The 124,134-nt window shown below is 42.7% G+C and overlaps 1 protein-coding gene and 1 non-coding gene across 3 annotated transcripts; both read left to right on the forward strand.

The window, feature by feature from the left end:
• Positions 1-3,247: 3,247 nt before the first annotated feature.
• LOC126457840 (tubulin alpha-1C chain) lies at positions 3,248-109,665 on the forward strand. 2 transcript variants are annotated; one of them, XM_050094474.1, is made up of 8 exons: positions 3,248-3,346; positions 14,515-14,662; positions 88,967-89,189; positions 89,309-89,610; positions 93,226-93,509; positions 105,620-105,766; positions 107,520-107,616; positions 108,704-109,664. In XM_050094474.1, the coding sequence occupies exons 2-8, from the start codon at positions 14,633-14,635 to the stop codon at positions 108,998-109,000; spliced, it is 1,380 nt and encodes a 459-aa protein (XP_049950431.1). In that variant the 5' UTR covers positions 3,248-3,346; positions 14,515-14,632; the 3' UTR covers positions 109,001-109,664. The 2 variants fall into 2 exon arrangements, with proteins under 2 accessions (XP_049950431.1, XP_049950433.1); XM_050094476.1 differs by lacking the exon at positions 14,515-14,662 and having other exon boundaries at positions 3,260-3,346; positions 108,704-109,665.
• Trnas-cga (transfer RNA serine (anticodon CGA)) lies at positions 22,692-22,766 on the forward strand. Its single transcript has one exon. It is a non-coding gene; the product is annotated as a tRNA-Ser (tRNA).
• Positions 109,666-124,134: the final 14,469 nt, after the last annotated feature.

A 124,134-nucleotide genomic window follows, 5' to 3' on the forward strand; every position in this document is an offset into this window, starting at 1 on the left:
AGGCTTAGTAAAAAATTCCTTGCTATCAGTTCATCTTGATCGCAGTGGAGTCAGTCTAGCAGATCTATCAGTGAATCATTGTAAATGCCTCACGAATCATATTGAACTTTGTTTGGTTTAATCATTCACGTAATGGAACTCTACATGGCACGTGCCTCTTGTGTTCTAGTTGTGTATTAGTACGTTTTATTTGCTTTTCTGAAGTCAGTTACATGAGTTTGCATTCAAATGTTATTGCTATTCAGTTTTCGTTCCACCCGTCTTTCTATTTGAAAGAATTAGGGTGACTTCCACTTCGTATGTGCTCGCACTATGTGAAACGAACCACGTGACTCTAGCGTTGGTATTAATTTCTCACTGAAATTCACATCAATGCTAACATCAGTCTCACTGAGGATTATACACCTCGTTCTTTGCTTGATTTTCAGCAGATAAGGTAAGATTTTGACTCTGATGCAGACCGCAGAGACTCTGTGCTTTGTTCTACAGAACGTGTGTAGATTCGAGACAGCATATTTGACTGTAGTCATAACAGCTTGGGGCTCACATCCAAATTGCGCTACAGCTGACTACAAACCTTGTTGTGTAAGCACTTTATGCTTGTTGAGATAGCTGATAGGACTGTTCATGTTCAATGAAGTTCAATTTCCTTCTGCCCAGTACAAACCACTGCACACCTAATGTAAGTATTCTCTGTTTGAATAAGTTTCTACAACTTCTTTTCAGTCATATTACGTTACTAAAATTTATTCATTGGCCAAAATACGTATTACACATGAAAGGGCATGATTTTCAAATCGAGGCATATTTGGATTTACTTTCACAGTGAATCCCACTTCTAAGTAATAAAAATAAAGGTTTAGTGCTTCGTGCGGAGTATTTTTCTGTACAGTTGTAAAAGTAGGACATTGAATAATAGAGGGACAAAACTGAGTCATTCGAGGTGTCGATCTGAAGGGCAGTGGAGAAAATAAAATGCGTGGGTAAAGTGAAAAACAGTGAAGTACTAAAAAGTGTAAAGGATCAAAGAACACTCCCTACCCCGGCTAAGAAAAGGAAAACAGGCTGGGTGGAACGTGCGGGATGATCAGAAGCAGTCCAAAGAACTTGTAAGGGTGTTGTAGGGTAAGCTGATCTGAGAAATAATTGTTAAGAAAAAAATTCGTCGTGTTGCTCCGTTTCCGATTCCATTAACACTGAAGTTAGCCAATCAGATCGCTGTACGCGCAAATTCAAGCAGCCTGCAGATACAATTAGTGTCCATGTTCTCATAGTGTAGTTAGTAGCACACGAGACTGCTCAGCCGTTATCTCGCGTTCGACCCTGACTACCGTCCCATATCCAATGTTTGTTAGGAAAGAAAACAGAGAACGTGATTAGCAACACCGTCTTTGAAAAGCCGATTAAATTGGCACGTGCAACTACCTGATTGGTTAATTTCAATGCTAATTAAACCGAGCGGAGTCTTCGCGAATTCGAGTCCAGATTATAAATCACTACGCCACATCGCCCGGTATTTTCGGGGGCAATCGAAACTGCTGCCAGGTAATGCGCTGTCACTTCCTTTAGTTCTGTGTAACCAGCTGTTCCTGGATGTTGCGGATGTTTAGCTTCTCTGACACACCTTAATATGTGTTTCATGATAGCTGTTCGTGCTGCACATTGTTAAAGGATTATAGAGCTGTTTTGGAAGATAAAGTAAAATTGTTGAAAATCAACTATGCTCACGATGTTATAGCACTCACAGTATTATAATGCAAAAAGGCGCAACAGACTAAATGAAAGCGGCACACAAAGTCTCCAGTTTTAAAAGAAAAGCTGGAATTCGGAAATAATTTTACGTGTCCAGTTATAAAGTACTTCCTGACCGCTGACATGCCTATTAAGTAAAATAGAACTTTTTTACGTTACATTAAACATTTAAAAAGTTTATTGCAACAACAATCTAACCATCCGGAAAGAGTTCTAAGTGTATGTGAAATTAATCAACGAAGTGCTCCTTTGTAGAAGTGTCAGTGGTAACGTAGCTGCACGCCAAGAGGTTGTTGGCGGATTTATTGACTTATTCCTAAGATCGATGGACGTATCAGTCGGCCGAGCGGTTCTAGGCGCTACAGTCTGGAACCGCGAGACTGCTACGGTCGCAGGTTCGAATCCTGCTTCGGGCATGGATGTGTGTGATGTCCTTAGGTTAGTTAGGTTTAAGTAGTTCTAAGTTCTAGGGGACTGATGACCTAAGCAGTTAAGTCCCACAGTGATCAGAGTCATTTGAACCATTTGACGTAGCAGTCGCAGAGTGGCTCGAAATTTGCACTCACCCTTCTTGACACAACGCATCGAGTTTGTTTCTTAACAACTGTTTCTCAGCATAACCTACGCTGCAATACCCTTACAAGCTCTTCAAGCTATTTCTGACCACCCTATATACTGCGTGGTAAAGGAATTCTGCCGGCCGGAGTGGCCGAGAAGTTCTAGGCGCTACAGTCTGGAACCGCACGACCGCTACGGTCGCAGGTTCGAATCCTGCCTCGGGCACAGATGTGTGTGATGTCCTGAGGTTAGTTAGGTTTAAGTAGGTCTAAGTTCTAGGGGACTGATGACCTCCGATGTTAAATCCCATAGTGCTCAGAGCCATTTGAACCAAAGGAATTCTAACAGCTATCGACGGTACAGTGGAAGGGCAGAAATAAGTAGGAAGAAGAAGAAAAAAAATATTGGATAATGTGGGAAAAGAAGGAAGTTTAGTTTAGCGGCTCGTCGACATCGAGGTCGTAAAAGGTGGAGCACAAGCTCGGTCTGCTCTAGGATTGGCCGTACCCTTTCAAAGGAACCATTCCGGAATTTTCCTGGAGCGAGTTAGCGATATCACGGAAAACCTAAAGCTGTATAGCCGAACCCGGATTTGAACCGTCGTTCTCCCGAATGCAAGTCCACTGCACTAGCCACTGCGCCACCTCGATAGGCGATAACGTGAAAAGAGGAAGATACCAAACTACTTAGCAGCTGACCTCGAACAGGCTCGTATAGAGACAGAAATAGTGTCAGGAACCTGCCAATAGGCAGCATACCTTATGATGGGGATTGAGGGTCTCTGTTGAAGCCGTACTTGGGTCATGACCTGTGAGCAAGTGAGGTGGGCGGTGCCAGGGACCTGGCAGACAGACAGTGCCGGCGCCTGGCGGGGGTGGCTGGTGGGGGCGGCGGGGCGCTTTATTATATAAGGCGGCCAGCGGCGCGCCGCCTCACTCTCCGGCAGACCTCTGGGGGCGTCGCATCGAGACACGCGCAGAGCACCGCCGCCGCCGCCGCCGCCGCCTCCTGCACCGCAGAACGACTCCGCGTCATGGTGAGTCGCGAAGCCACGCGCACCACCTCTCTGTGCCGCACCACTAGCGAGGATCACCGCAGCTTGTTTCTGCAGCATTTAGTGCACTAGCTTCCGTCATGTACTGTAGTGGAGCCGATTTCGCTTATTTCGAGAACTGGAACAGTGTCAGCGATGCATTATTTGTTTCGTCCCATTTCTCTCACACATTCTGTAACACTTCTCTCGTAATCTTGTCCCCTCCCACAGTCCACTCCAACACCATAAATTTTGTAATTTAACAAACTGCAGGGGAAGCACAGCGGCCTTCGTAATTAATGAATTGATAAACCACTATACGTCGGGCCTTATTAGATTTATTGACTAAGTCGATTCTTCAGTCGCGACGATCCTCGTTTAGTCATTGTGCTAGTGGCAACAAGTTAGACGTTTAAAACACCACACAGCACTATCGTCAACACAAAGTGACGATGGTGTCGCATTCTACTTTAGAAGTCTAACTTTTTGCCGCTAGGGTAATGAGTAACTGAGTATACTCGGGTCCGGTGAAGAAAACTAGCCAAATAAATCAAATAACACGCGACCTATAGCGGTTTATCTGTAACTTACATGTTATGATTTATGTTCCGGGCAGAAGCACATACACCTACAGACATCATATTCACGCTGATTTACGTAAACTTGGTATTTCAGGAGATGTTGAAAACATTGGTCCGAGGTTTGTGACGTGTCATTGATAGTAAAGCGATTAGTATTTTGGTGTATAGTGAAGTAGTAGCCCATTACTTTTTATTTACCGGTGTAGTGAAGTACTTATGTTCTTTTCCCGACAGTCGATACCGATTGAAAAGTAGTTTGCTAATGTCATGCTTCGCAGCATTACAGCGAAAATTTTCGGAAGGGAACGTGTGAAATACAAAAGCCAGGGCTGCTCGCCCAGTGCAGTTTCACCTTCGTGACCACGTAAACATTGAGTAAGGGGGAGGAGTTCAAGTCTTCTTCATATGTAGCACATCTTCCTCCCATTTTTGCGAAAAAATTCGCTGCAGGATAAAAGGGTCTCATGTCATTATACTTCCGTTCCCGATATCTCATTAACACGGTAACTCAAGTACATAGTTCTTTTTTAAAGTGCTTCATTTAATAGCAATGTAAATAGAAATTGATATATATATTGACCATATAGCAGATCACTTGTCAACAAATGTACCGTGAGTTGTGAAATACGTTGTTTCGTGTTCTTCAATAGTGTCGGGAATATTTTGGCTTGACGCTTCGGGTAACTCAATAAATATGTATAACAGCTCACATGCAAGCAGTTGTCGCCATTTCATGTTGACAGCACTGCCGCGAAGATTTAAACGGAAATTAATGTGCGCAAGCACGCGACACGCGTCTCAGAAGGTACGGTAAATATTTATAAAGTTAAAAGAGGAGACAGTTTAGGCGCTTCTGTTGAAGTACTAGAGGGTAAGACAACACGACGACCGACTTAAAAAGAAATATGTCAAGAAGGGTGAGTGCAAATTTCGAGCCAGTCTGCGACTGCTACGTCCATCGATCATAGGAATAAGTCATAAAATCCGCCAGTAGCCTCTTGGCGTGCAGCTACGTTACGACTGACATTTTGACAAACGGAGCACTTCGTTGATCAATTTCACATAGCTTTGAACTCTTTCCGGATGGTTATGTTGTTGTTGCAATAAACTTTTTAAATGCTTTGACGTTGTTGTGGTCTTCAGTCCAGTGACTGGTTTGATGCAGCTCTCCATGTGTAACGTAAAAAAAAGTTCCATTTTACTTAATACGGATCTCATCGGTCAGGAAGTACTTTTTAACTGGACACGCAAAATTATTTCCGAATTCTAGCTTTTATTTTAAAACTGGAGACTTTTTGTGCCGTTTGCATTTAGTTTGATGCGCCTTTTTGCGTTATAGTACTGTGGGCGCTATAACAACGTGAGCATAGTTGCTTTCCGGGGGCAATCGAAACTGCTGCCAGCAAATGCGCTGTCACTTCCTTTAGATCTATGCAACCAGCTGTTCCTGCATGTTGCGGAATGTTTAGCTTCTCTGACACACCTTAACATGTGTTTCGTGATAGCTGTTCGTGCTGCACATTGTTATTGGTTAACGGATTATAGAGCTGTTTTGTAAGATAAAGTAAACTGTTAACGGGCGATCAAGAAGTTGGAGCTCAGCTAGTGATGAAGAGAGTATGTGTACGTCCGAAGGTAACACAAAGAATAAGGTAATACCTTTTGTCACTGGACAACGTAATTACATAGGCAATTTCAAGGAGCAGCATAAACTGGAGCCCTATTATCTTCTAGGAAGTCATTCTTCTTGTCCAGATATTTATGTCTTCGTAACACCAATTCATAAATGCATGCATGCAAGAAATATGTGCCAGGCTCTCGAAGACAATTCCAGGGCGACCCGGACAACAGTGCAGTCGTTGCCGTAAGGCGGAAACGGTGCGCTTTATCTGACGTCCAAAGGGACATGATCATCGGCTTACAGGACAAGCAGGGTAGAACCATTTCCGAAGCGGCTGAGTTTGTAAACTGTTCGCGTGCCGCCGTGTTTAAAGTATACCGTGCATGGCAAAATGGCGCTATCCAAAACTGGTGTCGAGGCAAGTGAAATGCACCACTGGCCATACATGACAGAAGCGAACAACGGCTGCGGAGATATGTATGGCGAATAGACTTGCAAGTGTTGAGCAACTGATCACCGAGATGAACTAAGGGGCTACCAACAGCGTCTCCTCAGCGACCGTTCAACGAACGTTGCTGCGTATGGGCCTCTGCTGCTAACGCCTGGTTCATGCACTCATGCTGACTGCTGTGCATCGGCGACGAAAGCTGGAATTTTTACGCCAATACCGCAAATGGACGTCCAACGTCCACTGAGTGGCGACAGGAGGCGTTTTCAGATGAATCACGTTTTATGCTCCATCGGCCTGAAACGCCTGAAAGTAAAAACCCTGCAATAATTGTCGGAAGGGTGTAGGTCGGAGGAGGGAATGTTGTGATACAGGGAATGTTTTCGTGGCACATCTTGGGTGACCTGTCATTTAGGAAGGCACTCTGGATCGACACAAGTATGCATCTATCCTTGGGAACCATGTCCAACACTACATGCAGTTTGTTTCTCCTCGGCACGTGTCCACCTAAGAGCAAAAAAATGTTCAAATGTGTGTGAAATCTTATGGGACTTAACTGCTAAGGTCATCAGTCCCTAAGCTTACACACTACCTAACTTAAATTATCCTAAGGACAAACACACACTCACCCATGCCCGAGGGAGGACTCGAACCTCCTCCGGGACCAGCCGCACAGTCCATGACTGCAGCGCCTTAGACCGACCTACGAGCAGGACAATGCAACATGTCGCTCAGATCGCAATGTACATGGGTATATCGAAGAGCACCATTTTGAGTTTACCGTACTTCCCCGGCTACCAAACTGCCCGGATTTAAACCCAATCGAGAATCTGTGGGACCACCTCGATCGGGCTGTTGGTACCGTGGATCCTCAACCTTGAAACCTAGCGCAGACGACCGCGGCAATGGAGTCGGCTTGGCTCCACATCACTATCGGTACCTTCCAAAACCTCATCGACTCTCTTCGTGCTCGTCTCGCAGCGGCCTGCGCTGCAAACGGTGATTATTCAGGCTTCTGACAGGCGGTCGCATTAATGCTACTGGATAGAGTAATGTCACTCTTAAAAGATATCGGAAACCAAACTTTCGTCTCTTAGGGAAACGTTTCGATGCTACTGCAAGACCCTTACTGGGACCAGCCGTATACACTAACGGCCATTAAAATTGCTACACCAAGAAGAAATGCAGATGATCAACGGGTATTCATTGGACAAATATATTATACTAGAACTGACATGTAATTACATTTTCACGCAATTTAGGGGCATAGATCCTGAGAAATCATTACCCATAACAACCACCTCTGACCGTAATAACGGCCTTGATACCCCTGGGCATTGCGTCAAACAGAGCTTGGATGGCGTGTACAGGTACAGCTGCCCATGCAGCTTTAACGCGATACCACAATTCATCAAGAGTAGTGACTGGCGTATTGTGACGAGCCAGTTGCTCGGCTACCATTGATTGGCCACACGTCTTCAGTTGGTGAGAGATGTGGAGAATGAGCTGGTCAGGGCAGCAATCGAACATTTTCTGCATCCAGAAAGGCCAGTACAGGACCTGCAACATGCGGTCGTGCATTATCCTGCAGAAATGTAGGGTTTCGCAGGAATCGAATGGAGGGTAGAGCCACGGGTCGAAACACGTCTGAAATGTAACGTCCACTGTTCAAAGTGCCGTCAGTGCGAACAAGAGATGAACGAGACGTGTAACCAATGGCTCCCCATACCATCACGCCGGGTGATACGCCATTATGGCGATGACGAATACACGCTTCCAATGTGCGTTCACCGCGATGTCGCCAAACACGGATGCGACCATCCTGACGCTGTAAACAGAACCTTGATTCATCCGAAAAAATGACGTTTTGCCATTCGTGCACCCAGGTTCGTCGTTGAGTACACCATCGCAGGCGCTCCTGTCTGTGATGCAGCGTCAAGGGTAACCGCAGCCATGGTCTCCGAGCTGATAGTCCACGCTGCTGAAAACGTCGTCGAACTGTTCGTGCAGATTGTTGCTGTCTTGCGAACGCCTCCATCTGTTGATTCAGTGCCCGAGACGTGTCTGCACGATCCGTTACAGCCATGCGGATAAGATGCCTCTCATCTCGATTGCTAGTGATACGAGGCCGTTGGGATCCAGCACGGCGTTCCATATCACCCTCCTGAACCCACCGATTCCATATTCTGCTAACAGTCATTGGATCTCGACCAACACGAGTAGCAATGTCGCGATACGATAAACCGCAATCGCGATAGGCTACAATCCGACCTTTATCAAAGTCGGAAACGTGATGGTAGGCGTTTCTCCTCCTTACACGAGGCATCACAACAACGTTTCACCAGGCAACGCCGGTCGATTGCTGTTTGTGTATGAGAAATCGGTTCGAAACTTTCCTCGTGTCATCACGTTGTAGGTTTCGCCACCGGCGCCAATCTTGTGTGAATGCTCTGAGAAGCTAATCATTTGCTTCTACAGCATATTCTTCCTGTCGGTTAAATTTCGCGTCTGTAACACGTTATCTTCGTGGTGTAGCAATTTTAATGGCCAGTAGTATACTTTCAGAGTGTAAGAGATGAATGATAAGAGAAATGATCAGTATTCGGGAGTAGTTGGTTTCCAGCCTTACCCCGGCCACCCTAATTTAGGTGTCCCTAGTAACTGGAGGCAAATATGAAGAAAGTCTCTTTAAAACGACGGTGGCTCATTCCCTAACCGCGTTTGTGTTCCATAGACCTTGTCGTCTAAAGCAGATTAAACCCTACTCTCACCTCGTTCATTCGCAGTCATATATTGGCTTACGAAATTCTTGAATGAGTCGTACTATCATAACGAAAACGAAGTAAGACTTTTTTTTTTAAATAGAGAAGCTGAGTTTGACTTTTGTGTATCATACACGACGTGGACAACCATATACTTGCAGAACAACCCTTAATCTTTTTTTTTTTTTTTCCTTGCCTTGTGTGCACTCTCAATGAGGTTACCTTCACAACTGTAATATCTTGTGCAGGGGTTCGTAATAAACAGAGGTTTGTAGGTGTCTTCGTGGCAATAAGTCGCTTTTCCCGAGTTAGCAGTCCGACTTTTCCCTCGCGCTTCAAAACTGTCTCCAGAACTTGGGGGACTGCTACATTAAATACAACGCCCTACAAGCCTTTCTTAAAGTAAATGCGTTAAATAGTTCCTCGGCTGCGAGAGTGCCTTTCTGTGTGTTTATGCTGTTCATTACCGGCTCTATTGCCACTGCTTTAACGTCTCTTTTCAAGCAAGACCTAGGAGAACATAAAAGAAAGCGATTAATCAAAATTCATGGAAACCTTGCTGGAGCTTCGTTCTGTCAGATATAATGTGCTACTAGTTATGTTCAAAATAAATCCGATTTAAGATGTTCATTCACCTTGTTGACTATAACTAGGCGACTGGTAACTAGGCGACTGGTGAAGGAGACGACGCCAGTGGCATCCCATTACACAGTTGCACAACAGCAAAAAAGCTTTTGCGATAACATGATACGTCCGCGAGAAAAGCATTAACTTTCTGTTACACATAGATGATGGAGGTTTTTAAAAACGATTCGTGTTCTACAGCAATACTAATACAGCACTAAAATTATACGCATTTTTGATGCTACCCAGAACTGCGATAATCCTGAACCTCCAATCGACCATGAAAATGTTAGACACAGAGCACAAGCTTGGAATGGACAGTCATCCCGCGGCCTATTAGAAGGAACAATTCCAATGTTCTCTTCAAATGATTAACAGATGTAAAATCTAAATTAGGATGAGCGGTAAAGATTCTTAATCATTTCCAACTACGAGTCGAGTGTCTTAACAACTTGCAACGTAAATCTAAAGCAGTGTTTCATTATATAGCACTGGTCTGCAGGCATCCTATCAGAAGTGACAGATTAATCAACAACTGAATGACCCTGAATCACAGCACAGTTGGTACACGGCACTAAATATACGGGAATTTTGTTCAGGAAACAAATAACTTCGTGGGACCGATGGCTACACTCACTTGATCTTTCTGGCAATTTTGTATTCTGCACACAAAGATCAAACAATTTTAGGAAGAAAGTTATTTTGATGACAATGAAGATATAAGATACTAAAACAACGATAGTTCTGTAGGTGATAACAGGAGAAAAGGGTTTCAAATCATGAAGGTTGAAATAAGGACTGGTTTCTATTTAGACCTGCAGGTGTCAGTTGACGTCTTTTTGACGATGACCTCAGTGTTATTGGGTAGTGAGGTGTGCACCTCATACGTTGACAGTGAGTTTAAGAACTTGATTGTCGGGCCTCTACCTGCGTATTTGCAATATCCTGCGACTGAGAATCAAGTCTTAGGGACTCAAAGCGGCCCTGTCCCATGTGCTCACTCGTGTCTGGGTTTGTGGCCGAGGAGGCCGCTGTCAGCCGCCCGTCACGGCCAGAGGCCAGTAAGCTGGCTACTGACGACCGGCCCCTCTTCCCACCGGCCCTTTCCCGTGTCCGCTTTCCGGATGGCTGCTGTGCAGATCCGCGAAACGGTGGCGCCGGTTAAATAGAGCGTAGCTTTGCTGACGGACGTGCACTTAAGCAGCTAACGAGCGAAGCTAGAGCCAGTGACCGTGAAGTACAGAGCTGTGTGCCATACCTTTAGGATAACAATTAAACAAGCGTTTTTGTCTGGTTTGATGTGGGGCTACAACTATTACATCTCCTTTGTCAAACTCTTCATTTTAAAATAGCACCTACACTAAACGTTCTCATATATTTGATGTACATGCTTCCCTGTCTTCCCTCTGACATCTTTCTGTAACACCACATCACAAAAGCTTCGATTCTCTTCTCTCCGGTTTTTCCAAATCGATCATTCACTTCCGTACAATGCTGTGCACCAGACATATATTCTTAGAAATTCCTTTCTCACATTGCGACCAACGTTCGGTACTAGTAGACTTTTTCGGGAGAGAAATACTCGTTTCGCTTGCATCCTACGTTCTCCTTGTTCCTTCCAAGAAGTGTTATTTTGCTTGCAAGGTAGCAGAATTCCTTCACTGGGTCTGCTACATGATTCCCAACTTTGGTGCTAATTTGTTACTAACATCATTTCCGCTATTCTTATTACGTCCGTCTTTCTTTACATCGGTCTCAATCCATGTTCTGTGCTCACCTGCATTTCATTCCTCTTTAACAGGCCCTGTAATCCTTACTCAAGTTCACAGAAAAAAATGGTTTAAATGGCTCTGAGCACTATGGGACTTAACTTCTAAGGTCATCAGTCCCCTAGAACTTAGAACTAATTAAACCTAACTAACCTAAGGACATCACACACACCCATGCCCGAGGCAGGATTCAAACCTGCGACCGTAGCGGTCGCGCGGTTCCAGACTGTAGTGACTAGAACCGCTCGGCCACCCCGGCCGGCAAGTTCACAGAAAATAGCAGTGCCGTTGGTGAATATTATTATTGAGACAGATAGCACATGATTCTAAAGCGAGTACTATGAGATAAGAAAGTAATGGTCGAAAAGGAATAATTAGCTTTTATCGAAATAAACCACTAAAACCTTATGACAACAATTTACCCTCACAGTACCTGCCCAAGGCGGCACAAATGAGGTTACACTTGCAGAAACTCGACCCAAAACTCTACAGAGAGTCGTTGCTGGGGAGCGTGGCTTATGGACAAAAAAATGGTTCAAATGGCTCTGAGCACTATGGGACTTAACTTCTGAGGTCATCAGTCCCCTAGAACTTAGAACTACTTAAACCTAACTAACCTAAGGACATCACACACATCCATGCCCGAGGCAGGATTCGAACCTGCGACCGTAGGGGTCGCGCAGTTCCAGACTGTAGCGCCTAGAACCGCTCGGCCACATCGGCCGGCTCTTATGGACATTTTTCAGTCCTGATGTCGTTGTTGTAGTCATTGAAAATGTCATTACGGTTGAAACAAGCATCAGTCGCGAAAAATATTTATTTCGTGAAATTCGTCGTTTCATAATTACGCTATGTAATCTGTTACTGGAAATGAATCTTTGCTCCAAGACCAAATTGGCCCTATTGCTTGTAAACGTTTACCTGAGAAGAACAATAGAGTATAGAGATTATCTTTAAAAGATCAGCCAGAGAAATAGACTAAATATAAAGAGTGACAGTTTTACAAAGACAGAGAATAATCCCAGAATCAGTTCCCCTAAAATGGCAACAACAATGTGAGAGGGATTAAAACATAGAGTACATCGTCAAACAATAAGCTTATTTGTTGGTAAAAGAGGATACTTCGATAGGGTTGCCGAAAGAAAAACCACTCACAAACGAGAATATATAGAAAGAGATGGCTTCAGCTCGTTAAAAGCTACGTTAAAGAAGAGGAAACCATGGGGGACGATGCGGTTTCTTCTTCTTCTTCCTTTCGTTTTTGCCGTCTGACGACCAGGTTAATTCGCGCCAGCTTCGTTTCTTCTTGTCTTTCTCCTTGTCCAACACGCTTTCATTCCCATATTTTACAACCTCTTTCAGCCTTCTCTCCGTGATGATTTTGTTCTGCGTCTAGCTCTGCCCTCAAAACCCGTGGAAACCTGGGTTTTTTACTTTAAAGTCATCCTATTGCATATGTGTGAGTATTGTATTCCCATTTTTCCAGATCCCGCTGTATCTCTCGGATCCAGCGTGCTTTGGCTCTCTTGTTTCAAAGAAACCGTCACCATTATTTGCTATGTTAACGTCTGCTGGTCCATTCTTATGATGTGTCCGAAGAAAACGCTCTTTCTTTTCCTGATGATGTCCGAAGAGTCTCTCTGTCTTGGTATACAGTTCTTGGTTCGCTAGTCTTATAAACTGTCCGTCTCTGTTCTTAGAGGCCCTAAAAGCCTCCTGAGGATCTCTCGTTCCACCAGTTCTAGTCTCTTAAGTCTTCGGTTCTTACTGGGTTAAGAGTTTCAGCTGCGTATAAGATTTCAGCGCTGATCACTCTCTGTTAATGTCAGTTTTGCATTGATCGAAATATTCGTATTGTAAATGTCCATAGTCAGTTTGTATGCTGAATTTATTTTGTTTACTCGTGCTCCTATCGTTTGCCTTTCTGGCAAACCAGTTTCTTACCATCGTCCTAGGTATTTAAATCTTCTCACTTCAAGAATTTTCCCTTCTTTTACTGTCATCCATCTAGGAGCTGTATTGATGTTTGTCATATACTGTGTCTTTTCGATGGAGATCTGAGGTAGGACTGCTTTCGCCGCTTCTCCTTGTAACTGTATGGTCTACTTAACCACCTCTTCTAATGATTTCGATAATATCACAATATCGTCTGCGAATGTTCCTTTTCTCTTGCGCCCCAGTCGTATTCCACCCATTCCTTCCATTTCTCGTCGCCACTTCCTGATCATCTTAACAAATATACAGTTAAAGAGCAAAATGAGTCCATCTCCCTGTCTGACTCCAGTTTTAATCTTGAGGGCCTTTGAACACTTTGCTCTAACTGGATGTTGTGTTGCTTAAGGTCTGTTTAATCAGTTCACTGATTTTCTATCCAACCCCATCTCCTCTAAAATTTGGACCAGTGTTACTCTGTCTACTGAACCACAAGTTTTCGAGAAGTCTACGATTGAGAGTACGAAATTTTTACTCCTCTGTTTTTGATACGCTATTACCAGTTTCAGATTTAAAATTTATTCTACACATGATCTTCTCTTTTTGAAGCCTCCTTGGTACTTACTAGTTTATGGATTTAGTTCATTTTCCACTCTTTTTTTTCAATTAAATTCAACGACGGCAAGGTAAACTTGTGATCGCTGTTTCCCTCTGACGCTGCTCTTTCTTACACGATTTACGTACATAAGTTTCCGTAAAAATATCCACAGTCCTTTTAAATGTATCAGATGTGATACAAGCCTCTGAAACACGCTTCAGTTGAGAACACACCAGTAACTTGTGTTTTTAGTAAGTTCACAAGTCGCACGCTCTACTTACGACAGAATGCACGCGAGTTGGAAATGCACTATGTGTGACACTTGACAGTACAGTAGTACTAAAACGTCGCGCTGACAAACCAATGCTGCGGTCGTTTGTCGCTCAGCAGTACCTTTTTGCAAACAAGAACATAGCACAGAACTTTTAATGCTGTATCTGAGCTGCCACCTTATGTTACCCAATTGTGTTATAAAAACACACCAACAAACCTCAGTGTTACTTTATATGTTTCTTCAATATCATCAGAAATTGAATTAACTCTTAATTTCTGTGCTGTTTACTCCCAGGAGTATACTTCTTTCATTCCTGCAGACTTGCTAAAGTTTAATTTGTGTGATTTATAGTAGGTCTACAGTGCATTAACTAACCTTCCCTAATAAATGTTACTAACGTTGGCGCCTTTATACCCTTTGCTCAATATGCAAGGAGTCTTTGGGATCTGGGCTGCGGGTTGGTGCATCATGGCTCTCTTGCTGTTTAGATTAGGCCAGCTGGTGTTCCTGTTGCCTGTGTAGCGCACTGGCCTCTCCGACGCCCATTTTGTTTCTGTTGCAGTATGATAGCAACCTCAGCGAGTCGGTAGCGCGCTTTGGCAGACAGTAGTCGCGTTTTCTTCCGCCCCTATCGACGTTTCCAGTCGTGGTCCCCGCAGCGAGAAGTCCAGGCCGGTAGCATGTACCAGAATATGCTGGCTAAGGAAGGGGTAAGGCATCTCTCCTTATACTTGAGCGCTCGTCTCATTAATACGTCCATAATGTACGCTTCTCTTTGATCCCCTAACATTCCCGAATCTAACTGTCGTACTGAAATAACAACAGCAATTATTTACTTACCTGTAAGAAGATTGTCCTAAAATGTTTTGTTATGAAAACTTTCAATTTCTTAATGGAACATCTACACTGTTGGTCATTAAAATTGCAACACCAGGAAGGACAGCAATTAAGGAAATTTTACTTATTGTGTACTCGCAGTATAGCAGAAAGAATACAACATTACATTTGTAGATAGGGTGTACAGGCTGGGAAATTTAGTGCACAGAGCTTCCACCTCTCAAGGCAGTAACTGCTCTACCTCGGTTGGGCATCCAGTCGTATTTCAACTTTGATGGCAGGTGGGAGTACGTCATTCCATGCTCTTTCGACTCTATGCCAGAGTTCATCAATCATAATGGCGTAGTAGTAATCGTGGCATGCCTGTCTCGGTAATTCTTGAACACATATTTCCAACGGATGAGAGATCTGAAAACGCGCTGGCTAGGGCAGTAGTTGAACACCCTCGATACAGGAGTAGGCCTGCACTACGCGGGCAACGTGCGGACTTGCGTTATATTGCTGAAATATGACATCAGGAAGCCACAGAGTACAGAGCACAGTAATCGATTTTAACTCATTAGAAATATACCGCTGTTGGCAAAATTACTGACCATGTGAGCCAGAGATGACCGTCTGACGTACCCAGTTACACCACATGCCATCATGCCAGTTGTGCGGCCCGTATGATGGCGGCAAATGCAGTCTTGTAACGTAGTTTCCCTCAGAGTCGCCACACACGGAAACATCTATCTTGATGCTGTTCAGAGAGAACCGGGACTCGTCTGAAAAGACGATGTGGTGACACTCCTGGGCCCATTGTTGTCCTCCAGAGCAGCACAGTCTATGCGCCTCCTCTTGCTGTTGCGTCAAGGGGAACCCAACAATGATCGCCGTGTTGACAGTCCGCGGTGCTTCAGAGGTCACCGCACTGTGGATACGTGTCTAGGTGCAAGGAAGCTATCTCCTGTCTCAAGGTACAGGATGTGACTGTACGATCATTCACGTCCGTGCGAACAACATGTATGTCCTCTCAGGCGCTAGTCAAGTGAGCGCTTGAGATCCTGTATGTCGTTGAGCATGGCCATCTTGAACCCATCGATTCCACATTCGCATTACAGAAGTGGGATCCTGACCGACATGATATGCAGTAATGGTGGTGGTGGTTAGTGTTTAACGTCCCGTCGACAAGAGGTCATTAGAGACGGAACGCAAGCTCGGGTTAGGGAAGGATTGGGAAGGAAATCGGCCGTGCCCTTTCAAAGGAACCATCCCGGCATTTGCCTGAAACGATTTAGGGAAATCACGGAAAACCTAAATCAGGATGGCCGGAGACGGGATTGAACCGTCGTCCTTCCGAATGCGAGTCCAGTGTGCTAACCACTGCGCCACCTCGCTCGGTTATGCAGTAATGCTGAAAGATATACACAGTCTCGATAGGCCATTATCCGGCTGCCCTCGAATTCCGGCATGTGCTGGTAGACGTTTCTCGTTCTTACAGGAGGCATAACACGATCCTCTCACAAACAACCAACATTCAAATGCGATTCATGAACGAGAAAAAGCCGCTGCATACTCTTTCTTTAAGGTCTGAGTGGAGATGGCGTTGCTTCTACTACTTCGTTCGACAGCGCTGAAATACTAATGATTTGCATATCGAAGCATGTAGGATACTTCACGCCACTTTGAAGTTTGTTACTTGCCGCCCTCACGGTGTTGCAATTTTAACGGCCAACACTTAGTTACTCCGTTGCTTAAGAAGAATAAATACAAGACTAAGCTAGCTTTTTACTTTCTATACCAAGAAAAATTAGGAAATTCAGCATTTATGTTGCCCAGATCAGGATGAAAGTCCTTTGAAACCTTTTATTTTACATGGAGGTTTACATTCCGATTTAATGAGGAAAGCGGCAAAACAGTTTTCTTTCAACAAACGCGTGTATATCAATGAGCGTGGTGTCCGTGTGTACAATGGGGAAGGCGGAAGATCCATCTGAGTTTGACAGAGGGCAGAGTGTGACGGCCCGGAGGCTCGGCACGAGCATTTGAGAAACTGCACCACTTGTCGGGTGTTCGAGGAGTGCTGTGGTGAGTGTCTTCAACACGTGGCGGAACAAAGGTGAAACCATGTCTAAACGTCATGGGGTTGGGCAGCCACCCCTCATTACAGATGTCGGACGTCGTAAGTTGGGCAGGCAAGTAAAACAGGACAGTCAGCGGCGAACTGTGGAGGAACTAACATCAGACTTTAATGCTGGACAGAGTACAAGTGTGTGTGAACACACAATGCACCGAACACTCCTAACGATGGACCTCCGCAGCCGACGACCCATGCGTATGCCAATGTTCAAGTGGTTCAAATGGCTCTGAGCACTATGGGACTTAACATCTTAGGTCATCAGTCCCCTAGAACTTGGAACTGCTTAAATCTAACTAACCTAATGACATCACACACACCCATGCCCGAGGCAGGATTCGAACCTGCGACCGTAGCAGTCCCGCGGTTCCAGACTGCAGCGCCTAGAACCGCACGACCACTGCGGCCGACTATGCCAATGTTAACCCCACGACATCAGCAACTGCGACTGAAATAGGCACACAGCCATCGGGACTGGACGTTGACGCAGTGGCAGTGTTGCATGGTCTGATGAATCCTGATATCTTCTAAATCTTCTTCATCGTGCCGATGAGAGGGCGCAAATCCGTCGTCTTCCAAGGGAACATCTCCTTGAAACTTCTACTGCGGCACGGAGACAAGCTGCCCGCGGCTCCATTACGCTCTGGGGAATATTCACGTGGGCATCCATGGGTCCAGTGAAGCTCGTGCAAGGCACCAAGACGGCCAAAGAGTATCGTACACTCGTTGCCGACCACGTACACCTCTTCATGATGATTATGTGGCAGTTTTTAACAAGATAATGCGCCATGTCACAATGCCAAGAGTGTGATGGAGCGGTTCAAGGAACACAGTGGCGAGTTCCAATTGATGTGGCGCCCCCCCCCCCCCCCTTCCCAGTTCACCACATCTGAAACCGATCGAACACATGTGGGATGTGATTTGAACGTGGCGTCGGAGCTCATCGCCCCCTGCCCAGAATTTACGGGAGTTAGGTGACTTGTGTGTCTTCCTGTTGCGCCAACTCGCTCCAGCGACCTACCACTGCCTCATTGCTTCCACGCCACGACGCGTCTTCGCTGTTATCAGTGCCAACAGCGGACATACCGGCTATTAGTTAGGTGGTCATAATGTTCTGGCTGATTAGTGTAATTCACAGTTTAATAATTAAGAAGAGAATTTTTGGTGCGTTTGTCGCTTATCTGAAACTATTTCCATAACACGTATTTTCCACACTTGGACGGTAAATGTGGTACAACTGGACCTATTGATTTAGTGAACAACTAATTGCATTAGGCAATATTCCAAGGAAAAGCTACACTGCGATAAGTATAGATGTGAAAAAAAAAAATGTAAAGCTCAGCTGCTTTTTAGACTTTCGTCAACTTCTTAGACATGTTGACAGTGTAGTGAAAAATTGTTGCACAGATGTGTCGTTCCGCGAAACAACTTTTCACTGCATTTTCTTCGCCGTAAATGCACATGTATACCTTACCAAATAAAACATAGCAATATCATGTGTGGAAATGTTGGTAATTTCTAATAATCATGGCGAAAATAGAATGAATAATATGAAAATACGTGTAATGAGGCTATCAGTATAATGCGGACAGACATACAAAAACTAGTAGCACATATGATAACGACTCTGCTATGTTGGTACAAGCAAACAACAATATACAGGGTGGTCCATTGATAGTGACCGGGCCAAATATCTTACGAAATAAGCATCAAATAAAAAAACTACAAAGAACCAAACTCGTCTAGCTCGAAGGGGGAAATCAGATGGCGCTATGGTCGGCCCGCTAGATGGCGCTGTCATAAGTCAAACGGATATCAACTGCGTTTTTTTAAATACGAACGCCCATTTTTATTACATATTCGTGTAGTACGTAAAGAAATATGAATGTTTTAGTTGGACTACTTTTTTCGCTTTGTAATAGATGGCGCTTTAATAGTCACAAACGTATAAGTACGTGGTATCACGTAACATTACGCCAGTGCGGAAGGTACTTGCTTCGTGATACATTACCCGTGTTAAAATGGACCATTTACCAATTGCGGAAAAGGTCGATATCGTGTCGATGTATGGCTATTGTGATCAAAATGCCCAACGGGCATGTGCTATGTATGCTGCTCGGTATCCTGGACGACATCATCCAAGTGTCCGGACCGTTCGCCGGATAGTTACGTTATTTAAGGAAACAGGAAGCGTTCAGTCACATGTGAAACGTCAACCACGACCTACAACAAATGATGATGCCCAAGTAGGTGTTTTAGCTGCTGTCGCGGCTAATCCGCACATCAGTAGCAGATAAATTGCACGAGAATCGGGAATCTCAAAAACGTCGGTGTTGAGAAAGCCACATCAACACCGATTGCACTCGTACCATATTTCTGTGCACCAGTAAATGCATGGCGACGACTTTGAACGTAGTGTACAGTTCTGTCACTGGGCACAAGATAAATTACGGGACGATGACAGATTTTTTTGCACGCGTTCTATTTAGCGACGACGCGTCTTTCACAACAGCGGTAACGTAAACCGGCGTAATATGCACTATTGGGCAACGGAAAATCCACGATGGCTGCGACCTTGGCGGGTTAATGTATGGTGCGGCATCATGGGAGGAAGGATAATTGGTCCCCATTTTATCGATGGCAATTTAAATGGTGCTATGTATGCTGATTTCCGACGTAATGATCTACCGATGTTACTACAAGATGTTTCAATGCATGAGAGAATGGCGATGTACTTCCAACATGATGGATGTGTGGCACATAGGTCGCGTGCAGTTGAAGCGTCATTGAATAGCATATTTCGTGACAGGTGTATTGGTCGTCGAAGCACCATACCATGGTCCGCACGTTCACCGGATCTGACGTCCCCGGGTTTCTTTCTGTGGGGAAAGTTGAAGGATATTTGCTATCGTGATCCACCGACAACGCCTGACAACATGCGTCAGCGCATTGTCAATGCATGTGCGAACATTACGGAAGGCGAACTACTCGCTGTTGAGAGGAATGTCATTACACGTATTTCCAAATGCATTGAGGTTGACGGACATCATTTTGAGCATTTATTGCATCAATGTGATATTTACAGGTAATCACGCTGTAACAGCATGCGTTCTCAGAAATGATAACTTCACAAAGGTACATATATCACATTGGAACAACCGAAATAGAATGTTCAAACGTACCTACGTTCTGTATTTTAATTTAAAATACCTACCTGTTACCAACTGTGCTTCTAAAATTGTGAGCCATATGTTTGTGACTATTACAGCGTCATCTATCACAAAGTGAAAAAAGTAGTCCAACTAAAACATTGATATTTCTTTAGGTACTACACGAATATGTAATAAAAATGGGGGTTCCTATCTAAAAAAAAAAAATACCACACAGTTTATACCCGTTTGACCTATGGCAGCGCCATCTAGCGGGCCAACCACTGCGCCATCTGGTTTCCCCCTTGAAGCTAGACAAGTTTCGTACTTTGTAGTTTTTCCGTTTGACTCTTATTTCGTGAGATATTTGGCCCGGTCACGATCAATGGACCACCCTGTATATTGCACAACGAATAATCCCTCATATTATGCTGTGACATTTACATTTTGAAAGCGCTTAAGCCAACAATTTCTAGGATTGTTTGGCAACTATGTGCTCACATCCATGTCAGAGATCGTTAAACAGAGTTAATGTGATTCAAAGATGGTAGCAGAAGAAATCTGAATTAACCGGAACCCTAGTGGGCAGTTAACGAAACGATGATCCGTCAGCGTGTGCCAGCGCAGGATTTTATCATCGCCGCTCCTCTCGTTTCCATGACTATCGACAGCGATACAAATAAAACGCCTCACTGGACAAGCACTAATCACTCTCTTACGCGGTGAACCACCAGATCTCAGACGCCATCTATTTGTTGAAAGTACATAACAGGAAACCACTTCCACTTAGCTTACACAGTGGAAAAAGCAGCTTATGTTCCCTCCCTGCATGGGCGGACGCTAACGATGCACCCGGATCGTTGCCTGGAGGTATATGTTGGTAGACGTGCGTGAATAATACACGCGGGTGTAGATCCCTCTTGTCATAGGTTAATGTTCGAGTTAGTTGCGATAATATGAATGTTACTCGTCGTCAATGAAGCTTCAGTATTTCTGCTATCGTCCTTCGCAAACGAAAGATTCAAAGAAATGCTGGGTGATCGTGTGTAACTATTCGTCCGTCTTGAGCAGTTAATTGGAGACTGGTATCTGCACAACGTGTTTCACTTCAAGGTTCCTTAATTGTGTCAGCTTGGATCGCTGGAAAAACCAATGATATGGGAATAATGTTATGATACTAATAGACATTATTCCATTTACAAAATGGTTCAAATGGCTCTGAGCACTATGGGACTTAACATCTACGGTCGTCAGTCCCCTACAACTTAGAACTACTTAAACCTAACTAACCTAAGGACATCACACAACACCCAGTCATCACGAGGCAGAGAAAATCCCTGACCCCGCCGGGGATCCATTTACACTATTCACTACATTGATGATTAGCGGTGACAAGGTATTGGTTGACTGCGTAGTAATTTGTTCGATTCCTTGTAGTGAAATTATTTTCAATACTACAATTAGGTAAAATTACTACAATTAGGTAAAAGTGGAAAAATCGTAACGTGCAGGTTAAGACAAGTGGCTTCTGCTTTATTGTCTAAGGCTAATTCCCAAAATCTTTCGTAATTTCTCTGGAGTCATAGTATAAGACAGACACTGCTCGTGTGTCGTTGGCATCCGTAGCAGGACTCAGTTGCAATAATATTTTTCAGGTTATGAGGTTTGTCATGAATGACTGCTGCATTAAGGTTACTATTGCAAACTGCAATTCAGCAGTATAATTACGGATAATAATGACGTTGCGTATATTTTAATTCCATCCTAAAGGAGCGGGTCTTGAGAGTTTTTATCGTCGGCTTTTGTCGTGGTGTAGGGTCGTCCTGGAGCATCACAGATAAGTGATAATGGGAATCTAATTTTCCGAAATCGATCTGGAAATCAAGTTCAGAAGAAAAACAATGTACCTGTTTGACTGATGTTTTTCCCCTACAAAATAAAGAAAGATCAAGTTCTGAGTTGAGTGAACCAACTACATCGCGAAGTTTGGAGACACAGCGTTGATCCATTCTCGTGCTCATATCCTAGACTTTAACATTTATGGTCCTCTGAGTGACGCGCTGAGCTCTCAGAAAACCAAGATATGGGAATTACATAACGGCTTCTAAGCTGCAGAGTTGGATGGAGACAGTTCGGCTAAGCCTGGCGCTCTTCATAGGTACATCGTCCTCTGGGAGGGGGTGTCTGTTTGTCGGTGGCCCAGCCCTCGTACTCCTTGCCGCACTAAAGCCTTTTCTGGCCTTCACAAGTCGACTGTAAGGTTGGCAATATCAGTAATAACATATACGTTTTGTGAATAGTTCCTACATCACTGTCATCTGGGACATTGTGACATGTAGAGCCTTTTTAAACTCAGAAGCCACTTCCGGGGCATTGGTGTTCCTGAATGAGATTTTCACTCTGCAGCGGAGTGTGCACTGATATGAAACTTCCTGGCAGATTAAAACTGTGTGCCGGACCGAGACTCGAACTCATTCTGGAAACATCCCCCAGGCTGGGGCTAAGCCATGTCTCCGCAATATCCTTTCTTTCAGGAGTGCTAGTTCTGCAGGGTTCGCAGGAGAGCTTCTGTAAAGTTTGGAAGGTAGGGGCGAGGTACTGGCAGAAGTAAAGCTGTGATGACGAGGCGTTAGTCGTGCCTGGGTAGCTCAGTTGGTAGAGCACTTGCCCGCGAAAGGCAAAGGTCCCGAGTTCGAATCTCGGTCCGGCACAAGTTTTAATCTGCCAGAAAGTTTCATTGGTGTTCCTGTTAGATCTGAGGTTCTCTTGAATGACTTTGTCCCTCGCAGTAATTTTAGTTTTTTTTTCCTGCTATTGTGTTCAGCAGACGAAGTTTATCCATGAAATGTGCGTTGTCACGACACCAGACGTAATATCTGTAAAAACTTCTAGCATATTTGTATCTCAAAATGGTAACGTGTTACGACACTGGTTGTTGTTGGATGAAGTAATATTACCCTTTACTTTGTTTCCATTATTGTGCACCATCAACTTTAAAGCCATTTCCAAATGTATGAACAAGGAGAATCCGTCAAAACTGGCGTACTTGCTTCAAAGTCCAAGAACGCGCCAAAACGCAGTGTGATAATCGTGGAGGTCGTCTACATTGTCAGACTTCATAGATGAAGGAGTAACAAAAAGTATCTTGAACAGTAGTTATCCAGTGTACCACTTAGGAGTGTAAGGCCGTCCAGTTTTATTTCATTCGATGACAGCAAATGTAATAATATGTTCTCATTCAGAAAATCTGTGCTGTCTGTAGAGTAATGTAAGATCACTGAGTGTTGTCAGGGGGGGGACAACCGAGGGCTATACATATATTGATGATCTTCTGAATCCATACGCCATAAGAGGCATATGACGTTGTTATACTCTTCCACAATCAAGCGAATAAACCACCCGTGGCAATGCGCTGTTATCGTTGTAGGGTGTCGGCGCTTATCTCGCGCTAGCCCGGTGCCGGAGCAGCCGGCAGAGCTGGGGACCGGCAGGTGCTGCAGCTGCTGCATGCTGCGCCGTGAAGGGCGTCCCGGCTATCGCGTTACGCGTCCGCGGCAACTTGAGACCGCTTCCTCATGAACCCGCGCTACTCGTTTCTGTCATGAAGGACGAGCACACGGCGCGGAAGTTAGTTCTTGTTACCAAGTCCCAGCCCGAGCGCAAGCGGCGAGGTGAACCGGTTTGGATTATAAACCATAGGACCGACCATGTCTTGCATCGCAACCTTTCGGGCTAGAAACTTGTTGCAGAAACTATATTCGAAAGATTCTGGGCGCCACAACGTATACAAATGGGATAGATTAGCTGCCGAGTTACCAGGAGAAAGAGGCAGTGGACTTCCGATGAGACGTCATTTGACTCGTTGCTATTGCCCAAGGAGGTGGACGTCAGAGCATTATGCCCTGTGTAAAAAACAGCGTAAGCGTTTCAGACAGTGTAATACGATGACGCGGTAAGCTCCAGTGTTTCAGAGGACACCATTTATCACACTCTGTTCCTGTTACGTCTCGGCAGCTGACGACGCTTGCATTTGTCTTTGATGGCCCAAGATCAACCTCAGTTACAAATTAAATTGACTCGGAAAGACAGCTTTTAGCCCGTGGAACAGCGAAACAAAGTTATTTGGTCAAATAAATTGCTCTTTCTGTTATACGACTCCGATGATGTGTACGGTCGTCCTCGTCAATGTCTGTTCTATGCAGTGTATCCGAGAAGCCCCATACTCCTGTGTAAAAGCAGCATATTGTTCAGAGTGTCGATAATTAAAGCTCCAGTTTCAAAACGCTGCAGAAAGAGAACCACTGCTCAGAAACACGTCATAGTAGAACAGGATAGTATTGATGAAGGTGGAAAAGTCGTGGAACAAAAAGAAATGTAACAAACATTTGATCGATAAATGTCGCTGTAAGCGTCTTATCGTAAAAGGGGTCGGCTAAAAATGGCAGATGAATCGCAATAGACGGCTATGGTCTGACTTGCACATTACACCATCCGTACAATTCAATGTGCACGACTCCACTAGTTCGGCAGTCAACAGTGTGAGTGTCAGTAAGGGAAGCACGTAAGGTCGGATGGGAAAATCGGATTTTAACTATCCTGAGGCCAAAAACCGCCTAAAAATCAAAATGACAGTAGTTTTTAATTGTTGTGAGACTGGCTCAAGACATGTTCAATATGCTGCCCATCGTTTTCTACCATAAGCTGAAATAAAGACCGTCGGACAGACTCCCGTATGGACAACATAGTGACAAGCATCCCTGACGTAGAAAAACAACTGAAAGATTTGAAAGCAAATAAATCACCAGGTCCGGATGGAATTCCAATTCGGTTTTATCAAAGAGTACTGTAGGGCATTAGCTCTTTCCATACCTAGCCTGCATTTGTCGTGAGTCTCTCACCCAGAACAGACTCCCAAGCGACTGTACAAAAGAGCAGGTGACTCCAGTATATAAGAAGAGTAAAAGATGGAACCCACAAAATTGCAGACCAATATCCCTAACTTCGGTTTGCTGCAGAATTCTTGAACATATTCTCAGTTCGAATATAATAAACTTTATTGAGACAGAAAAGCTTATGTCCACGAATCAGCATGGTTTTAGAAAGCATCGCTCTTGCGAAACTCAGCTTGCCCTTTTCTCACATGATATACTGAGAACTATGGATGAAGGACAACAGACAAATTCTATATTTCTAGATTTTCGGAAGGCGTTTGATACCGTGCCCCATTGCAGGCTGTTAAGGAAGGCACGAGCATATGGAATAAGTTCACAGATATGTGAGTGTCTCGAAGACTTCTTAAGTTATAGAACCCAGTATGTTGTCCTCGACGACGAGTGTTCATCAGAGAGAAGGGAATCGTCAGAAGTGCCCCAGGGAAGTGTGATAGGACCGCTGTCGTTCCGTATATACATAAATGAATTCGCGGACAATGTGGGCAACAATCTGTTGTTGTCTGCTCATGATCCTTTAGTGTACGGTAAGGTGTCGAAGTTGAGGGACTGTAGGAAGATACAAGACGACTTAGACGAAGTTTCTGGTTGGTGTGATGAACTGCAGCTATCCCTAAACGTGGAAAAATGTAAGTTAATGCGGGTGAGTAGGAATAACAAACCTGTAATGTTCGGATATTACTGGTGCCCTGCTTGACACGGTCAAGCCGTTTAAATATCTGGGCGTAACGTTTCAAAGTGACATGAAATGAAACGAGCATGTGAGAACTGTGGTAAGGAAGGCGACTCGTCGGCTTCGATTTATTGGGAGAATTTTAGGAAAGAATGATTCACCTGTGAAGGAGACCGCATGCAGGACGCTATTGCGATCTATTCTTGAGTACTGATCCAGTGTTTGGGATCCGTAGCAGGTCGGATTGCAGGAAGATATGGAAACAAATTAGTGGTGGGCTGCAAGATTTGTTACCGGTAGGTTCCAACAACACGTTACGGAGATGCTTTGGGAACTCAAATAGGAATACCTGGAGGAAAGGCGACGTTCTTTTCGAGAAACACTATTGAGGAAATTTAGAGAAGCAGCATTTGAAGCTGACTCCCGAACGACTTTACTACCACTGACATACACTGCACGTAAGGATCACGAAGATAAGACCCAAGAAATTAGGGTTCATACGGAGGCATACAGACAGTCGTTTTTCCCTCGCTCTACTTGCAATTGTAACAGGAATGAAATGACTGGTAGTGGTACAGGGAACACTGCGCCATGCACCGTACGGTGGCTTATGGAGTATTTATGTAGATGTAGATGTAGAAGAAACAACATGTTCCACAATACATCGGAGTGTCTCAGAGGTCACGTGCCTTCAGTTCAACTACGTTCGTAATTGGTGCATTGAATGCATCATCTTTCAGTTAATTCCACAGCCAGATCTCACACGGATTGAGATCAGCTGATCTGGATGGCTAGGCTGTAGGGACATGACGGTTGATAATTCTAACATTTCCGGAATGCAGCAGCCACTTCATTGCCTGTGTAATGTGCGGAGGGGCGCCATATTGCATAAAAATGATCCTACCCATACATCGACGCTGTCGAAGCGTTAGAATGACATTGGTGCGCAAAAGACTCTCACAGCGTTTACCAGTGACAACAGAGATAATGAGAAGCGAAGGACACATCTCCTCGAATGCCGTCAACCCGCACCACACAGTCACCTTTTCAGAATGAAGTGGTTGATCGGTGTGCGTATTTTCCAGTGCTCATAGTCTGCAGTTCAGCATATTGACATGCCCTTCGAGATGGAAACGGGCTTCGTCTGTGCACAGAATGTTGCATGACCATTTCTTTCAACTTCCACGCGAGCAAGAAATTCCAGGCTAACGTTCGTCTTGTTAACACGTCACCAGGAAGAAACTCCTGAACAGGAATGATTTTGAATGGACTCCAATGAAGAATGTTTCTTAGGATTTTATGCGTCGTCCTCGCAGGTCTGTCTAACGTTCAGGCAATTCCCCGTGCACTACATGTTTGTACATCACCTCTTGACCCCTGCTGCAATGCTGTGGCCACATCTTCGACAGACGTCGGATCAACTGCATTCCTCCATCTGCCACATTGCACTTCAAAAAAACCTGTTTTTTTTTAGAATTTTGTATTCTTTTCTCCAGACCCTTACCAGACATTGTACTAATGCCTTTTCTCATATCCTTGAGTGTCCGGAACGTCTGCAGGGCTATTTGCACAGTGACCGTTCTTGTATAACAGCTTTACCAGTAGCGCGCTATCGTTTATGGAGACAGTCATATTGGGCATTTCGGACGCAAACTGAGGAATTTCCGTGTGCCGCGTGGCTGTTGGTAAGCATATTGTGACGCTTACAGCGTCATCTATTGGTCAAATTTTCTTTAATTTTTTTTTCTTTTTTTCCCCCTTGAATTTTCCCCCTGCGTAAATAATACGCTGTTCAAGAACTTTAATGGTGGACACTTTGTACATTGGATTACTCATATATAAAATGCTCTCGTCGAGCGCGTTTGTGAATTCTCCGTCGTGCTTTACACAAAAACGTTTGCGTCTCCATGTCCTCCTGTTGCGGAGCATCTCAGGCGTTATGCATCAAAAGGCTTCCTCAGCACTACTTCGGAATTCTTGTTAGTCTTCCACTGACGTTGAGCCATGTGGGACTGATTATTACCGATAGTAAGTTGGCTGGACGTGCGTGGTAATGTCCAGGATTCGTGAAAGGCTGGAGATTTTACTGAACCACGCCCAATACAGCGGCCTCGAAACTGTTCATCAAGGAACTCATGCACCTGATTAGCAAAGTGTCGTCCTGCCGTAACAACACATGATCCACGATTCCCTTGTTATCGAGCTCGGGAAATAACTATGTTTGAACACGTCCTGGTGAATTCATTCGTGAACCCTTCAAAAAATATGGTCCAATATGTATAGTCATGATATTTCAGTCCGTTCTGTCAAGCAAGCGGATTGCTGTAAGAGATGGGGCCCAGCTAAAATGACCCCTAATCGTATTCATTATCTTTCTATGGGGACGTTCGTGCACCCACACGCCAGTGCTCCTAATCGGTCGTCGCCATCTATGGCTTTACAATTGAAACATTGATAGACTGAAACAACACAGACCAATACTGACTACAGAGTTTTTTGTCTACTTCAAAGCAGGGATCTCAATATAACTTTTTATTTCCTCAGTTGTATAACATCAAGAGGGGTACGGGGACTTCTCGGACGCCCAGCGCATACACCGTGAAACTTATAAAAGTCTGCTGACTTTGTTTAGTGTTGGACCTCCCTGCAAATTTTTAGTTCAAGAACGCACATTAATATCTACATATCAACAATTTTGTTTATAAATACAAGGGTACACACAATTATCATTACATTTAGATGAAAGTAAAGCACCAGTAGGGATGCATTAGAAACATCCGTGGAACAACAGTGACCATACATCATGCCACGAAGGACAGTCGCGACCAATGATCGCGAGCGCATCACCACGCTACGAGGAGACGGTTTGTCAACCAGGGAAGTTACTCGACATGTGTACCAGAATCAAAGTGATGTGGTGCTCACATGGAATCGATTCGAGATGGTAGGTAGTTTGAGGACTTACATTACACAGACTACGTTCGACAGGTGCACAGGATGTCCTTCATACAGGCGGTCATCTTCAAATGCGGTTTATATTTGTAGCAAGGAATATGAAATTAAATTAAGACTGTGTAATACAACGCAATGAATAGAAGAAAAATGACATATAAAACATTTAGTAAACATTTGTGATGGTGTCTCATATAGAATACACAGAAATATAAGTAGAATTACTGTTATTAATCAGTTTACCATCCTCTTACACAGACAACGCAACACAATTTTGTCAGGCAATTAGTCACATCTTTGAAGTCGCTGAGAGTGGCAGCAATCTGAAACCTTGTCGTAGGTTATCAACTAGTAAGAAGATCGGTACATATGCGTTCGAGGTCTCGACCCGCATTGTCAGTATTGGCTCTAGAGGAAAAACATTTGACGAGCACCGTTTTAAAATTACGGCACATTGTCTGTCACTCTATAACCTATAATAGCACACTAATTTATCAATAATGCCTGTTTCCTTTGCAGTATCACAGTTTTGATTACGGTTGTCTGAAGAGAATTATTGGTTGTATCTGTACTTATGTGAAGGCTGTTCTCCGCAATGTTTGAGTTCTTTGTTTTAATACGGTACGTGATTACTTTAATGACAACCTGATTCATTGTGTGTCGTAACCGACGTTCTCCTCCTCACTTTATTAATTAATCAGTGCAGAACTCCCTGAAAGTAGGGACGAATCCGATTGCCTTTGTCGGTCAAGAGTCAGACCAGAAGCCATAATCAATGTTTCCATGGACGGGGTACGAGGAGGAGACATTCACCTCCTCTCACTTTAACGGAGCGGCTCTCTGTCACTGGTGGCTCTCGTACAGGCACAGTGGAACTGCAACACCCCGTACTTGCTCCGTAACATTTAATGAAAATAATGAGGCCTTTTTGCTGTAATTCGTTCTTTGTACTTGTACAACATGTTACTCTTACGCTTGATGCCAGTAGCCACCCCCGAGTTTATGAAAAATATTGGCATAGAACTGTGCGCTTCACAGTTCCCGGGGCGTAGTCTTCAGTTGTGTACATGGCGCACACAGGAGGCTGCACGCGAGGCTGCCAGGGAGAGGGAGGGCGCTGTCGCTCCTGCAGAGCCGACCCTGGCGTGCCGGTGGAACGCAGCTTTCTTTTCTCCTCGGGTGTTGCTGTTAAAAACCCTGTACCAGTTGAATGTGCCAAAGTGTAGAACTGGAATATTATCCTACTTCCAGCTATTCTATATGATTAATTATTATTATTATTTTTTTGTTCATTGATTCTATAGTAAACTACTTACATGGCCTTGGTTTCCCAACAAATAAGTTATGTAAGTGATCTTCAACAGCTAAAGTTGTCGCTGGTGTTTCTCCATGAGAAAATTACACTAACAAAAGAGTTTGTTCAACATCTTCAAAGTCTACCCTTTGTTTGTTAAGCAGATTAATTTTCACGTAAGAAGTATCACCCTTTAATGTAAGCGGACAGAGTGCTCCATGGTTCCCATTTCTACCGCTATGTGTCCAATTCTTTCAATTAGACCCGATAAATTGAGATATGGGTAATCAAACCCGCTAGAAAAGATAGTATTCTAATTTAAAAATGAAGCAACGGATTACGCAACATCGGTGAATGGCCATGGAACAATACGTGCACATTAGGGACGCTAAGACTTTCTTTTTCTGATACTATGAATTCAGTTAGTCGCATGAAGTGCGTAATGCATACAAAGGAAATGCCTGGATTGAAAATTCATAGAATATTGTCATTATCTCAGTGGTATGGATGAAGGATAATAAATAACGCTAAGAGAGAATTTCAATTATCATTCTGATTTATTTCAATAATATTTAAGAAAACTATTACTCTCTGTGACAAAACATTTAAGAAAACTATTACTCTCTGTGACAAAACATTTAAGGAAACTATTACTCCTTGTGACAAAACATACATGAAATCTGTTATATTTAAGAAAACTACCACTCTCAGTGACAAAACCTACATGAAGCACTCACTATCTCTTGCATCTCGTCATACCGGAAACATAGACAACACTTCGTCGTCAGTTACATCTACTAATGATTAAAATGGGTAAAAATGAATGTTACTGAATGGTGGCCTCTTAACACCATTTAGTCATTGTCACACCTATTTAACGCGCGGAGTAGGAAAGGATATTACCTTTCACTTTCTCAAACATTATTTGTGTTACTACACATGCAGTACCATGCGGATAAGTTCATGTTGAAACCGTGTATTATGCAACCGCAATGCAACGTGAGCAAACCAGCCCAGGCTTCATGACTTCACATTATTCATACTATGATTAACGAATGGCAAATTCAGTGACTACCGTTATGAATGCTGGCAACAAGTGGCCAAGTTCGACAACAAAGAAATGAGTAAAATAAACCGTAGAATCATGAAAAATTTATATTGCTTATATCCAGAACGAAACTATGCAACAAATGAAACATTAATGAACCTATCCGCTATTGACCTAAGAGCAAGAACCGTTGGTTCATGCCCTCAATCACCTCGGGCCTAAGTCCGCTAGTTGAAACACATTAATCTGAAAAATTTCTACCAATAAAATATCGCTGAACGTTTCCCAGTATTAATTGACACCAGAACATGCTTCATAATCAATGTTACCCCAAAAAACATACATTATGAATAACTTTTCTCACCATCAATGACGAGCGCCACACCCCTGCGTACGTCTCATCCAATAGGCGGCCCCAGAGTGTCCTCACATGGCTCGTTCCAGAACCAATCGCCAACCGTTCAAAAAAACTGGTGGTGGGGGTAGGACCTCAGTGAGAACCAACCTCACAAAATCTGCCCTGCTCATCCCCACTGTCTTTGGAATCACGAACTCTCTACCGAATCTGCTCACGTTGTTATGTTGGTGCTAAACTACCCTAATGCTACCATCTTTGACTAACCCAGATTGTTATAAATTCAATGTACACTTACGTTTATCCATACACATACATCATGGGATCAAAGGATGAGAGAGGAGGTGTGACACCAACAGAAGAAAAAATATACACGGAAGCATTCTTGAATCAGAGGTTAATTAGCTAGACATTGAAAGGACGCTCTCGGCGTAAAATGATCGATTAAACATGTAGAAATTAATCACTCAGTTAAATGAAGCGTAAAGCTGTGACGTTTCAATCTGATATTCTAATGCAGACAGAAGCAACCACAAGAAATATATTCGTAGATTTAATTCTGAGTTGTGAAGCAAAGAAGGCATTGTTTTGCTTTCCGTGTTTCCTGTTTGGAGATGATATATTGTGGACACAAGATAGTTTTAAAAATATAAACAAAATGAATGAAAAAACTGAAAACCACGAGAAGCCAAAAAAGCGCATTGATAACTTAGTCCTATTGCCCATTTTAGATATCATAAATATTACGGCTAAACTAAGTGAAGCATGCAGATCTTCAATCAATTAACAAAATACAAAGGTTAAAAAGAAGTGCGAAATTTTGTTCAAAATAATATATTATATTTTCAATTGTGGAAACGTTGAAACTCCCTTGGCTGGATATAATGAAAAATACGATTCGGTAAATCCAGGGGTATTTAGAGGATAACTAAATTTTGCATCTAAACTAGATTGAGATTTGAAGAATCAATGCAGTCTTCAAAGATGTTTCTAAGGCCGCTGAGAAGGAGATACCTGACTGCTTGCTACAAATATACCATGAGGAGGCATGGACGGAAATTAAAAAAGCTTCCTCTACAGCGGTTATGGCTGATGGCACAATAGATGGTTCAGAACCCAGTCAAAGGTCCTTGTTCTATGGTACGTATTGAATGAAGAAATATTTTAGGGCTTTGAGGGATTCTTTAGTTCGGAAAATCAAACATCAGAAGGCACATCAAAACGTATTGTAGAACAACTGGACATGATACTTCAAGTAAATTCGAAAAAGTGATAGCTTCCGTATTTGATGGTGAAAATGTCACGAAAGACAGAAAAGCAAGAGTTCAAGCAATAGTTCGTAGTAACTCGCATCTTATTCACTTTTATGCGCATCAGCTTAATTTAATAATGATAAATGCATCAAGTGTTACATGAAAAGCAAGAATATTTTTCTCTAACACTCTGGCTAGTACTACTTTCTTCTCAAGATCGCCGCAACGTATAAACTCTCTCAAGAACAATATGAGCGTCAGCATTCGACGTCCATCCTTTATGAGATCTAAGTTAAATTTACGGACTATAAACAAAATTCATGAAAACTTGCAACGTTTAAGAAACTGCCTTGCCGAAATCCAGACAACATCAAATGCAGATTAAACCATATCAGAAGCAACAGGAATTTTAAAGTACCCGAATGATGATAATTTCAGGTTTTGATTAGAGCTTTTTCATCACATTATGCTTCATACCGAAATAATTCACAACCAAATGTATTCTCGAGAAATAAATGTATTTAAAGTTAATGAATATATAACACATTTCAAACTGATATTTGTTGTTGTTGTTGTTGTTGTGGTCTTCAGTCCTGATACTGGTTTGATGCAGCTCTCCATGGTACTCCATCCTGTGCAAGCTTCTTCATCTCCCAGTACCTACTGCAGCCTACATCCTTCTGAATCTGCTTAGTGTATTCATCTATTGGTCTCCCTCTACGATTTTTACCCTCCACGCTGCTCTCTAGTACCAAATTGGTAATTCCTTGATGCCTCAGAACATGTCCTACCAACCGATCCCTTTTTCTAGTCAAGTTGGGCCACAAACTCCTCTTTTCCCCAATTCTGTTCAATACCTCCTGATTAGTTATGGATCTACACATCTAATCTTCAACATTCTTCTGCAGCACCACATTTCGAAAGCTTCTATTCTCTTCTTGTCTAAACTATTTATCGTCCATGTTTCACTTCCATTCATGACAACACTCCATATAAATAGTTTCAGAAACGACTTCCTGACACTTAAATCAATACTCGACGTTAAAAAATTTCTCTTCTTCAGAAACGCTTTCCTTGCCATTGCCAGTCTACATTTTATATTTAGAGTTAATAAACTCCGAGTATTGTGAGAATCCTTCAGATATATTCATGGCAGGTACTGAGGAAGGTTTTCATTGTGTATGTATTGATATAATGGAGAGATATTCTTCCACTAAACGCTTAGTAGTAGGTAAACTGTTCAAAAAGAAATGCTTCACTACTTTTAAGAATGAACATCCTACGCAAAAGGTAGTACTGCCTACCGAAGCATGACTGAGAAAGAAAAGCTTGAAATTGAACTAAAAGTATTCTACTGTAGCATTTATATTTATAAATACTGCAAATTCTGTTGAAATTTATCTTGTAAAGTAATCTTGATAACGTTCTTAGTAAATTTATGAAACATAAAAATCTTCTCGACAGTTCTGAAGACTCCATCATAGGCAGAAGGCTGCTTTCCAACACTGAAAAGAAAGAAAATTCTTTTCTAAGAAGCACTATGAATACGGAAAGAATAGATGCGCTTTTAGTGTTTTCAACGAAGAAAAATTTTTTCATTTGTCATCCAGAGATCAAAGAGAAAAGTATCGATCTTTTCCCACAAATTAAAAAAAGGAAGAATGGACTTCGTTTTTAAGTGGATAGATCGAGCTTCAACTGCAACAATTTAAGTTAAAGTACGCAAAAAAATGTTTGATTTTGTTCTTTTAGAATTTTATAAATTTTCTGAATAAATGTTCTTTTTACGCATGTTTGTTCTCTCTTACACAGTTTTAAAACAAAGGCTTAAAACTTCTCTAGTAACACCCTGACTAATTGTAGCTACGAGCCGCCACTGTTTCCAGTCGCGACTTGTTACAACTCCTGCGTTATCAGCCGCCACACTTCAATTTCAGGTTGTCTAATCTCATCGTGGCGAGTCCAGACTGGCAACTGGTAGCGTAATGTACCTAAATGTTGACGTTGTACTGATGAATGTGTTATGTTTTGATCATATGACTTTCAAAACTTTGAGCTAAAATTATTTGGTCAAATAGGACTGTGTACCAGCCACCTAACAGTTCACTCTATTTATGAAGTCAATGGATACAGGTAAATAGCCGGCCGGACTGGCCAAGCGGTTCTAGGCGCTTCAGTCTGGAACCGCGCGACCGCTACGGTCGCAGGTTCGAATCCTGCCTCGGGCATGGATGTGTGTGATATCCTTAGGTTAGTTAGGTTTAAGTAGTTCTAAGTTCTAGGGGACTGATGAGCTAACATGTTAAGTCCCATAGTGCTCAGAGCCAAGCCAAGATACAGGTAAATATTAATTGAGCCACACAAAATGCTTGTATTTTCTTCAATATAAAATACAGTTGTTGCTAGTGACAGGGTGAGAATAATTAAAATACTAGCCAACGTAGAACAGAAAATTTAGCCGATAAACCGGTTGATCTCACATCCTGTTTGAAGAAAGACCAAAGGTACTTGTAATTTCATCTGATATCCAGCAGATTAGAATTGTCAGGTGTACATAAAACTGTCGACATAAAATCTTGTCGGAATCGTTATGTGTTGCAGGAACAATTTTTACGCCCCTAAGTGGCATACGGTCAAGTTAATCGGCCAGATTTTGTTTGTGAACAGCAGTCTCACAAGAAACCTCTTCAGTGCGAGGTCGCAAAAGGCCAAAGATGTTTACGGGATTCGACGATCACATATCGTCTACCAGGCAATTACAACATTGGCTGCTAATGGCAACAGGAGGAGAGACTGGAGGTATCCAGTGGTGAGCACAGCTTGAGGCCATGGAGCGCAGTTGAACTGCTTCCTCGACGAGTAACTTACAACAGTGCTAGTGGTGTTGATACACAGCACATATTGAATTACATCTACAACAACAGTTGCCGAAGTCAGAAGGGAACCTAAAGAATTTCGCACAGTGAGAAAGAAGTGGTAGATGAAATTTTTGCGTTTCTGCAAGGTGCGTCCTGGGACGTGTGGTGTCGTATACGTTGGACTGTGCGGATAATGTACATGAGGAGTACAATGATGAAGATACTCGCTTAACAAGTGAAAGTGATACTGAACTACGGATATTCAAGAGAGGACAAGGCGCACTTGTTACAAAAACTGGTGTTTGCGCGTTTCAAGGGTGCTCGATACAATTTGCAGGATGAGCATGATAATGCCGTACTATGTTATGTACATCAAACTGCACGCGACAGAGACTTCAGTGAATTCAAGGATGCATCGGATGGTTGCATGACATCAGTGCTACAGTATTTGAAGACGCAAGATAACAAAATGTCAAACAAAGCGTCAACTTGACGCTGCACAACTGACTGCACAATCAGCCTGAAAATTTGTAGATGAGATAAACAACCTTATCGCATTGAACAGAAAGGAATTTGTTTTCAAGTCCAACAAATCAGTTTTGAAGAGGTTCAAACGGTTCAAATGGCTCTGAGCACTATGGGACTTGACATCTGAGGCCATCAGTCCCTTAGAACTTAGAACTACTTAAACCTAACTAACCTAAGGACATCACACACATCCATGCCCAAGGCAGGATTCGAACCTGCGACCGTAAAGGTCGCGCGGTTCCAGACTAAAGCGCCTAGAACCGCTCTGCCACACCGGCCGGCGGATTTGAAGAGGAAATGTGTATGAAAGAGACCCTGGAAATCAGAGGTGCCAAGAGAACTGTATCAACACCTTAAGGCATTCGTATACAATTATTCCAACTGTTAATCTGTATGGTAAATTGGTTGAAAAGTTATTTATTGTGTTGCGAGAAGCTGGAGGTTCTCTGACCCATGCATTTCTTTCTCGTGTGCGCGAGCTTGCAAGGGCAGTAGGGAATATTTACGTCACAGCAAGCAAGAGTGGGAAATTGAGCGTAAGAGAAATACAACTGTGGTATGAGCACTGCTTTTGGCCAATAGCTGGTCAAAATTCCTTTCTTTTGCTTAATTCCTGGTCTGCGTATAAAAATCGTACTTCTTTAGAGCAAACTGTCCCTCTTGAGAAGTGTATGACATTGGAACTCATACCACCTGGAACCACTGAGCAAAATTCAGCCTCTGGATGTTTCTTTTTCAGTGCCTATAAAACACATTATTGCACCACCTGCACCTACACCTGAAAGGATAACTAGTTTCACGATAAGCTGCACGACAGACTGTTTGGTATTCGGCTGCATGCCATCATTTCCATCAGTTCTCATCACCCCATTACACAAATATGATTCTATACGCATTCTTTAGGAGTGGATACCCAACTGAACGTCCAGCACGGTTTGAAACTCTCAAGGAATTTGCCTTCGATCTTGATTGTGCGAACGTTTGTGATCACTGTGGCACGCCGTATTTCATTCGGTGCTTATGGTGCAAGTTAATGGTTTGTTTTGAACGTTTCTTGAATGTCGACATAGTCAATTTTGTAAAGTGTAATACGTACATCCCATAGAAGGTTGATCTCTGCACCTCCCAGACGCTAATTTTCTGTCGCCTTCCTGATGCACATGGTGAGTCATTAGCAGCTAAACATTGTCGAGTCATAATTGCTAACATAACGCTTTCAGATCAGCCGTTCTAAAAACTGGACTTGTGGCCTCGCCTTGTTAGTGAATTCTGCGGTGCAGCTCGGGTGGCCTATCTACGTAGGCGGCCTGTCGACGACGGTCACTTGCGCCACTTCGCTTGACACTCAAGTCAATACTACTGACTTCTGTGATAACGTCGAGGCATGACACGAAAATATCGCCCTCTTTCAAGACTTATGTTGTTTGAAACAGCCGACAGCACTTTCTTGAACTGATATTTCTACGTTACAGAAATGTATACTTCCATGCTTGTCTGTGATGCCTTAGGTACTCGCGATTCCAGTTTCTGTTAAATGAAACCTTAGGTCATAGGTACATACAGATCCGTACGTCCCTGTCTGCCCTACTGAGCTTTGAAACCACATTCACGTGACGGATGGAAGAAAGGCGTGTCCCTGTCATCACGCTTTGTAGGAAATAGAATTGACAGTCAGATTTTTCTCATTTGCGTTATAAATTTCAATATAATATCGCGCGCGAACTGTCACATCTGTTATTCAAGTATGAAGTGTTCAGGTATTCTATACCTCAGTCTTAGGTACTTTATGTGAAGTAAAAGATGGCGATTTCTTATTTCGTTGTTAACGCTACACAAATGCGCTATGTTCTCTCCTCTCTCTCTTACTTTCTATCTGTTTGTCTCTCTTTCTCTCAGAAGCGCGCACCGTCTCTCTCTGTCTCTGCCTCTCTTACCCGCGCTCACACTGACTGGTTAGCACACTGTGAACTCAGTTTCCGATGGAACAGGATTCAAACCTCAGCCCGGTCATAACTATAGACTTTCCGTGGATTCTCTGGATCAGTTAAGGCAAATCGCGGGAAGATTCCTCTGAATAGGACGCAGCCAATGCCTTTTGTTCAGTCTTGTGCAGTTTTAACGTGTACTCCGTCTCTAATTACCTCATGTTCAACGAAGCATCCCTCCTTTCCGTAGTCACCTCTAAAATCAATAAATACAAGGTATGAGCAAAAAATGCGGCGAATAATTTTATTAAAAACTAAGTAGTAAGCCTATTCGGAATTTGATTTAATCTTCTACAGAGTAGTGTCCTTGGCTAGCAGTGCACTTATCCTAATGTTGAACCAATGACTGGAAGCATTTCTGGAAGGCTTCTTTTGGAAGGGTGTTCAGCTACTGCGTGGTGGTCCAATCAGTGTCAGGAACGGTGTCAAAAGGTTTTCCTTTAAGCATACTTTTAATTTCTGGGAAGGGTCAGAAGTCGGGCAGGGTGTTAAATCTGATGAGTAAGGCGGCTGTGGACAGACGAACAAATATTCGATCAAAAACTTGCGAATCAAAAGCGAGGTCTGGCACGTCGCGTTGTCGTGATGAAGAAGGAAGCCATAGGCCCATTTTTCTGACCTCTTTATTTGTTCATCATTTCACAAACATATCAATACTCCCTTGCAGAATTAGGCGTTTACAGTTGTTCCCCTTGGAACGAACTCTACTCACACTATTTCATTAATATTGAAAAAACAAAAACAATGAGTATACGTTCGATATTGTATTTTGACTAACGTGGAGGAAAATTCACTGGTTTTCCATCAGGAACTCCGAATTTTCGTCTCACGGTCATACTCATAGACCCCATGTTTTATGTCCATTTACCATCTCCAGTTACAAGTTTTAATATGAAGTTCAAATGCCGGCCGCTGTGGCCGAGCGGTTCTAGGCGCTTCAGTCCGGAGCCACGCTGTTGCTGCGGTCGCAGGTTCGAATCCTGCCTCGGACATAGATGTGTGCGATGTCCTTAGGTTAGTTAGGTTTAAGTAGTTCTAATTCTACGGGACTGATGACCTCAGATGTTTTTTTTTTTTTTTTTTTTTTAAGTTCAAATCTGAATGAAGACGATTCTTCACCTCCGTGCAAACTGACACACGACTTTTCTTCCGTTCATCACTCGAAATTCGGGGAACAAATTTGGCACTCACTCGTATCATATGCAAATCACCAGTTAGAAAGGCTTTGCATGGACCCGTATGAGATGATAAGTTCTTCGGTAAGTTCTCGAAAAGTTATTGGCCTGTTTGAACGAACAGTTTTAGTTTTTGCCAGTTTTTGCACATTTTCTTCTTTTTATGAGGTTAATGGGCGTCACGAACTTTGCGTCTTCTGCCGACCCATTTCCGCTTTTAAAACGCTCATACGACTTGTGAACAGACTTCAGAACTACAACATTATCGCCATACACCAATTTCAACATTTCATGAGATTGTTTGGCACTTTTTTGCAACTTGAAACAGTACTTAATGTGACGCGTTGTTCGAAATCCATGATGCGCGACAGACACGGTAAACATGTCCTCAGTCTAGCGCCTCTGGACGCTGACTGACAAGCCAAACGTGTTTGACGCTGCCTGTCTCAACGGATTAGGCTATCGGGCAAATTACGTGAAATGTCCAACGGTTGCAGCGTCAGCAGCTGCTACTACAAAATTCATTCGCCGTTGTTTTTTATCATACCTGATACGTACAGCATCTGGATGATGGTGACCGCAAATATGCACACTACTCCTCCGTTTTCTCTACTTCATGTGCAGAACCAGTGACATTTCGTTAAAAAAACGAAACCCAAATTTAATGTCTTTCATATTTACGTAAAATATGATACACTTTGAAAGAATTACATATTGACATGGTTACATTCTTACGTAAAACCCGCAAACTGTAGGTTATTATTCATACATGGACGAGGCGCAAGTTCACAGTCTCGTTACGTCAGATTTCTACGTAGATGTACGCGAGCATGAAGCACACAAATTCTGCGTTTCAAGATTATTGGCATGTGACGTTGCGTAGGCGTAGGTATCACATCTGATAGAAGTATCGCAGCAGTTCCTCGTTGGTGTCCTGGGATCGCAGTTGGTCGTCATCACACACGACTTTTCATCTGCGCACCTCCAGACATCTTCAAGTGGGCGACGGAAGACTGACACCGACTACCGACCACGCACAATACGGTAGTGCTCTGTATACGTCGAGATCGCAATTGCAGGACCGCCGACTGCTAACGGACAGCTCCTTGATGGCGGAAATGCGAACCTCATCTGTCCGGTGGGCTGCCGCTCACCGGAGCTCTAGGCGCACTCTCTGGCAGATCTTGGAAATAACGGGATTCCACACGTTATCCAGCTGATCCGGTTGTTCACCGAAAGCTGTGGACTTTTGTGTCGTTCCGAAATTCGAGCTGCTTTTGACCAGAGCCCGTGCCCTGGAAGCCAGCGAGAGTGGTAAAGGATGAATGGTACACCGTGCACCGGACTGCTTACTGCTGTCAACACTTTGGTCCGATTGCCGCGCTGATCAGGCTAAGGTACTGTTATCACAATACATTATCTCACTTTGTTTTCCCTTCTCTGTGTTGTTTCTGTGTCGGACAGGCATACAACAGCGCCACTTCGACTGCCAGAAACTGGTTCTTTATATGCCTGCCTCCTTTTTCCACTGTGCGTAACTCCACGGACTCCGATAACGGAATCCGAAAACGATGTTGCAGTATCCAAGATGTTTTGCTTTCGTATTCCATTGAATAAAGGATGGATATACACTGCTCAGTAATAGCATCATCCTATTAGCAATCGTCTTGCGGTTGTACTTCCATTAGAATAGTATTAGTGATTCAATGGAGTGTGAACAAACTAAACAGTGATGTGGAGTCCTACTAACCCACGCGGGAAGCGGCGGACGTGGTATTCCGATATGTTTTACCCTATGGCGTGTTTCGGCAGGCATGCATTATGTACACCGAACGATACATTTCAACTAAAAAGATCGGCAGGTTGCTCCAGCCACTTGCAGGCACGGGATTATATGTAATAAAGATAAAGTATCACAGTAGATACAGATAAAGTATCACAGTAGAATTCGTACTGTTCACACGCTGGACATGGAGGAGCATATGTTGCTGTGAGTTGTAGGTGATGATTCTGAAACAAGCGTGTGAAGAATTGGAGGTGCCGAATGCATAAATCACACAATTGCGTGTCAGTTCTGCAGCAGAAGTTTGTTTAACATACTACTCACAACATGTGGAGGCACTCGGGCGATGAAACTTCCCCACCTCGCACAAACGTTTAGTGAGCAACGGATTGATCGAGAAGATCCAGTAGTAACACCTCTCAGTTCACGTGAACTTAATCCTTTAGACTTCTGGCTATGGGGCACTTAAAAGAATTGGTGTGCTCCACGCTCATTGAGAATGCGCATTCGTTAAAGAAAAATGTGTCCCCATGATGTGGGAAATCCAAAGCCAGCCAAGTGTGTTCACATGGTTTCGTGATTCTTTGAGTAGGACTCAAGAATATGTAAGATGTAACACCGTTGAGAAAATCCGGTAATGTATCCCTATGGATGAATCGCTGCCATATGAGACAGCTGTTTGTTCCCAGATATTTCCAGAACTTTTTTCTAGCCTGACCAATACAGTCTCCTTAAGAGTATGCGACACCGTTTTGAACACCACTGTGCACTAACATAATCTGAATCTCCACATAATTTACTTTATCCAGTACTTGGATCAAAACACGTTTTGCTCTTAAACTTTAAAAACTCAAGCGTTGTTAAGTAGTATAGTGGCTTAGCTGCGATAAACAGGAGCGACACCCAGGTTTGCACTGGCATTCGGGAGGATCAGATTGAAATCCTCGTTGCTGCACCCGGGTGTAGTTTTTCTGCACTTTACTAAATGGACTAAGGCCAATACTGGGATGATTTTGTTCAAAATGGTAATGTCCATCACATTCCACTTCAGCATCATGTCCAAACCCTGTCTTGTCAATTGGAGGCTAATCTATTATCTTCCTTCTTCCATGGGTTCGTTTCTTTCAATTATTCAGTTTTAGTGTTACTGTCTATCAGAGGATTAAAGTAATATAACTTGTACCAAACTGGTCTCAGATATATAACTTGGAGCATAAAGACGCGAGACTTAAGTAAGTGTACTTTTCTAACATTATCCTCACATTAAAGAATTTTTCCATCTGTGAACCCTTTTGTGGGGTAGTTCACTGTATAGAACGATATCTTTGCAAATGGCCATAGCGGTATTCACTTTCATTTTGATCACAACTGATGTACATCAATGTTATCTTCTCTTGAGCATTCAGCGTTTTAATTTTGGGTCTCTTAAATGAATGCATATGAGAAAGTAGTTAGTCATATTTACTTTTATAAAAAACGTGGACTACTGTTAACGTTCAGCAGGAGAATTTGGACCAACAACACTTTGCATAATGACTGCCATTACAAATGACAATCATCATCATTTGCAGAACAAGTAATCTGTTTTTTAATATTCGAGTTGTGTGGCAGTGGTTTTCTTGAAAATAAAAAAAATGTGCAAAGAACGTTGTTATATCAAAAACACAACTGAGTTTTAAGAGGAGGTTTACAGGCTTGCCCGTTTTTCTACAAATGCAAGATCAATGATATTCCGAAATGAGTGTAGCAGAAGTCGAGGAAGCACAACGCGTCTCGAGAAGCCAAACACGTCCAGCTGATCAGTGGTGCCAGAGGGATTCCTTGTCTTCCTTTGTCTGGCGCCCTCTGTTTAAATCGGTGATCGCCTTGGACCGTAGATCCCCGTCACGCGACAGGAAGGATTCTGGGGGCACGCCCTCTCCATCCGTGCTCCGCCCACCTTACGTCACGTTATTGTTCAGACAGACATTCTTCGGTAACTCATAGCTTCAGAAGTATTATGCAACAGTTTAATTGAACATAATTTTTCTGGGTCATTAAGTTAACACATTAAGATGAATGAAAGCGGCCGCTGTAATGTCCACAAACAGTACGCGTTGTATACGATCCATAGCATTTGTACTGAGCTAATGATCATTCCTTCATGGAGGACCACAGTCATGTAGAATTTCTTGAAAGAAAATCCGCCATTTGACTGTTAACTGTTCATTTATTTTACACTGTCATGATTTCGGTTTTATAGCTATTCTCAAGCGCCTACTGAAATACTGAAAAATATGTCTGACCTGCCTGTGACATGTCATCGTCGAAAAAAAAGGCATATTTCTGGTCTTACAGACAACTGTTCTGTGACATGTCATTGCCAAAAAAACATATACATGACCTTATAAACAACTGGTTTATAAGACCAGAAATATGTGTTTTTCGAAGATGAAATCTCACAGACAGGTAAGGCATATCTTAACATTTCAACATGCACTTGAGAACGGCTATAAAGCCGATATCATGACTGTGTAAAATAAATGAACAATTAACAGTGAAATGGCGGATACTTCTTTCAAAAAAATTGTACTGTGTGATGTCATTTGGAGACTGACTAGTCTTAAATCCAGAAAGTTCATTTGCCTCAGTTGTACAAGTATCCCGAAAAGATAAAACACGGTATACGCTTCGTATGAATGACGTGCTGTTCCCTGTGGTCACTCTTCGTGTCTGTGACCACATACCGTATTCCTGTACCTTTCGTAAGTTTCCTAAACGTACATAAAGTTGGCATTGTGTCACAGAAGATGGCAGTGATCTTGTTCTATTATTTTATCAAGGAGCCTCATGTTTGTATTTAATTATTATTAGCAGTTTAGGCCGATTTGTGTTGTCTAATTGTGGAACCATTAATTCAGAAACTGTTTTTCTGGAATCTCTAAAGTGAGAAGAATTGTAAACAATAGACGAGCGTCCTCTTCGTCTCATACTCTTTCTCTTACTCATGCTGTTTCTCTTTCCTTCTTTTACAGTTCTCAGTGCCAGCTTTTGTCCTCCCAAGCTCACGAAAATGAAAGAAAGAAATTAGAATTTGGGAATTCCTACTTGAGGAAACGAATGACATATGTTTATGTGCGCTTTAACACTATAATGCCTCTGTGCCGGACGTCAACCAAAGTAGGACTCTGGGCTATTAATGAGAACAACGACCGTCCTCGCCTTAGGTACAATTAATATGATTTTCCTACATTAATACACGTTGCTTCTCGTAGGATGACACAGATAATTATATGCTTTAACAGATCCTCAAACTACAGGTAATTTCCTGCAAAGCCCACGAAATTTTCAAAGGCACCATTCTTGATAGTAAATTAATGATGTGTCAGATTTTCCTCGTAATTCTAAGATTTCCGAACAGGTGATAATCCAGTTTCCTAGTACTGGCGATAACATTCCTAACGTGGAAGTATATTTGGAGAAATACTACATGTTCATTGAGTGGAGGAAGGTTGGAGAGCACTTTGTATCTAGAAAGCACCTCTAAATGTTTACCAAGAAGTCATCAGTTACAAACGTCTAACCAGATGGCACAGAGAAATATGTTTTTCATTCCTCTTAGAACGATAAATGAAGGGATATCCTATTGATTGTCGAATTTCATTGAAAGTAATAGCGACAATTGTATAATATGTGATATGGCTGTATATCTGTCATATCAATGCAAATAAAAAATTAAAAAATACTGGTTAGAATTCTTGAAGATCAGAGTTTATATACTGCTTCGGTTACCCACATTTCAGATGATTCTAAAAGGAAATCAGCTTCTGAATCCTCCTTTCCTCGTCTGCCAACTGATTCCCGCCTCTAATTAACTCCGCGATGACGAGACGTTCAATTCCAAAACTGCCACCTTCCAGACACAATCACGTTTATACTTTTATATTATCAGAGTCCACCAAATCAAACAGACGCCCTTAGCTGAATGTGCAGCACTGGAGAGAATACTACACGTTAGTCTGAAGATGACCCATAGGTATGGTCGACACTATTAAACCAAAAATATAAATGTGATTATGTCTGCAAATAGAAATATTTTCACAAGTATGTCATTCAAGAAATACCGAATCAGTTTTGGGAAAAGTGGGGATAGGAACCATCTTTGGTCTCTGTTGCAGCCCCAAAACCTAGATGTTGGATAGGAATATAAATTGAAAGAAGGCAGGGAACACAATAAAACAATCAATAAACACAGCTTGATTTGGCGCTTGGACAAAAGACAAAGCCAAAAGACAGAAGACAGCAATCACACCGAACACAATTTGGGATAAAGATAGGTGATGGTTAGAAGGAGAAATACGGTACAGTAATGGGAAATCTGCGGCTGGAACGGGTGCAGTGAATAACGGAGTCCCAGTACAGCTGAGCAGGCGTTAACAGTGATGGTGATTGCAGCATCCGTCAGTTGCGAGCTAGCAGTGGATAACACCACTCTTCAGTCAAATAATTTTTGGATGTGTCAAATAGATGTATTGCGAAGCAAAAAGTTGATTATTTTTGTTTAGAAAGCAATATAATTATTATGTCAGTGCTGTTATGAAATAATAGTGGTGCTTATGACGTATCAAAAGCTATTATGCTATGGAGACGAAAAAATATTTACGACTATGGTGCCATAAAGAATATATAATACTGAATGAGCAGACAATCAGAATGGGGAATACGTTAGGATATTACTGGGATGTTGCATTGCAGGTTATCGTTGATACCGTGCGACGGATGGGGCGGTTTTAGTAATTGTGAAGTGGGAATTGGTTGAAGTTCTAGCGGTAGAGGATGGATAAGTCATGGTGGTGCATAAAAGGTACGATATGCGTGTAAAGGGAGTGCAGGTTTCCTTTATTGCAGATAAAAGGTTAGTACATGGATGCTGAGACTGGGCTCTCCGGTTTACATACTGACAAGGGGAACTCCCCATCGCACTCCCCTCAGATTTAGTGGTAAGATGGCATAGTGCGTTGCCCGTCCAAAACTGAACACAGATCAAGCATGAAAGCAAGAAGAAGGTGTACTAGACTGTGAAAAAAGAAGCAAAATATAAACAGAGAACTGTCCACGCTCAAGATGTGCAACACTGAGCGAACAGAAATAACTCCGCTGTGATGGTTACCTGGTCACCGTGGTGGACTGCGAATGGGAAGATCCACGTTCAAAGCTCCCTTATATCTCATTTTTTCCCAAAAAATTATGAAGTGTCAGTCCGGCCATTGACGTATCTATTCGCTGTACTCAAATTTGTGTCTATGTCGTGGTGTAACGTCCGTTTGCAACAGTGTAATGAAGAGACCCCCAGACTGACGCACCTCCTATTTGTTCTACACAAGTACCACATGTTATGACTCTTGCGTTCCGTTTCGGAAGTTTTGACTCCTGAATTCCTTTGTTGTAACATAGTCCACACTCGTTTATTGTTGTTTTCATTTCTTTGAGAGATCGATGCGGTATCTCGCCTGCTCTCACCATTCATTACATTTACTTGCGACGGTAATACATTCTTACCACATAACTCATATTCTATAACCAATGAATAGTATGACAATTATCAAGTCTACAGAAGGAGAACAGACGCGTCAATGACAGGACATAAAGTTGATGAATCTGAGGGAAAAAATGCAGTAGGGCGATTCGAACACGTATCTCCCGCTTTACTGTCCAACAACGTGACCACACAACCACGAGGCTGCAGTTTTTGGGTTCCGTTCGATGTTGCATATCTTGAGCTTGGACCGTTCACTATTCCTATTTTGCTTCTATTTTACAGTTCAGTGCACCTTCCTCCTGCTTTCATGTTTGAACTGTGATCTGGGCCATTCTACCACTAAATCTGAGCGGGGTGCGATGGGGAGTTTCCCTTGTGAGTTCGAAGGTGACCTAGAAAGAGAAGAAAGTACAAAAGATAAGCGAGTTGGAGAAGGCAGACGGATGGGGAAGGCAAGGCAAAGTGCATCTTTTTCGTAACTGCAAAGGATCTGTAAAATTTTGGAGGGACAGGGGTCCAGGCAACATTGATGTAGGTTAGGACGGGACGGCTGATTGATTCATATGTGAGGATAAAGGTAGACAGATGTAGACCCCACTGCGGCATCTTAGTAATATTGACGTGTCTAGTCCGTTTCGGGGTGTGTGTTGCACAGTGAGGCGTGAGACACTGAGGTAGGAACAAGCTCTCCAAACAACGAAGTAACCGTGGGAAGCTTGACCGGTAGTGCCGAGCACGTGAAGCGTTAGATGTCTGTGGCTCGACCAGTGGCTTTGCCGGAGACGCTTTCAGTGAGGTGTTTGAATGTCTGTGGAGAAATGGCAGCCCATAATTCCTCAAGAGCCGAAGCCAGAGAAGGCAGTGACGTCGGAACGGTGCGCAGGTCAGTCCATTACAGGAATATTATTGTCCACAAACCGTGGCGTTACATATGCTGCTTTGCTGCTTTATGAGAGGGTTCCATTCTTCCGCTAACACAGTCATCGTCTTAAAACAGTACTTCTGCTGTACGCAGTACGAAGTGCCGTGAAACGTGTTTACATCCTTTCAAATGTATCGTTTTCCTAACTGCAGAAAGAGGACCAAAACATAATCCCGAAAAACATTTCGTTACCGTAACACCACCTTCTCCGTACTTCACTACTGGCAATACACATGATAGCAGGGTAACGTTTTACAGGCGTTCACCAAAACCAAACCTTTCCATCGGGTTGTCTCAGGATACAGCGTGATTCATTACCTCAAATCACTCGTTTCCAGTCACCCACTGGCCAGTGGCGTCGTTATTTAGACCACGCCAAGCGTCACTCAGTACTGACTACAGATATGTGTGTCTTGTGAGGAACTGCTCGGTATTTTTAACTTTCTACGGGTATTAATTGTGCCAGCTGGATTGCTCGTATCACTTCGGAACCGACGAGTAATTTCTTCCGCTGATTTGACACGATTGTTTACCTTCAGCCTCCGCGATGTTCGACAGCCACAATCTGTCAGTAAGTGAGGTCGGTCTGATTTTGGTTTAGCTGTGATTATTTCTTCCTTTTCCACTCCACAATCACATCATCAATAGTCGAGTTGGGCAGCTTTAGAAGGGTTGGAATGTTCCTGATGGATTTCTTACTCAGGTGACATCCACTGACTAGTCCACATTCGAAGTCACAGAGCCCTCCTGACCGACCCATTCTTCTCTTATGCTTCTCTGTTGATAACTCAACACTTCCTGCCTCCTTTTATACTAGTGGGTGCGCCTCTCGTGACATTAGATAGTGGTGTCCGGACACTTTTGATCTAATTGTGTATTCGGGCAATAACGATAAGTGTTCTAGAGCAACTGCAGAGAACATAATTCAGGATTAAGGACCAGTGCTTTAACCTTGCCACTTCTCGCGCCTCCTTTTTCATCTGAAATTGGAATACTGTTTTATAAACCCCGGCACCTCACTCGGCAGCAAAATTCAGAATTCATTTCTTGCTGACAACAGGGCCAAACCATATCACGCCGTCACGGTTAAAAACCACTGTTGTTTTCGTAGATCACGTCTGTTGAACATGAAGATAATTTCTTAACAAGGCACGCGAGACTAATTATTCGTAGACGGAATCCACAATACAAAATCAGTACATCTTTATTTTAACTGTCAATCATATTTAACCCTTCTCGCATATCTTTGTTATTTGTTGTTGTTGTTGTTTTTGTGGTCTTCAATTGGAAGACTGGTTTGATGCAACTCTCCATGCCGTTCTATCCTGTGCTAGCCTCTTCGTCTCAGAGTAATTAATGCAACTTACATCCCCATGAATCTCCTTACTGTATTCATTTCTTGGTCTCGCTCTACAATTTTAACCCCCCCTCCCCCAACGCTTCCCTCCAATACGATAGGTGATCCCTTGATGTCTCAAAATGTGTCCTATCAACCGATGCCTTCTTCTAGTTAGGTTGTGCGACAAATTTCTTTTCTCCCCAGTAACATTCAGTACCTCCTCGGTAGTTACGTGATCTACCCACTCAGTACTGACTACAGATATGCGTGGCTTGTAAGGAACTGCTCGGTATTTTTAACTTTTTACGGGCATTAATTGTGCCAGCTGGATTCTTCTGTAGCACCACATTTCAAAAGCTGCTATTGTCTTTTCGTCTGTACTGTTTATCGTCCATTTTCACTTCCATACGTGGCTGCACGCCATACAAATACGTTCAGGAAAGGCGACCTGACACTTAAAATCTACACTCAATGTTAAAAATTTTCTCTTCTTCAGAATAGCTTTTCTTGCCATTGCCAGTCTACATTTTACATTCTCTCTACTTCGTCATCATCAGTTATTTTGCTACTCAAGTAGCAAAACTCATCTACTGCTGTAAGTGTATCATTTTCTAACCTAATTCCTGAGCATCACCTGCTTTAATTCGACTACATTCCATTATTTTCGTTTTGTTTCTGTTGATGTTCGTCTTATATGCTCTTTTCAAGACACTCTCCATTTCGTTCAGCTGCTCTTCCAAGTCCTTTGCTGTCTTTGATAGGATTACAATGTCATCGGCAAACATCGAAGATTTTATTTCTTCTGCCTGGACCTCAATTTTTACTCCAAACTTTTCTTTTGTTTCCTTTACTGCTTGCTTGCTCAGATTGAATAACATCGGAGATAGGCTACAACGCCGTTTCACTCCCTTCTCAACTATTGCTTCCCTTTCCTGCTCCTCGACTCTTATAACCGCCATCTGGTTTCTGTACAAGTTGTAAATAACCTTTAACTTTCTGTATTTTATCCCTTCCGCCCTCAGAATTTCGAAGAGAGTATTTCAGTCAACTCTGTCAAAAGTCAAACCTATAAACGCAGGTTTGTCTTTCCTTAAGCTATCTTCTGTAAGAAGCCGTGGAGTCAGTATTGCCTCACGTGTTCGTACATTTGTACAGAATCCAAACTGGTCTCCCCGAGGTCGGCTTCTACCAGTTTTTCAACGAATTCGTGTTGCATGTTGCAAACCATGAGTTATTAAACTGATAGTTCGGTAATGTGCACATCTGTCAGCATCTGCTTTCTTTGCAAATTGGAATTATTACTTTCTTCTTGAAGTCTGAGGGTATCTTTGTCAGCCTGAGGTAATTTCGCTTATACGGATCTTCCGCAGTAGTACGGACGGGTTTCTCTTGTTACATGATGGTGCGGTGTGACGTGAAGAGCCAGGGTTTGCCGTGTTATTATCGAAATGGCCGTTGTAGGCGTATAGCCCCTGGCGAGAGGCTAATGAGCCGGACCGGCATCCGTCCGAGCCGAGGAGAGTCAATATTGGCGCCGCGGCGGCGCCTCGCATGCATCACGCGCGCCTCGTCAGGGCCCGCCACGCTGCCGGAAGTGAAGTCTGCAGGCTGTCTGTTGTACAGGTAGCCGTTCTGCAGGCGCCACCGTTCGGACAGCTTACGCTGTGCACGCGACGCGACGGCTCCGAGAAGAACCAGACCAGCGCTCTGCAGGGATGTCGGCTCGCGTCCCGCGTAAACACAGCCCCACCCCACACCCATCACTGTATGTTACTGAGACGCGCAGGGATAATTCTTCTTCTTCTTTGTAGCCTTGTCCCTGTTCTCTATATGCTCGGTATTGCTATGAGGGTTGTGGCAATGTTAGTGACAGTGGTGGCACATGCCCTTCATAACGTCCCACCCCTCCATCCCTGGACGGAACTTTATGCACCCCATCTGTCTGCGTCTACAGTTAATCTCATGTTCAAGGGAGACAACGTTTCCTAAATGTTTGCGCAGCGTGTTTCTGAGGCAGGACATGTATACCAGCCGGGTATTCACATAGTCAGATATGGGAAGCTGGCTAAAAACCACATCCAGGCTGACCGGCTTACCGGCCCTCGTCGTTAATCCGCGAGACGGATGCTATCCGGCTAAGGCTCACCTCCCCGAATCCCAGAAGCGGCACGTCAACGTGCTCGGCTATCCGAGCGGGTCTTCGGAGGGACGTTTGTTTACTTGAAATTCGTTGCTAGAAAACTACCTCAGAAATCTATACCCGATTAAAATTACTTCATAGTTGAGTTAGAGCTGGTTTCCTTCAGTCAGAGCGCTCAGCGTCACGCCCGAACCATTCGCCGTTACGGAATTGCCACAACAATTAATTCACTTCTAATTTCTTGTACGGCTTTCTTTCTTGATTTGTCTTGATCGGAACTCCTGGGTCTGTCCTTTTATTTCGTATTTCATCACACATGATGACCACACCAAAACACCACCCACTCACCCCCCCTCCCCCCCCCCCCCCCCCACACACACACACACAGAGAGAGAGAGAGAGATACACACACAGAAAATGATGCTAACGAAGTACACACGATGCATACACAACACTAATCAGACACTACTGGGTCATTCTGCACAAGACGCGATTCAGCGTCACACATAAAATTGTTATAATCATAGAGGTAGGTTTATTAGATAGCCTTCACACGACATTGCGTGAAACCGAATTTCTGAAAGCTGCAGTTAATCGTTGCTACCGGTACCCGCCAGTAATACAACCACCGTCAACAGCAGAGTGACTTGGATTGGTTAGCGTATGACCTTCGCCTGCGGAAGGTGCTAGGTTCAAAATCCGTGAAATGGAGTTTTTTTAATTTCTAAATCTAATCAAAACACTTTTATTATTTTCAATTAATTCATTTTTTAAATATAATTTCTGTGTTTCTAATACGTCACCGCGTCATTTTCTAAATCTTATTGACTTTTTCATTTGCTCTTATTTTTCTTCCTATCATTCTTTTTTCGTTTATAATCTGCTTGTGTCGCCTATAATCTGCAACCACGTGCCAACCAGAACTGCTCATCGGTTGGTAGCGCGGTAGTATGTGTAGCTAGTGTGAGGGTGGTTTCAGACAACTAATGACAGCGAGAAATTAAAACTGAACTTTTCCTGTGTTGACGTTGCTCATAGGGGTTAACTTTAATCGCCATCAACAAATCGATCGTAATTTTAGTTCTGCCGCAAACTGATGATCACTATTTTCTTGGGTATTAGTACATAGCACATCACTAGGTTATGGTGAGGGTCGGAGAGGCTACAAAACACGTCGTCTGCCGCTGTTCAGTCATTGGTCACTTAAAAACAACTGTCGACAGAGCATCTGCCCTTTCCTTCCGTCGGCCGCTTCCAACATCCTCCGTGTTACACATTAACAACGTGTAGGCTATAAAGTGACTCGCAGTTTGTGTCGCCTATACCGAGCGGTAGACGGTAGCGGTTGTGGCAACACTGTAACGGCAAGTGATAGACGTCAACTATCCAGTAATTTTAATCGCACTATAGTGAATTGCATGGTTGACTACTAATGAGGACATACTATGCTAAGTTCCCGCTGAGTGTTGTAGGTTTGTACGTAGTTGGAGGAGGGTTAGAGGCCTGAAGTGATTCAACCTCAAGACGCAAATGGAGAAGTTCTTCCGATTAGTAAGCAGAAAAACTCTGAACTCGGGAAATCGAGGCTATGGGTCGCATGCAATTTAACAGCCAACTGCATTTCCAGGTACACTCAACCCTACGGTATTACACATCTACTATTATCCACACAAATCTTCAGCCTTCTTGTTCTAACCCATACCTACGTTTGGGGTATTCCACCACCCTCTTTAAATCTCACAAACACAATTCTTCTTGCACACCAATTACGCTCCCCGCTCAGTACTTCTCCAAAGTCTTCTAAGCCTCCGTAGTAGACCATTCCGCCCCAAACGCATAACTACTGACAAAATATTTAGTAACCTCATTGTACACAAAGATAGCTAAGAACATGCTGATTTAGGTGGACTAAACGTTGATAATGAAGAAAAAAATGACAGACTTACCTTAGCTGGAAACGGTCAGGAAAGTTATTACTGAATAGCGAATTCGATCGTTTTATAGGCAGACTACGTCACTGGCGCTGACAACAGTTTCAACTTCACTAAACCAAAGGAAGCATTGTTTTGGTAAACACTTGTCAATCTGAGAGCACTCTAACGCCTATAGACGACTAGCCAGACCGTTCTACACCTGTAGTCCATTCCGCCCTATTCTCTCCTACATCGACAACATAAAATAAATACGATCGTCACAAATAAAGACAGTTTAGTGGAATTTCCAAACATACATTATTAGTAGATGTCCGCCTCCGTAGTTGAAGAAGTAGCACAAAAAAAGTAAAGGTTAATTCGTATGTAATGACTGTATGGGAGTCCCTCAACAGGGATGTTCAATCACCCGTTGGAAAATCTTTCAGTTGGGTGCCATTTCGATGTTTTGCGCGCCCTTAACCTACGCCAGTAATCTTGCTGGGGAAAAGGGGTCTACAGTTTAACGTCGAGTACGAAACACGAATCGTTCCTGGCATATCTTAACGTATTGGTTAAAAACAGTCTTGGTTGCAATTTTAGTTTTTTTTATTTTTCAACGACGCGTTTCGCCATATTTAGGCATCTTCAGGTTATCTATTCTAGGTGGACGCGAGAGGCGCCAAGATCTGCATAACGCGTTCGCGTTCACAGGATCGAGTAACACTAAGATGGGGGCTCAGGTAGTAAGCATAATGCGCCCCAGCGTCGTGTCCACGTCATTGAGAGGTGAAGGCTAGCGCAAAGGCAGACTGAAAATTTCCGGTCTCCAGGCTGACACTTTACCGCTATACCGCTAGACTCGGTAGCGGGCAGCGTGTCTGACTGCGATGCGGTGGGGCCCGGGTTCCATTCCCGGTGCAGTCTAGGCGGCTCCCTTGTTGGGTGGACTGGAAAGTGTTGAGCTCAGTCTCGCGAGACCAACAGAGGAGCTACTTGAATCAGAAGTAGCGGTTTCAAAATCTGGAAAGATGATAACGGTTGGGGGTCTACGCTGCCCCTATGGCCATCCACACCGCATCCAGATGATGCGAAATAGCAGAGGATGACACTGCGGTTGGTCGGCATCGCGTGGTTTTGTGGTAAGTGCCTAAGGAACCAAATTGCTGAGGTCATCGGTCCCTAGGCCTACACACTACTTGATCTAAAACTAACTTACGCTACGGACAATACACACCCCCACGTCCGAGGGAGGACTCGAACCTCCGGTGGGAGGAGCCGCGCGAACCGTGACAAAACGCCGCAGACCACGCGGCCCCGGCGGAGGTTCGAGTCCTCCCTCGGGCATGGGTGTGGTGTTCGTCCTTAGGCTAATTTAGGTTAAGTAGTTTGTAAGCTTAGGAACTGATGGCCTTAGCAGTTAAGTCCCATAAGATTTCACACACATTTGAACATTTTGAACCAAGCGGCCATCGCGTGGTTCTCTGGGCGTGATCGCCGAGTTAATTTTTTACGTTATTAGAAAATACGTCTGAACGTCTTAGAGATCTATCTGGAAAGACAGTTCGCAAAAAGAGAACATCTTTTAGAACAGGGTCTGGGGTGGGCGTAATAAAGGTGCGGTAGATAAGGTTTAGCACGGAAGTACTGCAGACTACTTGAGAGCAAATTTAGAATTTTTAAATTACTAACCGGATTTACGTGGGTAGGGAACCCATCGTGACGGAGAAAAGAAAATTCGCCAGCGACCCGCGAATGGCGGGGTCAGGGCCGCTGCGGGGGGTGGCCGGCGGTGCCGGGCACGGCTGCCGCCTTTTGTGGCTGCGGGGGCGGCGGGGGCGTGGGCGGGGGTGGAGGCGTGGGACAATGCGGCCGCCTGACACCGCGCCAGCCGGCCCCGCAGACACTGTGCGGACACCGCGACGCGACGCGACGCGCCGTCACTATCGACCTCCGCGCCTGCCACTGGCGCTTCGGAACACGTGCGGGGTCGCTGCCTCCCCGCAACACGCCTGGCCTTCACAACTTTCTCAGAAGGAGCACAATTCCAGCCACTGGCTCCCACTAGGGGTTGCAAAGTTCCGGGTCTTAAATAAACTGACCGCAGTGGAAAATGCTACGTTAAAAATCATCCACTCACTGCCCAGTTCAGAGCTACACCAATGATGAAATGTACGAGGGTGAGACAGTAAGTAAGTAACGGACTCCAGGACACTGGATACCATACCTTTCCAAATTCCGCATCCGTGTGTTTCCAGATGGCGGCGGCCAATGTAGCGCGACCAACTATTAACGAACTGCTCTATTGCCAGTGCAAGCTGCCACGTGTGCTGCAGGAGCTTACCCGAGTAGAAAAGCGCGCAGTTGTGAGATTTTTGTGTGCCAAGGCACTGTCGACAGAGGATGTTCAAAGGCTAAGTGCTTCTCGTATGTGGTGAGAAACATATTTCGCAGAAAACTGAGCTCAATAGGATACATGAAATCACCGAAGAACTAGAAAGTTGTAAGTTTGAATATAATAATCCTCAAGACACAAAGTCTTCTTTTCACATATTGGCAAGGATTTAGAAACCACCATTCCCGCGAACTTAGCTTGCTCTTTTCTTGCACGATAACCTACGATCCAAGAATGAAGGGCTACAGAGAATCTATATTCCTAGATTCTCGCAAAGCCTTTTATACAGTGCCCCAGTGCGGACTGTTAACGAAGGCCCAAGCATACTGAATAGATTCCCAGACATGTGAGTGGCTCAAAGACTTCCTAAGTAACTGAACCTAGTACGTTGTCCTCGAAGGCGAGTGTTCATCAATAGTGCTGCGAGGAAGTGCGGTAGGATCGCTCTTTCTCTAAAAACGGATAGGATGAGCAACAATTCGCTGATGACGCTGTGGTGTACAGGAAGCCTACAGGATGACTTAGGAAGAATTTCTATCTGGTGTGACGATGAGAGCTTGCTCGAAATGCAGAAAAATTTAAGTTCATGCTGTCGAGAAGTAAAAACAATCCTGTAATGTTCGAATACAGTATTATCGGTGCGCTGCTTGACAGAGACACGTTGATTAAATTTCTATGCGTTTCGTTGCAAAGCGATGTGAAGTGAAACTAGCGCGTAACGTCTGTTGTAGGGAAGGCGAATGGTTGGATTTGGAGGATTGGGAGAATTCCTGGAAAGTGTAGCTCATCTATAAAGGAGTCGCATGTAGAATGAGGACCGTGAAGACAAGATAAGGGAAATAAAGCTCCTATGGAGACATATAGACAATAGTTTTTTCCCTCGCTCCATTTGCTTGTGGAATAGGAATGGTACTAGGGACCCTGCGCTAGGCACCGTCTATTGGTTTGAGGAATATGTATGTAGACACAGATACAGAATCACAAGCAAGAAACATTCTGGTCTCCAGTGGTGCCACACTGTAACATATCAAACAAATGATACGTGATGATAGTCGTGTGACAATCGATGATGGAGTGCTAGCATTAGGTTGCTCTCGTGGTACCGCGTACACATTCGTAATTAGTCGAATTTTCGTGAACATTATATTCTTTGGTCTCCCACTATTTGATTCCATGGCACAAATGGAACAGAATGAGCCTGTCTATGCAGCACCTCGTGCATTATCCTGCTGCACCACTCTGTGTGAACTGAGATAGGCCGTATGCCGCAAACGACTTGGATTTCCCAGCAGTGGTCGGTGCTGTTCTGAACAAAGCCTGTCCTGAGACACCAAGACTAACGCATGGGTTATTACAAACGTTTCATTGGGAACATTGCAAAACTTTGCTCATAGCGATTGTTTTTGTTTGGGGGGCGGGGGTGGGGGAGGGGGGGGGTGTAGATGGGCGCTTAATTTTGAAGACAGAGGCCATACCCTGACAGATCACTGGTTGAATGCGACAGCTGCCGCAAGAATTCTTTGCTGCTAGCTTTTAAGGCCTTGTCAAACAATGGGATAAGTGTTTAAATTTACAGGGGAAAGAGGGGATACATGTTTAAATATAAAATAAATTCCAGACTGCTACTCGTGGCTCTGAAGGTGCTATTCTATTTTGGAACTTACTTATTGACTCATCCTCGTAATGTTCATTGAGGTGCAGAAGAAATAACAACTCAATGCGATATTCGAGCTTTTTGCCAGACGTTATTTCTTAGAAAAGCTGGTTAAGGAAAACAGTGAATGTTTCAAGGACCATCGCTAGTATGTCAACACATAAAGCGTATCATTTAAACGGACGTCAGGGAACATTTACCAAGTACTGGACGGTGGGGAAAAGAAAACCACCGCTACAAAAAAATCAACATCAGGATGAAACTGGAGATAAAAGGAAGGCATCGTCTCAGTGAACGTCGAATTACGTGTAGAGTGGTGGCGGCAACTGTAGCCACTCTGGAGGCATGCACGGAAGAGGACTTTTCGCAGTCATATTTTGAGTTTGGTCCGTGAGAAACCAACAAAATTTCGTTGGGGAATTAAGTACCTGGAATCCTCTTTGTCGCTCAAGTGAGTGGCACAGGAATTTTTCAAGAGGAGCTGCAACATGGACTAATATACCGCCATTTACATACTGTGATATCACTTCTGTAGATAAGTGATACAAAAGAATTAGCTGCTAAACTCGGAGGAAATTGCACATTAATCACACATGCGTACAACATATCATTCAAAATTTGTTGCAGTATCACAGTGTATGTGCTAGATAGTAGCGTAATAACTTATATCCTCGTCTTAAAGCGTGTTGTTGTCTTTGACGGGTACTAGATACAAAACTTTCAGCCAGGGAGCAAACAGACAGAGTGTCAGAGTTTGTCATTACTGAAATCCAAGAAATGCCGTACAGCTCCTACCACAAGAAAAGAAATTGCCGTGCTCAGCTGCAACTGGAAAGGTGTAATTCTGGAACATTGCACACACAGAGGATAACCAGCAAACAACGAATTATATTGGGACCTGATTAACTATCTGAAGACAACAGTCAGACGGAAACGTAACGGTCTTCCAGGAATTGGTGTACTGTGGCAACACTATGATTTGAGACGCCGCACAGTTCAGTTAATGGTGTGAAAATTAAGAACGTTTTGGACGCCTACCACGTCCTGTACATTCGCCTGAAGGAGCCCTGTATTTGGATCATTCGAAGTGGCACTAAATGGAAAGAAGTTTGCTAGCATTGAAGTAAAACAGGTGGTATACGACAGTTTGACCAGTAAATCTCAAGACTATTTTTCATACGAAATTCAGGTGTAAGTATAACACTAGTTTTGCATAGACAGCAGCGGAGAAATTATTGAAAAATGATAAGTGCTTCGCGATGCTGTTGTACATACCCGCCTTCCCGTCGGAGGTTCGAGTCCTCCCTTGGGCATGGGTGTATGTTTAACTTAGTTTAAGTTATTTTAAGTAGTGTGTAAGTCTAGGGACCGATGACCTCAGCAGTTTGGTCTCTTAGGAATTCACACACATGTGAACATTTGAACATTTTGTACATATTTCGTTAAAAAGGTTATCATCTGACTCTTCCTTATAGCTCTGGCCCTTCTTGGGAATACAACAAAAGTAAACTTAGTTCTGTGGCGCTGTCATCCTATAGACATTGCCCTATTAACCCCTCATTATCTGACCCATCGCCTGCCGCGTCATTGGACGGTAGCGTCGGAAGATTGTACCTATTTTCCGTCATTGACGTCGATTTTTGTAACTAGAGCCATTGCTTCTCTGTGGCGAAGGTCCTCAGCTGCTCCCGAGGCTGAATGAGGTCCCGATTCTTTCTGCCGGAAAGTGACCAGAAAGTCGTTCACTCCGACCGTTCAGTGACGTAGGCGGATTAGTTACAAGAAGGAGATCTTCTGATGATATAATGATTATTATAGGGTCCACTACGGAAACATTGGAAAGTGAGGTTTTGCTAAGTATGAGGCTTCGGCCGTCGGACTGACTAATTTGCGGTGATGCGATGGTGTTAAGTCACTGATATAACCAGTCCAGAAAGAAGGAAAACGGAAAGCCTATAGCTAAACGTCGCGTAGAGGTCGAGAATAAGTTCGGGTTCTTAGGGTGAATAGAATTTTCATCACTTTAAACTGACTAGGGTACAGAACAGTGTCGTCGACCTACAGTGCTCTCACCAACAGAAGTTCCAGGGTGGTGTCGAGGCTATAACCCGCGTTCTCCCGCGTTGCAGTCGTACTCTATCGTCTTTCAGCCGCAGCTGCAAACTGTGGACGCACTGACACACCACGCAGAGGGAAGTTAACCACACGAGTCTATGAAAGACTGCGCGCGTGGCGCATCAGAGAGAACCAACAGGTCATATGGCCTATAATGTATTTCCTTTCTCTATTTCCTCACTCCAGGAGAGTCATCTGTTGCTGTCTGCACGATGCCGTCTTCCCCGCTCTCTATTACGACACGCCTTCCCTCTGACCCCTCGACATCGCGCATAATATCCAGAGAGGTGCACGAAACATAGGAACTTCGATAAATTGTCTTCTTTGAGGAACGCCGTCTGTCTTGGCGAAATAATGATTACACGTGTTATGAGGCAATACCTTACAATGCAACAAGCAAGTATGAACGTCGTTACGAAGGTCATTCTAAGAGTAAAGAACGTTTGTTTTCCAGACATTTTTATTCAAGATAATGAAACAAAACAAATTTTGCAGTGTATTTTTATATCTTAACTATGTTGCTACGTTGACGCCGTTCAGATTTAAATATCTGTCGTCGGGCTCCCTAGGATATCTGAATACTCATTTGCAGCCGGTCTGTTGAAGTCACTAACGTCGTCTCTCAGTTCGTTGCTATTTTCACTGTGCACTCCACCCAAAAATACTTCAGTCTGGGAAAAAGACTGTATTTGCTCGGGAACAAGCCCGAGCTATAAGGCGGATGCTCAAAACCTTCGTCGGCCGTTGTGGCCGAGCGGTTCTAGGCGCTCCAGTCCGGAACTGCGCTGTTGCTACGGTCGCAGATTCGAATCCTGCCTCGGGCGTGGATGTGTGTGATGTCCTTACGTTAGTTAGGTTTAAGTAGTTCTAAGTCCAGGGGACTGATGACCTCACACGTTAAGTCCCATAGTGCTCAGAGCCATTTGAACCATTTTTTTGTAAACCTTCCCACTTTAACCTCAGAAGCAAAGCCTTCGTTAACAGAGCAAAATGTGGCCGAGCTCAGTGTTGAAGAAACACAATGCCGCTGGACAACGATCCATGCCGTTTGTTCTGAACGGCGCGCCGCAGTCACTGAAGGCTTTGACAGTAGGATTTCTCCTTTAGTCGATGAGCCGAACGCCCCTTCGATCCTGAAGCATTATGGCCATAACTTTTCTGGTGCTCAGAATTTCTGAGGCTTTTTTTGGGTTTGTTTGTTGGTTGTCATTCTATTGACTTGGGCTTTGTTTCTGAACATTTACGCGAAACATTGGTCCTGTCAGCAGTAACAATGTGATTCAAAACATCCTCGCCATCCCTGTCGTACCGAGGAATAAAAGTTGGTGAATCTCCGTTTCGTTGTTCTTCGTGCTTATCTTTCAAAAGTCGAAGAATCCATCTGATACACACTCTTCTGTAAACAATAATCACCGCTAGCAATTTAATTAAATAACTGATCGTGAAATTTCAGTAACGCGCTAGTTCAGTTGTCCTATTATCGGGTACCGTTTTTAAATTTAAAATTAAACAATAAATTAATAGTCTATAAATTATGGAGAAGGTCCTATACTACTACTAGAGAATATTTAATAAATGCTACCCTTAAAAATATCAGAACAAAGAATTAAAATATGTATTATAATGTTTCCCCCGGAAAATATGGTTCCTAATTTCATAGTTTTGGGTTTCCTAGTTACAGGTTGCAAATAAACTCTAAAATTTGATGAATTAGACTAGTATAGCGATTACTCGCACGAAATGTTTGTTTCAAAAGTAGAGTGCTGCACAATTGTCGATTGCTCTGCAGACGTTTCAACCATAACAAGAAAAATGTCCAATCTTTGTGCTTTTTGATACAGAAGTCACATTCAAAAACTTTCCAAGCAACATCGTCGACACTCACAAAAAGTTCATAAATCAGCAAAAGTAACCGATACACCCAATCCGGGCCTGTTTAGAGGTATCGTTTCAACATGGTTTCATAAATGCTTGAATTGGAGTCCTTCTCACAATGATCCTGCTGCTTCATGACTCTCTGATTCTTTCTTAGAAAGAGCTTCCTTTTTTTAGCCCCAGATGTTGGAGGTCTATCACATACATCAAACGAATTTCCTGGAGTAGTTTTTGTTGAAGCTGGTGTCTTCCCCGTAGTCTTGGCATTTACTTTCTTTTTCCATTTAGCCGGGTACTGCTCCAAAGCCTTTTGGTAAAACATGTCGTCCACAGTTTACTTAAGGGATAGGTTGTGCCTAGATAGAATAAGAGACTGCCCCTAATAGCGGGTAGTAAATGGTCGCACTATTGCCGGTACCCGAAATTTGCCGTCAATTTATAGAAATAGGTAAACATAAACGCTATTGCCTTACCTGCTCTTGGTGTTGTGTTTTATGGTGGAAGTACAGGGGGTGGGCTGATTTCAAACGTACAAATAGCTGTTTCTTAAGGTGTTTCTTTCATTCCATTAATTGCAGTCAACAATGGCCCTGCTGTGGCTTTTGATGCCTTATCTGCATTTGCTGCAGATCGGTGAGGAGGAAAATACGTAGATGAAGAAACCAAGGGGTCACAAGGATGGATCCCACAGTTTTTGAAACTATTTTTATCCACTTCCATTGTTGCGGTTTTACAATATGCCCAACCCATCAATGACCCAACATCTTTGTTTCTCAAACAATGGAAATGTGGAATCTGGAATAAAATTCAGAACATATTTTTATATAAACTGGCGCCAAATTACCGGTACTCGAAAAAGTGCAACCTGTTACTACCTGCTATTAAGGACCATCCCTTACTTCTATCTGGGCACAACCTAACCCTCAATGAACTTTGGACGATACGTTTTATCCAGTAGATAAGAAAGACTATGATTCAGACTACTGCCTCGTATGAAATACTTTGAAAGTACGTCTTACCTGGCTTGAGGAAGGACTTCCAACTGAACTCTGTAGAAATTGTTTTGATCACAATGCAGAAATAGCTGCGGAGAACGAACCGTTTACAGCATCGGCACCAAAGTCACAATGGCGTATCAGAATGAGCTTCGCCACTCGTTGTCGGAGCGAGATGTGGAGTGCAGCACCAGGCAAGGGAGATATTCAGCTACTCGGAATTAGGAAACCACTCGAAATCTGGGCATGATTTGAGTTCATCAATCAATTCTGAAGATCGGCCTCATCGTTTTTCGCATAAATATTCGTTCGTCCGCCACTAAACATGATGCATTGATTCATTACATTTCCATAAACTTCAGCTATCTGTATGGAACTTTCGATAGTGCGAACACTTTTTGCGTTTAGAAAAACTAAGAATCTCACTCTTGGCGGGATCGTTAATTTTGTCACACGTTTTGAAATGGTACAAATAAGAGTTAAATGACCTACTCGCTGTTAGAAAGGTTTATGACACGGCGGCCGTGTCTTACTTGCAGAATGACTCTCGTCCCACGAACATCGAACGGGATGGCTTTCTAGGCTGTTAGTTTTGGTTCATGATCATCTCTCGTGTGAGTTTTTTGCGAACAAGGAACCAGCACATTAATCTGCGTAACAGGTTCTGCACTCAAACTTCCTTCCATTTCTGCGTGCAGTTCTCGAGGCCAGTTGGTCATCATTCATTATTTATATGCTTTATAAGCTTCAGAAACTGGTACTTTTCCTCCACATCAGTCAAAACGCTTGATTTACAACTGGGACGGGGTGTTCATATTTGACGCCACTTCGATGAATTGCGTGTCAGTGCCGCTACCGCTTTATTGACGTCGCTAGTCTGTCGGCCTGACAAAGTTCAGTTGGACTCTGCCACCACAGGAGTCTGGTGCACTTATTGGGAATCGAAACCGGGAGTTTTGAGACGGTGAAACACGACACCAGCCACTAAACCATGCAAGCGACCCTGACTGGCGTCAAATAGGGGCGTGGCTCCATGTTTCGGTTCTCGGGGGTATGGGAGCATCGTTTATTACTGCCTCTGCCTCCCCCCACCCCTCACACACAGACAAAAACACACACACACAGCCCCCAAATATAAATTACCGTCTCTCTCATTTTTAAAATGGAGCAGATGAATATTATCTTAATAGTTATAAGAATAAAATGTAAATTCATTAAATGTTTTAATATAATAATAATACTTTCATTTTCAATTACTTTTTAGTAAAACAGTTTTATATAACTTCAAACAAATTGTAATTCAGAGAAGTATATAATTTGGAAGGTATTCGCCCAAAAAATTGAAATTTACACGTCGTACAAGTATTTTAGGAACTGCAACACAATAACAGCAAATTCACACAACTTTCAGAATTTCATAATTTACTCGGATTAAAATCGTAGTGTGCACTCATCATTACAAATACACTGAGGTAACAGAAGTCGGTATAGCGATATGCAGATATACAGAGGCAGCAGCATCGCGCTCACAAGGTAAGAAAATGGTAGCCCGTTGGCGGAGCTGCCATTTGCACTCACGTGATTCACGTGAAAAGGTTTCCGACGTGATCACAACCGCACAAAGGGAATTGACGCGGAATGGTAGTTGGAGCTAGACGCAAGTGACATTCCATTCCGGAAATCGTTAGGGAATTCAATATTCCGAGATCCACAGTGTCAAGAGAGTGCCGAGAATATCAAATTCAGGGATTACCTCTCACCACGGACAACGCAGTGGTGAAGGCCTTCGCTTAATGGCCGAGAGCAGAGGAGCTTGCGTAGAGTTGTCATTGCTAACAGACAAGCAACACTGCGTGAAATGTCTGCAGAAATCAATGTGGGACATACGACACACGTATCCGTTAGGACAGTGCGGTGAAATTTGCCGTTAATGGGCCATAACAGCAGACGACCGACGTGACTGCCTTTGCTAACAGCACGACATCGCCTGCAACGCCTCTCCTGGGCTCTTGACCATATCGGTTGGAATCTAGACGTTTGGAAATCCATTGTCTGATCAGATGAGTCCCGATGTCAATTGGTAAGAGCCGGCCGGAGTGGCGCTACAGTCTGATACCATGCTATCGCTACGGTCGCAAGTTCGAATCCTGCCTCGGGCATGGATGTGTGTGATGTCCTTAGGTTAGTTAGGTTTAAGTAGTTCTAAGTTCTACGGGACTGATGACCACAGCAGTTAAGTCCCATAGTGCTCAGAGCCATTCAATTGGTAAGGGCTGGCGGTAGGGTTCGAGTGTGGCGTAGACCCCACGAAGCCATGGACCCAAGTTGTCCACAAGGGACTGTGCAAGTTGGTGGTGGCTCCATAATGGTATGGGCTACGTTTACATGGATCATTGACTAGAAATGGCTATTTGCGGACACTTAAAGACCATTCTTAGCCCACTTCATGTTCCCAAATAACGGTGGAATTTTTATGGAGACAACGCACTACGTCACCGGCCTACAATTTTTCGCGATTGGTTTAAAGAGCATTCTGGACAATTCGAACGAATGATTTGGCCACCCAGATCGCCGTCAGGAAACCCATCCAACATTCATGAGACGTAATGAGAAGTCAGTTCCAGCACAAACTCCTTCACCTTCAATACATCGACAATTATGGACGGCTATAGAGACAGCAAGGCTCCTCATTTTTGCAGGGGACTTCCAACGTCTTGTTGCGCCATACCACATCGAGCTGCTGCACTGCGCTGGGCAAAAGTAAGTGTGACACCATAAAATGATTATCCCATTACTTTTGCCTCGTCAGTGTACTTCACTTCGATCTAAGATGTGGACTCACGTCTTCAGATTACCGCTAAGTGAGCGTCGAAATGGTGAGAACGTTGTTTCTTTCCGTCGTTTTCACCCGCGCTCGGGAAGCCAGTCTACAGATTCCTCTTTTCTTAGAGGAGGGTCTGCCCCTTTGTTGTCTTACGCTACATGTTGCGGTTTGCCGATTCTATAGATGCATTTACGAACCGTGTCAAAGTGCGCCTTTTCCTGGCTGAAATGTTTTCTGCGGGCGGTGAGGCCGGAAGCACATCTGCGTGGGCTTGGGCCCCAGGCAGTCAACTGGCGATTATCCTGGGCTGAAGACAGTTTGTGGTTTTATAGAAGCCTTGCCATTTTCGAGACTCTTAGGTTTCAAGCAACTTTTTTATTTGGGATAGTTGGTATCAGATACTCATGAAATTGTAAACACTTAGTAATACACTACTGGCCATTAAAATTGCTACACCAAGAAGAAATGCAGATGATAAACGGGTATTCATTGGGCAAATATATTATACTAGAACTGACATGTGATTACAATTTCACGCAATTTGGGTGCATAGATCCTGAGAAATCAGTACCCAGAACAACCACTTCTGGCCGTAATAACGGCCTTGATACGCCTGGGCATTGAGTCAAACAGAGCTTGGATGGCGTGTACAGGTACAGTTGGCCATGCAGCTTCAACACGATACCACAGTTCATCGAGAGTAGTGACTGGCGTATTGTGACGAGCCAGTTGCTCGGCCACCATTGACCAGACGTTTTCAATTGGTGAGAGATCTGGAGAATGTGCTGGCCAGGGCAGCAATCGAACATTTTCTGTATCCAGAAAGGCCCGTAAAGGACCTGCAACATGCAGTCGTGCATTATCCTGCTGAAATGTAGGGTTTCGCAGGGATCGAATGAAGGGTAGAGCCACGGGTCGTAAGACATCTGAAATGCAACGTCCACTGTTCAAAGTGCCGTCAATGCGAACAAGAGGTGACCGAGACGTGTAACAAATGGCAGCCCACACCATTACGCCGGGTGATACGCCGGTATGGCGATGACGAACACACGCTTCCAATGTGCGTTCACCGCGATGTCGCCAAACACGGATCCGACCATCATGATGCTGTAAACCTGGATTCATCCGAAAAAATGACGTTTTGCCATTCGTGCACCCAGGTTCGTCGTTGAATACACCACCGTAGGCGCTCCTGTCTGTGAGGCAGCGTCAAGGGTAGCCGCAGCCACGGTCCCCGAGCTGATAGTCCATGCTGCTGCAAACGTCGTCGAACTGTTCGTGCAGATGGGTGTTGTCTTGCAAACGTCCCCATCTGTTGACTCAGGGATCGAGAGGTGGCTGCACGATCCGTTACAGCCTTGCGGATAAGATGCCTGTCATCTCGACTGCTAGTGATACGAGGCCGTTGGGATGCAGCACGACGTTCCGATTTACCCTCCTGAACCCACCGATTCCATATTCTGCTAACTATCATTGGATCTCGACCAACGCAAGCAGCAATGTCGCGAAACGATAAACCGCAATCGCGATAGGCTACAATCCGACCTTTATCAAAGACGTAAACGTGATGGTACCCATTTATCCTCCTTACACGAGGCATCACAACAACGTTTCACCAGGCAACACCGGTCAACTGCTGTTTGTGTATGACAAATCGGTTGGAAACGTTACTCATGTCAGCACATTGTAGGTGCCACCGGCGCCAACCTTGTTTGAATGCTCTGAAAAGCTAACCACTTGTACACTCATGGAAATTGAAATAAGAACACCGAGAATTCATTGTCCCAGGAAGGGGAAACTTTATTGACACATTCCTGGGGTCAGATACATCACATGATCACACTGACAGAACCACAGGCACATAGACACAGGCAACAGAGCATGCACAATGTCGGCACTAGCACAGTGTATATCCACCTTTCGCAGCAATGCAGGCTGCTATTCTCCCATGGAGACGATCGTAGAGATGCTGGATGTAGTCCTGTGGAACAGCTTGCCATGCCATTTCCACCTGGCGCCTCAGTTGGACCAGCGTTCGTGCTGGACGTGCAGACCGCGTGAGACGACGCTTCATCCAGTCCCAAACATGCTCAATGGGGGACAGATCCGGAGATCGTGCTGGCCAGGGTAGTTGACTTACACCTTCTAGAGCACGTTGGGTGGCACGGGATACATGCGGACGTGCATTGTCCTGTTGGAACAGCAAGTTCCCTTGCCGGTCTAGGAATGGTAGAACGATGGGTTCGATGACGGTTTGGATGTACCGTGCACTATTCAGTGTCCCCTCGACGATCACCAGTGGTGTACGGCCAGTGTAGGAGATCGCTCCCCACACCATGATGCCGGGTGTTGGCCCTGTGTGCCTCGGTCGTATGCAGTCCTGATTGTGGCGCTCACCTGCACGGCGCCAAACACGCATACGACCATCATTGGCACCAAGGCAGAAGCGACTCTCATCGCTGAAGACGATACGTCTCCATTCGTCCCTCCATTCACGCCTGTCGCGACACCACTGGAGGCGGGCTGCACGATGTTGGGGCGTGAGCGGAAGACGGCCTAACGGTGTGCGGGACCGTAGCCCAGCTTCATGGAGACGGTTGCGAATGGTCCTCGCCGATACCCCAGGAGCAACAGTGTCCCTAATTTGCTGGGAAGTGGCGGTGCGGTCCCCTACGGCACTGCGTAGGATCCTACGGTCTTGGCGTGCATCCGTGCGTCGCTGCGGTCCGGTCCCAGGTCGACGGGCACGTGCATCTTCCGCCGACCACTGGCGACAACATCGATGTACTGTGGAGACCTCACGCCCCACGTGTTGAGCAATTCGGCGGTACGTCCACCCGGCCTCCCGCATGCCCACTATACACCCTCGCTCAAAGTCCGTCAACTGCACATACGGTTCACGTCCACGCTGTCGCGGCATGCTACCAGTGTTAAAGATTGCGATGGAGCTCCGTATGCCACGGCAAACTGGCTGACACTGACGGCGGCGGTGCACAAATGCTGCGCAGCTAGCGCCATTCGACGGCCAACACCGCGGTTCCTGGTGTGTCCGCTGTGCCGTGCGTGTGATCATTGCTTGTACAGCCCTCTCGCAGTGTCCGGAGCAAGTATGGTGGGTCTGACACACCGGTGTCAATGTGTTCTTTTTTCCATTTCCAGGAGTGTATATCACAGCATCTTCTTCCTGTTGTGTTGTTGTGTCATCTTAGTGGTGTAGCAATTTTAATGGTCAGTAGTGTATGTTCACGCCGCCCCTTATGCACCATCTCGCAGCCGCGCCCTCTAGTAGCTGCAAACTCTGTCTATACATTTTCACTTCGGAGTTTGCTGCGACAACACCGAAATATAGTCTACGACGCATGCCATGTGATGCAGCGGGTAAACATGGGTGACTCTGGGAGAGAATGGGTGCAGTTTGTCTGTGTTTGCTTTTTATTTCTTTTCTCGCATTTTCTACGTTTTAACCTCGTTGTTGAGCGCCGCTGACCCACAAACACACACACTCTTGTTTCGACTGTTTTGTACAATCTGTGATTCACTGTCGGAAAGTGTAACTAGCCTCTGAGGTAGATTTGAGGGTTTAAGTGTAACTGAAAAGCCCCTTACTACGTTACTGATCCAGAACTAGTTACACTGTCGTCTAGCAGCTTCCCAATCAGATCTCTCCTATTAAATGGTAACTAGTACAGCATTTTCTGCACTCTGGATGTTACGGTTACACAATCAGTATAAGTCCGTTTTGCTGGGTCCACCGGTGACACATACAAGTCATAAACGAAGTGGATGAGAGTACCTAAGCAGGTCATGAAAGTAATGAATGTCACAACGGGTGTCAACCGCTAACACGAAGGAGAAAAAGATGAAGATGGTGAGTATAATAAATTCGCATTAGTTTGGAAAAAATAATTAGTTAGATTCTGTTTTCTTCCTATAAATGTGTTATTTTATATGTGTATGTGTATGACGCTTCAGATTAGAGTAAAGAAAGAAATGAATGAAGCTGCTGGACCTTGTCGGCTTTACTCTAACATATTCATCAAACAGCCGGTTTCAAATACTCAGACTCGTGTGGCACCTTGTCGCGAAGACAGCAGAGTGTGTGATATGTTGAGAAAAACTTTCCAGTGCAAGCGTAGTACCAAATAAATTGCTGCGATATATTTCAACTCCAAAAGACATACATTTACAACGAAAAAGTTTTGACTATTTAAACCAATTCTAAGACAGAAGAGTCAGCATAGTTCATTGTTTACTAAAAAATTTAAGTTCTCTGAAAAGCTCAAGAATCTAGCTATCTTGTAGCTGAAATTATTTCAAAAAATACATTACCTCGTATAGTATGAACATGGTATGTGATGTGAAAAAAAAGTCCTTGACTGATAATACAGCTGGAAGACGTATTCAGGAGATGTCTGAAAACAAAGAATATTCAAAAATATTCTCGGGCTTCGAGCCGCATGCGTCAGGTGGGACTTTAACCGCCTGACGCGGCTGGAAGCCCGAGAAGATTCTATTAATTCGTATCACCGCGAGACCATGCATTCATACATTGTGCTGATACTCGATTTGTTGAAACAAATTTAACCGATGCCATTCGACAGGATGTGTCTATCGATGTAAGATCACTCGTTTCTGTTGCAAGGAAATTCCCTTAACTACCAAAGGAAATGGATACATGGAGACAATAAATTTGTCTCGAAGAATTGTGTCGACATGTGCACCGATGGCTCCCCTTCAATCACAGGTTCCATAGAAGGATTCACCAATCTGGCGGAATAACGAAACGAAAACTTGATTATTGCGCACTGCTTTCTACATAGTGAGGCGCTCGAAGCAAAAACCGTTGGGAAAGATTTGAAATCAGTTTTGGACAAAACTTTTAAAATGATGAATTACTTTAAGAGCAAGACCCTCAAGTCAAGACTTTTTGTTCAAATACGTCACGAGCTAGGAAAAGAGCATTGTAACCTCCCCCTTCACGCAGAAGTCCGCTGGCTGTCCAGGCGGACACTACTTAGTAGTGTGTATGAACTGAAGTATGCAATGCTGCAGTTATTTGTTCAAAAATACAAAGCCGAGTTTGTGAATGCATTAAAAGACGAGCTCTGGAGCACAAAGCTAACTTTGTTTTCTGATTTATATGAAATATTCAGCAAGACAAATACTAGTCCGCAAGGTAAGGGTGCAATTCACCTTACCGCTATAGTCACAGCCATAACCATTTAGTGCAATTGAAAGAGAGGATGGATGAATATTAACCAACATTAGATACAAACCAGTACTTATGAACTTCAGCTTGTTGAAGAGAGGAAATTAGTAGACCTGAAGAGCAACTGCAATTTAAAACTTAAGTACCAAGAATCAGATTTGTACAACTTCTGGATTTCTATTCACCAAGACTATCCTCGCCGAAGTAAAAAACAACACTCACTGTACTGCTGCAGTTTTCTACAAGTTAGGTAGGAAATTGTGAATTTGTCCTACATCCCTGCTAACATAAGACAGATCTGTGATGCTCGGCTAGCCCACGTCAGTCATTTAACTGCTATACGCCGGGGTGACAAAAGTCATGGGATAAGAAACTCCCTGGCAGATTAAAACTGTGTGCCAGACCGAGACTAGAACTCGGGACCTTTGCAAGCTGTGAGGACGGGGCGTGAGTCGTGCTTGGGTAGCTCAGATGGTAGAGCACTTGCCCGCGAAAGGCAAAGGCCCCGAGTTCGAGTCTCGGTCCGACACACAGTTTTAATCTGCCAGGAAGTTTCATATCAACGCACATTCCGCTGCACAGTGAAAATCTCATTACGGGATAAGGATATACAGATGGCGGTAGTATCGCGTATACTAGGTGTAAAATGGTGGTCAACTGGCGGAGCTGTCATTTGTACTTAGACGATTCATACGAAAAGGTTTCCGACATGAATTATAGCCGCACAACGGGAATTAACAGACTCTGAACACGGAATGGTAGTTGGAGCTAGACGCAAGTGACGATTCTATTCCGAAAGTCGTTGCGGGATTCAATATTTCGAGATCCACAGTGTCAAGAGTGTGCCGAGGATATCAAACTTCAGGCATTACCTCACACCACGGACAAAACAGTAGCGGAGCCTTCACTTAATGACCGAGAGCAGCAGAGTTTGTGTAGAGTTGTCAATGCTAACAGACAAGCAACACTGCATGAAATATCCGCAGAAATCAATGTGGGACGTTCGACAAACGCATCCGTTAGGACACTGCGGCGAATGCCTTTGCTAGCGGCACGACATTGCCTGCAGCGCATCTCCTGGGCTCGTGACCATATTGGTTGGACCCTCGACGAGTGGAAAGCTGTGGCCTGGTCAGATTAGTCCCGATGTCAGTTGGTAAGAGCTGATGGTAGGAATCGACTGTGGCGCAGACCCCACGTAGCCATGTATCCAAATCAGTCCCTTATGAACATGGAAATGTGTGTGTAACCCATCTTTGCGTGCGTAAAAAGCAACGTGACTCCAAAAGCAGCGTTCTCAAGAGGCTTGTAACGTCACAGAGATCGGGCATTCGATCACTCCATCGTCGTTACACTAAGGGGTCGTCATGGTTTCATCTGTTCATTGTTGGACAGTAAAAAGGGGTCTAGAAATTTTCCTCTGTAAATAATCGTTTCTGGTACTACCATTCTCACTAACACACAGTTCATTCTGGGCGATTACACGATGTCACCGATTTCCATGCGACTATACACGTATCCGTTTGGACTACTGGCTTCCGTTTTAAGATGTCTTTTAATACCCAATCAGTGATACCACACACCAAATATTCTCTTTCACAGTTGGAATTGCCTGACAGATTCTGATGTCAGCAACATCTTTTATAACACAGTAAAAATATGAAGTAAAACATGGAAAAATTTGATCCCACTGAAGTATGTTTCATGGGTAGTCTATGCCTTACCACGATAGAGATAATTAACTCTCTTTAGATAGCTTACATAGTCACCAATAACTATCCGAATAGTCTACCCAACATAGGCCTTACAGCAGTCACGTGAGGTACCGTAAATTCCAAATAAAGCTTTTCAATGAAAAGGAAGATTTTGTCCATGACAGCAGACTTCTCCTACTCTTGATCCTATTTCGATAGCCCCGTCTTTCTGATGGCAGACAGAAGACCGACAGACGTTCGACCTTTGCCTCCCACTCACCTCCTGCGACCCTTTCCACTGTGCGTGATGTGAGCTTTTTTTGCGTCTCTGTTACTGTCTACGCTCTACAATTGGGAAAAATATGAACATCGTAAGAGTATATTCAGAAATTCTACCACTCTCATTTTACTTTAGTGTCATCACTTAGGAGGCTGCTTCTCAACACGTTGTTTTATCTTAGGCGATGTAGAAATACTTCAGGCAGTCCCTAGAAATATGTCTTGGGACCATTTAGTTCATGTTCTAATTAATGACGTGGCAGACATTATTAATAACAACCTCAGACATTTAGCGGATGATGCAGTTATCTGCAATGTAGTGCCGTCTGAAAATAGCTGCACAAATGTTCAGTCAGATCATGAAAACATTTAAAAGTGTTACAAAGATCGACAACGTCCTTCTAAAGTGCAGAAATGTAAAATTGTACATTTCAAAAAATGCAGAAACGTAATATCCTATGACTACAGTGTCAATGAGTCGCAACCGGAATCAGTCAACTCATACGAAAACCCTATCACAATAATATGTGAAAATATGAAATGGAAGTAGTAGGTGAAGCCTGTGGAGTGGATTCAGTTTCTTTTTCAAGGTCCGATCAGTGGCAAAATGTGAACCACGCTCAAAATCAAAAATATTTTACTTGCAACATTTAACTACACTCTCCAGCTACTGCGGAACATATTCGACGTTACGAATTAGGCATTTGTCGTAGCGTTATACCAGCTTACCAATACCTTCGTCACAGAAGGCTGTGCTTTCCGCCAATTCTCTATGCTGGTCTGCAGCTAGCTGTCTGCGCCAAAATGTTGTTCTCTTAGCCAGCCGTTCAACTGAGTAGAGAGATGAAAATCAGTGGAACCAATTCCGGACCGTACCGTAGGTGATGAAACACTCCGCATTGAAAACGGGGCAGGAGCGTCTTTGTTACAGCTGCAAAGTGCGCTCGAGCATTATCATGAACAATGTCTAATGACAACATGTTTCTTCACTTGTTCTGAATTGCCCTTCCTAGAGGATTTTCTCGAATAAACTGATCACTCGCTGAACAAGATCATCGGTTGACACTCGCTTTCTTCCCTGAGCACCTGCATCATGAAAGTTTGTACACCCTGCTCCTAAGTTCCTGCACCACTGCCGCACTTTTCTGCCACGTGAGACAGTTACGTTATATGGGGTGCATAAAATCAGGCGTAATCCATCAGCATGAAGAAGTCGAATGATGGGACGCACTTCACAGTTGGCGTGAGACTATTGTTCTGGTAATCTTAATGTGCTCGCTGTGCATTCAGAACTGAATAGTGGAATGCGACGCGATCGATGGGCATACTAGAGAAACTATGAAACACATCGGCGCAAACCTTCATCGGATTTTCGCTGTGGTGTTAATTTTGCGACAGATCAGACTGTGGAAAAAAATAGCCCTCGTACAAAGGAGGTTACATACAACGTAAGCGTGCGACCTATTCTAGAATATTGTGAGATGTGTAGCAGCCAAACTCAATAGGACTAGCAGAAGATAGTCAGTGTGCACAAAGAAGGACAGCATGGATGGTCATTGGTTTGTTTGCCTTCCGGGAGAACGTCACGGAAATACTGAAACACGTGAATTGTAGGATCCTTGAAGGTTGACGTCAGCTATCTCAAGCAAGCCTGCTTACCATGTTTTAAGACCTAGTACTAAGCGAGGAATGCTGGAACATGTTAGAGCCTCCGACTTAGCGCTGCTGCGGATACAAGATTAGACTAATTACGGCGTACATGGGGGCATTCAAATAGCCACTCTTCCCGCTCTTCATACGAGAACGAACGGAACGAAATCCTAACACGCGGTACAATATGAAGTAACACATCTCATGCACTTCACAGTGGTTTTTAGACTATTTATGTAGATGCAGACCTTGCAGATAACAAGGTGCATACAGCTCTTATTGTAGCAATTCAGAAATAAATAATCGAAATGTTTGCCCATTTCTCGGAAAAGGAAGTCCTAATCTCCATTTGTGAAACATATCGACGTCTTAGATAATCGTAGATATATTTTGTTTCCATCAGTGCTCTTCTCACTATGAGTTTCAAAACAAGCAACAAAACATAGCACCTCTTCCTGCGCCAAACACCTTCTTCTTTTTGTTCTTTTCCTTTATCGTTTGTCCCGCACGTGAAAGATACCTATAATGATGGGAAACTGTCCATCCGCGATTGACAATAATACTTTTCCTTCCTGTGGCCGAATGTCCTTCCTATCCCATACAAATACCCGTGAAACTGAGGGGTACACCTGTTAGAGATTTTGTGTCCTTTTACTGCCAATACCTAACGGAATACTTTTTTCGTGTTCGTATCTACAGTTCACACAAACTAAATTTGTGCTTTAAGTTTTAGTTGTCTGTGTATAATGTTTCTGAGGCGGGGACGAGAACCAATCCGCTGTCCGCATAGACAAGTATGGAAAATCACGTAAATACCATACACAGGTTGCCCGGTATACCAGCCGGCCGGAGTGGCCGAGCGGTTCTAGGCGCTACAGTCTGGAACCGCGTGACCGCTACGGTCGCAGGTTCAAATCCTACCTCGGGCATGGATATGTGTGATGTCCTTAGGTTAGTTAGGTTTAAGTAGTTCTAAGTTCTAGGGGACAGATGGCCTCAGATGTTAAGTCCCATAGTGCTCAGAGCCATTTGAACCGGTATACCAGACGAACAGTTGTAAACATGTCGCTCGGATTCTAGTGGTTGTGGTTCACCTCGTCGTCTCGCAAGACGGAGTGTTGAGAGTCATCCTGGAAACGTAGATCCCTGCCCATACTCACTAATGACTTTGATTCGATAATATCAAAGTTTCCGCTAGGATGACCGACACTTCTCCCTCTTCTTTTAAATGAGTGTCTTGGTTACATAACTGAAAACCAATAAATGAAACTGGTCAACAGTGTACCCAGGATCTGGGTTAGGAGGAGGGGGCAGCTCGCATTAGTTTCGTCATGAATGACAAAATAATTTTGAGATTTGACGACAGCTGACTTTGGATACACTTGATGCTAGTATACATCGTTACATTTTCAGGTTTTCTTCAAAATGATATTCAACTGATACGTCTGGCGGAGCTGGAAGCGAGTTTGATGTGCGAAGAATTTTTTTTTTTTTTTTTTTTTGTGTAGTAGGAGGTGGAGGGCGGATGGGAGGTGGGGGGAACAATTACACCTTCACCCTCCCATGTAGCTCACTGGATACGCCCTTGAAATTGACACCAAAAGATCCTGTATGTCGTCAGATGTGAAGTTGAACTTTTATGAACGCCAATTTTATTTTTGTGAGAACCGGTGCCTGGAATAATTGAACATGACATGTCGGGTCCTCTCTAATCATAGCTAAGGTCTGGCGCTAATTTAATGAATTCACACACGAGAGAAAATATCTTGAAATCAAATCGGTTCGGGCGTTTGGCAACGTCTCCTGCCAAATGAAAGTGCGTTTCGGTTTAGGAGGACGCTTGAAGAGAACGCCTGCCACACTTAATGTTATATTCCTAGTAATTTTGCGGCTGCATCGCCAGAAATTTATAAAAATTTACTGGAGGAGCTTCATGACCGAAACATTAGCGGGACACGGATTCCACATAGTAGACTTAGAATTTCAAGTTCTATCACCAAAGTCTGTATTCAGCGCCATAGTTGATGACTAAACATGACTCCACCAAACGGATCCAGAGACGAAGCAGCATAGCCGCACTGATGTGCAATTCCAGTAAATTATTCCGCCATTCCATGTCAATACCAGTAGATTTCTTTTGTTGAAGACATTTTGTTTAATAGTGCTTAAAAGGTGCATAATTCTGTCCAAGGCCTGGGGTACAATTTATGCACCGCCAAGATTCAAGACGTAAGTAAATGAATAAAGCCCTTTCCCCTTTGTAGCGTACTTCGACATTTCCCTTGTTTCAGCCATCCTGTGTAATCTTGAGTCCTTAGAAAAAGAATTCTTTCAGTTCTGTCTCTTCACCAATTTTTATGTTAAGCATGTCACTATTCTCATTTCGAATTCTCTCCAAAGAATTCATTTGCCTTTATTTATCGTAAATAAATATTCTGTTGCTAGGTATATTACCAGTTTCACACAGCATCTGAGCAGAAGATCTTAATTGCCTATGAATCTTAGCACTTCTGTATCTTCCACTTGTATTTTAATGCGTCATCTGGCGTTCTATGTCACTTGGGTTATTATTTCTTCGTCGCCTAAGTTAACCAGGCTATTGTCATTCTAGAAAGACCTTACAGAAAAGACTTATGTGCGAAGCACTGCGTCCTTTCCGGCCGTATAGCATATCTTCGATATGTCATTCCCGATGCTCACATCCTCCCTGGAGTACTACAGTATATCATGGCTAACGACTAATTTATCAAGACCTCCTTTCGAGTTCGAAATAGTTGTAATGTTCCTTATTTAATGTGTTCACAACAAGATTACCAATAACTTATTCCATCTTACACTGTCAAAGACTTTCTTCGAGTCCACAAATACCATGGACCTATTATCACTTCTTGATTCCTCGTTCTGTTACTAAGCCAAGTTCAAGCTTGACAAATTATCTTTTCTAAAATCAAATATACCTCCTCCACGGCTTTTTCATTGTTTTTGTCCCTTGTTTTTGAGCGTTATTAGTCTGACACTGACCAACTTAAAAGATAAACGCATACAAAATTTAAAAAAAAAAGACCGTTCAGATGTTGTGTGAACAGGTTTCTCTAAAAATAAGAGATAAAACAAATTAGAAGGGCGTCCTTCAATGATGCTCGAAATCGTGTGTAGTAGCTGAGATTCTCATACGTTAGTGGCGTAAGGAGACCACTGAGTGAAATTCCGTCGGACAGATCCTATAGTATTCTTGAAGTTCAAAGATTAAGCTAAATCCGGAACTTTAAATTCTCCATCGGCACTTCATTAGCTGTACATCATTTCCGGCATCATTCAAAGGAACTTGAAATGTTTCTGTAGTCTATTTTATTTTTTACTTTCAGACGAATAATTTCACAAAACATTTTACCTCTTTTTTCAAAAAGGTTTTTTTATTTAAAATTTAGCGAAGAAAGCATTAAACATAACAACGTGAACATCGATCGATATTCCATTATTATTAAGACTGTATAGGTTAAGAGAAAGCAGAGAAGTTTCAAATTTTTCTTTTTAAAATTCAGTCTTGATCACACTACGTAAGTTTACAAGAACATAGGTGACCGGTTTCGGTCATATCACATGACCGTCATCAGACCTGTAATTTAATTTAGAAAGTAATAGAAATCTTACTAGATTGACAATAAAGTATGACAAAATGGTTATAAGGATAAAATACAATAGGACGTGTTATACCCATGTACCATCTTCGAAGGATGCCATGGGTATAACACATCCTATTGTATTTTATCCTTATCCTTTTGCCATGTTTTATTGTCAATGCAGTAAGGTTTCTATTACTTTCTAAATTAAATTACAGGTCTGAACGGTCATGTGATATGACCGAAACCGGTCACCTAAATTCTTGTAACATACGTGGTGTGATCAAGACTGAATTTTAAAAAGAAAATTTTTTAAAATATTTGATCACTGGTCCAAAAATGTTTATTAAAAAAAAAAGAGAATCTCCAGTTTATGCTGTGATCTGATATTGTTTCGTTTACATAGCCGGCAGCAACTGTTCGCTAAATATTTCAGTTTTCTCTAAAAATCGTTAATTAAGTTTTTAATAAGTGTCCTGATCACTTTCAAGCAATCAAATCCTTTTTTTCGGAACTGGACCCCACGCTGATCAACTTGACACCCTATTTGTCAATTTCCGCTTTTCGTTCGGCTACGACAATTCGGACAAAACTCCATTGCGTAACTTCTAGGGAGTCTGCCTCCGCTCCGCTCCGCTCACTCACTTGACAAAGAAGGAGCGAGAGAGAGGGGGGGGGGGGGGGAGGGAGAGAGAGAGAGAGAGAGGGACGGCTGACCTGGACGCTGCGGGGTCGTGACCGGGCGCCGGGGGCTCCGGGCTGCAGCGGCGCGGCTTTCTGCGCTGTGCGTCGCGTGCCCGCCGGCCGTCGCTCAGCAGATAGGCCGGGCCGGCCGTATGCTAATGCGGGGTGCGCTACTCCTCCGCAGAGGGGCCTTCCGGCAGGGCTTATCTCGCGCCATCTTTAGCGCCGCGAGCCAACGACCTCCCGACGCACTGCGGAGGCTCAGCTGTTGCCCTACTGCCAAGGAACCCCCCTCCCCCTCGGGCACTCGTGCAGACGGAGCTGACTATACACGTCGAACCCCAACTCCGCCGGTAAAAATTCGGAGGTTCTTCAGGAATGTTTCCTGAACATTGCGCCGTTTAGCGAAAAAAAAAAAAAAAAATACGAACTTACCGAGCTTCGGACCAGATTTACGAATGGATACCAGCCTTCCTAATAGACGAAAGTTAACGCGTCACTCCTAACGGAACAAAATCGACAGATGTATAGGTAATCTACCGCATGCTCAAGAACAAGGGGCGCTCAAAAAGAAACGAACCGGAGGCATAATTACAGAAACCAGTACCTGTATGTTAGAAATACTGAGCCTCGATGTTGTTGAGACACTTGTCCCACTGCGACACAAGGTGGTGACTAGATTACATTAGATTAGTACTTGTTCCGTAGACCATGAATACGACACTCCTTAATGATGTGGAATGTGTCAGGTTAATAAAAGGTGTCTATACAAGATATTGCATTACACAAAATATTCCATGACACTTAATATTTTTAATTTTTTTATGGGGGTTGGGGAAATTACCCACTTACTATATCCAAAAATTCATCTAATGAGTAGAAGGAGTTGCCATTAAGAAATTCTTTTAATTTCCTTTTAAATGCTATATGGCTATCTGTCAGACTTTTGATGCTATTAGGTTAGTGACCAAAGACTTTTGTGGCAGCATAATTTACCCCCTTCTGAGCCACAGTTAGATTTAACCTTGAATAGTGCAGATCATCCTTTCTCCTAGTGTTGTAGCCATGTACACTGCTATTACTTTTGAATTCGTTTGGATTGTTAGTAACAAATTTCATAAGTATATATATATATATATATATATATATATATTGTGAGGCTACAGTGAAGATCTCTTTAAATGTCTGCAGGATGATCTTGGATGAGCTCCAGCAATTATTCTGATTACGCGCTTTTGTGCAATGAACACTCTTTTACTCAATGATGAGATACCCCAGAATATGATGCCATACGGAAGCAGAGAATGAAAATAGGCATGGTAAGCTAATTTGCTGAGATGTATATCGCCAAAATTTGCAATGACCCTAACAGCATAAGTAGATGAACTCAAACGTTGCAGCAGATCTTCAGTGTGGTTTTTTTTTTTTTTTTTTTTTTTTTTTCCAATTCAACCGCTCATCAATGCAAACACCTAGAAATTTTGAATATTCTACCTCAGCTACCGATTTCTGATCGAAGTCTATATTTATTAATGGTGTCATTCCATTTACTGTGTGGAACTGTATGTATTGTGTTTTGTCAAAGTTTAATGAAAGCTCATTTGCAGAGAACCACTTAATGATTTTCTGGAAACATCGTTTATAATTTCACCAGTTAATTCTTGTCTGTTGGGTGTGATAGCTATACCTGTATCATCGGCAAAAAGTACCAGCTTCGCATCTTCATGAATATAGAATGGCAAGTCATTAATATATATTAAGAACAGCAGAGGACCCAAGATCGAACCTTGCAGCACCCCATTCTTGATTGTTCCCCAGTTTGAGAAATCACCAGTTTTTTGTATATTATGTGAACTGCTTATTTCAACTTTCTGCACTCTTCCAGTTAGGTATGATTTAAACCATTTGAGCACTGTCCCATTCATAACACAGAACTATCTAGAAGTATTCCATGATTTACACAGTCAAAAGTCTTTGAGAGATCACAAAAAATCCCAACGGGTGACTTCCGGTTACTCAGAGCATTTAATATTTGATTACTGAAAGTATACATAGCACTGTCCGTTGAAAAACCTTTCTGGAAACCGAACTGACATTTTGCTAAAACTTTATTTTTACAAAGGTGTGAAGCTACTCTACAATACATTACTTTTTCAAGAATTTTGGATACGGCAGTCAGAAGAGAGATTGGGCGGTAGTTGTTGACATCAGGCGTATCCCCTTTTTTATGCAGTGGCTTAACAATGTCATACTTCAGTCTATCTGGGAAAATAACCTGCTTCAGAGAGCTATTACATATGTGGCTAAGAATCCCACTTATTTCTTGGGAACAAGCTTTTATCATCCTGCTAGAAATGCCATCAATTCCATGTGAGCTTTTATTCTTAAGAGAGTTTATTATCTTCCTAGTTTCAGAAGGAGAGGTGGGTGGAATTTCAGTTGTATCATATGGTGTGGGTAAGGCCTCTTCCATTACCTGCGTTGCTTCTTCTAATAAACATTTAGATCCTATTTTCTCTACAACATTTAAAAAATGATTATTCAAAATGTTTTCGACTTCTGGCTTGTTGTTTGTCAAGTTTCCATTCGCTTTGATGGTAACGCCGTCATTCTGTACTCTTGGTTGCCCTGTCTCCCTTGTAATAATATTCCAAATTGTTTTGATTTTTTTATCAGAGGTATTAATCTCAGACATGATGCACATGCTTCTGGACTTTTTAATAGCCTTTCTTAATGTCGCACAGTAGTTTTTATAATTTTTGGCTGTTTCTCGGTCGTTACTCTTTCTTGTTAGATACAGTTCCCTTTTGTGGTTACAAGATATTTTTATTCCTTTAGCAAGCCAAGGTTTTTTGCATGGTTTCTTATAATTAGTTTAACTACTTTCTTGGGGAAACAGTTTTCAAATTCTCGTTTGCCCCTCAGAGCCTTTTTAAGGGGCCCAAAAATTGATTCCTTCTGATTCACTTCCCGTAGCACGGGACAACAGTGAATGCCCAGCATTACTCGCAAACCTTGAACAAGCGATCAAACCAAAACGACCAGGCAATCTCACCAGTGGGGTCATTCTGCTCCACGACAATGCAAAGCTCCATACGGCCTACGCAGTCGCGGCACTCCTGCAGAAATTCAAATGGGAGGTTCTCAGCCACTCTCCATAGAGTCCGGACCTCTCTCCCAGTGATCGCGCCATTTTTGGTCCCCTTAAGAAGGCTCTGAGGGGTCAACGATTCACCTCAGACGACGACGTCCAGCTGTACGTGCGGAAACACCACAGCCTCGGGAATTTTATGAGACAGCCATTCACCGCCTTGTGTCACAGTGGGAAAATTGTCTCAACAGCCAGGGTCAAATGGCTCTGAGCACTATGGGACTTAACATCTCTGGTCATCAGTCCCCTAGAACTTAGAACTACTTAAACCTAACTAACCTAAGGACATCACACACATCCATGCCCGAGGCAGGATTCGAACCTGCGACCGTAGCAGTCGCGCGGTTCCGGACTGAGCGCCTGAATCGCTAGACCACTGCGGCCGGCCCAACAGCCAGGGTCAATACTTCTAACATACAGAAACTGGTTTCTGTACTAATGCCTCCGGCTCGTTTCTTTTTGAATGCCCCTTATAAGTGTGACAGGGCCGTTACTGTTTACAGTGTATGTAAGTGATCCAGTAGAGGCGTCGGAAGCTGTTTAAGACTTTTCACTGATGGTACGGCGTCACCAACGAGTTGCGCGAGATACTAAGAGTAAGTAGCTAGTATAGTGATGTTGCAAAATGTGTCCGCGTATGCAGGTAACCTAAGGACAGCAGGAACGTGAGGGGCTATAGAAGCAGCTTCCGGAAGGAACAAAGGTAGGAGGACAACGCTTGATCGCGTAGAAGGCTCGACATGCGAGCCTTTATAAGCGCCGCCGCCGGCGCTGCTGGGGGTGCCGTAATCAGTCCGCCTCAGATGCTATACCTGCGTTACTCTGCCCCCGGGACGGGTTTAGTTTCTCGTGGCACTTAGCTGTACTGGGCACATGCAGGACTGCACAACATAGCCAGTGTGTTGGTGTCTCGTAGGATTCGGTAGTAATTTCCTATCCTACTCTGTTGTTGGTCATTTGTCAGAGTTCATCATCCGTTCCCCATCGAGTTCCCTTGTCTGCAAATATTTCAGCTTGTGTTCTCAGACACCTGGTCTACGAGTTGCGCGAGCCACTTTCACAACTGGAGATGGCTTTAGCTTCCATCTTGATGCGTTCGCAGGACCCTATGACGGTTGTCTATAAGAAAGTAGCAACGCCAGAAGACAGCATCGATTTGCAGAATGGCCTACAGAGGATTAATAAATGGTGCAGGCTCTGCCCTGTAACACACTGAGCGTACACGGGGAAATAAATCCACCATTTTACAATTACTCCACAGATGAAAAATTGCGGAAAACAGTATCTACCGCACAATGTCTCGGAGTAACGATCCAGAGCGAACTTAAGTAGAATGACCATATAAAATAAATTCCGGGAAAAGCAGGTGCCAGACTGAGATTCATAGGAATAATCTGAAGAAAATGTAATTCATCCACAAAGGAAGTGGCTTACAAGGAGCTTGTTCGTCCGATTCTTGAGCCTGTTCGTCAATCTGGGATCCTTACTGGATACGACTGATAGGAGACATAGAGAAGATCCAACGAAGAGCGGCGCGTTTTTTTTTTTTTTTTTTTTTTTTTTTTTTTTTTTTTTTTTTTTTTTTTTTTTTTTTTTTAAAATCTTATGGGACATGGGACTTAACTGCTAAGGTCATCAGTCCCTAAGCTTACACCCTACTTAACCTAAATTATCCTAAGGACAAACATACACACCCATGCCCGAGGGAGGACACGAACCTCCGCCGGGACTAGCCTCACAGTACACGACTCCAGCGCCTCGCTCGGCTAACCCCGTTGGCGCGTTCCGACACAAAATCGTTTACTCCGCGTGAGAGCGTTACCGAGACGCTGAATTAGCTCCTGTGGTAGACGTTACAACAGAGAGAGAGGTTTTCGAGAAAGCACTTTCCGGGAAGAGTCGGAGAACATATTACTTCCTCCCACATACATCTCGCGTATTGACCACGACGAGAAAATTCGAGAAATTAGAGCTCATGTAGAGGCCTACCGATGATCAGTCTTTACACACACCATTCGCGAGTGGGAATGGAAAGGGAGGTTCAGTTAGTGATACCATAAGCACCCTCTGCCTCACACCATCCGTTCACTTACGGGGTATGATGTAGAAGGAACTCGTGGTCTCCTATGGCATATTACACAGTCATCTCATTTACTTTAATTTCTCATCTCCAGTTATCTTTGTTTCTGTACTGCGCTGAAAATATCTTCTCAACAATGCAAATGTCGACGGTATCCGCCTTATTCAGAAACAAACATGTCCCACTCAGTCATGGTACTTCCTGTTGGCAATCATAATGCCCACTTTACTCTTTGCCCCCAAGCCTGCATTCAGTGACCCTCGGTTCTGTCTCAGTTTGTTTTCTCGGCAGTATTACTCGTTCGTCAACAGTGGCACACAACAGGGTGGATAAAAAAATGGTTCAAATGTCTCTGAGCACTATAGAACTTAACATATGAGGTCATCAGTCCCCTTGACTCAGAACTACTTAAACCTAACTAACCTAAGGACATCACACACATCCATGCCCGAGGCAGGATTCGAACCTGTGACCGAGACCACAACAACAACAACAACAACAACAACCGCAGTGGTCGCGCGGTTCCAAACTGAAGCGCCTACAACCGCTCAACAGGGTGGATAGGTTAGCTGACGAATAGTTGACCGGTACACACCTCGCCTATGGGCTGATTGGATGCAATGGTAGAGTGGCACAACGGCATTGTGCTGAGCTGTGCCCGCAGCAGTGGGAACCACATCACAGAAATGTCTTCAATTTTTTGTGGAAACTCTTACAGCTCTTTAAATGAGATAGACGTTATTCACCTTCTACATATTTATTCTTCACATCTACGTATTTGCATCCCTCTACCACTAGAGGGCTTCGAACTGTAGCGCGTAACAAGGCGCTGTGTAACAAAACTGTATCAATGTGTGAGAAACAGCCTGCTGTAATCGAGCTGCAACAATGTAACGCCTTGGGTTCACTTTGTCATCGGTCATCCTCCATACAGTCCCGACTTGGCCCCATCCGATTTTCATCTGTTTCCAATACTTAAAAGAACAACTTCGAGCACTCCACTTTGATAGTGATGAAGTGGTGCAAACAGAGGTGCGCTTGTGGCTCCATCAACAAAGTAAACATTTTGCAGCTACGGTATCAACAAACTGGTCTCTCGCTTCGAGAAATGCGTTCGTCGCCACAGGTGACTACAATGAGGGATAAATATGTAGACATAAAGAACAAAGATGTAGAATGTTAACAGCGTTTGTTTTATTTACAGCCGGCTGGAGTGGCCAAGCGGTTAAAGGCGATACAGTCTGGAACCGCGCGACTGCTACGGTCGCAGGTTCGAATCCTGCCTCGGGCATGGATGTGTGTGATGTCCTTAGGTTAGTTAGGTTTAAGTAGTTCTAAGTTCTACGGGACTGATGACCTTAGAAGTTAAGTCCCATAGTGCTCAGAGCCATGTGAACCATTTTTTTTTTTTTTTTTTTATTTACAAGCTTCAAAAGTTTTCACAAACAAAATTCAGAGGCGTTACTAATCAGCGCGCTCTTGTACTTTTACATCTGCATTTCTTTACGCTCTATTTTGTGTTGAGCGAATGGTGATTGTATATAATAGGTTAATTCGTTGTGAATTTTTTTTCACAGAAATAAAGGTAATTGGGGTAAAATGCCGAAGAAATAGTAATTACATTATTACCTTGCAACCAGCCACCGTAGATACGTGAAGAATCTTTCGTCGGTAAAATTCAGGTTCGCCAAATAACGCGTCCCATGTATGTTAAACACACCAAATAACTTCTTGTCCAGAAGCAAAATAGATAATATATCAAGCAAATGTTGTTTCGCTACCAGGGGAACATTAATCGGCATGACTTTCTTGTAACTTTGTTAATTACGAAGATATGAACAACAATACGTCTGCCTAAAATAGCACTCCACATCCATCATTAGGTAATCCATTTCCTTACCTCAAGAACTCTTCAAAAACTTATGACAGTCTACCATCCATGTAAACATGGAGTTATTAAAAGCTTCACACAAAACTGACGTTCACTCGACCTTAGGAGCACACAGTGTTAAGTACCCGCACTAACGTACCTGGTCCACTCGTTGGAGTTGACAGTAAACAAATGAAAACACAAGGGAAATGTACACTGTTTATTCAGTCAGCTGTCTTTGACACTCTACTTACACAGACCTTCAACAGAAGATGGTTGACTAAATGACTGGGGGTGCATTTTCCTTATGTTTCCATTTGTTTACTGTCAACTCCAGCCTATCGACGGGTTACTTAACCCTGGGTACCTGCAAGCCAATTTTGAATGAAGATCTTAAAAACATTTTGTTTACGTCAATGGTACCACTGCCGATGCCACTCGTTCTGAATTACTGACCTTAAACTATGTCCTCACGTGATTAAATCAAACATATCGCTCGAGTTAGGCTATAAAGCCGGAAAATATTCACAAAATAAGTTCTGTTCACATAATGGTCAAACATAATAGGCTAATCGTAGATGGAAGAAAAGTTACAACAACGGGGAAAAAAACCTGGATACAAGAAAAGTACCTCCTCCTGCCGGCCGGTGTGGCCGAGCGGTTCAAGGCACTTCAGTCTGAAACCGCGAGGCCGCTATGGTCGCATGTTCGAATCCTGCCTCGGGCATGGATGTGTGTGATGTCCTTAGGTTAGTTAGATTTAAGTAGTTCTAAGTTCTAGGGGACTGATGACCTCAGATGTTAAATCCCATAATGCTCAGGACCATTTGAACCATTTTTTGAAAAGTACCTCCTCTTTCTCCCCTCACCCTTCCGAAAAACCTGTTGTCCCGTTTTGGAGCATGTCTTGATGGGAAAAGTGGATTATTGAGTAAAAAATACAGGGTACTATTTAAAAAAAAAAGACTTAGTGCTGTTCTTATCTTCGTAACGAACATGGACGCAAGGAAGACATTTAATCATCTCTGGACGTAGATTCAGGACTTTCATGTTAATAACATAAAACATATGTTAATGAAATACGTTGACCTTTTTATGTATCCAAGTAATTTACCTTAATAACCACACTGAGTGGATAACTATCGGTGGTGTGGGATACAGAAAGTATTGTGGACTTCTTGTCAAAACAAATTCTCCGGGAGTGATATGTCTTCAAATTCTTCGATTCACCTGCATAAAGAATGGTAATTTCGGAGTTTTGCCCCCTCTTATATTTCTCTGGGCGCCCATATTTCATACATTTTTTATTATTTTGCTTCCAAGGTAAAAAGTTGTTTGGGGTGATCAATATAAAGGGATCACGCTCTATACACAACTGTTTAAAATGTACGCCAAAATGTACAGGTAACAACGAAAGGAATCGAAAAGTGATGTACCATTTTTCACACAATCCAATATTTACGGAGCTATCGCCACTTTTCTGTAGCTGACAAACATCAAATCGGAAGAACACAAAAGCAACTAATTTATACGTTAAATGATCACAATATGATAATGTAATGGAGACGCTTCGTCTAAACAAACCATGTTAATTACAGAATGCACAAACAAGTTCAATAGTGAACCATGTGAAAGAGGGCTTAGCGCTGTAAACTCTCCAGTCTTGGCCAGTGAGCTGCTTGCTAAGTATCGTAGGGTACTTTCCCTTGCACATATCCTATGCAATTCTCAAAACAGATCGTGAAGCGTTGTGTGTGCCTGCTTGTTCTGACATCTGCGTAGGTGTACCTTCCAAAATCCAGGTGGGTTTGAGGTGATGAGGGGAAATGAGATCATATCTGGCATTCCATGTAGTACTATGTGGAAAGTATTGTTTCTTCATTCCAGTATCCTATGTAGTCCGGAATACAGTAGCTGCAGTGCCGACATCTTCTAACATAACATACTCACAGTCTGCTAAAGCCCTGTGCAAGAAAATGTTTGATGAGCATTGGGATTGGGGTGGCAGTTTTCTTATTTCCACAGCATGTTGTTTCACTCTCCAGACTAGGGCTGGTAGCAATGTAGTGGCCAGTGACTGTACTAGAGAGATGAAATGTGATGGTAGGTTGAGTGGCTTACTGTAATAATATCTTTGCTAATGAAGCTTGGAGGTCTTCTTTAAATGTGGAACAAACAACCAATAGAACCCAAAATGAGGACTCTGTCTATTGGCTCTCATGGCACATAAGTGTAGTCTTGAGTGTTTGATGTCAGCATTCCACAAATCTTTTGCTCTGCAGATGGTAGACTGTGGTGCATTAGTGCTTGCCACAGGCATTACTTAGCTTAGAGAACAATATGGATTTGAAATGGCAGCCCTGGTTAGTTGAGATGGACACTGGGCTGATGAAATGCGATGCCCACAATTTTACAAATGCTGTCACTGTAATTTCCAACATAATGTCTAGAAAAGTCGTCGCCTCGATCCAGCAAGTGACACAATTGATTTCAGAAAGAATATACACGTAACCTTCTGACTCATGTAGCAGGCTGGCCAAATCAAGATTTATGTTGTAACCATCTTTTTGGTATTTTCTGCTTCCTGAGATTTGAAAGTGTGTGTTGGTGTACTGGCAAGCCGTCCAAGTTTGAGTCCATAGTTTGCAGTCTCACTTCACATCAGGCCAGATAAACTGGTTCATTGCAAGCTTAGTAGTATGGCATACCCCAGGTGTCACTATTGGTGTAAGCTACTGATGACAGGCTTCCTCATAGTTAGCAGAAATAATGGATGGAGCCGGTGTTACAGTATGTCACTCCAGACTTGTGTGGAGGAACCAGGGATGGTGCACTGCTTCAATTTCAGTCCAGTGATAGTACCTTGTAGAAGTCTGCAGATTTGTGGATCATGTTGCTGAGCTTTGGCAAAATCATCATATCTGATCTTAATCAATAGTGCACTGACTTGAGATACATAATACACCACAACATTGACTGAACCCTTGGGATTCTGAACATTGATGATAAAATCATTTGCGATGATATCGCGCAGACATGAATTAGTTGTCTGAACATTGTCTTGTTGATATTGTCTTGTCTCATCATTAAAATCACTGTGGAGATTGAAATGCATTACACATTGTTTGTGTACACATTCGCCACTGTTGTTGTCAGTGGTGACACACAGCAGGATGTCACTTTCATAGGCTGCTCAGGATGGAAGAGAACACTATGTGAATCACTTTCAAAGTCACTATTCTGTTCAAATTGCTCAAAAAGACAGTGATCATGGAATGTCTCCATTGCCAGTGCTAACACTATATCACAAAGTATCCTTGTTATGTTGAAATAGTTGTTGCTGTTCATTATGTGGGCACCACTGTAGGAATTCTGATGTGAGTGGCTTGGGGAATGAAGCTGGAAGACAGCAAGTGAAGTTAACACAAATTTTATTACGAATAATAAAGCTTACAGAAAGATCATGTGAATACAAAACAATTGTTCACAGTGACTAAGGAGAGCTAGAGAGTTAAAGATATTCCTCCCTGAAGGAGCGCTAAATGTATATCATTGCCAAAGATTATTACAAAATTTATATTATAATTCATGCTGTTACTGATGATGTCCCCACAAGTACAATGAATTTTATTCAGCTGAAGAACTCTTAAAAATTAGTAATAAAATATATTTTATGTAGGGGAAAGTAGGGTATGACCAGTACATTAACTTTTAATTTATATGAATTGTTTTTATTTTAACAAACTCCTACCCATCACCTTGACCAATAAACTGACTTGTCAGGTGATGAGCTAACCTTCTAGCTAGATTGTCAGTCTGTCAGCAAATTGAAATTACTAAAAGAACTGCCCATTCACAGAGAGCCTTCTCAAATAAATTCAGTGGCATTAGTGATATTGACTGCCTCTGAATTTGTAAAGCTGTTGTACTCATGTTCTAGTTTTTATTGTTGTTAAGTGCATTTTTTCTTATGCCCCAACGTAACTTTGATAAGGAATGTAACCTTTGTAGTCTATGCAAAGAATCAACACCTTTGCAGTAATTGGAATTTTATGTATAGAAAACATGAATAACACTAAACTGTGATTCTGTGTCAAACAACTGTTTATCAGAGCATTTCATTATTACCTTTCAGAGGGAGTGTATCTCAATCCACATAGGGCAGGCAGGAGTTCAGATTGGCAATGCATGTTGGGAACTGTATTGCCTTGAACATGGAATTCAACCAGATGGGCAGATGCCATCTGATAAGACACTGGGCTCTGGGGATGATTCATTCAACACTTTCTTCAGTGAAACTGGAGCTGGAAAGCATGTTCCTCGTGCTGTGTTTGTAGATTTGGAACCTACTGTTGTTGGTATGTACACATGTTTAATCTAAAAATATATGGATCTGGTATAAATAATTCAGTTTAGATAATATATGGTTTCAGTTCATAATATTTGATTATGGCATACATTTTCTTCCAATTTTTAGATGAAGTTCGCACAGGAACATATCGTCAACTTTTTCACCCTGAACAATTAATTACTGGAAAGGAAGATGCTGCAAATAATTATGCACGTGGACATTATACCATTGGCAAGGAACTTGTTGATATTGTTCTTGATCGTGTACGTAAGCTTTCAGATCAGTGCACAGGCTTGCAAGGTTTCCTTGTTTTCCACAGTTTTGGTGGAGGAACAGGTTCAGGGTTTACATCTCTTCTTATGGAGAGACTCTCTGTTGACTATGGAAAGAAGAGCAAACTGGAATTCTCCATATATCCAGCACCACAGGTACATCTTACTTTATAATTTATGAAACTTAAAAATAATCATATGATCTAAGTATCGGATATACCGAGTAATTTCTGATGGCTGCTGTATGTTCAATGCACTATTTAATGTTTGAAAAGATGCTATATTCTTATAATTGTGTGTATTGTAACTATAAATAAAGTCCTTCTTTATTAGTATCTTCTAAAATTCCTTTCCAATTACTAGAAAATCATTTCTATCTTTCTTGTCATTTTGCTACAGTTGCATCATATGTTGACAATGATATTTCTTCTGTTTGTCTGATATCTCTCCCATATATATTTTACATTTGTTGCATACAGATGAAGAAATCATACTTTTGAAAAGTAAAAAGAGTGGTCAGTAAATACTTGCTTTTGTTTTTGTCTCATAAAATATTATAATAATATAACAAGTATCACTATACAGTTGATGTTCAAACTTCCTCCTAGACTGTTTGTAAATATCAACATGTGATATTTTTGTACTGCATCAGATTAAAATGAAAGGGACTCTGTTTAAATATTATGATAGGAGGTAAATGTAAGGTTTGTTTCTTTGAACCTGATTAAAAAATTAGTCAACATTATGTTGTTGAAGAAGAAAGATTCTAAACTTTGCAATCTCAAGACAAAATTGTGATAATTTCTTTTGAGATCCTGATGCATCTTTTTTAGAATGGAATAAAAATCAGTTCCCTCACAACATCAGCACACTGACAAAACTTAAATAATTTCTCACAGGCTTTATCTGCCCACAGTTCTGCTGCTTCTGAATAACAATCCTAGACCAGTGCTGAGTTAACAAAACTTGCATGATAAGTGTTACTTAATCTGCTGTATTCACTGGATGCAGTAAATTACCATTTATCTGGCACACTCATCATGCATGAATACATGCCACTGTTCAAAGATAGATAGATCCTACTGCAAATGACAGAAATTGTACTGGAAATAAACAATTGTTCAAGAATCTTGAGACTTCAGACTGTATAAATTTAACACTGTTTATTAACAGAAACTTGAATTAGAAGGTACAGTTTTCTATTCAACCATTGCAAATTTCATCATGGATTAGAGCAAAAGCCTGTGCTGTACCATTTTCTTATTTTTCATTTTTTTTAATACATCTTTTTTCAACCACTGAAGAGATTAAGCCTCCTCAAGTTGAGTGGTAGGTCATTGAAGTTCACACTATTTATATCTTTTTCAGTGTCTGGAGGCCTTCTTTGCAAATAGTTCTGTTCTCCTAGATTCCACTTACCGACTGCTCTCATCCACCTCCCATTAATTCTTCTTGCCATATGTCCTGGCTATTTCCATTTCAGTTCCTGAATTACTGCAGTACACCATCGACTGGTATTATTGCATGAATATCATCAGCTCTTTTGTGATCCATTTTAGTTAGGCCTATTATCTATCTTTCTATACCTCTACACACAATTATTAACTTATGTGTTGTGATCTTCTTGAAAGAAGTAAGTTTTGTGCACCTGGTCCTTATTTATTTCCATTTTATATTTATTTTGTGTTATACAACGTTTTAGTTGTGTAGCCATTTTTAAGTAAAACTTTAACCTGTTAAATACACATGTCTGCTACATCATGTTTGTGGATCCTGTAGCAATCAAATTACCTGTTAAGCATTGACTTTGTGTACAAGTTTTGCAGGCATGGTTGAGAAATCTTACTTTTCACATTTATTGGCATTTGGTCTTGAAGATGATCAAATTTCTTGTGGTTTTATACAGACATTAAGTTACCTCTATTCTTCAATAGCTGTGTAAGGTACACCATATACATATTCATCAACTAGCTCCAGTATGTCCATTATCAGCTGACTTACAGTTTAGTTTTTTTGTCTTTTATCATGAGTCCATTTTCTCCACATTTTATGAAAGATTGCAAACCAGAAATAGTAGTTCCTCTAAGTCATTAGCTATGAACACAAAATTATCTATAAATTGTGATTAGTTTATCTGCTTTTCACAAATTCTGATTCCTATTTCTTCCATTTGATGTTGCCATTTCCAGCACAGCTATAAACAGCTTTGATGATACAGGGTCGACTTACCTTGTGCCTCTTTCAGTGCAAATTTCTCAGTGGGTCCTGTCAGTGGTGACAAATGCTGCTAATGTGCTGTAGATGTCTTGGGTGATCTTAATGTAAGTTTATTCTACCCCTTGTTCTGTCAGGGCTTTTACGACTGCAATGTGAGTAAGTGAATTAAATGTCTTTTCAAAGTTAACAAATGTTAGATGAAGCAGAATTTGAGATTCTTTTTTCTTTTTATTTTCCTTTTCCTCCTTCTTCCTCAAGCATTGTGCAGTAAGACTTATTATGGCCCTTACTGTTACACCTATGTTGTGGTTGGCTACCCATCACTTGGTTTCCCTGTAGGCTAATAGCTTACAACATTACTGTGGAACCTGCTGTCATCTATCCATTGCATGTGGCTTATCCATTTATTTCAGGATTTTTCAACTGCCTTCAGAATATCATGCACTTTGAGTCTTTTTCTGATTCTTTCATTCTTTACATATTGTAGTCATGAGACTCCATCAATTCCTGTTGTGAATTACAATTTAGCTGCCTGAACTCTTCATTAGCAACCATTTTGTACAAGACTTTCTTTTTATTACTACAATTTTTAATTGAATCTCATTGTTCTTTCTCATGCCTAAATATTAATTTGCCATCCTTTCCATTCCTTTTAAAATATCCCATTTCTGTTACTGTTGTTACTTTGAGAATAGCTTTTTAAGTACTGATCAATCTCTGCTTCATATGTTACTTGAAGGCACCCTTAAGAGACGGCTTTCCAAAATTTATTGGTTACTCATAACAACTTTCAAAAATCCCAAAGCGATTCTTCATTTAGATTGCTTATACTTCACCATATGTGCCAGCCCCATTAGTAATTGGTCCATTTTTTTGTTGTCACACTAATATCTCTTGCAAATATTAAGTGACCCATTTCTGAAGCATTCACTCAGGACAGTTTGAAACTGATTACAAAAACATTTTGATTCTCACCGTCATTTATCTTTTGATGCATACGTAACAACTATATTAATAAAACTTCTTTGTATCTTGCATCATACCAACACTATTCTTTCACTATCACTTACATGACTGCATTCCGTACTTGAGCAAAGAATGAACCAGAATTGTAAACCTTGCTGCTGATATTCTATTGAAGTATTGTTTGTTCTGCCGGCTGAACCCTATCTAAGTTATCTATTATGCACTTCATTACCACTTCATAAAGAGCTAATACATAAAAGCTGTGCCTGAGGATCCTGATAAATCACAGATGTCTTAGACAGAGCTTATCTAGTAAAACAAGCAGTACGCTGAATGTTTAATGTAGCTATAAAAATAAGTTCTGTACAACTGGAAAAACTGTGTAGCAAGTCTTTGATACAAAACTCATTTATTTTTAACATCTTAGAGAATGACAACTGTGTTTTGGTATACCATATGTCTATAGAAGAATTTATTTATTTATTTATTTATTTTGCTCTGGTACCTCTTGTTGTTTAAACATTCTACACAAAATAAATGTAAGTGACTTGTCTGTAAACTGGAATAGTTTCCTGTGTGTTGTTTTAGGTATCAACTGCTGTTGTGGAACCATACAATTCCATACTGACAACTCACACAACTCTCGAGCATTCAGACTGTGCATTTATGGTAGACAATGAAGCTATTTATGACATCTGTAGACGGAATCTGGATATTGAGAGACCAACCTACACTAATCTAAATCGCCTTATTGGACAAATTGTTTCTTCTATAACAGCATCTCTCAGATTTGATGGTGCTCTTAATGTTGACTTAACTGAATTCCAGACAAACCTTGTGCCATATCCTCGCATACACTTTCCATTAGCAACGTAAGTATGTCAAAGTTATTTAGTACGAATCATAGACATAGTACAATGCTGCTACCATTTTTCTTAACTTTTGCTCTTAGATATATGTAGACAGTGGATATAAAAAAATATTGAAAGTTTAGTTTTATGCAAGATATATTAAGCCTGGGCCAACAAACAACAGCCCTGAATTATATTATTACACAGAAAGATGCACTTATGCCTATGTTTTACAATTTTCATTCGGAGGTTTTGACCTTCGAGCCCAATTAATTCTGTTACACAGTTTCAAGCATGTTATTGCTGCATCCATTGTAATATCAAGCAAAGAATTTAAAACAACTGAATAAATTAATCAATAATTCTAAATACATTGAGATCTCACAGCACCCACAAAAGATATTAAGACATGATAACTCTAAATGCTCCATTGGAATCTTCTGTTGTAAATTTAAATGTACAAGGGTTGAATGAAAAGTAATGCCTCCACCTTTGTTAATTGGGTTTGGATGGGACCATTTTAATAAATGAAGCACAGAAATAATCCATAAATGTGATCTTTAATTACTAATATTCACTTTTCCACATACTCGCCAGCCAATTGGATAGATTTCTGCAAACGATGAACAAGTTTTCTGAAGCTGTCACAGAAGAAGTCGACACTCTGTTTCTGCAACCATAGTCTCACAGTTCTCTCAACATCTTCATCAGAAGCAGAATGACATCCCCGCAGATCGTCTTTCATTATTAGGAACAGATGGAAGTCAGATGGTGCTAAATCTGGACTGTATGGAGGATGCCAAATGTTGGTGAAATTCAGTCTCTGAAGTTCTGCTGTGGTGGCACATGGAATGTGTGGTTTGGAATTGTCATGCTGCAAGAAAACATTTCCCTTTTTCTTTCAGTCCCTCATTAGCCATTGTTTCAGAGTTGGCAGTGTTGTGATGTAACACTGTATTTATTGTTGTTCCATGATCAAGGAAATCAACATAGATAACACCATCTGCGTCCCAGAACACTGTGGCCATGATTTTTCCAGCTGAGGGCTGCGTCTTGAATTTCTTTTTCTGAGGTAAGTCTTTGTGTTGATATTCCATAGACTGATGTTCCGTCTCCGGGTTGTAATGGTGTACCCATGTTTCATCTCCTGGAGAAAGGTGTCACCTTCATTCTCGTAATGCAAGAGGAGTTCCTGGCAAATTTCAAGTCTGTGCACTTTCATTTCAGAAGTCAGCATCTGGAGTATCCATCGTGCACAGATCTTCTGATAGCCAAGCAAAGCAATAATGTGACACACATGTTCTTGTGAAATGCCGATTGTGCTTGCAATTTCTCTCTGAGTGATACGACAAACATCCTGAATCAGTCTGTCAATATTTTGCTTGTGAAACTAGGTGGTTGCTGTCACAGGACATCCAACTCTTTGTTTGTCATGCAGGTCAGATGTTCCTGCCTCAACATCTTTGAACTTACTTGCCCAAAAATACAATGTGCTCACATCAACACAATCACCATAAACTGTTTTCATTCTCTCATGAATCTCCTTTGGGGTGACACCTTCTTCTGTCAAGAATTCAATGACTGCAAGTTGCTTAAATCGCACTGGCCGACCATTTGCGCAGGGTTCCATACTTCACACTGTAACAACACAACTTTTCAATGCTAAGGCTTCCTGCCAACTGGAGCTGTAGAGAAGAGGCTACGGAACAAGGCAATACCTGCTGCATACCAATACTGCTAACTGTTGAAGAGTTACAAAGGTAGAGGCAATACTTTTCAGTCAACCCTCGTATAAGCTGACATCTACACTGTAATGACAGTGGAGTATGATTCCCTACAGAACATAGGGAATAAGTGTCACCAAAAGAACCCCCCCCCCCCCCCCCCATATCCTAACAGAATTTGAAGGTGATGTTTTACTACAAGTATATAGCCACGGAGTAGTACTGAAGTATTAATAATTGACTAAACACTGAAGACAGGGACTCAACCAGCTTCACCTTTAATTGTTGTTATAGTATCCAGTAGCAGTGAGTGAGCGATCTGCTTGACCTTGGAGTAGCGTAGCTGTTCATGATGGCCCTTATGATACTTTTTTAATTTTTTATTTCTAGACTTCATGCCCCAAAAGTATCTGTCCTCTTTGCCCTGCATATAGGATTTCAACAAATTTGCTGTGTCTATCTCTTACTTCTAAGCAATTCTGTGAAAATGTACAGTTGGATTTTTGCAGTTTCCTCATACATTCTAGAATGTTCCATAAGTCTAGCACTGACTGAGCTCCCATTTTTTCCCTTCCCCCCCCCCCAAACTGTTGCTTACTGTGGTGGACAGTTTGCTAACATAAAAAAGCTTACATCATTTCCTAGATGGCATTTGAAAAACTAAAAATCAAACTATACTAGCATATTTTTTTCCTCTGCTTCCACTGGAGTACAGTATCAATATGCTATGCCTACATTTATTTGAACCAACTTACTGTGTTCAGGCCTAGATCTTCCTGTACAATTTTTACACCACACAGTTCCTTCCATTACCAAACTGACCATTCCCTGATGCTTCAGGATATTCCCTATAGACTGATCCCCCCTTTTAGCAAAGTTGTACAATACATATCTTTCTTCGCCAATTCAATTAAGTGCCACCTCACTTGCTATTGATCTACCTATCTAATCTCACCAAATTTGAAAAACATCAGTTCTCTTCTTGTCTGGATTGCCTATCACCCTTGCTTCAGTAACATACACGGCTTCCAGAAAAACTTCTTTACACTTAAAATTATATTAGATGTTAAAATCTTCTTTTTCAGAAATTCTTTTCTTGCTGTTATCATCTATGAGGGTTGGAACTTAAATAGTGGCAACTATTTATTCACAACCAATACAAAAGAGTTACATGTTGCAACTGTTACTGTTCTTCAAAGTAGTCACCAGCATTATGTAGAACCCATTGCCAGCAATTTGGAAGGCGTAGTATACCATTAGCAGAGCGTGTTCTGTTGATGATGCGAATGGAGTGGTCTACTGCCTGTCGAATGCCACAAAGTGGTTCCTTCATCTTCAGAATCAAATAAAAGTCACAAGGACTTAATTCCAGGGAGTATGGTAGATGGTACAGCACTTCCCAGTCCCATCAACAGAACAGAGCAGCCACAGCTTGCGCTGTATGCGCCCGTGCATTGTCATGTAAAATGATGGGTGGGTTGCACAGAAAGTGTCACCACTTGTTTCGCAAAGCTGGTTGCAAGTGATGCTCCAAAAATGAACAGTAATACTGTGCACTGATGGTCTGTCATGGAGAAACTTAATGCATAAGGATAACACCATCACAGTCATACATGAGAATCACCATAACTTTAGACCGCTCCATTCGCACCAGGAATGGAACAGGCTCTGCTAACACCTAACGACCTTTGTATTTTGTGCCAGAATAGCATTCCTAATCTAATTTCCTCAGCATTGTTTGATTTAAATCGACTACATTTCATTATCTGTTTTTTTTTTTCATTGATGTCCCTCTTGCAATCCATGGCAAATTAGCCTGCCAAGTTCAGTCTTGGGTGAGATGGTTACTAAACCTTGGCAGATTTGGGCCCACAGAAGTTTCAGTCCATCTCTGATTGTTTCTCAATGTCAAGGATTGTCATTCTCTTTGGGGATGTGGGGATTACAGATTTTATATAATTAAAGGATAATTTTTGAAGTTATGAAAACAATACCACATACCATACAAGAAATAACTCCATAGCTTACACTTTTCACTGTTGCTCATAATTTGTAGATTATTATCAGCAACAGTGAAGAGCTTTGGTTGGAATGCCCAAACTGGAAGTGGACAACAGTGGACTAGCATATTTCCCTTTGTATCTCAATCGCTTCTTTATCAATGTACTTTCTTTCATGCATATGTAAGAAAGCAGTGTGAGTAGCTCCCTTTTGAACAAAAATTTTCAATCATATTGTCATTTTTCTTGCCCACAAGCTATTGATTTATTCTTTGCATACATTTTAAGAGAAATCTGTGATGATTTATTATGGTTGACTCTGCAAAAACTGGTATTCGTCCAAAATGGAAATAAATTAGAGATAATGGGTACTACTTATTTCTTTTATCAACAGTTTCAATATACACTCCTGGAAATTGAAATAAGAACACTGTGAATTCATTGTCCCAGGAAGGGGAAACTTTATTGACACATTCCTGGGGTCAGATACATCACATGATCACACTGACAGAACCACAGGCACATAGACACAGGCAACAGAGCATGCACAATGTCGGCACTAGTACAGTGTACATCCACCTTTCGCAGCAATGCAGGCTGCTATTCTCCCATGGAGACGATCGTAGAGATGCTGGATGTAGTCCTGTGGAACGGCTTGCCATGCCATTTCCACCTGGCGCCTCAGTTGGACCAGCGTTCGTGCTGGACGTGCAGACCGCGTGAGACGACGCTTCATCCAGTCCCAAACATGCTCAATGGGGGACAGATCCGGAGATCTTGCTGGCCAGGGTAGTTGACGTACACCTTCTAGAGCACGTTGGGTGGCACGGGATACGTGCGGACGTGCATTGTCCTGTTGGAACAGCAAGTTCCCTTGCCGGTCTAGGAATGGTAGAACGATGGGTTCGATGACGGTTTGGATGTACCGTGCACTATTCAGTGTCCCCTCGACGATCACCAGTGGTGTATGGCCAGTGTAGGAGATCGCTCCCCACACCATGATGCCGGGTGTTCGCCCTGTGTGCCTCGGTCGTATGCAGTCCTGATTGTGGCGCTCACCTGCACGGCGCCAAACACGCATACGAACATCATTGGCACCAAGGCAGAAGCGACTCTCATCGCTGAAGACGACACGTCTCCATTCGTCCCTCCATTCACGCCTGTCGCGACACCACTGGAGGCGGGCTGCACGATGTTGGGGTGTGAGCGGAAGACGGCCTAACGGTGTGCGGGACCGTAGCCCAGCTTCATGGAGACGGTTGCGAATGGTCCTCGCCGATACCCCAGGAGCAACAGTGTCCCTAATTTGCTGGGAAGTGGCGGTGCGGTCCCCTACGGCACTGCGTAGGATCCTATGGTCTTGGCGTGCATCCGTGCGTCGCTGCGGTCCGGTCCCAGGTCGACGGGCACGTGCACCTTCCGCCGACCACTGGCGACAACATCGATGTACTGTGGAGACCTCACGCCCCACGTGTTGAGCAATTCGGCGGTACGTCCACCCGGCCTCCCGCATGCCCACTATACGCCCTCGCTCAAAGTCCGTCAACTGCACATACGATTCACGTCCACGCTGTCGCGGCATGCTACCAGTGTTAAAGACTGCGATGGAGCTCCGTATGCCACGGCAAACTGGCTGACACTGACGGCGGCGGTGCACAAATGCTGCGCAGCTAGCGCCATTCGACGGCCAACACCGCGGTTCCTGGTGTGTCCGCTGTGCCATTCGTGTGATCATTGCTTGTACAGCCCTCTCGCAGTGTCCGGAGCAAGTATGGTGGGTCTGACACACCGGTGTCAATGTGTTCTTTTTTCCATTTCCAGGAGTGTATTTTACTGCATAATTTGTTACAATGGTAACATATAGAGACAATATTTGAGAAGAAGCAGATTCAGCCCAGTCTAAAAAATTTATGTTCCATATATTTTCCCTCATTCACTTCAGTCAAAAGATGCAATAATGACATTACAAGCCTCATAATTTTTTTGCATAGCCTCACCAAACCTACACTATTTCATCAATTCCAGTAAATTTATATAACATGAGCTATTAAAAAATGACAATCATTATTTGACTGAACCACAATGCCAGTAAATGATGTACAATTAATGAAGATCAAAATGGTCAGATGTTGACAATAAAACAATCCAACCATATAAAGCCAGATCATAAAAATAAAATCCTAGGTTTATGTAACCAAATCACAGAGAAGTGTGGGGAAGAGTGTTTGGAAGAGATTTATGTAGTAAATAGTTTATATGAAAAATTTAACTATTTCTTTAACATATTCCTACAACACTGTTTTGTCTTTATCTAGTACCAGCAAGGGAGGACTCTATGTGTCTCAGAAGACAGGTTCTAGTCAAAACTCAACTACTAGTGAGATCGAAAAATCCTTCCAACATTAAAAAAGCAAAATACATTTACTACATACTAATAAGCTGGGGAGAAATACAGGTATACTACAGCCTCGAATGTATTGCTCCATAGCGACTTAGAAGGCAACATTACACTAATCACATTATGTTCAGAGGCCGTTAAGCAGTCTTTCTTCCCATGCTCCATATCCAAATAGAATGGAAAGATATGGTAATACATGGAACAATCTACATCTACATTTATACTCCGCAGGCCACCCAACAGTGTGTGGCGGAGGGCACTTTACGTGCTACTGTCATTACCTCCCTTTCCTGTTCCAGTCGCGTATGGTTTGTGGGAAGAACAACTGCCGGAAAGCCTCCACGCGTGCTCGAATCTCTCTAATTTTACATTCGCGATCTCCTTGGGAGGTATACGTAGGGGTAAGAAATATATTCGATACCTCATCCAGAAACGCACCCTCTCGAAACCTGGACAGCAAGCTACACCGTGATGCAGTGTGCCTCTCTTACAGAATCTGCCACTTGAGTTTGCTAAACATTTCCGTAATGCTATCATGCTTACCAAATAACCCTGTGACAAAACACGCCACTCTTCTTTGGATCTTCTCTACCTCTTCTGTCGACCCGACCTGGTACAGATCCCACACTGACGAGCAATACTCAAGTATAGGTCAAACGAGTGTTTTGTAAGCCACCTCTTTCATTGATGGACTACATTTTCTAAGGACTCTCCCAATGAATCCAAATTGTTCTGTTCACATACTCCCAGATATTTTACAGAAATGACTGCTACCAGTGTTTGTTCCGCTATCACATATAATCATACAATAAAGGATCCTTCTTTCTATGTATTTGCAATACATTACATTTGTCTATGTTAAGGGTCAGTTGCCACTCCCTGCACCAAGTGCCTATCCGCTGCAGATCTTCCTGCAATTTTCTAATGCTGCAACTTCTCTGTATACTACAGCATCATCTGCGAAAAGCCGCATGGAACTTCCAACACTATCTACTAGGTCATTTATATATATTGTGAAAAGCAATGGTCCCATAACACTCCCCTGTGGCATGCCAGAGGTTACTTTAACGTCTGTAGATGTCTCTCCATTGAGAACAACATGCTGTGTTCTGTTTGCTAAAAACTCTTCAATTCAGCCGCACAGCTGGTCTGATATTCCATAGGCTCTTACTTTGTTTATCAGGCGACAGTGCAGAACTGTATCGAATGCCTTCCCAAAGTCAAGGAAAATGGCATCTACCTTGGAGCCTGTATCTAATATTTTCTGGGCCTCATGAACAAATAAAGCGAGTTGGGTCCCACACGATCGCTATTTCCGGAATCCATGTTGATTCCTACAGAGTAAATTCTGGGTTTCCAGAAATGACATGATAAGTGAGCAAAAAACATGTTCTAAAATTCTACAACTGAACGATGTCAGAGACATTGGCCTATAGTTTTGCGCATCTGTTCGACAACCCTTCTTGAAAACTGGAACTACCTGTGCTCTTTTCCAATCATTTGGAACCTTCTGTTCCTCTAGAGACTTGCGGTACATGGCTGTTAGAAGGGGGGCAAGTTATTTCGTGTACTCTGTGTAGAATCGAATTGGTATCCCATCAGGTCCAGTGGACTTTCCTCTGTTGAATGATTTCAATTGCTTTTCTATTCCTTGGACACTTATTTCAAAGTCTGCCATCTTTTCGTTTGTGCGAGGATTTAGAAAAGGAACTGCAGTGCGGTCTTCCTCTGTGAAACAGCCTTGGAAAAATGTGCTTAGTATTTCAGCTTTACGCGTGTCATCCTCTGTTTCAATGCCATTATCATCCCAGAGTGTCTGGATATGCTGTTTTGATCCACTTACTGATTTAACATAAGACCAGAACTTCCTAGGATTTTCTCTCAAGTCGGTACATAGAATTTTACTTTCGAATTCACTGAACACTTCACGCATAGCCCTCCTTACACTAACTTTGACATCGTTTAGCTTCTGTTTGTCTGAGAGGTTTTGGCTGAATTTAAATTTGCAGTGAAGCTCTCTTTGCTTTCGCAGTAGTTTGTTGTTGAACCACAGTGGGTTTTTCGCGTCCCTCACAGATTTACTCGGCACATACCTGTCTAAACGCATTTTACGATTGCCTTGAACTTTTTCCATCCACACTCAACACTGTCAGTGTCGGAACAGAAATTTACATTTTGATCTGTTAGGTAGTCTGAAATCCGCCTCCTATTACTCTTGCTAAACAGATAAACCTTCCTCCCTTTTTTATGTTCCTATTTACTTCCATATTCAGGGATGCTGCAACGGCCTTACGATCACTGATTCCTGTTCTGCGCTTACAGAGTCGAAAAGTTTGGGTCTGTTTGTTATCAGTAGGTCCAAGATGTTATCTCCACGAGTCGGTTCTCTGTTTAATTGCTCGAGGTAATTTTCGGATAGTGCACCCAGTATAATGTCACTCGATGCTCTGTCCCTACCACCTGTCCTAAACATCTGAGTGTCCCAGTCTATATCTGGTAAATTGAAATCTCCACCTAAGACTATAACATGCTGAGGAAATTTATGTGAAATGTAATCCAGATTTTCTCTCAGTTGTTCTGCCACAAATGCTGCTGATTCGGGAGGTCAGTAAAAGGAGCCAATTATTAACCTAGCTCGGTTGTTGAGTATAACCTCCACCCATATTAATTCACAAGATCTGTCCATTTCTATTTCACTACAGGATAACCTCCTACTAACAGCGAGAAACATGCCACCACCAGTTGCATGCAATCTATCCTTTCTAAACACCGTCTGTGCCTTTGTAAAAACTTCGGCAGAATTTATCTCTGGCTTGAGCCAGCTTTCTGTACCTATAACAATTTCAGCTTTGGTGCTTTCTATCAGCACTTGAAGTTCCGGTACTTTACCAACACAGCTTCGACAGTTTACAATTACAATACCAATTGCTGCTTGGTCCCCGCATGTCATGATTTTGCCCCACACCCTTTGAGGCTGTTGCCCTTTCTGTACTTGTCCGAGGCCATCTAACCTAAAAAACTGCCCAGTCCACGCCACACAACCCCTGCTACCTGCGTAGCTGCCTGCTGTGTGTAGTGGACTCCTGACCTATCCAGCGGAACCCGAAACCCCACCACCCTATGGCATAAGTCGAGGAATCTGCAGCCCACACAGTTGCAGAACCGTCTCAGCCTCTGATTCAGACCCTTCACTCGGCTCTGTACCAAAGGTCCGCAGTCAGTCCTGTCGACGATGCTGCAGATGGTGAGCTCTGCTTTCATTCCACTAGGGAGACTGGCAGTCTTCACCAAATCAGATAGCCACCGGAAGCCAGAGAGGATTTCCTCCGATCCATAGCGACACACATCATTGGTGCTGACATGAGCGACCACCTGCAGATGGGTGCACCCTGTACCCTTCATGGCATCCAGAAGGACCCTTTCCACATCTGGAATGACTCCCTCCGGTATGCACATGGAGAGCACATTGGTTTTCTTCCCCTCCCTTGCAGCCATATCCCTAAGGGGTCCCATTACGTGCCTGACATTGGAGCTCCCAACTACCAGTAAGCCCACCCTCTGTCACTGCCCAGATCTTGCAGACTGAGGGGCAGCCTCTGGAACAGGACAAGCAGCCATGTCCGGCCGAAGATCAGTATCAGCCGGAGACAGAGTCTGAAACCGGTTCGTCAGACAAACTGGAGAGGCCTTCCGTTCAGCCCTCCGGAATGTCTTTTGCCCCCTGCCACACCTCGAGACGACCTGCCACTCTACCTCGGGTGAGGGGTCAGCCACACTGTGGGCAGTATCCCAGGCAGCCACAGCCATAGTCCGATCAGGGGGGTGCGTGGGATGCGCTGGCCATCCCCGAAAAACCCACGTCTGGACTCCCACAGTGATGCCCATTGGCAACAGCCTCAAGCTGTGTGACCAAAGCCAACACTACCTGAAGCTGGGAGCGAAGGGATGCCAACTCAGCCCGCATTCGAACACAGCAGTCGCAGTCCCTATCCATGCTAAATACTGTTGTGCAAAGAACGTCTGAACTTATCTACAGAGAGCACAAATAATTCGACGCAAAATTTAAACGGATATTAAAATACAAGACTGCCTAGTAAATTCAGTAATGCTGCTACTTGTGCACTGCTGACACACTGCTCAGTGGCAGAAGGCTAACTGTACTGTCAGTAACGTATAAAGATTATTTGAAAGAAATAAACAAATGACAGACGACTAAGCGACTTTACACATCACAGATATTAAAATACAAATCTGCCCCTGCTAATTACGAAACTACACAATGATTTGACAAATTTAACCAAACAAGTGCGCTAAGAAGACTTAAATAAATTTTCAACTTGACTACTACACTATGAACACTAAATAAGCCATTTGCTGCTACCTGCACACTGCTGACACACTGCTCAGTGGCAGAAGGCTAACAATGAGAAGTATTCCTACCGTGCAAAGTGGTTTGCAAAGCAGGGATGGAGATAAAATGTAAAACACTCTAGGGAAAAATCAAACAATCAGTATCATTATTAATCAAGGCTCAACAACAAACGACCAGGTAAATGAAATTAAGGTTTCACACAAACCATAAGTCACAAAATTCAGTGATTACTTACACAAAGTGTAACAAAGTACATCCTAATAATTAATTAAATAAAGTCACAACACACAAGAAAAAATGTAATGTTTACTTTGCCTTTTAGTATGGGTTTTATGGGGTTTTGTATTCTGATATATATATTCCTTGAAAATGTATCTAATGAGCCACTCATTCTACAAATAATATAATTATGGTCTTAAAGAGTCATGTTAGCTTTAAATGAAGTAACTAGCTGTTATTAATGTAGAGACCGAGAACTATTATTCTTTTATAGATATTGGTGTGGTCATGTATTAAGGCAACAGTAGGACATACACAGATATATAACACAACTGTGGAGGCAGAATCTTTTCAAATGTAGCTGTCTCATGCTAATTCTACCTTGATAAATTTAGCTTGTGTAAGTACAAACAGTGTATGGCAATGTAGCAATGTGTAACTGTTAGAGTTTGAGCAATATAAGTCAACTTGTAACTGTGGATGCAGCTCCATGGATGTGTGGAAAGAGGAGACAGCAGTTGAGGTAGTGACTGTGTTGTGAATAACCACTTTGCAGTAGACCAAATGCTTAACTCCCTCATTTGCCTTTTCTGACATAAATTTAATGACATTACACACAATATCACACTTTTCACTACAGCATAAAAAACTACAACTAATATGTGTGAAAAAATTGTACTATGCTTTTTGTAGTAGAGGTAAGTGTAAAAATGCTTATGTGCACTGATAGTAATCAATAGGCAACTGATGTTGCTGACCTTTCATATCAAAGTTATAGATTCACCCATTACACAGGAAAGTGTATATTCAGTGAATGGTCCACCTTAGCTCTGCAGAAGACAGAACATATTTAATTTCTAAATTATCACAGATTTTATTAGTGTGATATACTAATACAAACATGAAAACATTAGCATTGCTTTGACAAACCTCAAAAATATTTTCTTAAAAAATATCCACCGTAGCTCTGCAGAAGACAGAACATATTTAATTTCTAAATTATCACAGATTTTATTAGTATGATATACTAATACAAACATGAAAACATTAGCATTGCTTTGACAAACCTCAAAAATATTTTCTTAAAAAATATCCAGAAAGGTTTCCATACACAAATGGTATATCAAAGTCTTCCACAAACAGACAATATTATGAAAAGGATAGACTGCTGCTCACCATATAGCAGAGATGCTGAGTGGCAGACAGGCATAACAGAAAGGCTACTAAACACATAAGCTTTCGGTCAGAAGCCCTTCTTGTCTCCTTTTCATAATACTGTCATTATTTCATCCTGGATTGTCCATTGTTTGATTTTACACAAACTACAAACTGGCATGATTTCCCAGTTATTTAAATCTTTGATAGTTACATATATCATGATTTGTTTGTTATTGCTTTTTGTATCTGTATTATTGTAGGTATGCACCAGTGATATCTGCAGAAAAAGCGTATCATGAGCAGTTGACAGTAGCTGAGATAACAAATGCATGCTTTGAACCAGCAAATCAGATGGTAAAATGTGATCCACGCCATGGAAAGTATATGGCCTGCTGTATGTTGTACAGGTAAGCATATTTCTGTCATCCATAAAATGGAAAACAAGGAGAAGATAGGGTGTGGGGGTAATGGTGGACATATTGCAAACTTAATAATATAGTAAAGAGGAAAACACAGGTATGGTGTACACCATACAAAGAAACATTATTCAAAAGAAGTCATAGCCTGATTAGTATTCATTTTGTTTGATAAGAAACATCATCAATCACTTCAGAGACAAAGCTCATAGCATTCAATAAACAACAGGAAAAAAATGAATGTATAAGGGACAGTGAATTGAAAATGAGACAGATGGAAAAAAGTAAGTAAACTGCTAATTATTTCAAAAGTAATTGTCATAACTGTTAATACATTTATCCCACTGTCTGATAAGATTGTCAACTGTGTGTGTGACATTGTCTGTTGGTGTAATGATCAAATGACAATAAAATTATTATTGTTATTATTAATGTTATAATGGTAGCTTTGAAAAGTATGCTGCTGATTTTCTTCCTCATTATCATTCAGTCCAAGCTTGTGCTCCACCTCTAATGACCTCAGTGCCAATGAAACACGAATCTTTAATCTCTACGTATTTGTTTTCTAGTTGTAAAATACATTAGAAGCATTTCCTAACACTAGCAAGCTGGTAGAATACAGAGTTATCTGAAAACTATTGTAGAAAGCAAAATAGAGATGGAAGATGAATACATAAACAAAATTAAGGAAGGAACTGGAAATTTGATCATGAACGTGAAATGAGGGTAAATACTGGGAGAGCACATAGTATTAAACTGTGTTCAGGTCAGAGGGGATTGTGGGGATGTAGGAGATGCTGTAAATTTGGTTGTTTTGGGGGATGAGACAAAACAGCAAGGTTATTGGTCTGATGCTGTAAATCCTGAGAATATAGAACACTAGTAGAGTATCCAGTTGACATCTGTGGGATGACACACTCATTCATGTTTAACATTAAAAAGATAGAGAGATAAAAAGGAACTCCGTTACTGCATCCTAGTCTTGCAGCTAGGAAATAAAATAAAATTCTTCTTCTTGTCGTAACAGCTACTTCTTAGTCTCATACTACATGCATATCTTGCAAATGATAGCTGTAACTGTTGCCTGAACAGGTCCATATTAATTCGAATATGTCGCTACCAGTTGAAAAATTCAGTAACTATTATAAATAGTTATAAAACATTAAATTTGCAAGTCAGTAAGCCTTTTTCATATTGATGATAACATTACCTATTTATTTTAATCCAACAAACAATAACAAGCATCCATGTCTACTCAAAAACAACTTTAAAGCTGGGAAAGCTGCGAGTATTCTATCCATCACTCACAAGATTAATATAATGCAGGAAGATTGTGGTTTAACACCCCATTAACACTGAAGTAATTAAAGATTGAAAACAAGTTCAGGTGGGACAAGACTGCGAAACAAACCTGACCATGCCCTTTTCAAAGGAATCATTCTGACTGTCACTATAAGCAGTCTACATAGCTATCGTAGCCCAAACCAGGATGGTAACATTGGGACTTAAACAACACATCCCCCAAAAACTGATGCAGTGAGTACAATTCTGTGTGCCTTGCTTCTTTTAATAATGTTATTTTATTTCATTAATTGCTTTATTTCTTTCAAGATGTAATCTAGGTGTTTACACAACAAAACAAACTTTTTTCTGTACAATGCTTTCATTCTTCTGTAAACACTTTGCCTGAATTTTCAATTATTTTTGCAATGAGAGTTTGTTTAAAATCTGTACTTCCTTGCAGAGGTGATGTGGTGCCAAAAGATGTAAACGCTGCTATTGCGACCATAAAGACAAAGCGTACAATACAGTTTGTTGACTGGTGTCCTACTGGTTTCAAGGTGAGTAAATGATCAGAGGATACTTACTGTTGTAGTAGATTTTTTAAAAAAAATAAGTAAATAATTATTTGAGCAGCAGCTGCACAACAATATCATTTGGCAAAAAAATTATGCACTCACTAAAGAAAAAGGAGAACACTAAAAAGAACACTGAAGATTACTTTAAAAAAAAAAATCATTTAATTGTTTACCTTGGAAATTCAGACCCACTCTTATATTAGACCAGAGCACTTACATCTTAGGAAGTATCAATAGATTTACATATGAATCTTCCTAATAAAGCTGTTCATCAGCACCAAGCTTAAACCAAGTTCTGGACTCAACTGCCACTTCAGGGCACACTTTTAATCAATCAGGAAGCGTCATAATAGCATTCTCTTTGCTGATGACAGACATATCTATTCATAGCAGCTTTTGGGAATTTACAAGAGTAGATAACTGAATACTATTATAATAAATGTAGCACAAAATTAAAACTTATACAAGGGACAAGGAAATATAGAGAACATAAAGAGAAAGAAAAAAGAGGCAAAAAGTTAAATGTGACTAAGAGCTTGAGGGTAAATCATGAGACTAGATTGTGGTGGCCAGGGACCAAGTGAGAAGTGAAAGTGAGAAGTGAAAGCAGCATTAATGTTATTATAATTGTGAACTGTACATTAAGCTTTGATTTATCAATTTTTCTACATACCTCTGAAGATTTTACAAACATGTAAACGTTTTTTTAAATTACCGCTACCAGTCACAAACTTTGTCAACTATTGTATTACTTATTTATTTAGCGACATGTTTTGAAGGTTAAACCTCATCTTCAGGCTAAATAGCATTACAAAAACAACTTTACAATTTTTGTAATGCCATTTAGCCTGAAGATGAGGTTTAACCCTCGAAACATGTCGCTAAATAAATAAGTAATAGTTGACAATGTTTGTGACTGGTAGCCATAATGTAAAAATATCTTTACATATTTCTTGAGACAGTCACAGTCGAAAAATAGTCAAAATGGCTTCAGATTTTACAAATACTTATATGTAAAAAAGTTATTTGTTTGAGGTATCCTAATCATTTTTTGTTTTTCTGGTAACAGGTTGGAATTAACTACCAACCACCAACTGTAGTACCTGGAGGTGATCTTGCAAAAGTTCAGCGAGCTGTCTGTATGTTGTCCAACACAACTGCCATTGCAGAGGCTTGGGCAAGACTGGATCATAAGTTTGATCTCATGTATGCAAAACGAGCATTTGTGCATTGGTATGTTGGAGAAGGTATGGAGGAAGGAGAATTTAGTGAGGCAAGAGAAGATCTTGCAGCCTTAGAAAAGGATTATGAAGAAGTGGGAGTGGATTCAGCAGATGGAGAAGTTGATGAAGCTGATGAATACTAGGTTGAGTGCCTTTTTAAGAATTAATGAAACTATTTTACATCACCTTCATAGACTCAAATGTGGCCAACAAAAATTTTGGGGAAAATTTTGTCCACTAGTATAATGACATTGATTGAAACAGATGTTGGCAGTATATAATCAGCATTATGACATCAATAGTTCTTAATGTGCCTAGCATAAATGTATTTTACACAGAAATGTGATATTACTACAAATAATATAAACATTTTAGTGCAGTCATAGTTTGCAAAATGAAATATGCATTAAAACTCTACCATTAGTTGTGGAGCCATTGTGGAAACCTCTTGTCATATTGTATGAAGACCAGCAGTACTTATTAAGATAGCTATAGTGTGAGAAATATTTTAGCCACATTCCTTGCACATGTAAAGCCTCAAATTGTGGCTATATTTGGAAAATTAAGCCATAAGTATAACACCTGTTTTATAGGTTGTGAATAATTATGTTATTTAACATTCAATGGAATATGTGTATCAACTTGTGTCTTGTGTAACATGTGTATAGTGTAAGAATTTTAGTACCTTCACAACTTTAATTCAGTACATAAATATTTATTGTGCAGAAGTGTTCCACAATATCTTTTATCTTAACAGAGAATAGTTTTTACTATAAAAATTGCATATGTGGTTGCACATTTATTTTTAATACTTGACTGTAATGTTATAATCTCTTGAATAAAATATTCCTAGATTACTCAACAAATTTATTTATTAATTTCATTTCTGTATTTTCTTTCATTCTCATTGGACTATCCATTCACATTAACAGAATGGCATGATTCTTTGGAAGTAATCTCTCCCACTTTACATCAAGCAAATTTCATTGCTAAAAACAAAAATATGAAAAAATGGACAGGCTGCTTTGAACTTGTAGAAAGAAATGTATTACAAAATGGCTCACCTATTCTTAGTTCTTGGATTAGTGGATGATGGATATATCCTAAACTAGTGTGTCACTAAGGTCCTATGAAAGCAATTTGTGTTTGCTTTCTTTTAATGACCATTGTGTATCTGTATCATGCTGATTGCTGTGATGATTGCCTGTATACTCATATTTATGTGGGTGCAAGGGGCATGACGACAGCAAGAAGCGCTTGTCACTCACTCACCCCCCCCCCACCCCCACCCCCATCTCCCCACCCCTGCACCCCAATAATCTTAAGTTCAACTATTGGGCTCATTGTAGAATTATCTCACAAACAAACAAGCTGTGGCTTTAGCCTGTTCTGGCAGTGCATTGCCAAGGATGATAGGAATCACTGTGGTTTGAGCAGCTCCCACATCTCTTTAGTTTATTTGGTAGCCAAACTGTTCATGATAAGGTGTATCATTTCCTGAGACTCAGTGAAATTTTGGCTCTGCCCTATAACTAAGATATATGAAAATCTTCACAGAACAAAGACCTCAAACTTTTCTGTCAGTTACCATGAATGATGATCAAATTATTTGCTGAAAAGTATCTGTCCTCCACCCTGTCACACAGTCTGTCACCAATTCCCTGGGAACCTCTTCTTCTGCTCCTATTTCTAGCTGATATTCATCATCAGTTCCCAAAACCAAAATAATTGTAGTAGACCCTGAAGAATACTGCCATATTACACATAGGTGTGTGCTTTGCTATGCTCAACCTATAGATCCAAATGTATCAGTCAGAAATAGAACATGCTATTTTCTCTACTAAACATGAAAAAAGAAAAGAGAAAAAGTGTGGAAATTTGTCAGTGTTGACACTATGGCAACCCCATTTAATATGTAGAAATGGAATTACAAATTTTGCAACTAATGGGCATGGCTACACAAAAATATTCCAAATTGCTGGTGAAGGTGAGGCAGTGCTTCTACCAATCACTCCCCAGCTGACCCAGATATCCTCTTAGTACTTGCCCTCCTATCTACAGCTAAATAAGCAGTGGCAACAGTGCCATTAATCTGATGCACTTGTTAGTGCACAATTTTATCTTAGGATGAGAACACAGAACTTACTGAATACTTAGTGTTAAAGTTGGCACATTGTCACACATTGGTGAGACCTTTGGAATGTATCAGCATCTTTGATGTCACATAAACTTGTGATATCTCATTATCAAATGCAGCTTCAATAATTCATACAAAAAACTGCTTGACCAATGATATGTTTTTTGTTCTAAATACAGGTATTCCATGAAACTGCTACTAAGACTGCTACATGCCTGCTGCTATAATCTTTGTCATGTAGGAAGATGCTTCTGCACAGACAGATGGAGCAATAGGGTAATATGAGGGGATGAGGTCTGTGTAATGTGGTGGCAGAGACCAGGCAAACAATGTCCAGGTTCATAGGCCATATGGCTGTCGACAACAATCAGTTTCACTTGCCTATGACACACCACATTATACGTTCAGATCTGTGAGGGGACTTATAAATTTTAAAACTATTTTTGGTCAATTTTTTACGAGAAACATGTGCTCCGCAGCTACCACATCACACCAGAAGTTGAGGATAGATGATGCAGCGTTGTTAATATGTCAAGTTCAATTTTTCTCAAAAAGATAATTGTCATTCTATTGTGAATTGGACTGTATCAAAAATAAAAATGTAATATACAAGTTAACTTCAAACACTAAGTGAAATCACTATATCTGCTGGACAACTACTTCTACTCCAAAGAAGTTTTTAAAAAATGTGTGATTTTATAATGCATGTGCGTGAGTATGTTAGAGGGTAGTTAAATTACACCACTGTGTGTAAAAAAGAATTACTGGTAGCAAAGACTAATGTAAAAGACTGTTGTGTAAACAATGAGTATGTCATATTTTTTGCTGCCAGCAAGCATCATAGTATAAAGTAGCTCATCCGACATTACAGTGAAAGGCAACATTTATGATCCATGGAACAAGCAAGCAAGTAACCATATTCTGCGAACAACGTGAGGGCTGCTCCTTGATAATGTCAAAAACCACTGATATCTCAACAGGTCCCTTCCCCCCCCCCTCCCCCCCCCCCCCCCCCCCCCCACCACCACCACCACCATTTTAAGGCATTTGCCAATATGTGTGAGGGTTGGATACACCAAACAACACCCATTTTGCAGTAGTTCAGTTATTCACCTCTTTACACAAGCCACAAGCAAGGCTCACAAAGAACTGACATGGCGGAACTGCTCAAAGATAATGCTTTGCTTAGTTCAGAGACGATACTCAGATCGATGCTGGTGTCGACCTCCCCCCACCTGCAGTACGGAGTACTGTTGAGAGGCCGAGGGGAGGGTGACTATTGCGTCAGTAGGGGTGGCTCACGGGAGCCAAACCACGGTCAGCTCGACAGCGTCATCAGGGAGCTGTGTGGGTAGATTTCATGAAGGAAGGTTCGGCCACCAAACCTGGAAGTCGTTGAAGCGAGTCGAGCGTCGTACTGGGAATGCTGGTCGTGCAGTGACAGGTAGGCCAGTGGTTTGTGGGTGGGACGGAGCGATGACGATGATGTCTCCGGTGGGCATGGCGAACACACGAAGCATGTCCAGGTCGACGTCGGGCGAGAGGGGAACACATTTCACCAGGTGGCAGGGAATGGCGGAGGTGGTGTCATGAGCACTGGATGAAGGGAAACACACGACGAACAGTGTATAATCATGTAGTGTTATTGAGATGTCGTGGATTATGTCCAGAGGGACAGGCACAAACACCTCAAGCAAGGGCATGTTCAAGATGGGGGGCGTGAGAAACCTCAACAGGACGAGGCAGGCGATGGGGGAGAGGTCGAAGGGACCGGTGAAGGGACCGGCGATGGCATGATTGTAGGTAAGCTCGACGTGGGGAGCATGTGGTCACTCGACGGAGTGCGTAAGACCGGAGTAGGGGGCTAGGTCGGAGAAGAGCTCGACGATTGGAGCTGGAAGTCACTCGACCGAGTGTGTAAGTCTGATGTGGAGGGAGTGGTCGGAGTGTCGTGAGCCACGAAAGTGAGTGTCGTGGTCGTGGCCTGAAGGGGGGTAGAAGCAGGCTCGACATGAGCAGGCGTAAGTCTGTTGAGAGAGGCTGTAACAGCTGAATCGACCCAGCGAGTTGTTCGGTCGATAGACGAGAGAACATAACAAAAGCTTGTGTACTTTGCAGCATTGGCACATGACGCAGGAGCGTGCCCATTGCTGGCAGTCCTTGTTGACATTTTCTCCACACAAAGCGCTTCCCTACGAGGCGGGCGGACACACGAACACCGGGGTGGGCTAAATTATGCAATGCGTTGAAGACAGCTCGACGGAGCGTGGTTGGGATGAGAGGGCATAACCTGCCCGTACTGTCATCACACCAGATCTCACCAGAATGTCAGGGGAGGTGGTGTGGACAAAGTATAGTGAAGAGGTAGAGTCTGAAATCAGTTTTTGTGTCTCCTTGTCGGCAGGTTGGAGGTTAGGCAGTTCAGGGAGGTCTAACAGCGAATGGACGGTGTCGACTCGTGAAAGGAAATCAGCAACTATATTTTCAGCACCCTTTATGTGTCTGACATCGGTGGTGAACTGAGATATGAAGTCCATGTATGTGAAGCGGCGAGAAGGCAGGTCAGCTGGCGGGTTTGCAATGGCTGCAGCCAGGGGTTTGTAGTCCATTAAAACATAGAAAGGGCGTCCCTCAATGTCAGTTTTAAAATGCTTGATCGCTTCGTAGACCGCAAGCAACTCCCTGTCAAATGCAGAATATTTCCGTTGTGTATTGGTGAGCTTGCGCGAGAAGAACTGCAGAGGTGAAGTTTGGCCATCGATTGTCTGGCTAAAGACAGCGCCGATGGCAGTATTGCTCACATCTGTTGTGATGAAAAGCTGCGCATTGGGATGAGGATGTAAGATGGTGTGGCCTCGGCAAGAAGATTTTTGAGGGCAGTAAAAGAGCCAGTCATAGCAGGGGTCCATGTAATAGGCCGAGATCCAGAAGTGTTGGTGCCTGCCAAGGTGTCTGTCAGTTGAGCCTGAATCTCTGCAGCCTGAGGTAGATGTCGACGATAATAAGTAACCGTCGCCAGAAAGCGTCGGAGCTCTTTGAATGACGAAGGTCTGGGTAGGTTTAGTATTGTTTGTACTTTCTCAGGGGGCTGTGAAATGCCATCGGCAGGGACATGAAAACCAAGAAAAGTGGCAGCGGGTTGATGTAGCTGCAATTTGTCTTGGTTGGTCTCAATGCCTGCTGCTGCAAGAGTGTTCATAACAGTTTGCACATGTCGAATGTTGTCCTCGACGGAGGAGCTGAACACAAAAATGTCATCAGGATATGCAAAGCAGAATTTTAGGTCGAATAGCACTTCGTTGATGAAGCGTTGCCAGGTCTGGGTTGTGTTTTTCAGACCGAAGGGCACGAATCGAAACTGAAATAACCCGATCGGGGTGGTGATTGCTGTCATCTCGATGTCTTCAGGTGCCATGGGGATCTGGTGGTAGGCCCGTTTGCAATCAATGACAGAGAATGTGGTTGCACCTATGAGGGAACTGGTAAAGTCGGCAATGTTGAGTATGGGGTAGGTGTCCATAATTGTTCGTGGGTTTAGTCGACGGTAGTCTCCGCACATGCACCAGGACTCATCTTTCTTGGGTGTCATATGTATGGGTGTAGACCAGCTACTGGCAGAGGGTTGAATGACGCCGGAGCTTAGTAGTTCAGAAATCAGATTTTTAAGGTCGGAGAGGCGCTCGGGATAAAGTCGACGTGGTTTACTGGAGATCGGGGTACCTGGTGTGAGGCAAAGCTTGTGGTAATGACGGAAATGTTGCCGGTGGCGCGGGAGGCGTGGCGAGGCATGGTTATCGTGTTCGGAGCCACTCGGCAGATCTGACAGGAGCTGAGGCGGAAAAGTATCCCAGGAGTCAACGCGACAAAATGGCCACCGGCCCGAAGCAATGGCACCGTGATCGGGTGCGCTCGGTAGAGCTTGTGAGTCGTTAGTGAGTCTATTGTCCGAGGGCGTGGCCTGTGGCAGCACAGACGCGAGCGAAATGCTTGGCACGAGTGCACTGTTTGTGTTGTCAGTGGCGATCGCACGGCGGTGCACAGGAGCAGAAGTTGCATAGTTTGAGGTGCTGTCCGCGAGGGGTGGGGTAGGAGCCGTCAGTTTGGGAACACGTGACGCTCGGCGCACATGCACACTTGTGTCCGTCTGAGTGTCAAATGCTGCCGTGTTAGGAGGGTGTGGCCCTGCGGAGCTGTCAGTACATGTTATGGCAGTCTTGATAGCACAGTTGCGAGGGGTAGCAGGAGGTAAACACACGGAGGCTCAATTGCTGGGATTGAAAGCAGATTCGGCACACTTACTGACCGTGCTCTATCCTTGCTGTAGTGTCTGTAATTCCTTCTCTGCATCGGAGAGCTGGAGCTGAGTTTTGTGGGGCCAGAGGGAGAGCTCCAAGTTTTCCTTGCATATGTGAGTGACGTTTTCAAGCTTGACAAGGCACTTGTGCGTTGTTTCTTGTAACATCGTCGACAGAGACGAGCATGTACGGATAAGATGAGCCCAGACCGATGTGTCATGAGGGGGTTTGCTTGACGGAGCAGAGGGGAAGTGAGTCTTGGACGGGTGATGAAACATGGTATTTTGCACGAGGTCCAGTGAAAGTTTGTGGTGTCGCAAGAAGTCAATGGCTAGTATAGTTTCGTCAATTTCACACACTAAAAAAGTCCACTCGAGTTTGCAGTTTGCAGAGAGTGAGACAACGAGGGAAGTTGAACTGGAGCATTGTAGTTTAGTTGAATTCACGGCCTGCAGTGAAGTATCATGATGGCGGATGTTCGACGATGCTAAGGACGTAGGCAGCAGTGAAACATCGGCGCATGTGTCCACTAGTAAAAGGTATCCCGACGAAATGTCTTTAATGTAAAGTCGTCTGCAATTATCTGGTCGTTCCCAGACAGAATGGAGCACTGGGGGGTGCCTGTCGTGTTGTGCACAGGAGGCTGCACCCGGACCTACCTGTGATTGGCATTTGGGAAGTAGCAGGGTGGTCTGCAGTTCTGTGCCGCCTCACCAAACCATGTGTGGAAGTTACAGTACAGGTAGTGTGGTTGCATTTCCTGTGGAACGTTCGTTGCCAGTGGCAGTGGCCGAGGTTCAGTGGTCGCAGCAGGCTCGGTTGCACGAGGGGGCGTGACCATGGGCAGAGCCGGTGATGTCCCAGTAACATGTTTACTGCTTCCCGGAGCGAGTGGAACGGTCGGCACAGTGCAGCCCCAGCCATATCCGGCTGCAGGATGATGAGCCTGAACCTGAGATTTGTCAGGTGGGCAGTGGCTAGCGAAATAGAGCAGTGATGCATCATGTAGCTTGTCAGCAATTGTCATTCTTTGCTCAACAGGTTTGGGAGACCTCTGAGCCAGAGCAAAGCGGATGTGAGGAGATAGTTTATCTGACCAGATGGCGAGGAGAGCTGTGTCAGAGAGTAAATCAGCGCTGACCAGGTCACATAGCCGTCTCCAGAGCTGGGAAGGTTTGTCGCTGCCTAGTTGCTCGACATGGAGCACTTGCTGTATTGCTGCCTCAGTTGAGCGTGCAAGCCAACATAGAGCTGTCTTTTTAGCTAGAGTGTACCGTGTAGATGAGTCCAGGGCATCGACCAGGTCAGTAATCAGGTCCTCCTGATCGTGTAGGTGGGTTATGAGGCACAGAAACCTGGTTGACTCGTCGAGTTTGTAATGGTCGAACACTTCGTCCACAATTTTGAACCAGGTTGTAGCTCTGTCGGGATTAAACTGCGGCCGCGTTGGTAAGCATTGTAGAATGTTCGGAAGAAGAGGTTGAGTTGAGTTCATCGGGGCACTGCCTGAAACGAGCTGTTGTTGCTGTAGTATTCCAGGAGAGTGTGCCTCCAGGGGATGTGGCAATGATGGCTGTTCAGGTGACAGCGTGAAGGTGACATGTTGTGGCTGAGTGCAATCCATCGTGAAGCAGAAGTCCGACGCGGGTGAGACACCATAATGTGTCGATTGCAGGTGCGGATCCTCAACACATTGCGGGTGTGTTCGGATTGACACATCCCGGAAGACTGACGTGGATGAGGCACCAAGATGTGCCGAGAACGGTAGTGGAAGCTCGACTGGAGCTGGCGCGGGGGCGACAGGTGAGAAGAAGTTCAAAGTTTGAGAACACTTGTTAGTCCGCGGACAGCTCGATGTATTATCTGAGCCAGGGCCACCTGTGTTGTAGGGAAGCTGCGGAGGTGCAGGCTGTCCAGAAGCACAGTGTGGGAAATGATGTCGAACGTGGGACGGAATATGTGAATGTTCAGTGTTCATAGTCACTCCACTCAAAACGGTGTGGGATAAGGTGAATGTCATGGCACAAAACACTGAGGCATAGCAGTGGGACGGAGGTGGAGGTCAGGTGCAGATAACAAGTTATTGTTCCTGTTGCAGGCCGAGGTATCGAAGTAAGAAGGCAAGCACTGATGCTGGACCGAGGCAGGCACGGACGTGGTCGGATGCTGAGTAGTTGACCTGAGTACGAAGCAGTTCCAGCCATGTGGCAGGTATATGCATGGTACTGTACGGATTGCGGCGTGGCAAATCATTGTCCTGGTGGTGGTAGGTTGTCCAACGAAGCATTTGCAGAAATCGGCATTGGTCCCGCACTGCACGAAGATCCATAAGAGGTAACTGCACAGTCGATGAGGGAGGGCACATGTAGTGGGAACTAAGGCGTTTGATAGCCAGAGTCATGCACACTCCTAACCTCACTTTTTGTTGCAGGCTCAAAAACGTCCGGCGAAATCGGCATAATCGCCGAATGAGAGGCATCGTGTTGCAGTCCTGGCAGGTGTACATAGCCCGCAACATGGTGCATGTCGATCACAAAATCCAGCGTTAGGCGTTGGGCTGAAGTCATTGTTTGAATGCTGTGTCGATGTAATACACGCGAAAATAACCAAAGCGGAGTTTGCGGACACAGTAAAACGGCGAAAACGGAAGACGTTACAACTCGGGGTCACCAGTGAGGGGGACGTTCGGGTTGGATACACCAAACAACACCCATTTTGCACTAGTTCATTTATTCACCTCTTTACACAAGCAAGGCTCACAAAGAACTGACATGGCGGAACTGCTCAAAGATAATGCTTAGCTTAGTTCAGAGACGGTACTCAGATCGATGCTGGTGTCGACCTCATCGGCGCCACATGTGCATTGAAAATGACAGGGGTTTCCTGTCAAAACATCAGAGTTCTTTACGAATGTATTCAGCCACATTCTCATGAGTTATCAGAATATAGTGCACACTGGGAAAGACTTAAATTTCACAACTACCCAGCTGCTTCTCCCTGGAAGATATGTTGAAAATGTCTCTCATAAGAAGTTAGTGTCTGCATCCTTATTAGCATAGTCACTCACACCCATGAGCAATGGGGTGCCACAGACACCCCTACCCCCCTCCCCACCACCTGCTCTCAGAGAAGGGGAAAATACAGCTTAATCAGGTCTTTTTCTTTCAAGAAAATGATTTAAATGTCAGTATTATGCAGGGTTTCAACAGGGTTGGAACTGGAAGTTTCTTATGGCTACTTACAAGTCACCATTTGTCTTCCAAAATATTAAAAATTTCATGCCCCCAGTTTGTCCTCTGCCCCCCCCCCCCTCCCCCCCTTCAAACTATCATATGGGCACTCATGCTCCTTAGGATACAAATTCTATTTCAAACCATGTTAAACTAGAAACTTCCATTTAGTTCTTTTATTTTATACAAATATTTCATTACATAAACAAGTTCATATTCACCTGCATTTGAAACTATAGAATTGACTGAACAGAAACACATATACATGGAATTTCAGTTAGTATAGAATCGTAATTTTGCATATAAAATGAGATGATGAACATTGTGTTCTGCAGGTCATTAAATTAATTCAAATAATGCTAAATAATTATTGGTATTCCAAAAACCAGCTGTCCCAACAACTCGGTCACATCTCAATATCTTGCCAAGATGTATGGAGACAGCCATGTGGCCACACTGTCAATGCACCCAGGGATGTGTGAATTCACCACTGTATCTCAGTCATCCTCAGTTGAAGATGAATTGACTGACATTAGGATTCTAAGATGGTGACAGGCACACTAGATCCGCTGTCTCAAAATCACTGCAGCCCTTGTTTCTTGCTAAACTCTTGATCTTGGCCAATGTAGCTTGTAATAGTTCCCAATCAGAGGCCCTTGCTGCCACACACAACAAGCACAGTCCTGCCCATTTGCCACAATGTATAATAACAATACACGTAAACATGAAAGAAGGATCTAATCCAATCACTCGAACATTAACTGAAGACTACAGTGAGATCACTATAACGAGAGAATGAACTACACAACTGTAGAGAAATAGGAGGCACAAAGCTGTGCTGCAAATATATCAACAAGGAATTAAAACAATAAAGTAAAATAAGAGCCTTACACACACACGACAAAGCTAGAATTCTTAAAGGTATTAGATAAGGATACAATCTGTCCGCATCCTTTCCTACATTTACACAGAACATGCAGTAAACTAATACAAGTGTCGGAATAAATGTAGAAAGAGTACAGATGCTTATGCTTGTGTGTGTGTGTGTGTGTGTGTGTGTGTGTGTGTGTGACATAGCTGTGAGGACTCCACAAGGAAGACTTTTTAAGTTACAGATGCAGTATAAAGAGGTGAGTACAAAATGAAAATTAACTCAAAAAAGACAGAAATACTCCTGTGCTCCAAGAAACCAGAAGAAATAAACATCAAAAGCAGAGGAAATAAAATTAAACAAACAAGATCATACAAATTTTTAGGAAGTAAGATAACATAAGACAGAAACAGCCAAGACCACATAAAGCGAAGAATTACAGAGCAAACCAATATCCATGAATGAAACAAAAATGGTTTCTTCATAAACATAAATACTTAAGTGAGGAAAAAGGTAGTCAATAGCTGCATTTGCAGCATAGCACTGTATGTCTGTGACACATCGACAACAGGCAAAAATGAAATGAAATCACTTAAAGTATTTGAGGTATGATGGTGGATATGACTGTTAAAGAATTAGTGGATAGATAAAACCACGAAGCAGGAAGTCCTGTAAATAACTGGTGAAGAAAGATCATTATGGAGAGCAACAAAGTAAAGGAGACACAAGGGGAGCAGTCATATAAGTGGACACAACCCATTCATTGTAAACAATAAAGAAGTAACAATGGAAGGGAAGGCGGCTTGAGGAAGACATTGGCCTTTTTTTTCCAAAAACAAACTATATATAACATAGGAGTCTCTAATTATGCAGAAATGAAAAAAGTAGCTTCAAATAGATCCAGGTGGAGATCTGTAAACCAATTGATAGACTGATGAAGAAGAAGAAGAAGAAGAAGAAGAAGAAGAAGAAGAAAGAAAAAAGATTGTTGAATATGGGTCAAAAACTTTCTAATAATCTATGAATCCTAGGCAAAGTGATACTTATTACTCAGTGTTTCATTGTAAATTTTTTTGCTTCTTGCAAATTGACCATATGCACTTTTAGAACCTGATGCAGTTGATAATTTTAGTGAGTGCAATGTACATTATGGAGGGAAGGCTGATGGATGTATACCTTTTTTTATATCCTGTCCGTTTTACTTCATGATAAGTAAAAATAATTACAGCATTGTCCCAGTCTTCCGACAAGTGTTTTCCTTTGCAGACATGCTATAAATAATTCTGCAAGTTACTTTAGCATTATTTAGCCTCTATTTTAACCTTTTATACAGAACCAGTTTAAGGTAATGTGGGGCACATTAGCACTGATGAACTGTGGAGTTACTTCCCTACAATGTTACAGCAATGTCTAATAAAATTTATTTCACCAATTTAAGCACTAATAGAGGATACACACATCATGTTTTGAATAACATAACAAACATTATTCAATAAACTAAAACTGTCCATCTTGGTTGACTTCACAGTTCCATTTACATAACGAGGAAAAACTGTTAGTTAGACAAGTAAATAAATTTCACATGTTTTGTGACCCTTGTTAATGAACTGTGCTGCTTAATTAATAACATGTCAGACTGTTAGATCATGAAGGTGAGTGCTGTCTTCAATCACCTCCAGGTAATTCTGATTCAGTTCTGAATCTCTTGTGGTTTTCAGGCAATTACGCACACCCCCTTAGGTGGACTGGACTAGTGTTTCCACCTCAGCTTGAAAAATATGTGTTATATTACTACACTTATTTGCAGACAGATTTCAACATTCATACATTCATCTGCAGATTTAATCATAAGCCATCATGGAGCTGCCTAGAAGATTAAAACTGTAGCTGGACTGGGATTATAACCTGGGACTTTTGCCTTTTTGTGCACAAGAGCTCTACTGGCTGAGCTATCTGAGTACTAATCATGACCTGCTCTCACAGCTTTCCTTACACCAGTACCTCTCCTCCTGCAATCCAGATTGCACAGATGATATCCTGCATACCTTGCAGGACTGGTATTCCCAGAAGAAAGAATATTACAAAAAAATGACTTAGTCAGCCTAGGAGGTCATTTCACTACAATTCATTTCCTTCAGGAGTCATAGTCCTAAGATGCATGTTATACAAGCGTCCAAATTATTCTTATAACAACTGATACTAACTGGAAAATTATGAGTGTGACTCAAATGATGGACTGTAATAGTCTCTTAGATAGTGTACATAAATTGACATTAATGCACAAGTGGTGTATTGAGAGACCCACAGACTATGGATAGATTACTGTCACACTGACGTTACTACACTGAAGAGCCAAAGAAACTGGTACACCTGCCTAATATTGTGTAAGGTCCGGCGAGCATGCAGAAGTGCCACAACATGACATGGCATGAAGCCGACTAGTGTCTGAAGTAGTGCTGGAGAGAACAGACACCGAGAATCCTGCAGGGCTGTCCATAAATCCATAAGAGAACGAGGGGTGGAGATCTCTTCTGAACAGCATGTTGCAAGGTATCCCAGATAAGTTCAACAATGTTCATGTCTGGGGAGTTTGGCGGACAGCAGAAGTGTTTAAACTCAGAAGAGGGTGCCTGGAGCCACACTATAGCAATTCTGGACATGTGGGATGTCGCATTGTCCAGCTGGAATTGCCAAAGTCCATCGGACTGCAGAATGGACATGAATGGATGCAGGTGATCAGACAGGATGCTTTTGTAAGTGTCACCTGTCAGAGTCATATCTACATGTATCATAGATCATGTATCATTCCAACTGCACACACCCCACACAATTACAGAGCCTCCACCAGCTTGAACAGTCCATGGATTCCTGAGGTTGTCTCCATACCCATACGCGTGCATCTGTTTGATATAATTTGAAATGAGACTCGTTCGACCAGAGAAAACAAGTTTCCAGTCATCAACAGTCAAAAGTCTGTGCTAATGGGCCCAGGCGAGGTGTAAAGCTTTGCGTTGTGCAATCATCAAGGTTACACAAGTGGGCCTTTGGTTCCAAAAGCCCATATCAATGATGCTTTGTCAAATGGTTTGCACACTGACACTTGTTAATGGCCCAATGCTGAAATATGCAGCAATTTGCAGAAGGGTTGCAGTTATGTCACAATGAACAATTCTCTGCAGTCATCATTGGTCCCATTGTTGCAGGATCTTTTTCCAGCCACAGCAATGTCACAGATTTGATGTTTTACCAGATTCCTGATATTCACAGTACACTCGTGAAATGGTCGTACGGGAAAATCCCCACTTCATCGCTACCTTGGAGATGCTATGCCCCATTGCTTGTGCGCCGACTGTAATGCCGCATTCAAACTCATTCAAATCTTGATAACCTGCCACTGTAGCAGCAGCAACCGATCTAACAACTGCGCCAGACAATTGTTGTCTTATGCAGGCATTGCCAACCACAGCGCCATATTCTCCCTATTCACGTATCTCTGTATTTGAATGTGCATGCCTATACCAGTGTATATCGGGTGTCAAATGAAAGGTTATTAAGCTTCTGAGTACATGGTCTTGTGATGCACATGATGTATGCAACACTATGCCAGAAATGAAAATGCATTTTATTAATGAACGAAACATTGCTTTTTGCCTCCGGAAGATGCACAAATATTCTATTGGTTTTGATACTACATAAGAAAGATTACCAGTACTTCATAAATTTTAGCATCAGTGACTGATTTGCTAAAATAGCTCCTCATATAAGGCACATGGGCTTATGCTTGTGTTCATCTCCACCTTACATCAAACACTGTGCACAAATGGAACAAAGTAGTTAATCAACACAACTTGGGTTATGCAACTTCACTTCCTTCTCTTGAGTACTCACTTTTACTAATTGTCACCCAACTGTACTTGCTGGACCTACTCAAATTCTCCGTGTAATTCTTGTTTGCCTCCAATTTCTTTTTCCCAAGATAATGCTCTGAATTTCACTAACAGCTTAATTATAGCATAACAGAGGGACTTCTTGTGACAAAGACTGTGTTCAAGGTCACTGCAGTGAACTGTGAGTTAACAAATTTAATGCTAAACATACATATGGACATAAGTTGCAAAAAACACATGTGAGACTCAACATTTGATTCAGTTCAACACAGCAGCTGTGTAGCTTAACTGGTACAAGTAACTGTCAGTAACACTTTTGGTTTCAGATCCCAAGACTGGAATCAGATTTTATATGAAAATGTTCAGCATTGTGTTTATGACATGCAACATGTTCTCATAAATTTCTAGGAGAATCACAATTTTTGTTTACATTACTTACAGCTAGGTTAGCACCATAGCACACCTGAATAGCTTATTAGCTTGTCTTTTCTTTATAATATCTCCATTATAAAACTGAAATAACTTTTTTGAAGCTGTTTCATTCACTTTTCACAGCCAGTTTTCTATCTTCTCTATGGAGTCAAATGATGTGACTGATTGAAGGTACTGTTATAGTATCTACTGTTTTTTATTTCTGCCTCAACATTTTGCAGTTAATTAGGTATTTGGTTGCTTTTGAAGTGTGGAGGACTTCAGATGTCCATTTCAGCTTGTTAACATTGAAAGGAAAATATGAAATGTTGTTGTATCTGTGTGATCTGAGTTTTTACATTATATGCAAGGGGGTGCCGTGGGATGTTTGGACTGGTAAAACTAAGTGTTTGGTATTATGTTGTTACGAGTGTGTCTCTAAGCAA

The sequence above is a fragment of the Schistocerca serialis genome, chromosome 2 (genome assembly GCF_023864345.2).
Source record: "Schistocerca serialis cubense isolate TAMUIC-IGC-003099 chromosome 2, iqSchSeri2.2, whole genome shotgun sequence".
NCBI classification, from domain to species: Eukaryota; Metazoa; Arthropoda; class Insecta; order Orthoptera; family Acrididae; genus Schistocerca; species Schistocerca serialis.

What these genes read in the sequence shown, in the direction of transcription:
- LOC126457840 (XM_050094474.1), top strand. Translation starts at nt 14,633, where the DNA reads ATGTACCAGAATATGCTGGCTAAGGAAGGG. An exon ending in ATATGCTGGCTAAGGAAGGG is followed by an intron (nt 14,663 to 88,966) that starts GTAAGGCATCTC and finishes ATTACCTTTCAG; the next exon opens with AGGGAGTGTATCTCAATCCA. An exon ending in CCATATATCCAGCACCACAG is followed by an intron (nt 89,611 to 93,225) that starts GTACATCTTACT and finishes GTGTTGTTTTAG; the next exon opens with GTATCAACTGCTGTTGTGGA.